General features: G+C 40.0%; 3 protein-coding genes across 13 annotated transcripts; 1 reads left to right on the forward strand and 2 right to left on the reverse strand.

Annotated features, from left to right (window-relative positions):
• Positions 1 to 16,384: 16,384 nt before the first annotated feature.
• On the reverse strand, positions 16,385 to 76,962 carry CLEC16A (C-type lectin domain containing 16A). Of its 11 annotated transcripts, none has more exons than XR_005630179.1 (25): positions 76,766 to 76,962; positions 70,591 to 70,719; positions 69,871 to 70,004; positions 69,007 to 69,155; positions 68,244 to 68,349; positions 66,743 to 66,748; positions 66,281 to 66,404; positions 65,209 to 65,383; positions 64,203 to 64,256; positions 61,565 to 61,678; positions 56,920 to 57,148; positions 55,419 to 55,548; positions 51,131 to 51,231; positions 50,278 to 50,400; positions 48,819 to 48,928; positions 48,292 to 48,336; positions 47,010 to 47,060; positions 46,174 to 46,302; positions 42,501 to 42,621; positions 38,059 to 38,210; positions 37,152 to 37,356; positions 36,277 to 36,444; positions 30,847 to 30,993; positions 20,290 to 21,068; positions 16,385 to 19,877 (listed from the first exon to the last, which is right to left on the reverse strand). XR_005630179.1 is itself a non-coding variant. In XM_039731974.1 (25 exons), the coding sequence occupies exons 1-24, from the start codon at positions 76,843 to 76,845 to the stop codon at positions 24,947 to 24,949; spliced, it is 2,859 nt and encodes a 952-aa protein (XP_039587908.1). In that variant the 5' UTR covers positions 76,846 to 76,962; the 3' UTR covers positions 20,881 to 21,068; positions 24,900 to 24,946. The 11 variants fall into 11 exon arrangements, 8 of the variants coding, with proteins under 8 accessions (XP_039587914.1, XP_039587906.1, XP_039587907.1 ...); XR_005630178.1 differs by having other exon boundaries at positions 16,385 to 19,620; positions 19,706 to 21,068; XM_039731974.1 differs by lacking the exon at positions 16,385 to 19,877 and adding an exon at positions 24,900 to 25,023 and having other exon boundaries at positions 20,881 to 21,068.
• Positions 76,963 to 78,152: 1,190 nt separating this feature from the next.
• Positions 78,153 to 86,224, forward strand: DEXI (Dexi homolog). The gene is made up of 2 exons (XM_039732349.1): positions 78,153 to 78,675; positions 85,570 to 86,224. Exon 1 carries the CDS (start codon positions 78,190 to 78,192, stop codon positions 78,469 to 78,471), a length of 282 nt encoding a protein of 93 aa, XP_039588283.1. The 5' UTR covers positions 78,153 to 78,189; the 3' UTR covers positions 78,472 to 78,675; positions 85,570 to 86,224.
• A 2,434-nt stretch (positions 86,225 to 88,658) lies between these two features.
• CIITA (class II major histocompatibility complex transactivator) lies at positions 88,659 to 118,019 on the reverse strand. Its single transcript, XM_039732652.1, has 21 exons — positions 117,992 to 118,019; positions 117,565 to 117,643; positions 112,304 to 112,445; positions 110,569 to 110,682; positions 110,081 to 110,140; positions 108,700 to 108,783; positions 108,092 to 108,154; positions 103,472 to 103,621; positions 102,185 to 102,325; positions 101,994 to 102,050; positions 99,959 to 100,024; positions 97,804 to 99,511; positions 97,517 to 97,690; positions 96,586 to 96,657; positions 95,218 to 95,298; positions 94,101 to 94,193; positions 93,668 to 93,751; positions 92,857 to 92,940; positions 92,292 to 92,375; positions 91,538 to 91,630; positions 88,659 to 90,243 (listed from the first exon to the last, which is right to left on the reverse strand). Exons 3-20 carry the CDS (start codon positions 112,428 to 112,430, stop codon positions 91,558 to 91,560), a joined length of 3,315 nt encoding a protein of 1,104 aa, XP_039588586.1. The 5' UTR covers positions 112,431 to 112,445; positions 117,565 to 117,643; positions 117,992 to 118,019; the 3' UTR covers positions 88,659 to 90,243; positions 91,538 to 91,557.
• Between the last annotated feature and the right edge of the window lie 10,757 nt (positions 118,020 to 128,776).

The raw sequence follows: 128,776 nt of genomic DNA on the forward strand, positions 1-128,776 counted from the left end.
ATCTGTTATGAAAATATAGAGGAAAGGTGGAAAGGCAGATATAAAAGGGGGGAATTCGGCCTTTTCATAACAATCTGTAGCTCAGTTATTTTGCTCTGCAAATATAGAGGAAAAGTGGAAAGGCAGATATAAAAGGGGGGAATTGACATTGGATTTGCAAGGTAAAAGCTCCAAACCCCAGTAAACAAGACCTGATATAATTTTTACTTTGAACACTAAAGCTCTTGGCACATTCAACTTCTTTTAGGGTTAAGTAAATTATAACAATGTCAACTCTTGAATTAAACCAGGCAAATCCTGCATTTACACAAGTCTGACATTGTTTCAGTTGAAGGTAGAAAATCTATGACTACAGTCCATGCCCCTGGCTGTGCTGCTTAATCTCCTGGAGGTGGGAGCATCCCCCTGACCCCTGAAAATGTTTTACTGCAGCAAATTGCACTGATTGTTCAGTTATCCAGGGAAAAAAACTGCCCTCTCTCCAGAGGCTGTGATGGACAGTGAGGGTGACCAGGTCCACCCAGATTTTGCTAGTAATTGAACTGAATGAAGCTCTTCCCTAGCCAGCTCTTTAGCCAGTGAGGCTTAGGACCCTGGTGACATCTTAAGTGTATTCAATTTAGATCTGCCTGAGAATTTTGTATATTATTTATGAGAATTGATTGATTTTTCTTTTCTGTGAGGGAATAATATAGCGAGTATCCCTCCCTCCCTATCATATGTACTTCTGGTAAAATAGTTCTTACAAAAATACCAATGCATCACTGTCAGAAGAATTGTACAGTTTTAAAAGACTGCCTCATTTTGTAGTGCCTCACTTTACTGAGGTAACAAAAAATTAATGGAGAGGAAAAAAATACCTGAATACACAGAAAATTCACAATAACATTTCCTGCTTGCTGTTGATAGCCCATTACAGTATAAGGTTAAGTTTTCCAGCTACTTCCTTACTATCCTTCAATTACATGTTATACAGATATTAATTTAAACTTGTCCCAAAATATCTTAAAACTGAGAAGGAAAAAAGCATGGAGATGGATAGCAATATAATCTTACTTTGTCTCAGAATATAATTCATATAATTGCTCTTTCCTGGCTTATACTTGAAAAATCAGAATTCTTACATAATTTATGTCCATGTTTTTCTTTCACAGGATGAGGTTTTCATTTTCATAAGACATTTAAATACCCTTCCCTCCAGCAAGCTGGACAAGAAATATAGGTTTATGAAAGAAGATTATGGTAGATTTTGGGTTCCTAAATTCAACACTGTGCTCACAAATGTGCGATTCTGCTGAGCAATTTTTGGGCTCTGGAGATTCTCTTAACTCCAGCGACCACTTTTGGGTTTATTGCCAAAGACTTAAATGCTCTCTAGACAGCATGCTGGCTTTGCATCTGGTTCTAAGGGTGGGATTATAACAGAGCTCTGAATTATTGCTAGTGCTGTCAGCCTAGCAGGGGAAGAGTGTTTATAGTTAGGCACCAGTGGATTTATTTCTCTGGAGCACTTGATCTCCTGTGATCCATCCAACATCAACCATTTCCACAAGGTTGTCCCTATTCAAGCAAGCCTTTGTCCCATATCCTATCAGTAATTTGTGTATCATTGTTTATGCCAAATGTTATCTACTGCCTTCTCTTGATGAAGTCTCTGCTTCTGTCTCTGTGTTCTCCATCTGCTTTCTCCCACAGCTCTGGAGACATCAGTATTTCCACCCATTCCCTCAAGGAGACTGAATGAGGCTTTACCTTTGAGCAGGGAAAAAGAAGAGTGGGAGATGGGCCCCAGACAAAGTAAAGTTTATTCAGAAATTTCCTATTGGGAAATAAATGGCTACAAAAGTTTGTTTAAATTCTGAGCCAATTGGAAAATACCACAGCAGTAGATATTTCTAAACTTTAAAAGAAAAAAAAAATACAATGTGCACACTGAACTCAGAAGAGGGTCCATCTTTATATTTCATGAAAGCATGTTTTTATTTATTTAAACTGAACTGAAAAAATTAGGAGTACTACTTCAGTTTCAAAACTGGAGAATTAAAGTTGTTTTCAATTTCCCAGATGTATTCACTGCATCGGGGAAAAGCAGTAAACACAAGAACCTGAAAGTGAAACAGTATCATAAAATGTCACCTTATCTCAGGGTCTAACACAAGCTGGGGCAGCTACTAGAACACTGTCACAGCTCTGAGCAGCTGCAGAGGGGCTCACATGGCCTCCCATCCCAAAGCTGCTTCAGTGGTGACAAGAAGGTACACCTTAAATTAATCAGTGGCTAAGGAAGAGAGCACTTGGAAAAAGAATTCTCCCCTCAGCTGTGGGAAAAACTTCTGCATAGGAGCAGTCTTGCTTGGTGCTGAGGGAGAAAAGAGGGTTGGACAAAAAAAGCCTCCAACTCTGAGATCAGTTCAGCTGCAGCAAAGTCAGTCTGGCAAATTTCCATGGATATGGTTTGTACTGAGGCCGCCCAAGGGCCAGTACTGAAACTACTCTGCTAAAAAATCCTGCAATTCCTTCTTGTCCAACACTGCCTTCCCACTGTGTGTGCCAATGCCAGTCTGCCATGAGTCCTGGAAATAAAACAGCACTACAGATCACAGCTCTGTGGCAGAGTTTGCTCTGTAGGAAGTTGCTCTAACACCTAGGACGGGGCCAAGTACTCACTAGGGGAAGAGCTTCACCCCATTTGGAAGAAAAAGAGGACTAAGTGCAATTTACAGGCTCAGTGGTAAAAGCCTGGCCTCTAATCAGTAGCACACACATTACTGAAGTGTCCATATTGCCACTCCTGCATTTAGTTTTGCAAAACAGTCGTTCTGACCTGCCAGACATCTCCAGTGCCCATGCACAGGCAGCATGGCATAGGGGTGCTCTGTAACCCAGCACACTTCAAATGCCCTGGGCCTGTGGCCAACACACCCAGGGACACTGCTCAGACCACAGAGGGAAAAGCCTGAATGTAGCTGCACAGCCCAGTCACACCTCTTAGGTTAGTGCAGAAATGAGCATTTGAGAACAGATGATTGTTGCACTTGGAACTGAGCCCCTGGACCACAAACCCTGTATCTACTGAGCCAGTGTCTTCCCTCCCCAGGCCATCCCTCATGCTCCAAAGAAGGAAACAAACCAGAAAGAGCAGAAGACTATAGACTCTGCTGGCTCCGATGCTGGCTACAGTGATTCAAAAATAAGATGTTTTGCTTTTCTCAGTCCCCCTTCATTTAGGCATTTAGAAGAAATCTATTTCATATGTTCTGAGCCCTCATTTTAAATGGAAAGGATACCGTGACCGTGCCATTAAGGACTGCTTGCAAATACAGTTTTGATCCCTCAGTGCAAATTCCACAGATCTGCTCAGTGCCTTTCACTCAGCACTTCAGACTAAGAACAGAACAGGATTACCTGTTCCTTTCTAAACAAATATTTGTATAATAGTTAGAACCAAAAGGAAGCTACAGCCCACAGTACTGCTGCATGTACTAAGACCTGACAAGGGCTAAATCATATTTCTGAAGGGTTTCCTTTAAACTGGACAAAGATGAAGGAGTTGTAAAGTGAATGACTGGCTTTATTATAGAGATAAGAAGAGAACAGTAGCAGCAAATACTGTAGCTCAGAGGAAGCACATGCCTGGCATTTGACCTGGGACATGCTGAGAGCTTTGAGTAAGATTTCATGGAAGTTTAAGTGAATTTCAGACTGGATGTTGCGGGCCTGTGCCTGTCCCTCCCTCCCTACATCTCTCTTGTGCCAGCAGTAAAGCTCATGTGGCTCTGTAACAAAAATGTCTGGCAAAGAAAGAAGAAATTAAGTATTTTGGAACTTTATTTCTTCTAGTTAGAGTTCAGACAGATTATTTCCCTCACTACAGTCACATGAGCACTGTTTGCTAGTAAACAAGTTCCCTAAGTCCTCACCTCAGTCCTTTCCAACCTTCTAGAAAAAGTATAAAAAAAAATCTCAAACACTGCCAACCCACTTGACATTAATAAACTGAACCACTGGAACATTTTATCTTTAGACTCACCAGTTTGAGTGCAGAAAAAATCTTTTCATCTGAGTTGTACAGGTTGGCTCTCAATACCAAATGGACACTGATGTGAGGGGAGAAGAATTTCTGCTATGGGAAGATGACATCTAGCCAGAAAATGTCAAAAGCTTGGAAGCCAGTTCTTAGGAAACAAACTCCAAGGAATGGGAGATGCCAAATTATGCTTGTCAAATGCATGTCAAGAGAGAGGAAAGCAAAAACATGGTTGACAGAAAACAACCATGTCTTGATAATCCTGCCTGAGAGCGGAAAGTGGCTGATGGCTGGCTAGAAACATCCTAGATCATCAGCCAAAATAAATGAAGAAGATTCCTACGTTATAAATGATGAGGCTGAGTAGAAATCTGCTCAGCCACACCTAGAGTAAGTGTACTTCAAGTCTCTGTCAGCCTCTCTTCCCAGCAATGTGACAGTGTCTTCAGTATCAAACCATTCCAACACCATGAAAGTGTGTTCCCTAAGTGCACCTCTTGTCCACACACAAAAAGTGCTCTGCACTGGGAAGGAAAAAACTGTACAAGATGGCCTGGCAATGCCTGTGAAACAGAGGCAAGGGAGGGGGAGAGACCATCCTTCTCTGCTAGGTCTTCAGGCACTATGAATCTCTGGAAAGAGTCTGGGTAGTCTGCAGTAAATCCAAACACTGCATATTACCTCCTTCAATCTGGTATTCTTCACTTTCCATTTTGTTGTCTCCATGGGATTATTGGCTGGAAACAGACACAACTGATCATTTCTGAGACCTCAGATTCCATTATTCTGCCACAACATTTACTAATTATAAATGCTTTACCAAATATCCAATGTTTTCACTGGCTGAAAGCCCACACTTAATGGGCTGATAGAGAACAAATGCTGTCAGAGAATGGCATGTAATTGGTTACACAGGTCAGCTGAAACTGTGCACTCAGGGGGTGCCTGCCTGAGCAAACAGCATAAATGAACTTTTCCTGGGTAAGAAGCTGAATGAACTCTACTCCTAGAAGGGAATTTAATATGTTTAACTATTCACACTGCTATTAAGCCTTTCCCTTCAGTGATGAAAGATGTACATGTCATGCATGTTACTCTCCCAAGAAGGCTGTGACCTATCTTCAGTGACTGGAAAACAAACTGAGAGAGTTGACTCAAAGAGTGTGTGTTGGGCATGCATAAATACCGTTCCTCTCTTTTCTGGGCACCCTGATCATACAGGAGGATGCTTCCAACACTAATCTGCACATCCTGGCTGGCATATATCCATAAGACATTGTCTTTTTAAATTCTGCTGTTCTGCTTCCTCCCTTTTTTGCCTGAAGTCCACAGTTCCCTCACCCTGTTCTCTCCCTTTCCTGCATTATCACTGCACACCATTGTCAATTCACACCCACAAACCTGCAAAAAACCAAAGAGAAATGAAAGCTCCATTTTTCTCCATTCCACCTGATCACTCAGAGCCCTGTTTCTTGGAGCAGGCCTAAGGCCCAAACCATCACAGGCCAGTGCAGCTGCTGGACCAGCAGTGTCCCACCCAAGCAGGCAGAATGGCCTCGGGCTGGGGAAGGGGCACAAGACAAGAGGTCTGTATCCATGTGACAGTGCCCTTGTGCTCCAAGTAATTGTTGGTTTTAGGATTAAATCCTTTCTGTGAAACCATGTCAATGCATTAGCTAAACAGAGTGTGGAAGTGAGAGCACAGAAGACCAAGCAGCTAAAGTAAGATGGTGATCAGTGAGAAAAGCTGCAGAGGACAACTCAGAGATATGTGAGATATCAAAGGGCTGTTTTCCAAAAAGCTTCAACAGTTGTTCTTCTGGCTTCAGACTTTAGTTGACTTTCTTTGCTTTGCTCTTTCCCTTTCCAAAAAAGCTTAGTGCTGGTGGAAAGGGGGATGATACTGAATGAGTATTAATATATCTGTTTGCTAGATTCCTCAGATATTTATTATCTATACCCTCTCAATAGCTAAAAATGGTCTTCTCTCACCTTCTGGAGGTTACACTGAAGACACATCTTTAATTTGACTTATCAGCTGAATGAATGCTCATTCAGTCATCTGATGGCAGCCATTTATAGGAAAATTTCCAGAAAATCAACCCCAAATAATAATTTTCCTTGCAATCAATCTAGTTCCTAATTAAAATCACTCATTCTTTAAACTTTCTTCCATGAAGTCTTTGCTTCTACTGTGCCAAATTCAGGGAGTTAACCCTGTGAAGACAGGGTGAGGGGAAAATAAAGCAAGCCACACTGCCTGTCCTGTCACCCAAACTTGTCAGAAGTTTGAGAAACTGTGTGTGGGATCCACAGGGGAACTACAAGAAAAGCAATGGCACAGGTGTGCAGAACATTCTGGAAATTAGTAACTCCAGGGACAGCTTTGTAGACACAGTTCCTGACTTTTGTTGTTATTGATTATGCCCTTACACCTTTTCACTTATTTATTATTCATTTTACTTGCTATCTCACTCTTTTTTGGTAGTGCTTTCTTAGAAGTATATTCAATTAGTTTATTCCATTTTGACAGAGAAGGGAAAACAGAAGCTGCCACCACCTGAGTGATTAATCTGAGTGATTAAAGGTATTTGCAACATTACATACCTGGCCTTAACAGATACCTTGTAGGGCTGTCTTTTTTTTAGCTGGACTATTATTAACTCAACTCTGTTTATGATACTTTGGTTTACTTCCGTAACATCTGTTAAACGAACATTTTGGTATCACCACATCAGGATACAGAGTAATATAAAAGTGAAAGTAACTTATGCAAAGGCTGCAAGGCAGGGGAAATTAGACTATTTAATTGCATCAGACAAAGTTTGCATCAGCCTAACTCATCCAGGTTAAAAGGCTGCTGTCTAGGTGGTAGGGAATTCAAACACCACTTTAAAAAGGAATATAAGTTTTAATACCTTTTCATAGGTGGTTTAAGAAAAACCCCAACTTTGAAAGCTAACTTTGAAAAGCCTCACCTATTTCAGTGGTGGACATGCAAGAGCCCAGCCTGCAGACAGGTTTTTTACCACCTGTTGATTCCTGTGTTCAGGGTCCTGGTGCATTAGCAGGGAGCCAGAGGTGGAAGAATTATTTAACCAGCTGTCAAAGTTGAGCCTTATCTGAGTTCCAACTCAGGTGACACCTCAAAGTGCAGTTCTGTACCATCTTTGTTGAAATCCCTGAAGGGACAGTGGTAGTTTCACTTTTCGTTCTGCTGTGTCTGTGGAAGGGAGGAGCTCAGTTTCCGTTTCTCAGAAATGGTCTCTTTACCCGGAGGTCTCCTGCACTCTGACAGGGACTGCTTCCAAGCTGAGGAATCCTCAGACATTCCCAGGAACCAGCAAATTCCTGAAACATAAACACTGTGTCCAATGGCCAGGAATACATAAATCAGACTTCCCCCTGCTCTGGTCCTCCTTCAAAGCACAAAAATGATGGTATTTTAGTTCTGGACACAGTTTCACCCACATTACCTAAATTTGTTTCTGTTGTTTCATTTGTTCTCACTATTGGACCAAATATGGCAAAAATCAACAATTTCATATTAGCTACTTCTAGCTTTTTCACCTTTTATATTTCATGTTTTTGTACTTTCAAATCCATCTCATATAATCAAAACTAGTTGTAACACATGCAACCCAAAATGAATTGCATCAGTATAAACAAGGACAGAGAAATTTAGAGAAAAAAGGCAGAATCAAATGACTTCTTAGACCATTTTCTGCATGGAAAAATGCATTTGAATGATACAGTCCTGAGAGCAAGCAATTCAAGCTTTTGCATTACTAACTTGACATTAAAATTCCAACTCTGGACCACAGATAGTGAAATAGTCACCCACAGGATGAGTTTGCAGGCATGGCTTATTCCACCAATGGACTAAAAAGGATAATCAGATATTTTTTCCATTAAAAAAAATGGTTTGAGGTTTCTTAACTAATTTATTTTGGCAGGCCAAGGAGTCTGTAGTGGGTATTACTGTCTTAATGCTTTGAAGAACTCTGTTTTTTTCATGTTCCCACAGAAAATCATTTGAAGGACAAAAAAAAAAAATAAATCCTTTGCCTCTTTATATAACAAATGGCTATGGTCTAAACCAATATAAGAGCTTAAAATTAGTGTTTCTAATGCGACCACTGAGACATTTCAGACTTAATTACATCTGAGGCAGACTTAACCACCCATTTCTCTCCAGTTTCACACAAACAGTAATTGCCCTGTAGCCACACTGCAGCACTGGAGAATTAACCACATCCTAGAGGAGCTGGAACAGCACAAGGGGAACCAAGGAGACTCCAGAGTGGCTGTGCAGGCAGAACAGGCTCGGGATCAGTCCCACAGGTCTCCATTCTGCAGTGAGAACCAGAACCAGGCCAGTGGTGCTCTGTACCAAACACCTGCACCAGGTAATGCTCCACTTCCTCTCTTGGCTTTCTACTTTAGCTCTTGTTGAATTAACATGGAGTCAGAGATACAAACTGGATATCCCTGAGTTCATATGCATACATGTACTGATGCTCATCCTAATTAATCTACTTCTTAAAAACCCCCACTGTTTTTACTGGAAGCAGCTGTGCAGATTTTCTGCAAGCACCAAATGATACACAACCCCTAGGCAAAAATATAAGTGCTGTTCAAGTTAGTGGACTAATATAAACACAAATAAATGATCTCTATTAATAAAACTGTTGAAATTAATGTTCCCACAAAATTCTTACACCTGGATCTTACACTGCAGGCCAGCAACTAAACCATGGAAGCAGAAATGTGGTTCTGCAGTTCCAGTATGGCTGGACCACTCCAAATATGCTGCTCTGTGGCAGGCAACAAATCTTCAGTCAAGGAAAAGAGACAGCAAAATATTTTTTTTTTTTACATACTTTGGTCCCGTGAGTGAAAGTGCAAAGTACAAACATAGATGCTGTAATCTGTAAAGCTGTAAACTAGATTATCTGTCAGCCACAGAGTTTGGAAACTGCAGAACCAAAGCCAAAGAGGCAGCAGAAAAGTCCAGGAGTTCCCTGGCAGGGTAGGTAGCACAATTCAGGATGCCTCTTCCTCACTGCTCTCCAAATATGCTGCTCTGTGGCAGGCAGCAAATCTTCAGTGAAGGAAAAGAGACAGAAAAGTACTTTTTTTACATACTTCAGTCTCGTGAGTGAAAGTGCAAAGTACAAATTTAGGTGCTGTAATCTGTGGAGCTATAGACAAGATTATCTGTCAGCCACAGAGTTTGGAAACTGCAGAACCAAAGCCAAAGAGGCAGCAGAAAAGTCCAGGAGTTCCCTGGCAGGGTAGGTAGCACAATTCAGGATGCCTCTTCCTCACTGCAATGCTGCTCAGCACTGTGGTAACTCTTGCACAGGGAGAGATTTGCTCTCATTTTACAAACCAGCCACTGCACACTGTTCAGAGAGCAGAGCTCCCAGCCACCCTCCCACTGCTGCGTGCTCCAGACTGACTCTGGAAGCAGCAGGGAGCAACAAGCTGTTTGCTTTGCTCCAAGATTGCAAAGTTCATTCAGGGCGCCTCACTTACTTTATGCCTTGCACATCCAGGTTTTGGTTTGCTGTCTTGGCTCAACCAGGTTGAATTACAGATTCCCACTTTATTATCTTTCTTCGCTGCCTGTTTTAATATACAGAATAGGATTTCACATTGCACACTGAGCTGAGAATCCACCCTCCCAAGCGTCCTGGAATAGAGGAGGAAAGCAAAGAAAACAAGGAGCAGCTGCTCCCATTTGCCTGGCAGGTGAGGCTTCCTAGACATCCTCTGGATACACCATACAGGTGGATCTACCACCTAAAAATAAGGCATCTTACAAGGAAATGTCACTGTGCACAGACTTGGAATTGCTCCAAAATGAATGCTCCACACCATGGGCCAAACACTGGCTCACTCTGACAAAGGAGTGAAGGGTGCAAGTTTTCTTTTCCTGACAGACTGAAGCTGGGTACAGCTGCAGATCTAAACCCCAGTGCACAGGAGCCTTTTAAAGGACCAGCTCATACTTGTCGAAGTATCACAGCTTTCGGCTTTCAGGTGGGATAGATTATGTTTTTAAGTTCTCTTTCTTCCAGTGAGAAAAAAACAAGCCAAACCAAAACAACAAAAACCATCACAATGGTAAATTAAGAACTGCCCCAGAACTCAAGCCTGAGGCACATCTCAAGCATGGACAAAGGCAGAGTATTTGCACTGCAATGTCTGGAAATTGCCCATTTGCGGAACTTTATTTCTGAGAGTTGAGAAATACTGTGGTTTTCTTTCCTATTGTTTCCTTAATCTAGAAGCAATTCAGAAACATCACAGCTCCATGAGTAAAGCAGAACAACTAGAGCTAACACTGACAAATCCCCAGTTACCACTAAATCTGTCTCTGTGCAGCCTTTCCCCTGAAATAGCTCTTCAGAGGAAAAGTGCATCCCACTGAACTCTGAAAGACACCTTGTGTGTGTGTGTCTGTGCTTGCTTGGGCAGAAGAGATAACTTATTGCAAGATTTCTAGTAATTCTGGCTAAGGAAGGCTTGCATGGACATTTGTTAATGCACTTTTGAATTAAACATTCCCATTTAAAAAAAATCTGAAATAGATTTTTTTTCGTTCCCATTTTCTCTTACCAAAAAGCTTGAAATCAGAGATTTTTCATTTAATGTCCCCAAAAATTTTTTTGTTTAGATAGCTCACATGAAACCAAACCATGCAAAACTGCTCTTTTATCAGTTCTTGTTGACAGCTGGGGCAATATTCCAGATGATTCTCATCCAGACTGGCTGAACAATCATTCTGTGTTTGTCCTATTACTTTTCTAAAAACATCTCTTTAGTCATCATATTATTCTGAGGACTAGCATTACATGGAAAAGTCTCCTCATACATACTAGTAAAAAGATCTTGTCTAGAAGATATATTTTAAGATCAGATATTACATATAATCTCTCTTGCCACTGGAAATTCAAACCAGCAATCAGCAAAGGCAGTTGCTTTGTGTTCAGTTCTTGAGTCATTCACAGACTCCATGTACATTCTGAGCCATCAGTCTGTCATGTCCTTTTCTTATCTCTAACAGAGGAACAAGGCCACTGCCTTGCACAAGTCACACACCTGCCCTACACACAAGTCATCCCCACACACTGTAAACTCATTGTATCAGGGTTTGACAATTCACATCTGGATTTTTGTTGCATTTTCAGTATGAGCAGGGACATCTGTGACATACCATGGTGGGGAATGAGGAGTTCTTGAATCAACTTCTGGTTACCCAACTCAGAGTCAGTAAGTAATTAAAAAAGAATACATCATTCAGTGTTTCACATTAACAAGGTTAGTCACAGGACTACTCAGAAATTTCAGTTTCCAGAATGAACCAGGGGGTAAGGAAATCCTACCAAGGGTACATTGTAGCACCAGGTTGCAGTGACTTCTGTATTTGTTTTTTTGAAAATACAGAGAAATCAACAGACTAGTTTCCCTCAGATACATTGTCTTCATTCACTCAGGTAAAGTTTAATTTACTGTCTTAAGAAATACTTACCAAGTGAGTCTTGGTTAGATCTTGGTCTTGTAGTGCTTTATAGGACCCACACAACTGGCCACTTCTGGTTCTTCATTTTGGGATATCTAAAAAAGCTTCAGAAGGAATTATCTATTTCTTTCTGCATACAGACTATCTATTCCCATTCCAGTTGTTCTCAGCTAGTTCCTGATAAATCTTTTTCTAACAAACAGGCTCCATGTGAAAAATTGTACCAAAATCAAGCTTCCTATGGTGTTTGACAGATCCTCTGTGCAAGAGACAGACCAGCTGGGATTGCTGAATTATTCTGACAAACAATTCTTTATTGTACTTGACCTTTACTGGAGATTCTTAGGCTCACAGATACCTTGTTTTCAGTGGTGTAACTGATAACTCAAGCAGTTAAGGATTTCTTCATGACTACTAACATGTAACACTTCCCTCTAACAGAGCAAAGGAGGAAAGTTTCTCATGTCCCAACTCATAGATGGCAAAAGGGAATGTCTACTCACCTACACCAACCCCTCCACACTATTTCAGATTACACTTCCTATCAGTTTCAGATAAGACACGGGGCTGCCACTGAAGCAGATTAAAAGTGTTCCTTTTTAGTGACTTGGCATTTTACTGTCATATCTTGAAAGATTGCATTCTTGCATTTTTTTTTCAAATAATTGTGCTACTAATACCTGAGACTTTTACAGAGGTGGTCTGTACATCACACTGCTATGGTTAAATGGAAGGCAAACTCTTCACTTTCTTGCTTTTCTTAGCAATATCGTTCTCCTTAAGTCTGTTTTAGCCTATGTATGAACAGACGCTTAAAACAGTTTCAACATTCTAAGACTGACTCACACATTCAATTTGATGTCTAAGAGAGTTAATAATTTCCTTACAGTCATTGCTTTGAAGCAGAAAAGATTGAAAAGGTTTTAAATATACTGATTTTTTTCCCTTCCTTTTTTCCCCTCCCTAAATTTAGAAGAAACCAGGCTTCCTTTCAAACAAACCCATTCCTGTGAACTAATCATTCTGGACAATAACAAACCATTGCAAATTATGACCAAATATTAAATCACACATTCCTGGAAGCTAGGAGAAAGACTTTTTTTTTTCCTTATAGTTTTGAAGTTGTTCTGATGACACAGATATGGTGCAAACAAAAAACCAAATAGTATTTGCTTTGAAAATTACAGCTATTCAGCAGGAGCTACATTAACTGGAGCAAGCAGTAAGACTGGAATGATGTTTTTAATGACATTTCTTTAGACAAGGTGATAAAATGATTAATGCTTAACATCAACATCAAAGCACTTTACAAACACGAACTAGGCTTCCCAAGTGCACCACTAATCTGTGTAAAAAGGGTGAACTCAGGAACAGGAAGGACCTGTCCAACGTCCTGTTAAGCTGAAGGCCAGGTGAAGGCTGCTGTTACCAGCCTGAGACACACTGTGCAGTGTGAGCTGACCTGAACGCAGCGAGAGAAAAGGCACCTCTGATTTCCCGTAACAGCTCTGGTTTTCTTTGCAGATTCAGACAAAACAAGAGGAAGCTTGGCTCCAAGACTGTTGTTCAAAGAGATCTGTGGTTTGACAAAATTTGAGAAGTGTCCCTCCCTCACAAAACCTCTCATGTGCAGATCTGTTCAGAAACTCTCTAAGAGGCTTGCAAGACCTGTTTTCACCAAAATTTAGTGAGCTGAGGGAGCCTATCTCCCCCTCCAAAGCACTTTGGCAGCTACCTAAGAATGACAAATTATTTAACAGACAGTGGTTACCAACAACACTTTCGCAGGAAAGCCTTGAAGCTGATAAACTGTGATAAGCAAATTCAAGTGAACTGCACGGTGGAGAACAGCAAAGCAAAGCTTTGTTCCCAAGAACTCTGGAATTAACTACGCCCCTCTCACATCAGCAACTGGGTTTGCATAGGATAATATGGTGGTGGAGAAAGAGTAAGACTTAAACACAGGTATGGCTATGGGCGTTCATATCTGATGTTCTTACAGGTGATGAGCTTTTTGCAGTATCAGTTAAGTAACTGATATCCTGAACAGAGGTCATGGTTTCATATAAAGTACCATAAAATGATGTTTCTTCTCTCTTGTCCCTCAAATTAGCTATTAGAAAGAGTGAGACTACTTTCCTCCTTTGCAGATCCCATCTCTCTCTGCAGACTAGAAATTCTTTTTCCTAAGACATTATGGTTACCTGCCACTCTCCTCCTTCAGAAACTCCTTTTTCTGTCTCTGGTAGCTCTGGCTGCTGAGGCAGAGACAGCTCTGAGCACCTGTGCAGTGGTGACCCAGTCTGGCTGTCTTCCTTCTCAATGCACTGGTCCATCAACAAAGCAGTTTCAAGCAGCTGCTTAAAACTGCTTCAAATAACTGACCCCTAAATGAGGACAAATTTACACAAATATGTCTTCATTCAATTAACCAAAAAAACAAAATTTGTTTCTGTAGCAAAGTAACAGCTTGTTTTCCCATCCGGTGTAATGATGTTTATTCCATACTAAAGCTGAGAAAAATGTTGTGGAACTAAGAAATAGAGCTCAAGAATTCATCTGTCCTTATCAGTCATCCAAACAGGCAACAAAAAAAAATTAAACTGTGGCCTTTGTGAAATATAAACCTTCATTTGAGGACAAGACAGTGAGAATGGAATGCCGAGATCAGTATTTTCCACTCAACAAACACAACATTGCTGAGCTTTGTAGAGCTGAGTGTCTGAGGACAGGCAAATTTCAACTTATTTCAGAAAATCTCAAATCTGAATAATAAGGCACTTAATAACCAGAAATTTCACCTCATAAAATCCATTAGAGAACTGGCATAGAAAATCAGTAATAATTTTAAGACCTAGACATATTTGCAGATAAGCTGATGGTAAAATCCTTCAGCTGAGAGCAGACACACAACTGAGCACCATCCAACCACACTGACTTACTTCTCATCAGCTCAACTGCCTTAACTGTGTGTGAACACTTGTCTGAAACCTTTCTTCCAATTTTGCTACTGGAAATTTGCAAATCCAGGTGCTGCAACTCCCTCTACTTCTCCTTATTTGAGAGATTAAACATATGAGTTTAAAACTCAATCGAATTTTCAGGGAACACTCTCATAAACAGGCATCTCTCACTCCCAGTTGTAAGCAGCACATACTCAAGATCACCAGAAAGTACCAAGACAGCTTTTGTCTTCACATAAACTCTAACACAGCAGAATAGAATTGCTGTTTCTTCTGCATCCATGAAGCCACAAAGAACTCCCTCCTTGACAGGGAAACAAAGATTACGTGTCAAAGAACAAAGAGATCTCCAAATGCCATCTCTTTACTTAGACAAGAGTTACTTTGACAAAGACATATGTATTGGCAGAATTTCACTTATTTTTATACCTATGCTGAAATTATCTTGCTGATAAAGACGTAGATTTACCTACAATAGGGCTGTCCAAGTTACTACACTTAGGTCTTTCTGGGGACTAAGAAAAGAGTGAACTAATGCAGCAGTGCATTTCTGTCCAGTAAATTTTCAATTTTCAGCATGACAAGAGGTTGGAGGCAGTGCTTTCATTCCCTCTCTGATCGTTATTAACTCAGGGCAAGAGGCTCAATCTGACTCAGTGTTCAAGCCTAGAAAGGTTTAGTACAGAGACACAGGAAAAATGACAGGACAAAAAGCTGCAAGAGTTCTGAAGCATCAGGATACAGAACCACAAAGCAGTTTTAAACATGAAGGAAGGGACCTTCCCGACCACAAATTGGCATCCTTAAAGCAGTATTACTGGCAAAATGTAGGAAGTTCAGCTGCCAGGAGCAGATTTTAACTCATTTTCCACAATACACCATGATTTAATATTTGTATCTTACAGTAAATCACAGTGTTGTCTCCTACCTCTGATACCTAGCTTGCTTATTTGATGGTACAATGTAATTGAATTTCTTCCTAAGAAAGCTTCTGGAGCAATGACTATTTTGAGAAATAACATTTCCCAAGGAATGTATATTGACTGTGATGAATTCCTATAGATGTAGAGGCTAATTAACAACAACCTAACTAATAACTTGGTTGGATTTAAGCCATATAGTGATCTGGCAACATGCACCAGAGAAAAAGGCAGAGGGTGAAAGCATATATTTGGGGAAGAAATCACACATGACAGGCACTTTCCAAGTGGTTCACAGATATTTTAGATGTTGCCCAGCCCCTCTTAACCCTTGGTCTCATGTACTTTGCATCACCCTTCCAGGCCTGTTTCTGCTCCCCCTCCTGCTATGTCTTTCCTGCATACAGAGTGCAAATCACCTGACTCAAAGATGAAAATGCCTAACAAGTCACATATGCACAATATTCTTCTAAATAAAAGCAAGGTTCTGCAAATTTTGCCTTTCACTGCTCGTGGATGTCCTTGTGAATCAAATGCATGCAGCAGCACATGAAAGGGAAGGAAGTTTTCTTAGTAACACCATTTTTATTGCCAAGTTCCATTTACAAAGAAAGGTCTATTCCTTGTTCTTGTCCAGGTTTTCAATAGCCACAACAAATTCTCAATGCTAGCAAATACAGACTGAAAAGTCTGGATTTCAGAAACATACACCAATTTTTTCTAATTCCACTCCCTTCCCAGATGCTTAGTTACATTGTTCTTTAAATTAACATAAGATATCACATTTACTCCAAACGTCTAACTTAACTTACATTAAATAATTAATACTTATTGCCTGTAGAAAGACATTTCAGAATTTAATTCACACCATGTTTGGGCTTTTTTCCATGTAAATGTAAGTGCATGTTCAGGACTTTTTTTCTCAAATGAACTACATTTCAGACAACTTTACTGAAATATATTTCATAGGAAGGCAGTCCATGTTCATTAAATGCTTTTTGTAGTGCTTAAATCCCAGGTACATTCATTCTTCTAGAAAAATACATTTCCACCTCTTTGCACTGAAAACAATCAAACTTACAAAGCAGCTAAAAATGAAGGAAAAAGTTTGCAACAAAAATATCAACACAGCTATTTACAAGTGGAGATGCCTAAAATGATCTTCTAAAGTTTGTAATGTTTCCAGAGGGTTTCCTGAAGTTGTGACAATGTATAGTTAGTGCTGTCTCTGGACAAAACAAAGCTCCTAGACATTGTAATAGTCTATAAATTTGCACACTTGAATCTATTCTCAATCTGTAAAAAAATTATCTTCATGTTCATTGTAAATACTTCTGCCACAGTTAGTCCTTAAATACAGCCAAACACTCACCCTCAGATCTTCTCATAAATGCTACCAGATTGCAATTACTATGTGTCTTAAAGTCACTTGAGTATGAGTATCCATAACAAAAACTAATGGGAAACAAGATAAAAATCTCAGGAATCTTCAGATAATGATCTTAAAAGAATCCTGTGAACTAGTCTGGACCTTAACTTTTGTTATCAAGTATTCTTAATCATTACCTGCTTAAGCCATTTTTAGTTACTTTTAAAATAAATGCACTCCACACATTTATTTATGGTAACAAGACAGCCCCAACAATGACAAGTTTTTCCTTTTCATATTAAGAACCGAACAATTCAAGTTAACAAAACAATAAACCAGATACCACCACAGTGCACATTTATTAGACAACCAAAATTTAGCTTTACATTTATAATACATTAACAAACACAAAATATATATTTTATAACACCTTGCAAAAGAAATCAAATCTGAGCAACGTGCAAATCTAAAAATGCTGGGAGATCAAAATAGGGAAAATTCTGTACAAATGCAATATAAAAATATGTTTCCATATGAAAGAACCCTCTGTTTGAGACTCAGTCAAGAACTGCTTCTCCTATGTCTTTGTTGCTGCTCAAGTACTGAGCAGCAGAAAAGCCCCCAAGAACTACTCCCCTCCCAACCCCTAAAAACATCCCACCCTAATAAGCCCTGCTTGGATCACCCTCTGCTTTTCAGAATCCAATGGGAGATGGGAAGAGTTATTCTATTTGTTTCTAATTCATGCTGAAAAAGTTGGGAAAGGTCAAGAGAAACACAGCAGGCAAGCACAGGAGAACTTCTCCAAAAATTGCTAGATAATAAAGAGCAGTGCCCAGGTGAATGATATCCCAGGGTAGGGCAGTGGTGGTGAATCAGGGACACACCAAAAAACTCTTTTAAGAAGGACAGTAGCAGTTAAGAAGACAATTTTCAACATATATTTAGATGGCTACATTAGGCTGTCTGAAAGAAGGAAACTAATTACCTTGGAGGCAAAAGGCCTCAGTCTCCCTGCCCCCAGCTGAAGTCTCTGCAGATCTTTGATTCAACTACAGGACTAAACCATTTATCTTCCCAGGCAGCAGCTGCCCGCCTAGGCAATGCTCTTTTAAAAGCAAGTTTAACTTCAGCTGGTTAGTGGAGACAAGAGCAGGATGCTTAGCTTGGCGGAGGTTTTGTGACTGCTATTCCCTGGTGGTCAGTGCCACTGCTCCTGAGGCTGTTCTGGGGCTCCCTGTGCCCTGCAGGGGAGTGACTGATTGCCCCAGAGTGACAGCACCACAGCAGTGACATGTTTGCTCTTAGTGGCTTCATCCTTACACTCAGTTTAACCTGCTTGTCTGGTAGCTTCTTCAAGCATAAAGTTTATTTTACTGCTAGTGAAATGACACTCAATTCCAGGGCAATTACTGAATTCCTGCATTGCTTGAAGTAATCACAAATTAACAGCAAACCTATTATTCTATTTTCCTAATAAAGTATCTAAATTATTTCCTGTGAAGCTCTCACTAAACAAGTGATCAAGAGATTTAAAAGCCACTCAAAGGTAATGAAAAGCACAAAGTCACCTTCCTTTTCCTTGCCCCATTTCTTGTGCAGTATAGCTCAGGGGTGAGATTATTCACATGCATTGAAGAGACTCCTTGTGAATGGGTCTAATCTTGCTAGAACTGAATTTGAAATGAGATAAATTAAGATCAAGGTTTTCCAGTCTAAAATGAATCCTATTTAAGGGAACTGAGCCTGCACAGTGGTATTTTGTGTAATCCGGGTCAAGAATTTAAGGTTAATAACGAACATAAAATGCTTTCTAATTAAGTGAGGCATTTTTTTATAATGGTCTTCAGAATATTACTCAGACTACAGTGTAATGCTGTACCATTTTAGAGAAAGTCTAGACTGCAATCACTTCAGCTAATAAAAATTCATGTGGTTCTTGTGCCCAGATTGCTACTGATGTGCTTGTTCAGGTACATGCACATTAGCTGCAATAGTGACTGCATGAGTGCAAATACATCTTCAGCATGAGACCAAAAAACCCAAAAAAAGTAGGCTCTTATTCCAGTAATGTGAGATTTTCACACAAAATCCACCACAGTGCTGAGGACACCCAACTCTGAGTTCAATTAGAGTCTGGGCTACTCTGGAATGGTCAGAGTATCAGTAAATTCAATTTGAGATAAAGTAGAAATCACAGAAAATCAGAAATCAAAGCTGCATGAAAAAGTTAACAGGGGGAAAAAATTACTGGCATTCAGTAGCAGACACCTCATATATCCAGTTGGCAAAGATTCAATTATTATGTGAAGGAGAAGACAGAAAAAGTGAGAAAAGTGGTACCCGTGAATTAGTCAATCTCATATATATACATATACACATATATATCTGTACATGTGTATATATATAGATACACACACACAGAGGTATCACTGAAAAATCACTTCAAGTATTCCATATGACAGCCAGAAAGAGGTTCAATAAGCAACTGGGAAGTGTAAAAACTTTGCAGGTTCACCCGTTTGGTAAGAACTCAATGCCAGTAGAGACAGAATGAGGACACAGACTGCAGTGTGACTGAAATCAATACCAAGTAAACAGCAGTCCTGCTCTGAGGAACTGCCAGCTCAGTGTTAAGAATAGACCAGCAATGACAAGCTACTCATTTTACTATTAATTTAAATTAACTTACTTGGAAATTGATGAAAAATCTTAAATTCCTTTCATGTTAAATTATGTATCAAATCAGCAAAGCACATTCCAAACTTTAAGAAATATCTCTCCCTTTTCTGTCAACTTGGTGTCAGGATCTAGGAAGTAATGTTAACACTTTTATGTAGCAATGTTGTTTAACTGGGATACTATCCCAGACAGGAAAAAAAAAAACCACAATACCTTTCAAGATCAGACTTGCAAAGGAATTATCAGTTAGATATGGTGACTTTCTTCCTACATGACTATGAAAAATTTGAAAAACCTCTTTAAAGTAAAACTGCTTCTGTCTGCTTCTTGAAGTTGTTGTTCAGTTGCAGGGATATCACCATTCCTCAGATGTGTAGCAATTTGACTGTCAGAAGTGAACAAACAAGCTATAGCAATCTTTTAAAACATTTTACATTCCTCTCTAGGTAGCTAAGCAAAGACTAAAGTAGTCTCAAAAATCCCTTATGTTAATTTGAACAAACATTGTGTTTTAAATTTGAATCAAACCTTGAAATAAATATTACATATGGAAAACATAATATTTAAGTCTGGAGTCCTACAAAGACAATACTGAATGTGGCCAAGCCTGCTGGTATTGTGCAGATCTCCAAAAGATTAACAAGATCAGGATTAAAAAAAAAACCAAAAACCAAAACAACCAATAAAAAAACCCCAAAGACAAACCCAAACCAAATAAAACCCCAAAACCCCTCTTCCACAAATAAAATCCCAAACCAAACTGAAAAAACACACCCTGACTCAAATGGAAGTGTTACCTCTGTCCTATAATATATAATTTTTTCTGGTCAATGGCATGTCTCCCGTTTCAGAGACGTAGTAATGCAGTACCATGAAGCTGGGTATCCAAAAGTCTCTTCACTTTGCCATAATACTGTAGACCTTTTACACTTAATTAGTTCCTATTAGAAAGACAGTAGGTCCTCTGAAATATGTCCATATTCTTGTATAAGAGAAACTGGTAGGAAAGAACCAATCCAGATTCAAAAGTTTGGGTTTTTCTCTCTTCCCCAGTTCAGATATGCTGAGTATCCGATGTTGGCTCTAAAAACTGCTGACATTCTCTGTCACCACTTGGTCCCTTCATGTGGACCTGAGGCCTCTCAGGCCTCCAGAAGTATCTGCACTCCCAGAGGAAAAACAATCACAATTTGGTTGCACTTCCTTCACTGTTTATTACAGTCTGCATGGTGGCTTTAGTCAGAAGATTCTTCCTCTACCTCCTTCACCTTGTCAAGCTCCGTTTCAGACTGCAGAGAGGCCTGAGGGATGCAGCTGAAGGTTCGAATGCTGTGTGGATCCACTGGGGGCACCAGCGTGAGCGACTCCACGCTCAGCGTGTCCGTGCTGTCATCTGTGAGGAGGGATATCGTGGGCTGCTGTGCAGGAATCAGGCTGGGAGACAGGTTGGCTGTTTCTATGTCACTGCCTTTTACAGCATTTCTGCTGGACTTTGAAACAGCTGAAAGAGTTTCATCAGTCAACATCGTCTGACTGGAACTGGCCGTCAGAGGCTGCTCTGGAGCTGAAGCATCATCTGAGAAAAGAGAACACCAAGAACAATCAATATTCAAGTCAGTATGCACATTAAGCCTAACAAGACACCATTATTCATGAGTGCTCAAGAATAACTGGGTAGAGAACGCAGTTCTGTGAAGCACTATGTTTACATATCCACATTTTAGTAATTAGAAATAAAGCTAAATATTATAAAGGCATAAACTAAAATGCCAGCAGGATTATGTTCAAATTAGGAACCAGGCAATTATGTACATTTAGTATTAGAATATGTATCAATATTAGAAATATTCTTTGAGAGAGGAAGTTGAGGGAAAGAAAACCTCTCCAGTATTTAGTATGAACTAAAATGAACCCACTACCCCTTATCAGGAAGATCTTTAGAAATGAAAGAAAAAACTGAAGAACCACTCTACAGCCAGCTTTCCCAAAAGGGGCCTGTTTCTTACAAAAATTTGGAAGTCATTCTCTTAATTCATCCTCCAGATTCACATTTAAGCAACACCTCAACCACAGAAAGCAGAATTATGGCAGAAGAGGAAGGAGGATCATTTCCTTACTGCAACTGAAAGGTGCTGCAAGAGGCCTGCTTTACACAGCCTTGTGAGACATGGGCATTTTGTCCTCTAAGCATGGAGCATCCAGCACTCAAAACTGAGAATAAGCATACATGCTACTGAAAACTGATATGCTGCTGCACCTCCTACTTTATGAAAAAACCCTGCAACATGAATAGCTATTTGTGCTGTCCTTTCCCCCTAAAAATCCTAGTGAACTGTCAAGCAAGCTGTTCATTTGGCTCAGGATGGAGAGGGAATGGACGGGATGAGGTGAATCAGCCTTAGATGATCAAGTATGCCCAGAAAAGTAATTTTTTTTTTCTTTTCAGACTACAATAATAGATGCCATTAAAGTAACAGGTATCCAGCTTCAAGACAGACCAGTTTTAAAGCTTTTGTAAGAAACAGCATGTGTTCAAGTGTACAGGAATCCTCAGAAAAGCTTACGAGGCAATGTAGTGAATAAAGAAGCTAAGAATTAAGTTATGGTTCTAATACACAGTGACCTTAAAAATATTTCCGTTTCAATATGATTCCAATTAGTCCTGGAAAAGAACAGAAAGCATGAACATAAGACAAAGGGGAAAAAAAAAAAGGAAAAGCAAAGTAGAGAATGGAATGGGTATCAGTAAGGTAACAGTGGATAACACTAAAATTACTGATTTTTTTTTACCTTTCTGGTATGATAACCCAAACAATGGTGTAGTCTCACTCCAGAAACCACTCACATGTACTTTTTGCTGAATTGGTGACTAAAGCTTCTTGCTTTGATAAAAAGATTTATAGATGGTAAAAAAGTCTACTTTTAAATAAAAGAGACATCAGTGGTTATTTTTGAACTATAAGGACATATTCAAAGTAACCTCACAGATTCTTCTGTCAAGAAGCTTTAGTGAGAATGTAGCAACTGGTAACAGAGGAAGTGATGCAAGAGTTGCATGGCAAATGAACTGCTAAAACCATGAAATACAGGCTCATTTCTCTGAATTCCAAGCTAAACACTAACATTTCAGTATGCACAGAACAGTGAGTTTCTGCTTTTTGAAACTATACAATCTTAAAGGACATCAAATGTTCTTTGCCAAGATAACTTTTTAATCTTACTTATAGTATAGCATGAATAGTCACCCAATTCAGGATTCAGAAACCTGAGGCATTCTGGTAAGTAAAGTATTATCAATCAATGGCATTCTGCTCAGAATGTTGTATACAGCACATTTCTATTTAACTTCTGAATCTGCACTTCATTTCTTAAATAATTCCTGCCCCTCTGCCAATAGAATATCAATGTCTTATCTTAATACCTGCATTTACTGAAATGATGAAAGACATTATATTATTTTGTTATGCTGGATGTTTTGGTCCCCAAATCCTTCCAGGTAGGTTCTAAATCAATGCTGAAGTGACTCCCTTCTTAATGCCACAAACAAAAAGTATTTGGAAAAAGTCTTCATAAAAAAAAGTATCTGGAGCTAACAAGTCCAAACTTTCTACACAAAAGTCTCGAAAAATATTAAGAAAGATAAAAATATCAAAAACTGTAAGCAGAATATGCTGCCCAGTGATTTTTCAGTGGCAGCATTTGTAGAGAATACAAGATCAGAGCTCTCCTCTGCTTCCCTCCAGCTGTTATTTAGCATTGCTAGAAGCCAGTCTCTCTCCTCTCAGTGTCTTTAGTCACTGCCAGCCTCACTTCCACCACTGTGGCACTGAATTCAGGGAACAGTGGCTGATTGCTGTAACCCAGGGTGGCACTACTGCCAAAATGACCAGAAAGCAAATCCCAGCACAAGGAAGGGTGGAGGAGGGAGAGTTCTGAACATTGTCTAGAGCTCCCAGGAATGTCTGTCTTTAAGCAGGTACCAAGCTCTTGCTTCTAAAGAGTTTCATGTACCCAGCATGTTTACAGATTAATTTCTCTACTTATTATCTGGAACTTCCCTTTATACTATATATAAAAATACTAACTGGCTTTCAAAAAAGCCAAACTCCCAACACTTTGTTGCAGTTTGAATTTTGGATAGAAAGAAAATTTGTAATTTTTCCCTGGATAAAACCACCAGTCACTGAGACTGGTGCTCTGCTCTTAAATATCAGAAGGTTATTGCCTAATACTCGAAAACAGCATTTCTATTTATCTATCCCCAGTCTCTATGTATTTAGGCAAGAATGTTCTGGCACAAAATATATGCCAAATCTGCAACAAAACCAGGGAGAGTGAAGTCAGTTTCTTAAAATGGTTTTTAACTTACTACTGAGCTCTAACAAACAGCCTTCCATACCTCCAAACTTACTGTACTTATTGAAAACAAGGTGTAGTTTTGCAGGTTTTGGGGTATTATTAGCTTTCTTTGGATGCAGAGCCTTCACCAGCCTTACATGTTTTTCAGTACTTCTTTAATGCTACAAAGATTATTGTCACAGCAAAAAACCCAACTAGAACATTCAACTTGTTATATTAACTTATGTTGAGAAGGTTTATTGTGAAAGAAGTTAGAAAAGAACAGAAAAAGGAAAGAATGAATATCATCCACAGAAAAGTGTCCTAAGCTATACAGCAACATATTATGAAAGGGTAACAAAAATACAAATTACAAGACATGAGGCAAAAAGTTGCAAAATAAATCTATAAAGATGAAAAAGGGTGTTTATAAAATATTAACAGAGTAAAATATCTTCATGCCATGACAGTAACAAAAGAAAAGAAAATTAGATACAAGTTCAAACAGATTATATAACAAAGGTCATCTGAAGTGTATTTCCATATTTGTTTGCATCTGCTCCTTCTCCTCACCTCCTCAGGTAAGGATAATCAAACAGTCCATGAAGTCATCTGCCAGAATCTGATGATCACAGAAATATTAAGCTTGTGCCATCAGAGTCCAAGGACAGTCTTACGCTGAATGCCTGCCCATTTGACCTGTGCTATAAAGAGATTTCTTCCTGCTGGCCAAGGACCTGCATTACTGTCCATTCAGGAGCCTGTGCTTACTAAATTTCACTACAGCCAGGGCTGCCCTGTGCAAATGAAGACATGGCTGCTTTGAAGCTGGAAGCTTGATAGCACAATTTCCACCTTTGGCACGAGTGCCCAGAGACATGGGAGAAGCTACAGACAAGGCTTTCAGAAACAGCTCATCATTGCTTCACAGTTCTCCCAAACAAAACGCAGAGACAAATATTATGACGTATTCTTCAGTTTCCTACCTCACTGTCACTGCTGTCAGCATGGAAAGCAAATATGTTCTATTGATTGTTATGGGCTTGTGAAGGCTTATGGAGGAACCTGCCTGAGTGGGTATTGCGGGAGTTTCTGCTGCAGCTGCTGCTGGAAGGCCTAAACCCAGTGTCCACCGTGACTGTCAGCCTCCGACAGACTAAACACCCGCCGGCGTCCTTTCCTGCCAGACCTTACTAGAGGGAAACACAGCCAGAAATCATACAGAGGCTTCAACAATGACACAGGGGAGGGAAACTGGAATGGAGACAAAGGATAAATGTTAGAGCAGCAACAAGAATAAGTGACAAGGACACACCCGTAACTGCTGGTATCTTGAATACAATCTGACACCACACCGAGAGCCTTCTACATTTGGGAAATACTTCTGAAGCTGGAAGTATTTACTCTTTAGAAAGAAATGAGTTTATATGAATTTAAGCTTTTGCTTCCTATCTGAAAATGTTCATAAGTTTGGGCTATGTCTGGCAATACCAACAGAACTTACATCAAGGAGGGCTGGCAGGTATTTATTTGCATTACAATCTACTCACCTGCTTTAGAAACTTTGAGAGAAGTTATTTACCACAAATTCTGGTGACACAGAATTATTCTCCTTTCCCCTGGGCATGAATTATATGTGGTGCAGTACTGTGCAGGTGACAACACTTCAGACCATTCAGCCCTACTATTCTGAAACCCAACAGTAGCATTTTCATTTGGTTTATGATAAAGTCAAATACAGGGTTTGAAAAGATAACAGCAGTTCAGATGATGATGCTTGGTGCATAGAAAGTTCCTAGAAAAGAAACTTTCTAAGAACAAAAGTACTTCCTCACCTAGTCAGAAAATTACTAGAGCTTCACAGAACAGGAGGTCAAACCACATTTACATTACTATTATAGAGGGAAGAGACAGAGATGGTTTCAATAGGAAGGCAGGCACTGCTCTTATAAGCTCTCCAAGCTTGATTAATCACCTTCTCCTTGGAATGGAAATTTAATTTTACAGACTGGAATCCAATATGTTCTCTGCAACAAGGGACAGCTCTTAGTACTTATTTTAGGTCTTTTATCATCAATACCTGCCAGAAGCACAAAATACAGCTCAAGTGGCACAGATCAGTGCCTTGTGAAGCCCTCATTACCTATTGCTCAGATGTAAACATTTTAAGTACTGAAGCCAACTGCTTTTTATAAGTTAAGACAGCTTAAAAAGTAATAAAATACAGCACAGATGAGATTAATATATTCATAATTCTGGAAGACTGCTAACTTACAGTAAGAGAGCTTCTATATCTAATCCTTGGCATATATGAAAATAAGCACTTTAAAGAAGTGTACAGTTCCAGCAGGGATAGCCAAGACCTGTACTCTAAGCTCTGAAACTTGATGACTAAAATCTGGCTAATGAGAACATTTCTACCTTATGCATAGCAACATTTCAAAAGCACATGATAATTAAAAAAAAAAAAAGTAAATACGAAGAAGAAACTAACCTGATAGCAGCACTTGCAGAACCCAATACTGATTTTTCTGTCTTGCTAAGCATTCTACTTTCTTTAAGGGATGATTTCTGCTTTTTCAATTTTAAAGAACAATAATCTTGTAAAGGGCTAAGCTTAATCCCCAAACACTGCAAATGGGGGAGTTTCCAGCCTTTAAAATATCTGTGCCATAAAGCAGTGTGACAATTACTAGGTAGGATAGCCAATGAACTTGGGAGTCACAGGAGTTTATTTCACTCATGACAAAGCAACTGATGCAACACTGTGGGACTGTTTGATGCAGGTATGAGTGTTAAGCAAATTATTTTTACAAAACATTGAACTAACATAACATTCCCTTTTACACATTTTTAAAAGCTCTTTTGCTGTTTAATCATCAATGCATGCTCTGTTTTGTGGGACTCTTTGATGCAGGTATGAGTATTAAGCAAATTACTTTTACAAAACATTGAACTAACATAACTTTTCCCTTTTACACATTTTTAAAAGCTCTTTTGCTGTTTAATCATCAATGCATGCTCTGTTGTAACATTTTCTCTTAATTAACATGCAATTTGTCTTTATTTTGTTCTTATCTATCACTGTTCTATATAAAAATTGGTGTCTATGTTCCAAATCTTATTTCCTGAAACAACTCTGTGAAGATTTACAAGTACCATCTCTAATATATCAAACCCTGATCAGTTTAAATCTGTCAACAGACTGTAGCTTAGGACACTATAATCACAAGTTCACAGTATAAAAAGCTGTGTGGTTTAACATGTTGCTCTTAAGGAAGGTAGTTGAGGTAGTTTCATTGAAATCCAGATAGGCATCTCCCCTTTATCTAGTCTGGCCTTCTTGTATGAAGTTCCTGAGCAACCCAGGATGCTTTTCACGCTCAACAGCTTCAGCAGGTGCCAGAACAAACAGGGGAGCAGGGAAGGAGGGGAAGGGGCAGAGAGGGGCACACACACGTGTGTGTGTGTGTACATGTGTATGTGTGTGTTCAACATGGAATGGGAAATGACACAGAGTCAAATGTGACAGATGGCAGCAGCATCCCAGGGCTACCTTGGGACATAAAATAGATTTTGGTAACTGCTTGCTGCTCATCAGAGACTCGTTACTTCCTCCTCAAAGGAGCTACTTCACATCATGCAAGTCACTGCTGAGAAGCAGAAGAGGAAAGGCACTTTAGTTTCAACTGTCCTCAAGTGGTTAGCTAAGGGAAAACCACTGCTTTACTCAGAAGTGAGTGACTACCAACAACTGTTTCCATATCCCAGCTGAGTGGTCAGTATGACCTGATATAACACAGACTGTGCTCATGGTGCTGTCACCTACTTCAGCAGAGCTCTGTCCACGCACAAGCCCACGGAACAGCCACCTGCACATGCCAAACAGACCCAACTTTCATGCTATGTCCCTGTCAAGTTTCCACTACAGATCACAATTACATGTAAGTACTACAAAAGGGAGAACACTCAAACTTGCAGTAAACTGGTCAATCAGTTCATGCAGAGACACCGATCCCAAGAATGACACTACTGAATGGACACTGAGTATTGGCAAAAAGTGTCAAAAGAGCTCTGGGGTGTTGTGGAAAACCCTTCCTACATTCACACCTCCCAAAAGACCTAGCTCCAGGAATTTCAGAATTTTCACTAGTCTGTAATAAGGACCTTGAGACACCATCAGACACTCAGCCACAGGTTTTAAACCACTACTTGTGCTCTTTATTGCCTGCAACTACACTAAGCAGCTTGGTACAAACCAGGGCAGCAGCTTTGAAGAATTATGCACACTTATTGCTTTAGTCTGATTTCAGGAACAGTTTCTGTGCATGAATGAGATTCTTTTAGAAAGAAACTGAACTATAAGATATGCTGCAACTATGCACTAAATACACTTCCAACACTAACAGCAACATATTAATCTGACCTGATCACTGGTCCTTTGAACGGCCACGTACATGGCAAGGATTCTTGGTCCTAAAGGTCAGAGCAAATATGGTCCAGCAAAATCCCTAAGCCACATGCATGCACCTCAGTACCAACTGTGCATTATCCTACTGTGATAAAATACCTGCTCATGCACATAAAGTCACTGCCTTCCTCTCTGCAACTGCCCTCTGAGGAGAATAAAAGCCATCCCTGCAGCAGGTTAGTGCAAGTTGCTGATTTGGGACTGAAGCAGCTGATGCCATTGGCAGCTTCATTTCCTCTGACTTGGCTGAAGGTGACTGGGCCCAGTGGTAGGACTCAGAATTGGATCCTCACAGCTACATTTGCTACAGCATCACATTAAAAAGAAAAAAATCAATGCACACCCAAAGACAGTCTTCCTGCACAACACGTGACATTCTGCACATACTTTATGATTAAGTCACAATGAAGGTCAAGGTAGGCAGTTCATGCAACCTAACTGGTAAAGTGCATACTGAAACCAGGCACTCCAAAATACTTTTATACTTTTCCTCTGGTTTTGGTTTGGGTTTTTCCATTATTTTCATCTTCATTTTTTGGGGGATGAGGAGAGTAGGAAAGAGTTTGCAGTTTATTGTTGTTTTTCTTTTTTTTTTTGGAAATCAATGAGCAGCCTCCTGTCACCAAGCTTTTTAAAATGCAGGAAAAACAGAATTTTATGATACACAAATGCCAACACACTGTGTAAGCAGACTGCAATTTTGTGAACTGCAGTCTGTGATTATACTTCAATAATTCACTATCTTTTCATACTTGATAACTAATTACATGATCTATGCATTTTTTTCATAGAAGCCAGATTATGTGTGCTTGAAAGACCTCAGTCTGAAACAAAGCATAGTCTTGCTCGATATTTTTGTGAACTAGCTTGAATTGCTTATACCTAGAGAAATAATATAGATTCTTTATTTTCATTTCCTTTACCACAGTTTTCTCTCAGCCACTCTTGGTAAGAATCTGTAGCTGCATTTCTCTTCTTGACCATAGAGGATTCAAATAGAGCAAAGGACACTGTACATGAGCCTTTTCACACTGCTAGGGAGAAACATGTCATCAAATTCATGTTTTCTTCTAGTGTCGATCCAGCCTGAGGGTTCTGACAAATGACAGCACTTCTCTGTGCAATGACTACATATTACCTGGGCCATGAAGAGACTGGGTAACAGCAATCACTTGCCAACAGAGAAAATAAAATTTTGAATAGATGGTATATAAAAAAACACTCTAAATTTTATTCTGAAATTACACATACTGCAGGACTATTTTGACCATATGTTAGTCTCTCAAGGTAAATAGATGCTTTTTAATCTAGAATCTGGGTACTAGAATGCTTTAATATTTATTGTTCCTTAACTTCATCAACACCCTTGCACCCTTTCATTACCCTTTCCAGCAGTATTTCTTGCAGGGAGACTCACTTTAAACATATAAGGTACATTGATCTGCTGACACTGTTCAGTGAAACCTAAAAACACTCAATACCTAACAAAGTTGCATGATTTCCTGTAGGACTGCAAAAAAATTTAGATCTAGATGGGCCTTCCAAATAAAGGCAAAATGGCATGTCTTAGAAATGGAAGCCAGAACAACCCTCTCAAGGAATGATCAGCATTGGAAATAACCATTAAAATGAGGGCTTGCTTGAAAAGAAGTTGAGAATCAAGTTACCTCTATTGTTTTATAACCCAAATGAGGCAGAGTTAGTCACTTCCAGCATGAAAACATTTCAGGATGCACTCTTTGGGACTTCCTTGTCTAGTCTCCAGCCTGAGGCTTTGCCTCACACAATTTGCACTCAGAACAGACACTGTTACAAGTTATCTACAAATACTACATAAAAAGGAGGAATAATACAACAAGAAGTTCCAGTTTAAGCATACCCACTAAAAATACTGACCAATGCAAACACATGCAACCTACATTTGTGAAAGTTACACTGTCAGTCTATTTATATTGCAGCCTGTTCTGCACCAATGAAACAGCCTCCTGAAATGTGGAGGGGTTCAGCCACAAAAGTGTTATTGCAAAAACTTTAAATATTAACATCCTAAATAATTATTTTCAAATATTTCATATTTGGCCCACTGTTACAAATTAACCTGAGGAAGAGATACACACACAAAAGAACATGTCTCTTGAGTTTAAAAAAAGATGCTTCATGTGAAAATCAACTTATCCACTATAGTGGAAGGCTACTAGTTTACATTACAGATTTATTCAAAGCAATATTTCAGTTAAAACAAACCACCGACAAAAAAAACCCCCTCAACATTCTAAACTGTTTGTGCTAGGAGAGAAGTCAGACAAACAGGACATTATTGCACCAGTACTTGAAGTCTCTACTGAAAAAGCCAAGTATTTGGAGTTCCAGAAAGCTGAAGAGATCCCTGCAATTTATACCACAATTTACTTTTAATTGGCTTAGTCAATTAAGTGATCTAAAACCATAAAGCCCTACTCTTTTAATCCAATAACACAGCAACTTAATTTTACAATAAACTGCTCTGTATGCCTTAGTGCCTAGGCTGAAGGTGCTGAGTGAATACCTGCTGGGCTCTGAGCAGCAGAAGGAGTGGACGTCGAGCTTGCAGTCACTGAATCACAGCGCCCTGTACTGCCACTGCCACTGGAAGGGGATGGTGACGACAGTGGGGATGGATTGTGCTGATTGATGCACTGGGCTACAGCAAAGCCTGCAAAACAGGACAGTAAAGTTTACAAGTTAAATATTATCTTGAAAGAGTTAAGCTGTTGAACAAATTGGGAAAGGGTAAAAGCAAATCCTGTATCAAGGTGAAGCCAACCTCATACAGTGACCCAGAGGATGTGTCCTCTCCCTCCTTCATCCTGGAAACCAAAAAGTCTGAATGTACCCTACTGAAAACAGGCTACAAGTGCTGATCAGTGAATAAGCAAAGAGTTTAAAGGATTTAAAGCATGTTAAAACGAGGAGACTGCACAAACAGTCAAAACACATCAAAACTCTTGATATAGCCAATATATTCACAGGTCACAGACCTTAACACGATAAGGAAAATAATGAAGTCAAAAGTGAACAAAAAACCTCTTGGATAGAAGACATACATTTTTTACTAGACATAACTTCAGAAAGTTTTAATCAATCACATCTAATGCTGGCATTGAATTTCATCCAGCTCTCACAAACTAATTTTTTTCCAATCTGAAGACTGGAAAGGTCTATATATACAGTGTCTGACAACACTCAGATGAGTCATCTTCTGGCTTCTAGTGTAATACTTCTTCAATCTCTTTGCATGTAGCATCTTTTTCTTTCCTGGCCACCTTGCATTCATTCTTTTCTCTTTCTCTAAGTACATACCTATAGCCACTTCTAGTTTTGATAGCAATCAGCTTTTCAGAAGTTGATGCACTTCTTACAGCAAAAATAGTGTTTTCACCATGGGCTGTAGGTCAGGTGAGGCACAGCCTTTTTCTGCTTCTGCAGCTCTCCTCCTTCTCTCCCATGGCAAACTACTAATTCAGAAGTTTTGGCAGTCCTGTGAATTACTGATAGCAGCCACCATGTGGCCTATAAAACACCTAACAATACTCTAGTTGCTACCTTCAATGAATAGTCAACACTGAAAGGGAAAGTATCTGACAATCAGGTAAGACTGAAAATGCACCACACAGTTCTTTATTCTTTTATACAGGGAATCTCCCATGGCACTGGATGGATTATTCACTCAAAGAATCTCCAATATGGGGAAGGTGCTGGTACCATACAGGACACAGCCACCCAAAACTCACTTTAAATGGACATGTTACAAGAAGCTCTGAAAGCTTTGAAACATAGATATACCAAGTCAGGAAAATGCTGTTAGCAGCAACACACTGACAGGCTGTGCTACAAGTGAAAACACCACAGTGATGAGAGCACAGAACAAAGCTCACAAACATCTGTCATGTTAATAATCTGACTTGATCTGCACTCACACCTCCTACCTCCCACACTTACCCAAGAACTAGACTCAAAACCACTTGCAGAAACACAATGCTATTCTGAATTTCTATAGTACTGCTGCACAGTTTCAGATAGGTCTTTAAATGTCACTTTTACAAAGTTAAATTACAATTCACTATGTCCAAGATGAACTTGAAAGAGCTAAATCACCACCAAGGCAGGAGAGATCTCTTTCAGTGAAAAACAAAATAGTTGGTAAGGAGCTAATTATCCTATACATGTAAATAAATCCATGTATTTTATTTCAGAAACCAAACTGTTCGATCTTCTACAATCATTTAGGCAAGTTAAACTGAGGTTACACAAAGTGACGCCTGACAGCCTGCAAAAAGTTAACCACAAACTGAACCACCTCAAATGTGAAAGACTTCCACATGTATCACTGGCCCTGAGTGCTATAGTTTTTAATCACAGAAAATGTACATTAGATTTTTCATACACAGTTCAGAGTTTCAAATACCAGTTAGGATGGGGAAACAAGGAATAACCAGTGGACCTGCGACCACAGAAGTGAGGCAAAGCCAACTGTTAATGCGAATGAAATTAAGAAGAGTTCCTAAAGGCACTGATACAAGAGCTTACATCAAGATATTCAGCTTCCCTTACAGTGCTGGTAAAAGTCGCACCCATCTGAAGCATTCTGTATCCACAAAGTTTGCACTTCAAGGGAGAAGAAACCTTCCACCCTCACCAGAACAGCAGGAATCAGTAAACAAGGTCTCCCATGACTGCCACAGGGAAAGCTGGCCTGATTTAGCAGGATTGCCAGCCCAAAGCTCCTGCAAAACAGCACTCTCTGATTCATGTCCTTACACAGGAGCATTTCCTTCAAAATGACTTCAACGTATTTTCTCTCTCCAAACAATTGGAAAGGAAGAATGTTAAGTGTGCTAACAGAAGCTAATTTAGGTAGGAGGAAAAGGTAAGCCTAAATCATTCAAAATACTGTAACTGGGAAACTACTGACCAAGAAAAAAAAATCTAATCAGGAAACTCCTACAGGGAATACCTGGAAAGAAAAAGTGAATGGAACTAATCATAGCTACAGGAAGCAAAATAACAGTTAGGAGGTTCATCTGATGATGACAAGAATATTGGTTCATATTGCACAAAGGGTTCCAAATCCGTGAATTATTTTTTCCTTCAGACTTTAATATTAAAGATGGTTATAGCTTGATTGCCATGCTAATGTTAACCAGTTTTTCTCCTCCTTTTTTCCTCTCAAAACCTTATTATAATCTATTAAGATATTAACAATGGATAAAATATTAAGAGAAATCTATTGATTCCTTTTGCTTTTCAAAATAAATTTACTTAGTAGGTAAGCAACCGCACTTGTTAAAATATTTACATGTACCTTTTGCTGGAAATCGTTAACATTTCCCTTAAGACATGCTGGGCATATAAATCTCAGAATAGAGCTGATACTTGAAACAAACTCTTGAGTTTGCTTGAAGAGGAAGTCATTATTTATTTACTTTCAGTAGAAAACCTTTGTTCACAGGGCCCCTACCAAATCTGCTGGTTTCTTTGAAAACAGCGTTCTTTATTTACACAGATGGCTTCAGAAGTACAACACATTCATACACAGCTAACACAGGAGATGGTGAACAGTCCAGGCAGCTACACTATCCCTAAAATGCTCTAACATTCTAGCAAAGGCCAGTAACTTAAAATAGACCTTAGAGTATACTCATAGCCATGACTTCATGAGGATAAAATTCATCAAGTGATTTTGCTTACGTTGCTCTCTGCTGAGAACTGTCCAGTCCAGCAGGAGACAATCACAGCATGTCCCTGCACTTTTCATTGTGTTCAGGGGGATGTTCTGAAGCATCGTCTGTGACATTCTTATCACCCTCCACTTGTCCTGCACAAAATCCTGTTTTAAGCTATAACAATCCTCACCCTCTTTCTCCCAGACACCAAGATTTTAATTTTGCACTGTGGAGCAATGAAGGAAAATGAAGCCCAGTTTGACAACAATAAGGGAACACAGAAGGTAACTGCAGATCTCTATAGTGAAATATGCAGAGCTTTATGTAGGCACTATGAGAGAAACTGAACCAGACAACTGCAATGAGTGTTCTCGAACGTTCTAAATTCACTGACAATAGGAATGAGGGAACTGATTTAACAGCTGTATCCAAGTTCACAGACTGAAACTTGCAGGAGGAATGAAAACATTTATAGGATAGTTAATTTTTTAAAAACCATGCTGGATGTACAGCACTGACAGCCAACACAGTCCTAACAAAATACTACTTAATTAGTATTCAAAAAATGTTGCCAGAAAAACAACACTGCTTTGAATCTACAAAGGACATCATCACCAAGGGAAAGGGAAAGCATAGTTTGATTCTTGAAAGTACAACCAAATTAACTGATTGAGAGAGCTCTGCAGAACTCAAACACCAGCTGGAGCTGTAGCAGTAAGAAATGAATACATGAAGCCAGTAATTTAACTGCAACTTCTTCAGTAATTTTTTCAAAGCCACAAAATTCTCTTGAAGTAAAAATCATTGCAAGCCTGATTAAGAGATAAGCACAAACAAATTCCTATAAAAATCATTAGCAACAAGGAAACCTAATTAATCCCTCAGCAAAGATAAGATAACAAACCCACATTTGATACTGGTTTTGTAATCAGATATAAAAACAGGATATTAATCCATTTTTATTATATTATTGCCTGTCATAAAATGCATTTCAAAGATGCTGTACTTGAAATACTTCAAGTTCCGCGCCTCATTTCTTATACTTTGTATCAAATAAAAACTTCAAAACACTTTTCCTTCTGGATCTGCAAGTGGAAGTCTACATTTCCTGGATTCAAATAAAGTATGTGGTTGCTTGAACAAATGACTATGTTGCATCATCCCCAATATTACCCTTCAAATTAGAAGATGAAGTCATTAGTTAGGAACACAAGTGCAGTCTCCTTAGAGAAAGCTGAAGTAGTAACTCTGGACTCTTTACAACCACACCTTTTCTGTGGAAGTCAGGTCAAACAAGGCAAACACTCCCCTCACACAACCTACACTTGTCTTTGAAATACCTGACTGACAATACCTATGGTTTTATAATTTCTGTTCCCCAGCCAGGACTCGGGTAACTGAGCTCCAATTTAGTCTTAAAGCAGTAAAACATCTGCGTTCTAAGTAATATGAATTCTGTGCATTTGAATTCTGAATCACATTTAAAGAGAAATGCTGAGTTCTGTGAAATGACTGGCAGCAAGTGGTAATGAAATCTTTTGTGTAATACAGCACAATTAAGTACTTCCAAGCAGAATGAGATTTCCCTTTAAAATGACACAACCCAAAAGGAAAAATGTCACCATCTGGAAAAGAATTTCTGCAGAGAAGTCAATTTGTGAAACAGACAATAAGGAGATACAAAAGCAAAGAACTCATTGATTCAGAATAATTCCTTTAATCCCAGTTCCAAGCTAATGTTTTAGGAATAGCTGTGGCCCTTTTTTGTCTTGCTCACTCTGAGGGAAATGAGGCAGTGCGCAGCATTTTTCACAATCCAGCATGAAAACATTCATAACCAAATTAAAGGAGGAAATATTCACAACTGACTGGGACTGGTCTTAGAATCTACATGGGGGGTGCTGGGCTGCAGCTCCAGAGCTGTGTCCAAAACCCGTAACTTCAGCTGAAGACTGAACAGGAAGATCCAGATGTGTTGCATAAATACTGACTATGCAAAGCATGATTTAAACTAACTTGATTTGTAAGGAAGGTGAGGTATTAAGACATCTGGAGAAACTGCCATGGAAGTATTGCTCACAACATACCCAGAATACACACCCAGGTATTACTTGTTTCTCTCAGAGTACCTTTTGTCACAAGCCTCATCCTGGAGTTGTGTGTTCAGGTACACATCACAAATAAGCTTTTAACTGCTTGGACAAGTTATAGTACAGTTTCTGCAGACAGAAATCACAAAGCAAAAACTGCTTGTTAATGAATGCTAACCTTACCTGGGACTTTGTCAACAGATGCAAAGACAGAGCGCTGCACTGTGGGGTCACTGCTCCCACGCCGGGACTGGTCATAGAATCTAAATGGGAGGTGCTGGGCTGCAGCTCCAGAGCTGTGTCCAAAACCCATAACTTCAGTTGAAGGCTGAACAGGAAGATCCAGGAGAGCTATGTTTAATCACAATTGATAGTTTTTGTTACTCAAATACATAAAAGGAAAAAGAGGTGACAAGAAAATTGATAGTTTGCTCAGGACCTAAGACTAAACCAGATTTTAACATAACTTGCTTTCATTTGCCTCTTAGTTATGGTTACAAATGCACTAACAAACAAAGTCAGTGCTTCTGGCAACCTTTTCCACATTGCTGTCCACACCACATTCACACTAGGGAAACCTCAAAATACAGTGGAGAAGGAAAAAAACCCCAGGATTACAGGAAGCCCCTTGCACCAAAAAAACCATAGGAATTATTAACAATAAAAAACCCCTTTTGTTTTTCCCTGCAGAAATAAAATAATTCATTAGTTACAATGGAATACTGCAGAAAGCCAGTTAGAGACAATGGGCTTTAAAATAGAAAAGAAATGCCTCTGCATTACATTCAACCCACAATTTTTAATATCAAGTAGATTGTAATATCCTCAAACTTGCTTTCAATTTTTTTTTACATGGAGCAAGGCATTAAAGTGTGACATATCCACTTTATAAACTCAAAGTTATAGATGAAACTAAATCTGTTCCTTGGAAACTCAGCCCTGGTATAGAGCTTTCTGCGGCCCACCACTCCTCAGCGTGGCTCAGCCTTACATTACAGAGTGACTTGCAGTGACAGCCAGTTCTTGTCCCCCAGCACCCTTTCAGGACAAGCACTCACCTGCTATCCTCTGCATTTTGGTGCGCCGAGCCTGGATGCGGCCTTTGGCCAGGCGCTGCTTGGCGATGATGCAGCGAATGTGATCTGCAAAAATAAACGTGGCCTGGAGGATGGGGAAGGGCTTCGAGTGAGGGCTGGAGGCAGGCTTGTGAATGATTATGTTCAGGGCTCTGCTGTCATCCTCTACTCCAGTCACCTGCATATCCTAAAGAGAAGCGGAATGCAAACAGTTAAAGAAAAAGTAAAGAAAAGTTAAAGAAAAAGCTTTTCTAAAACTACAGATTAAATATTAACATTGAAAGAAAATACTATGAGAATGTTCCTTTAAAGCTCTTACTAAGACAGTTTCTGTGTCAAAAAACCCAACAAAATAAAACCAAACCAGACTCTGTAAGTTGTACAACTTGGATTTACTTCTTCAGAAATTGGTATTTATAGAGATTGTGTTATTTAAGCACAGCAAATTTTCAGGAAATACAAACAGCAATGGTTAAGGCAAGAAAGAGAAATGAGAAAAACTTCCTTAGATAAGCATAGACCATTTTGAAATTACAATCTGCCACCTCTTCTACCTGTGCAGGAAAATCAGAACTCTAAATGAGTTAATTAATGTACTATTTGAGTAAAGTGCTTGGACAGATGTGACTTCAGTGTACAAATGAGCACAGTCCAACATATGTTAAGGAAGTTACCCCATCTGCAATTGTGTCTCTGGTTACCTACGTAAACTTCTTCAGAAAATCAGAATTGTTTTAAAAGGCAGGAAGCAGAAAAAAGAGGAAAGAAACAAGCAAGCATGGTACAGAGCTTAAATATGTAAGCCAATACTAGTATTACTATTTATCCCACATAAAATGTAGATTTTCAGCTTGGATAAGCTGGCCACCCAAACTACAACTTGCCTTACCTGCAGAAGGCCTGCAAACTTAACTACTCCCCATCCAAGTCTGGCAACATCTGGTTCAACCAAACTCATCTGGTAAATATCCACAGCCAGGAATCTTTGAACTTGACCCCCATCCTTTGTTACAACTGTGCAGGCAATCAGATCACTGTTATCTAAAGGAAGGAAGGAAGGAAGGAAAAAGGTTACATAACACTGAAGTTGAGGATTCTGGGGTGTGGGTATTTTACATAAGAGAAAATGTTAACATATAAAAATTTAACAATCTGGACAACACATGGTTAAAGCTTCTGTTCACATTATTAACAGATATTTTAACTTCCCTATCATAGTTACACAGAAAGGGCAAGAGAGATTTTAACAACAGTGGTTCCCACATACAAGTTAAATGTAAGATGGGTACTAGATACACCTTGCTTTCTCTTAACGCCTCTATTACCTTTCAGAAAAAAGCATCCTTCATCTCAGGGGTGAAATTGCAACAGTGCCAATTTATCTCACTATGTGAAGTCTCAAGAAGTCTTGTTAAAAAACACAGCCAGACCCAACACCACTGCAGGCCATGACTTCTACATTGTTGTAAACTTTGTCTCCTGACACAAGCTACCTTTGTACAGGTCTGAAACCTATGCTGGCTCTTGGATGCACTTCAATTTCAAGATTATTTGGACTCTCCAGGTAAATTGTAGCAGTGTTTTGACAACATTTGTTAAATGAGGTGACAGTTTTTCCTTTACCAATATATTTCATTGACTTATATTGAACAAACATACCCTCTCCAACTCCAGAAACCCCTCCAACAAACCCTAAAATACATTCTCCGCCATTTCCTCACTGCCCCAATCCAGTTGACACCCATTATTAATAAAAAGGGACTAAATCACCCTCTTTACACCAGCTGAAATCTACCAAGCAGCCCTTAAACTGGCAGTGCCAACCCCTAGCAGAGCCCTGCTAACTACTAAGAGTTGCTTTCTCCTTTGCTTCGTACTGATACTCTCATTCATATATTTGATGCACACAGGTCTTTTCCGCTCTCATCTAGTACAACTTACAGCAAGTAAAATATTGTGAAGGCTATATAGAACAGAATTTATTTACTCATCTGAACATGAAACAAGCATTTAACACCATTTTTCATATGAGAAACATTTGCAGGATAAACTACAAGTAAAGTGTACAGCTCTACACAGTGGCAGGTCATACAACTATAGACAACAGCCATAACTTATGGTCAGGAGGTGGAACAAATTCTTTTGCAGCAGGTTACCCAGAGATGTTGTAGAATTTACATCACCAAAGGTTTTCAAGCTTCAAAAATCAAACCAATTTCCTCTTCCCCACAAAAAAACCCCACAACACAAGTGAGAGATCCTTTCCAACTAACATTTATACGAATCTACCAATTACCCTTTACCAGCAGGATCCATTCAAAATTCATTGAGTGGTAGGAAAGAAAAGCATGAGATATAGAACCCTAACACAATTAAGAGGATAATTAATGCTAACCAGTGTGAATCTACTGTCAGCTTTTGAAATTTGAGAAAACAAGTTTAATCAATAAATGCAATACATACAGGACATGATTCAGTTAACGTGAGGATTGATTGCTATTACCTTCTCACAGCCCTGGAAGGCTCAAGAAATCCATAAAGGACTGGCAAACATTACTGTAAAAACCTGTGGAGGATCTGTTCCTGTTTAGAGAAGGAGCTGAGACACCAGGCAGAAGTGGATATTTCTCATTTTGGTATGCTTTATTTCTTGCCTCTTTACTCTTTAACCAAATTAATCCATCAACATAGTTATTTCAGTTGACTTGAATTCCTGGAGCAGTCCTGTTCTTCTCAAGACACAAAGTGCTTGGATTAGGACTCCTTCAAACAGGGTATGTCAGGCTGATGAGTTTTTTGGGAGATATCAACTAACAGGCCACAACACCAAATAGAGTTGAGGAGTTCTCAAATAGTAGTTTTTGATGAGTATTTACAAAGTTTGAAGTGCAACAGCAAGCAGGTTAAAATACTTGCTGTACAAATTCAACTGCCTAAGTACAAAAATGCACTACTTCAGGAACTCAAAGGGCAGAATGCCTTCCAGAACAGAAAGTTTTTATTTTAGACCTGACAACACCTTGAAGCAAAGCATTACTGTAAAAGTCTTTAAAAGAACAGAAAGGAAAGTCACTCATTTACTAGGCAACTGTTACAGGAATCCTTTGAGCCTATACAACTGAATGTAGTCATTTACATGACTGTTTCTAGTTCACAGCTGCTGAGGAGTCATAAACTGTCATCTTTGATGACAAAACAGAAGAGAAATGTGGTTAAACACATTTTTAGTGAACTGATATAAGAATACTTGCAGCTATGCTATGAAACAGCTAGAGATACCCAACCACACTCAGGTGAAAATATCAAGCCCAGTAAACTTCAGTGCTATTCAAATTTAGTCTGATTACAATGAACCACAGGCTGAAAGGCTTCCTGGTGTGACACTGCTGCAGAGAACTGGAGTGCCTCTTCTGAGAATAGCAGTAATGGCTAATTTCTCCTCATGCAAAATGAAGCTTGCAACCAGTTTGGACACTACACCTCCATTATATGGATCCAAGACTTCTGTGGACTCTCTCCAAGAAAAATCCAAGTTTTAGGAAATACAGCCAAGGAAGGAGAGTTTATAGACCTCAGCTGCTTGCAGTGTGGAAGATGTAAATTCAGGGAAAATAGTTGCCTGTGTTTATAAAAATATTTGCCTGAAAAGACTGTATTGTAAGAAATCATTATGAATGTAACAGCTACTCAATATGGTCTAAATGCACCTGATCTGCCTTGGGGCTTGATCTTTAATGATTTTATAATTTCCAGTCATTCCAATTCCAGAAATCATCTGCAGACATTAAAAGCTCTTACAGAAAACTTTTAGCCCTTTGTACACACAGCTGGCAGCCCAAGATAAGCATTAAGCTGGAGATAGTGAATGCAGCACCTCCCACTTCACAGGAAGAACTGTTCCCAACAACAGGCAGCCCTTCTGGGATGATATTCTGCTTTACTAACTAAGAAAGCAACCAATCATGAATCCACCTTGTTCCCATGAAGTACATTTAGTTGAAGATAGAGGATGTGTCCCTGGTCATACACCTGCACCACATTTTGGCTTACTCTCTTTGCCACAAATATGACAAATTGTCCTGGATGCCTTTTTAGCTGACCCCGGGTTGAGCAGAAGGGTGGGACTAGATGATCTAATGAAGTTCCTTACAACCTCAATTATTTCATCAAACTTGTCTCAAATATTTTTTAAAATTGTTGACTGTGATGGCCTTTTAAAGCCTGCTCACTCTGTCTGCCAAGCAGGCAAAGAAACTTAACTATAATGTTACTCTTTTTTCTGTTTCAGCAAAGAAATAACAGCTTTAAATGTATCCTCATTTATCTCTTGGCCATGGCATTTAAAACATTGAACTAACAGAATCCTGTTATCACCTGAAACCAAGCCCTGAGGCTGGTAATTTGAGCTGCCAGTGACTTTACACAGTGAGCTGCTGAACAAGACTGAAAACACCTCCAGACTCACAGGCAGTCTAAGTTAAACAGTTGTCACAAAACACGTAATTGTTTCCAAACAATTTAGTGGAAAAACACTGCAAAGTAACAGCAGTTCTAATTTTGGATATCTAATTCTAATTCTGCATATCCAGCAGGATGGAATGACCTGACTCTCTAGTCATACATCCATATATACTGGTGACAACCTTGTAACTACACCTAAAGGTTTGCATTCAACATATGTACATCAAAATATTAACAATGTTTCTTTACAAGAAACTTGAATCCCTCATCAAGCTCACATAAAACACCATCATTACATTCAGGCAAAAGGAAAAAAGGAGCTATTTTGATACAGTTTTGTGGGATTTTTCCAAATCCAAACAGTAGCTGAAACCATTACTGGATCATGTTAACCTCTACTCCCTTCTTGAAACCATTTGTATACAAACAAGCATAAACACTGAAGGCATCTTAATGTTCCCAAGAATTTTAAAAGCCTTGTATTAATAGAGACTGAGGAAAATTTGTTAAATCAACACCACCTCCAAAGTGATATTAAAAAGGCACGCAAATGTAATTTTTTGGGTCATGCTTTGCCCACTGCAGTTTCCTCCCAAGGTCTGGCACCTATGCAATCATGTGCATCCTCTGTGCTTTATGCCAAAATGCTGATATTCTGCTGTCTCCCCTGTTTGGGCAAAGACTCAAAAAATACATTTTTATGTTACAACACACAGCAGAACCTTAACACCATGCTATTTCAATTCAGGCAGTTTAAGTAAGAATAGCAGTTCAAGCAGTTTAGGAAAAAATAATTTATTAATTAATAATTAATTATTTTTGTAATTTTTGTATCAATGAGACTGTTTAGGAAATTGAGGGGCTACTTACTCAAATCCAGAACATCATCTGCCTTTATCAGATCTCCCTCCCTCGTGAGTGGTAACTGAGTTTCCAGCTCACCTTGCAAGTGCAGCGACAGTGAACGGAGCATAAAGAAAACTCTGATTGCCTTGAGAAATTAAAGAAAAGATTATCAGAATATTTTTACACTCAATAACTACATATTTTAACAGCATCTTACAAACATATACTGGCTTTTACAACTCCCAAGTTTGCTGTCCTACAGTAAATCTTTTTAATACATTTAAAATTGAAATTAAAATTTTAATACCTTTTACATTGAAAAAGTAGAATGTAATCTCCAACTTAGTTTAAAAAAAGACATGAAAGAAGCTGAAACATGCCATTTATTTTCAGTGAAGCAGAAGTAGCAGAGCTTTTTCATACTGGCACACTTACACAGATTGTGACTGACAGGGAAATGATTACAGGAGCTGTTTAAGCAAAAAAAAATCTTGGAATATTTTTATTTAATCATTACTTTAAGACTGATTGTATTTGCAACACTTCTATGCTATAGACACCTACACAACCAACCTTCAGAGACTCTCACATTTTTGAACTTAAAACAGTAATAACTTTTCTGGCCAAGTCCAGCCAACATGTCTACAAGTTAAGAGAGAAACAGAGGGGATTTCTGCATTTTAATTTGCTGTTCTCACTAAAACTAGCCACATGCAATGTAACTTTCTTGGAGTACTTAATTTATATTCTCAGAAGGTCTTCACCAGGGCAAAGCATTCTGAAAGCTGCAACAGTCCCAAGAAACTTTCAACAGCTGCTCTGTGAAATGAATATGCTAGTTTTGATTTACAAATTCATGACATATGGTATGCAAAGACCCAAGTGTCAAAGAACAATCATTTTATTAGCCACATTTTGAAAGGCACCATTTATAATCCTCTTTCCCTACAAGAACTGCATTTTCAGTACAGCAAATGAAAAATCATTTTTTATTACTTCCGGTGTTCTGCTTTTTAAGAGTTTCCTACACAGTAATTCTGTGGTGTACTGTAAATTAACTGCTGCTTTACAGTAACAGCATTGAATTCATGAACAGCTGCAGTGCCCAGAAACTCCCAGATTGCAGGAAGTATCAGGAAAAACAAATCTAAAGTGCTTTAAGGGAAAACCCTTCACTCCTCTATTTTTAAAATCAACAGAACAGTGGCTCCTGTGAAGTAGAACTGTGAGTGTTTGGCCAGCTCTCCACTGGCAGTGCTTCCAGGAATTTCTGGCAGAACAGGGATGAAGAGAGGGAAGCCATGTATCAGGTTCTTCCATGAAATGACCCCAAAGCAAAGGACATCAAGGGTATCTAACAAAAATATGATAATACTATTTAATTCATGAGAAGAGAGTCACTTTAGAATGTGAGATGATCACTCTCATTTAGGCAGACTGCCTTCTAATGTATTGTGGATTTACTGAAATTATACAGGACTACTATAAAGCAGTTTTCCTACCAAGGGCTTCAAGAAGAGTTCACAGTATTTGGTTTAATATTTGCCAAATTCAATCAAGAACAGGAAAATCTTGGCATTTTTGGTAACCCAAAAGCTAAACCAACAAGGTTTTTGTTTGGCTTTGGTTGTTTTTTTTTTTTTTTTTTTATTTTGGAGGGCAACCTTGTTTGGCTTTGGTTTCTTTTTTTTTTTAATTTGGAGGGCAACCATCACTCAGCTTTCACTTATCTTTCCCCTCAAAGCTCTTCCTCCTAGACTGCATTAATTTTTATCACATTCATTTCCTATAAAACTAATGACACTCCTCTCCAAACATGGAATCACATTTAGTGCAGAACAAAGTACAGGACAAGAAAATAAAACTAGAACTTCAGCCTTTGCAAAAAAAAAAAATAAATCAACAAGAACATCAGATGAAATGGGAATTGTGCTGTGCTTCCTATGACACTGACAGCCCTCAGTTTGTTACCAGTATCAATATATTGTGCCTAACACATTTCATCAGATTTCAGTGAAACAATAGAAAAGTTCTGTGGCCTAGAATTTTTTTTGCTGTCTTTTGGTTTTTTGGTTAACTTGGAACAAATATATATCTCTACCTACATTATAGAATTATGCACTATGATGCTGATTTCCTCATTTACATGTTCTATGTGCAAAGAAACAGCAATTTTCAGAGAAACCTACCACTATCTTACTACATTCCCACAAAAAAGTGTTCTTAGTACTTCAAAAACTTCTCACAAAGTGAGATTTTTGAGAGCTTCTCCTGAAGTTGTTAAAGAGGAGAACAGCTGCCACTTACAGGGACTTTCTACAGCAAGGAAACAAGTTCCTAACAGTTAAGAACTCATAATGTAACCAAAGTTCACTTGCTAGTGAAATAAAACTTGGAAACTTTCCTGAATCATGTCAGAGCATGCTCGGAATCAAATCATTTTCCATTTGAAGCCATGCTCAGAAGCTCAGCAGGCTGAGTGGCAGCAGCAGTGTCACAAGGTGTACCTGAGTCCAGCACTTTGTCACGGCAGGTCAGCCGGGCCGAGGCAGCCTGGCTGCAAGGAAGCAGCACAGGAAACGAGGAGATACCAAACCCTGGGTGCAAGGGACTGGGGAAGGAGCACCAAGGAATCACTCTGGGAATTCCAGCTCGTGATAGAGACGCTTTCATCCCAAAGGATCTACACAAATATTTGTATTGATTTTTTTATCTCCACCAACAGAAGTTAAGCTATTCCTTACTTAGCACATGAAAATCCTGGAACAGTCATTTCCCACTAATGTGCATTTCTAAGTATCCTTCTGTTGAACGCCACAGAGAGAATTTCAGGAAGCATTCCTGCTTTCTAAGAATAATACTTTTCAAAATAATTCACTGTATTCTAACTTGCTGTGATAACAAAAGCTGTGTGGCTTATAAGCAATGAAAACAAACCTTTCCAGAAGATTCCTGGAAATATTTTTTCTTCAAGAGTACTTGAATATACTTACACAATACAATTATATAAATACAAAAAAACTTAGAGAACAGCACTTCCCAAATAATGATTTTGTGCAGTAACATATCTCTCAGATTTACTGACAGTGCAAGGCTGCCGGGACACACCCAGATAAGGGCCAAGAACTGATTAACCAAGAATGGAAATAAGGATCTTGTCACTCAGGTAAATATCACCTCTACAGATTGTGTCAATCACAAAAATAGATACTTTGCTGGTTCTCTCTTTGTTCTCAAATCTCTATCACAAATTATCTTGCCAAGATGAACGCTCATGTAAAATTAATTTTTTTGCCATGTCTAGAAATATGAGCAATACAAAAACAGTCAGACTTCCACAGAGAATATTACAGGAACATAATTGAGATAACAGATCACAAGAAAGCTGACAATATACTGAGTATTATCAAAATGCCTTTCTTTGTAGCTTTCTGTATGGTCTGAAAACTTAAAACCCCAATGCAAGAACACGTTGCATTGACTAGACACAAGAAATCAGAGAGAAAGTTTCTCCACTGGGGCAGGTAATTATTATATATATTCTACACAAGTCTGTCTTCAGCAAGCTTTTAGGATCTTATGGATGAAGCTTCCAGTCAAGCAGTTGTCAAAGACAAGTACTTGTATTCCTAGAATTACTCAATGATTTTGGCATCATTTTGTCATGAGCAGATATAAGAAAAATAGTCTTACTCACCCTTCGTGTTCTTTCCACATCTCCACAAGGCAACCTTTTCACAAAATCAATCCCAGTCAGAGGTGTCCCCGTTGGGGGTAGCAAGATTGAGGCATCCATCATCAAGTATTCTACATTCATAGGTTTCATCTACAAGAATATGTTAGCACTGGTTAGTATACAGAACAATAAGAATTTGCCTCTAGTTTCAAATACAACTCATTGGTGTGTATTTTAAAATTCTGAGAATTTTTAATACCATATCTTATTTCCTTAAATAAGGAAATTCCTTACATTCAATCTTTCATTTACTACATGCAACTTCTCATTGTTCCAGACACAATGCCAAAGTTTTCATACAATAAAACACAGGAACAACGCCAGAACATTAGAGAAAAGACATTTCCCAAATACTGAAAACCAAATTCTGCCAGGTTAATTTTAATTTTTGACTTGAATTTGTGGTTACTTCAATCACAAGGAAGTTTCTTGTAACTTTTTCCGTCCAAGAAGAACTTTCTCAAAAGAGAGAACATACTGAGCTTCAGATATAGGAAGATTTTCATGTTGTTTAGGGAAAGCCAATAAATCCAGTGTTCCATTTAGTAGGCTGAAGCAATTTTTGTATATTCAATTTTATAAGTAATGGAATTTTATTAAATTAAGAGCTGTGAAGTTTCACATAATTTATGTAAGTATAAACACAACTTCTCAGACACAAAACCACCACCTATATTTTGTTATCCTACTCCCAGCAGTAAATGGGAGTGTGTGCTCAGCAGCTATCAGCACTTGTTCTTGTTCCTGTGCTGGATCTGAGTTTGAGGATTTGCCTGGGCAGAGGGGGTCTCACTTACTGTCATACTCCGGTATTCATCTTCAAACATATCCAGAAAGATTTCTTCTCCCTTCCAAAAGAAAGAACATGGACATCCCATGAAGCCCTGATGTTTGGGCTCTGTCAGGTTTGGTTCTGTACAGTGTGTCTGTGAAGGGAGGCCAGGGCTGCAGGGCACTGCTGAGCCCTTCAGCAGCACTGCTGACACCTCTGGGAAAACACATTTAGGAAAGGGAGAGATTTCTCTGCAGCCCCTGGAGGACCATGGTGGAGCACAGCAGGCAGATGTGCTCTGAAGGAGCTGCAGTCTGCAGGACCCACACTGAAGCAATTGTTGTTCTGAAGGATGAGCCCATGGAGGAGGGGACCCACACTGGGGCAGGGAAGGTGTGAGGAGGGAGGAACAACAGAGAGAAGCTGTTCTGGACTGACACCAAATCCCTACTTCCCACTGCCCCTGCACCATTACAGGGGGAGAAGGTTGAAGAGCTAGGAATGAAGCTGAGCCTGGGAAAAGGAGGGGTTGAGGGACAGCAGTGTTTTAATTTGTTTTTGTTTCTCACTATCTAAATTTATTTTTCTTGGCAATAAATGAATTTCTGTGAGGTTGAGGCTGTTTTGCCCAAGACTGTAATTGGCAAGTGACCTCCCTGTTCTTTATCTTGACAAGATATTCTATTCTCCCTCCATCCTGTTGAGGAAGGGCAATGAGAGAGCAGCTGAGTGGACCTCTAGCAGCCAGCCAAGGTCAAACCACCACAAGCTACTTATTTTTTGTAAGCCACATTGAGCAAACATCCTTCAAGAGAATTCTAAGAAAAACAGGAAGATATTTCAGACACTTGAAATCTGTCACGGATTTACTGCTTCTTATACAGAAGTTAATGCCTAGGGCTAAAAAATTTAATTTCTTTCATTGTTTACAACACACATATAAAAGTAAAAAGCTGCAAACATTTCCAATAAGAAAAAAAATTAGGCAAAACTTTAGATCACAATTTCAGATATGATACAAACAAAAAGCAATCTCAAAACCAAACATATTCCATATCAGTGTCAATGATAAACTTGATCTCCAGGACAAACCCTGTGAGTCTTCCAACAGCCTTTTGTGACCCATGTCAGGGGGGCATGGGAAGGGTGGAAAGCGAGGAATTCTCCAAGAAAACACTTCCTTCTCTATCACAAATTTGGAGTTCCCATCTTAAGAAAGGTGCTTCTTTGGTCACTATGTAAAGACTGGGCTGCAGACATTCCCCATATGTAAAGGATCTTTTTCTTACAGCATTTTGCATATTTACCTTATAGAAGCGACGAAGGAGATGAACACTTTCCTCCCTTGCACCCTAGGAAAGAGAAAATGCATTTCAGGGAATACATGCACCACTTATTTATTAGTCACATTAAAAAAACCACCCAAACACTCATACAGAACAGGAAATCTAATAATTCATGGCCTTAATCCCAGAATTTGATAGAATACAATTCTCGCACCTATGAAAATGCAGCTTGAGTTTATTATTTATTATTTCAAAAGCACTTTACATTATTGAGATGGATAACATACAAGTTTCAGAGAAACAAAGAAATAAAAAACTGTTGGAGAAGTTACAAGTTAAAATAACACAGATGAGAACAGAGCATAGGTTATGATGTTCACAGCACAGAGCTACCAATACAAACATCTTCTAGAAGCTCAAATTTCACATTAAGGCTTATTGCAATCAGAAATGAAACAAATTGATTCAACTAAAATTTATTCAACTTGGAGTACCAAGACCCAGACACCAGTAATGCAGTGACTGGGAATTTGAAAGAAAATACTCACCTCAAGACAATCAAGGTGAACACTTTTTATGATCCTGCCATTTTTGGAAAACACAAGCTGCTTCAGCAATAGGCAGCCAAGTTCTAAAGTTGCCAAACGAATTTTCCCATCTGTGAAAAGAAAATGTCAACAGACAAAATAGTAGCAGTTTTATTACAGCTCTTGTGATCATCCCATGCTCTTAAACATTTCTACTTTTCCTGCAATTGTCAAACTTTGCTCCTCTGTCACACCTCCATCAGACAGGGATGAGTGCTGGTGCTGCCTGACTATGCTGATGGCTATAAAGAAAAAAACTGGAAGAGTAATTTAAAGCTGAAGAAAATTTGAAGCAGAACCATTCAGGAAGAAGGCAAAGATTAACACCATTGAACAGTAAGCCCAAACATTGGGGTTTGCTGCCTTTATCAATCTGCTGCACAGGTTGAATTATGCTAAAATTACAAAAGGATCCCATACAGTTGGGATGGAAGAAGTTGCAAGGTGTCTATAGCACACTGATAAGGCACAGCTTTTCCTTGAAGAGAGAAAAGGAGATGTTCTACACATCATGCAGCAAGTTGAATCAAAAATCCCCCATTTCCATCCTTCCCCAGCACCTCCCTTCCCAGACATGCCTTTATTTAAATAAATACATATCCTCATTTGCACTCCTTCCTGCTGCTGCAGGTACAAACTCTTCATATATTAACATGTTTTTCATCTCTGACACATCAGCACAAGTTAATATGCTGTAGAGCAGTTTTGCAAGTCAAACAAACAAATTTTTCTTCTACAGACATTCAAAAATGTGACAGTGTGTCAGTTTCTGGGGAAATCCAATTCTACCCATTTAAAGTTTTAAGGGGGCAAGTGCAAGGAGGAGAGGTGTGGCTTGAACAAAAATCTTATTTTCATGGAAGAGGTTGTGGAACATTGTAACCGTCATTTCACAAAAAAAAAGGGAAGAAAAAACCCCATGTTTTCTGCAGAACAGTTCAGAACTGAAAATACAACCCGAAGTAAAAAAACAAGTATGGGAAAATTTGCTACCACCTAGAGCTGACATACAAAGGACTGCTATGAGCAAAGGACACCACAGTTTTCAAGATTATTTCTCAACTGAAATTATTTCTGCAAGCAAAGGTGAGACAGATCATATTTTCAGGATGAAATCCATTAAGGTAAAACCACTCAAAAATCTCAATTTTTGTTTATTCAAAGTGCAGAAAGTAGGAATTAAGACAATAGATCCTCGTATAGTTCTGAGTATAAAAACTACTCAGCACAAATCCAGCGTTTCTGGTTTCTCACCAACAAAGGAAAAGCCAATTGTCTTTCAGGAACCACATCTACATGCTGCTCATCAAAGAGCATGCTGAACAGTCACTTTCCCCTCAAAGACAAGAGGCTAAGCAGCTTTTTTATATCTTCAAAAATTTCACCTTGGAAGAAAAAACAAACCCTGGAAAAGTAATACCTGGTTGTGCAGCATAATTCATTATCCTGATAAGCCCTTCTGCAAGGACATGATTGTACGAATTTCTCTCTTCAGAATGTTGAGCTGGAAGTTGAATTCTCTCCAGCTTGACTGAGTCAAGTCCTTTCATAGGGGTGAAGGAAAAAAATGCAAATTAGAAAACAGGAGCGTGCTGTGCTGGGAGGCAAGCATTCAACAGACCACAGCAATTTTCTCAGAAGAGAACAATTAGCAATAGGAAACTAGGCTTTGACTTTGTATTACAAGGAAAAGGAGGAACAACAAAGACCAAGCACATCCCTGAAAATTCTCAGCCTTAAATGAGGCCTACTGGGTGGCAGCCCTCAAATCTCAAAGTGGTTGGTGAAATGCAAATGATTCTGCTGTTTCTGAAATTCTCAGATTATTTGTTTCTATCTAAATAAAATCAAAGTCTAGCCATATATCTGGAGAGCATAATGGCCAAAGGGGAAAAGATCCAAGTCTGATTTTAAATTCTGCTTTAGTAGCTAAGTAATCTGTTCATATATGTTTAAATAGGAATTTTATTTTGTAGTAGGCCTATTTAGTATCCTCCCCAAGACAAGTAAAATTTTCACTGACTTGTCATATAAGGAAACTAATCTCATCATTCTTTAACATATTCCTCTGAAATATGAAAGTTATTTCTCAGGAAAGGCTGGTTTGCTGGGAGACCTCTTAGAACAATACAGAGTTATGGATTGTGGGGATCTTCCTGTCCCATTCTAAAGAACAGCAATAAACAACCCTATAAATCAGCAGATGACTCTGTTGAGGTTTACAGTGTCTTCCAACCACGGCCTTGCAGTTAACTCTACATAACAGCACTTACCTTTGTTGTGTGACATTGCATATAAAAGACAGAGCACAAAGAGGGCATAGTAATCATCTTCAGGACAGTCCAGTGCATTATAGACCATATCAAGAAAAGGCCTGTGGAGAGGAGTAATTTAGAAACAGTTAAAAAAATCTATGGGTAACTCTCTTATTGTAGAGGTAGCTAATGGAAGAGGCAAATTCACAGCAATGCACATTTTCAGGCATTGTAACAAAAGACTTCTGTTACAGAGTTTCTGTTGCAGATTACAGCCATGCTTTGTATTTATATACTGACAATAATTCTGACTTTTAACTGGACTCATTACATAATACTTTCCCAAGAACTGCTTGTTCAAACATTTACTAGGTTTATTTGTAACTTGTTTAGTAAGTACACAGAATCATTGCAGAGCTTGCTTTAAGTGCACAGCTAACTAAATTTAAGGACCTGTTATCACTGTTGTATAAAACAAACTCCTTTAAAACAGACGTGCTAAACAGAATTGAAAAGTTCTTACTATTACAAATAAGCATTTTTACCAGAAGTTTGGAGGAAGCTAGGTTTTTCTAAAACAACAGTTTTACTGTCCAACAGTTATAGGAAAGAAAAATTAACTAGGAGGGAATATCCAAAGAGAAAAAATCTGAAGAAAAAAAAAGCTTAGGAAAACAAAGCTCATCTGCAATCCAGAGTTTAAAGACTTGTGACCTATGACACACATACAGGAAGTTAAAACAGTGCTAAGTTCACCTTTTCTTTACCTGCACCTTGGAAAGACAACAAAAGTCAGTGTAATCCAGAAGGCATTTGGACTGATCAGATATGGCTGAGATTAACCTGATATTAGCACAGGCCTTATGGCAAGGCAGCTTCACTTCTGGTCTTAAGATGGCTTGCATCCAGCCAGCTGTTCAAGTTCAGAGCACATGCAAAAACTAAATATATTTTCACAACTGGCCCAGATAAATAAATGATGTGTCAGGGTAGTGTCACAGTCATCAGAAGATGACAGTGTGGAAGCCCATACAGTCATGAAGATGTCATCAGAAGATGTCATCTTCTGATGAAGATGTCATCAGAAGATGACAGTGTGGAAGCCCAAGAGGAAAGGGTTTATTCCTATCTGTTAAACTGTACTTTAACAGTGAAATATCTTTACATTATCTAAATTAAATTCAAAGAAAAACCATTAAAATAACATCAAAGTCACAGAAGCAAACACACTGTGCTCTGTTCAGCCCTAGCAGACAAGAAGCAGGCACTACAAGCTCCCTGCTGTGGTTCCAGGGGGTCAGAAGGGCTGTCACAGCCCAGAACACAAGACCCGTCAATGCCCACTCCATCCCCGTGGTGCCCTCCTGGTCACACCGAGCAGTCCCAGGAAATCCCCAGGCATAAGAAAGCTCTGGGAGCTCCCAGCAGCTCCAGGCACGTGCCAGCACAGGGCTCCCTCCTACTGAAACCAGGCATGACCACCATGCCAGCCCTGCTGCTCCCTGCTCAGCTCTGCCACAGCAGCACGTCCGTGCATTCAGTGCTGCTCTACACAACTGCCACCAAGTGATCCTCCGTGCATTCTGAGCCTGGATTGTAGCACTGCTCTACACAACTGCCACCAAGTGATCCCTCCTTGCCCGAGCTCAACACTGCTCTAAGTGCTCAAGTCAAATTGCCCACATATTGTGGATCTCAAAAGAATCTAACTGCTCAAGGAAAAACAACCTCAAGAATTAGCAATGTTGAAAATGAGCCAAGAGGGCCTTCAGGTTTCCTAAGCATTACCCAAGCCCTACAAGCCCCGTGTCACCCTCAGATGGGGGGCTTTTCACACCATAAAATGAGCTCAGCTTCAAGGTCTAAAGAACAGAGGACCAAGATATTAAAATACTTAAATGCAAGATAACATTTGGTTGTTTTCAGACCAAGAGCAGACAGTAAAAAACCTAAACCCTAAACTATAAAAGTACTTTTTAATATAATTTCATTAAAGCCAAAGTTTTACCAGGCCAAACCTGCTGAGGTATCAGTAGTTGTTCCATTAACACCAATATTACACAATATTAAATGACTTCTGTGATGTCTAATGCATTTTTCATTGTTTTCCCCCATATACTAATTAGATTCATGAAATGATGAATAAATCATTACACAGCAGCAAGAGATACCATTTTCATTCCAGATGCTTCTTCACAGCATCTTATCGGCATTATCTGTCTCAGCCACAATAATCTGAGGCTGAAACAACTTCCAAGAATCCCCCTCACCAATGTTCCTCATTTAGACTAAGTACACAACAGACCCAGAAAACCTTCAGCCTAAGAAAATAGCAACAGAAGCCACAACATAGCATGAGGATTTGATATGCTTTGGAAAAAAGCTGTGCTGTGCAGCATTTCATAAAATTAATTTAATTTAAAACATGTCTTTAAGCTTAAACTTTCCAGAAGTGAGGCCTATCAAAATAAAATAACACCTAAAATACTTAAGCTTTTTCTTTTGTTTTTCACAGTAGGAAAAGGGCTAAGGGAAATTAAAAGCTTGACTTAGCTTTTACAGCTGCAGATTTTTAACTGCCATCTGTGCTGTTTTCCATTTATTTTTCAACAACTATTGGACTGTTTTAAACAAAAGCCCAGTTTTCATAGTAAAGGCTATATGGTAAGTATTTTCAAATGTATTTCTTAACTCTGTAAGCATTTGCTTCCTTTACTAGTCTTTTACGAAGGGCTTGACAGAAGCAGCAGATCCAATGCCATCTAAGTGTTTCTCAGATTTTTTTTTTTCTTGTGGAGTATGTCCACAACTGAAGACTGCAACACACTAGGAACCATTGTCACCACAAGCATTAATGATTACTGCAGGTGTGGAAGCTTCAGTTCCAGCATGGCACAGAGGTCCCTCCATTTTCCACTCCCACATGGTGCCCTATCCACAACGATCTGTGATTCCAACCAGGGTAGGACAGAAACTACACATACTGAAGCAAGTCTCTTGAGAAATTTAGCTGCTGTTTCAAATATTATACTTGGCATAAAATAATACAACATCTTAAGGTATAGCAGCTAATCCACTGACATTTCAAAAAAAACCCATATAAAACAAAGGCCAGAATTGCCCTATGCAAGGTATATTCTTGTTTTAAAACTATTTTTAGCTCTGCACATTCTTTGATGTTGCTTATTTTTAGAAAAGATGCAGAATGCTGTGAGACCACATCTGCAGATCAGGAGAGGCCTGAACTGCAGACATCTGCCAGATGCACTGGCAGCTCACTTCTAGGCATTCTGCACTTTTCAAGACCCGAGCATCCCAGTCACTTTAGTATTCCATGCACTCACTGCCAATTTCTTTCTAAAAGCCATTTGGCACATATTTTAGTCAAATTATCAATAATCTAGAACAGTGTGCTTTAAAGCCAGTTCAAGTCAAGGTTCAATTTCACTTTTACAATGAAATTAAATGTTATCTTTATTAATGAATGTAATCTAAACTACAAAGCTATAATGGAGACAGAATGAAATTCTGGGAACACCAGGCAGCATTTCCCAAGTTTAAAAATAAATTTTAAATCCTATCAAACATGTGCATTTCCCCAATGGACACATCTGCAATTACTTTTGTGTCAGGCACATTTGGTTTCTTAATATTCTATTAACAGGAATGCAAAATCTCTAGTGAGAAGGTGTCTTAGGGATATTCATTATATCCAAGCCTACATTTTGAAGTCAGGGTAATTTCTGCTCCCAGAAACACTTATAAACTGTATTTCCAGTAGAAGTTTCCAATAATCCTAAAACATACTAATGGACCCTGGAAACAGTAAAAGGTTACAAGGGTTTTCTATAACTACTGCTACTAAAATTCTGCCAAACTCAACCCTGAACTGAAGATTTTTCCTTGTTTTCTCCTTATAGGTGCACACAAAATGGACAAATGCAACCATAAATATGATTAATGAAACTTCCACCTTAATTTAGAGGTTTAGGAAATTACAGAATGGAAACATTTATATTCTATTTTTGTCATGTGAATATTCTGCAATTTAACTTTACTAACTTAATGCATCACAACTGCCCAAAGGAAAGCACAGACTAGAATGGAACAGGATAATTTCCAAAACTGAGCAGTAGAGAGGCTACCCCTCACTTTTGTATTGATTCACTCACTTGTGATCCAGAAAAAAATCCTGTAATTTTAACTTGAAGCAGATTTGAAACATCCCTTTAAGAAAAGCAAAAGATTTAAGGGGAGGGTAGGTAAGCAAACAATTTCAGCAACATCTTCTACAGTTCCTTTATACCTGTTCCAGTTTGTCATCTCACTCCCAGAAGCAGCTGCACTCTTTTCTTCATCTGTTGTATTCTGTTCTGTCACAGCAGAGATAGACAGCTCTGACAGCTTACACCTCTCCATGATTACCATCTCTATTTCTAAAAAAAACAAAACATACCACCAAAATGTGATATTTCCAACAAGATTATCACAAGCTCTTCTGTATTTTCTGTTTGGTATTAAAAGCATCTCACACATCTATATATAAGAGGTATACTATTACCTCACAAAGGTTAGTAAGCAGATGTGGGCAAATTTTCTTCCCAGCAGAGCCAAGAAATTGGCTTACATTTCGTTAAGGAATGTAACACTATAAAAAATGTATACATATACATAAAATATGTACAGAAAATATACATATCATTTTGGCAAATAAGCCACAGTCAGCTCCCTTCCCATGCAAACCACAGGAAGAAAAGCCATAGACCTCTTTCTGAAGAAAAGATTTGTGAAAAAGCTGGTGAGGCAGGGGCATGGGTGGACATCAAGTTTCACTGAGGGTGTAAACTGCAGCAAACAGGTCACCTGGTCCCCAGTGCTTCTCACCTACTGAGTTTCAGTAGAACAAACAAATCCTGACTTCCCTTAGGAATTTGGACAAAGATTACAACTAAATGCATCAGTTTAAACAGTAGATTATTTCAGAATTTCTTCAAATCATGGTGGAAAATACACCATCAGTTATTTGACACCATTTAAGGAAAGCCTTCTCAAAAGGACTGTTTACCTACATCTAAACTCAGTCATGTTTGGACAGGACTGTCAAAGCATAACACTCTTGCTTTCAATTGCTTGCAGGCAATCCTGCCACATTTTTCTCAATTTATGTTTAATGTAGGTACTAGGACTTATATATATCCTTCTAAAAGTTAGTAACCATAAAACAGTTATAATATGCTGTAATACCACTCATTCTATAAAAGCAGTTCTTAGGTTTGTGTTACAAGAAAAATGCAGAAAAAGTCCAAGTAAAAAAAAAAGTAAGAGTCAAAGATATTTTCAATTTTGAACTATTTAATATCATCTTCCATCATGCACTGTCACTTCTAGCACACCCGTTAAATTTTATCATTGAAACATACATAAAATACTGCTGATTATCTTGCAAAGGTGAAGTGCCTACAGCTCTCCCTTACCACAAAAGGACAGGTCACAAAGCTGTCAAGCTTGCTTATCAAGTGCCCACAGCCATGAACACTGAGGTGCAAGGCATGCATTGTGATAAGGGCCAAGGCCTACAGGCAGATATGAACACACTTTCTTAGCTTTTAATGAGATTAGAAGTACATGTTCTCACAGCTTGATTCAACATGAGAAAAAAAAATCCAGCCAAAGCCTTAAGCAAATGTTATAGTCCCATGTTCACCTAGTGCAGCAAGTGAACAAGTCATGTAAGTCATCACAACTAGGTCCATCAGTAAACAGAAGTACCTAAATCGTAAGCACTGTTCTCTTGCTGGAATACTCACCTTCATTTTCGGTGCTTGTTCTTACACCCTTTGAACTTCCTTCTGTACCTTTACTTTTATCAAGGTCATCTTGGTTGTCCTCAGAGCCTCTCTCCTCTTCATCTTCTTCACCAACATTTTTATAGTTGGGTCTTTTCTGCATCCTCTTCTTCCCTTTCTGTTTGTTAATTTCAAGAGACCTCTCAAGTGATTCTGTGGGTTTTATGAAACATCTGATACTTGACTTTGCCTGTAAATTTGAAGAGTGTACACTGAGTTACAGCACGGCATTTTAAACTCTAATTGATAAAGAAACTTCAGTTCATATAAAATGCAAATCAGCACACTAGCCACAAATCTCAAATCCATTTTAAAATACAAAAAATTATACCAAATCATCAGTAGCACAACTATCCCCAAAGCAACATACCCCAAAGATCATTAAAAAGCAGGCCTTCTTGAGACAAGACAATGCACAACTACTTATTTCATCACCACAAGTTTTAGATTGAAGGCGTGAGACATATTACACATAAAATTCAGACACCTTTTGTAAAAAGGATAAAGGCAGCAAAATCCTACATATGTGTTGAAGAAAATAAATTTAGATAACAAATTTACCCCAGAAGAAATTAAGTATTTCCAATTATGTGGCAGACAGAACAATGGATTCTTATAGAAAGTGACCAAGATGCTGCAAGAAGCTTTGCAAATAGAAGGAGTAACAAATTTGGTTTTTAACAATTCTGCAGCTTGTTTGTGAGCTGTGCTGAGCTCCCCTCTGCCTGCCAGCTGATCACCAGAGTACAAAATAAGCACTAATCAGCCAAACCTCTCTGTTACTGAGAAGTGAAACACATGGTTTGGAGCTTTCTGCCAGGTTTATGCTAAACAAGACAGCTGCAGAAACCCCATTATCTTCCAGAGCTCAAAACCTCAAACAGATTCAGCTCACACTGCCTAAAGGGTTAAAACCTTAAGGGCAAGCCAGAGAATGAAGTAAGACTAAATACCAAACTGATTACATTCTTTGCCTTAGGTGACTCAGTACAATAAGCACTCAAGAGGACTGCATCAAAGAAACTTTTCCCCCAAAGTTTGAAAAAATCCTTCCCTTCACCTAATTAGGAGGATTTCTACATAAGAGATTAGGAAAAGATCAGGGAAGAAGCTGTCTACAAGCTAAAAGGCCAAAATTATTCTCTGAATCTTCTGATATTTTGCAAATGCTTTATAGAATTATTGCATAAGTGAATTTACATTTGGCATTGAAACAAACCACATAGTGGGAAGAGTATTTTACAATACCAAAAAAATCCCCATAATACAAAATTTGCTACACTTATATCCCCCGATAACGTCTTGGATGCATTTTTGTGTGATCCAACTGCAACACAGGAAGGTTGTAAAATGACCATGTTACCTTTATTGATGGCTGCTGGCTAGAAAAGTCACAAGAAAAGGGAAGAGCACCTTAAGTCCTATTATTTAGGGGAAAAACAGAAAAGTAGCATGCAAGTTGCGTAACACATTTTCCCCTTTCTGCATTCACTTCTAACTTCTGCATTGCTTCCTAGAATCTTGCAGCTACTTCTTTATGGAGAAAGCATGTACTTAACATCCTTGCATTTCTCAAATACTGTCAGCCACAAGAGCAAAGTACCACGAGACACCAGTAGACAGTGATGTGCTTGGAAACACTGAGCCATGGTCTGCTCCAAGAAGGAATGCTGTAGAATAAGCCCTACACAAATATTCTGTTCTGCTAAAGGCAACAAGTCTGTATCATTAAAACATTTTAAAAATCAGACTTAAAATTATTTTAGATAGCATTTGGTTTATAAGTTGATTATACAGGTTGAGGGTACTGCCAGTTTATATCTTTAAAATGTCTTTCAACCACATTTTCAATAATGGTTTATCTTGTGCAACGTGTGATAGTAAAATAAGGCAATACCAGTAACACCTTTTACGGGAAGGAGAAAGTAGGTTAAAGAAGAAACATGCACTAGGTAGAACTGGCCCACATCTGAGTGATGCAGAAAACAGATCTCACAGGAAGTAAGGTAAACCTTAGTGCGATATCTGACAAGTTTAAATAGAATCTGCTGCCTAAACATATTCAGCTCTCATTATGACATAGGGTTTGTATTCTTCTGATGATGTCTAAAAGCAGAAATACAGGGAAAAAATATGGAATGATGTGGAGAACTTGTCAATGGAGCCTGGGCAATCACTACTGCCCAGTGATGTCCAGCAGATCTCCATAGGCAGGTTCTTGCTAGTTCATAAGATATCACCAGATACAACTGCTGGTCATTTTTCCATAAATTGATTTACAATAAACAGTATCACTTGTTCCTCTCGTGAGAGCTACCACTGCCCTTTGCCCCAAATAACTCAGGGTATTTTGCATTTATACACAGCAATTGTGATGCTTCTCAGGTTTTGTTTCTGTGAACTGTTCTTTACGCAGTGTCCCAGCAAGAGGACTCTGCATGTAGGAAACTCAGTCCTTACTCCGTACCTCATTCTACTTTATCTTATTAGAAAGATGAATATAGATATGAGGTTCTGCTTACTTCTGGGTTTAGAAACTATGTGCTAGTTAGAAACTGACAGTTACATTTCAACTTAAACATATCACGACATCTCAGTTACAGCAGTGTTAGGTACAGAGCGAGGGTTCAGAAATAGCTGCAGTTCACCACAATAGACAGATATCCCCACAACAACAAGCTTAGGACAGTATCAGAACAGTTATCATGACAAATCAGAACACAAAGGAAGTAGTAAATGATAAATTTGGGTCTGATTTAAGAAAAAAAAAATTATGCATTCAGACTAAAAGAAGTTAAAAAATTTGCTCATCACTTTAACAATTCTAAACTAACTTCTGAAGAAGCTTTCAGTATTCAACAGAAGTTTGCTATTTCTTTGCAACAGAAAATAGCACAGCAATAACTCTGCAAGGATCCTGATGTATCTTCACTTGTACAGCTGATCTGAGCCTCCCTGCACTGAGCTGTGTCTCAGCAGGGAAACCCAAGCAAAGCCTGCAGCAGTTCCCAGACAACCCTGCAGAACAGCTCCCTCCATGGCTCCCCTCCCTGGAAGCCGAGCACGGAGCTCTTCTGCTGGACACTGCACCCTGCTCCTTCTGCAATAACCAACCTCCACCAGTGGGCTTCTGACAGTCTAGGCTCTCCCCTCCATGGTCTCACTGAACAATGTAAGATTTCTTCCATGGAAGTTTTTCCCTTTACCCACTGCTCTGCACTCCCTGGAAGACAGCTCCACCTCTGGCAGTTTCTCTATTGCAGAAGGCCAATACCTCTCCTCTTTAGTACCTGTTCAGCTACAACAGAACCCCCAGTTTACATGTTAAGAGGACACATTCTTTAAAGCCAAAAAGCAGCAGCAACCTAGTATCTTCACGAAATTAAGAGATGAACAGTCTATAGGAAACCCCTAATATTCCTAACATAAATGCAAGTAATCAAACACATGCTATAGGTATTTTGTAACTCTGTACAGTAACCATGACAGGAAAAGAAAATCTCACTTCTGTAACAACTGGTACTCCACCCTCTTGCCACAAATTTCCTAGCAACAAAGCTTCTTCTGCACAAGTAACACACAACACAGTATGCTGTTAGCAGAATGTCAGACATTTCCTAACAAAAGTAAGAGATTGCTTTATCTTAAAGCAATCAGTCAACTCTAACATTCTACCATAGTTTTTTCTAAAAAAGGTTAGATTCTAAATATTAAGGTCAACAGAACAAAACACCAGAACCCAAAAGGTACTGGCTAAGATCAGTCCACACAGCTTCCAATGCCCAGTGGGAAGAAATCTGGAACATCTGATGTGTCTTGGAGGAGTTGGAACATATCTTCCCCCCTTGAAACTCCCAGAGCTATAGCCACTGCTAGGAAAGGAGGTGCATGAGAACCAATCTATTACTTGTTATGAAGTAAACATTCAGTCAGCAACTGCTGGCTAGTCAGCCATTAGGGGTCATGCTCAATTTTTAGGCAGAACTACAGCCAGAGGCCTGTTACAGTAAGGTCATGCCCCCCTACCTGTTACCATCCCCAAAATAGGCCTTTAAAAGGTAGCAGGCAAGCATTACACAAACTGTGAAAGCCACAACAAAAGGGAAAATATTAAAAACATGACACCTACAAAACCAGTAACAACAGCATCAGCATCTAGCAACATCTACCCATGGTTAAATGTGAAGGTAGACAGCCACTCTCCCCTCTCTCTGTGGCTGCTCTCTCTTCTCACATGCTCACTGATGCACAACTTTCAGAGATGATCAGTTTTACTGCTAAAACATTGGGAATATTCAGACGAAAATGTTAAGCCTGGAATTTTTTTAAGTCTCTCATTTGTACTACAAGTTGCACAAGAAAATTTCACAGGAAAGTTGTGCTGAATCATTTTTATTTCACTACCAAAGGGCAGATAAAAACTGAACACAGAAGATTGGATTACAGAAGTGTCCCATCAAAATTATGGTCCACCAACAAAGTCTGCTGCTGCTGTCACTCCTAAACATAAACACCTTGGCTTATCAGTTTCCAGACACCTGCTTTTATTTTTCAAAAATCTTCCTTGCCTTAAAAAAAAATAATTTACAAACAGTTGGCCACTTACTGAGTTTTTCTGTATATCTTGCTCAATCTTAGAAGAAAACACTGAGAGGTCCCCATTGAGTATAACCTCAGCCAACGAGTTCACCAAAGGAGCATAATGTATAATCAGAAAAACCTATTGAAAGAAGAGCAGAGAAAACAATCAGACATATTTATAGAATACACAGTTTCACAATTTCACTAGCTGAACATACTTTTGACCTTGTTAAGTGCTATCTTTAGTTTACTTATAAGTACAACTGGTAACAGAGAGCTCATAAAATCGACTTTAAAACAAAGGAGACAAGGGTATCTGACCTCTCTACCTTTGAAGCTATCTGATTTTACTAATTCTTCATATTCTTTCCTCCTTCTGAGAAGTGTAAATTCTCTTTCTTCAACACCTTTGAAAGGAAAGTCACGTGATATTCTAGCAAGGAACTCATTAAAACCATTCCAGAAATTATTTTTTTTTAGAATCAACAAACTGATTATGATGCACAGCATGCCCAGACCTTCCTGTGTGCCAGCAAGTGGCCAGACTCCAGAAAGGTCTGTGCACACAACCACTGTGCAGGGATTCATGACTAAAGGCTGTGCACTAGGCTGAGCTGGATCAGAAGCAGCTTTCCTGGCTCTGCAATTGCAGCAAATCAGTGTGAGCTACACAATGGCTACAGAACACAGGAGTAAGGGCCATAGTGCCTGGAGCATTGAAGCATTTCACCACAAGTGCTTTGGTGCTTTACCAGAATTCTATGTTTACACTGACTACTCTATTTTGAGCCAAGGCTTACAAGTCTGGGCCAGCAAACAACTGGCTCCTGGACAGAACCAGCTCAGGTCCAGCTGCAATAGCCTTCTGTCAGCTTATATCCATTCCCTTCAGAGGAATATCAAGGCTAGATCCCTTATCAGTGGTTCTAGCTGTAAAATTCCCAAATAATTCCTAAGTCATTAAACCTAATCACAGCTTTGAAAATATTTAGCTAAATGTTCTCCACAGGTTTTCTGATTAAAGTCAGAAGCATTCCAGACCTCCAAAAGGGAAGTGATTATTAGCATGTAGTGGTGATCTACATTAAAGTTTAAAGTCACAACACACTTCAAAAGTGCTTTGAACAACCTCCAAATCACTCCAGCTTCTGCCAATTCAGCAAGTGTTGCTTGACTGTCCACAGGCCTGATCTGGTGCAAGAACAGCACATGTTCCCTTTGTCAGAGCGGCTGAGAAATCCCAGCAGTGCATTTTCAGGTGCTGGCATGAGTCTCTCAAGCACTTGTGTCTAATATAAGAGCAGTGCCTAGAGCAGATGCCTGGTGTCAGGAACAGAAACAGTCAGCAAGGTTTGGCAGATCCCACCCCACCACAGACAAACTCCAGGTTAAAAGAGATGGGAGAAGATGTTCTGCCAGTCACAGAAACAGTCGCTTCATTTTCTATACCACATCCCCTTCTGATACACAAAATATGTTCTCAGTTCTTTATGACTACTTCCATTTTCTTCTTTAAAGAGAATGAAGAACATAGATAAAAATCCTGAAGTGATACCTTGTCAATACTTCCACTGAAAGCAAAGACTTTAAAAGAGATCACCTTACACAACTGTATGATGCAGATCCCTTTGGTTCCAAGAAGCTGTTGCTCCCACAGTTTTATCTGTGGTAAATAACCCTCACACCACCACAATATTTTAGGTTTAAATTAAGGAGCATCAAAGTATATTCTTCTAGGAAAAAAAAACCCAACCCCATACTTCCAACAAAAAAGATGAAATTATGGGCCTGATCACAATGAGTATTGAAAAATTCTAAGATCAAAGAAAAAGAAGTATAAATTCTATGAACACATGTCAAAACTCTTTTCAGACAATACCCAACCCCATACTTCCAGCAAAAAAGATGAAATTATGGGCCAGATCACAATGAGTATTGAAAAATTCTAAGATCAAAGAAAAAGAAGTATAAATTCTATGAACACATGTCAAAACTCTTTTCAGACAATGTAATTAAAAAAAAAATAGTCTCTCAGAAATGCACTGAAGACTACAGGGAGAACAGATGAATTTTCTCTACAACACAATAAAATCTACTGTAAAACTCTTAATTTGAAAATAAGTTCCAGAAGGAAAAGGAGGTGGAACTGATAGAAGCAAGACATAAGTACTAAATTACAGATTTAAGCTATAGGCATAATGAAATTCATATTGTGAGAAAGTGAGATTTTGGTAGTGGTGGTTTTTGGGGTTTGGGTTTTCAAAGAGGAAAATTCAAACCTGAGATTTTCCATAGCTCAAGCAGATTCAAAATGCAATATAGCATCTAGGTACATTTCATCTGCCATTGTACCAAGTTCTGACCCAGCATGTTGCAAGTCTATTACACTTTATTTATCAGGGGGTGTACACAATTTGAAATGCTCTAAAGGTCACCCTGTGCAATGGGATCCACAGAAAAATGACATTAACTCAAATAAGAAGCTACTTTGTTTGCAAAAAATGTTTTACTTCATTTTTCTCAATGGAAACTGAAAAGTTAGAAATTTGTTTTGATGAATTTTCTTTGATGGTTTTCCCAAAATGATGAAAATACACTATTTTATAATCACAAGAGTACTGCAAAATTTGTTCTGAAACAGGACAAATACTTAAAATACTTACTTGAGAAAGAAGATAGAGGGAAACCTGGAGACTTATTTTTGGACGCTCTCCACCCTACAGAAAAAGTTATGAAAAATGCTTACTTATTTATACAAAGAATTTATATGGCTTAATGTTTTATTTAAAATGAAACTTGTTCCACATTCTGCTACAAAGTATTCAGAAAGCATCAAGCTCTTTATCTTTAACATTCACTACTTGTAAATTATTTGAAATGGAGACTCTCCAAATAAGCATATCCCTCACTCTTCCTTGGTTAAAAAAATTGCAATTAGTTACTGTCTCTCATGATCACTTCAGTAACTTAAAACAGGTGAACATCTGAGAAGTACACTCATTTTCACTATGCTACTATTCATTGCAAAAATTCTTCTCACTTAACATTCATTAAAGACTGCTCTGAAAATTAGCTATTCAGATAGAATGAAATATTACCCATAACAGAGAACTGAATGCAGGACCCTGTGCAGGTTTAAAAAAACAGTTTCTATTTCACTAAAAACCTGTTTGTGTGAAACCACCACTTAATTTAAAGGCTATGCTTTAAAAATAAATTCAGCTACATCATGTTAAAACACAGCTTCTCTGCAAATAGAAGAAATGAGTATCAAACCCAAAAATCTGTATTTTCTACCTGGACAGATTTTTAGAACATGGCAGATTTGCTTTTTCTGCTTTTGCCAGAAAACAAGTTAGCTTATCAGAAAAGGAAATCACACATCTCCCAGTGTCACAGAAATTTAAACCCTGTTCCAAATTTGCAGTTCTTCTTGGTCTCCACTACTGTGAGCTTTTAACCACCATGTCACCCAAACCAGCATTTCTTTGGTGAATAAAATTTGATCTGCTGTGCTCTTGAATTCCATTTCAGGCTATTTCCTCTACAGCCACCTTATTTAAGGTGTTTTATGTAAACCACACATCATACACCTACTGCCCAAATCACTTTGCACACTGAAAGCAAGCAGCACCTTTGAGAATTAGCTGTTTGCAGGTATTAGCTCACCTTGTCTTGATTTACTAATGAATACACGTAGAGGGGAAGAAAGAGCCTATTAAGTAGGTGGTCTGTCAGCACATCATTTAAAAATTCACAGTTAATGATAAGGATATCATTCAGGTAATGCAAATGATCAAGATGTTCTGCTACCAGGTCACTCAGTTTGCCCCTATTTCTGTGCCTGAAAAGAGAGCAGAAATAAAAAATTTTATGTGATCAATTGTGCAAATCTTAAATGCTTAGGGAAAAAATTAACATACATCCCTGCCACAGATCACCTGGCTCAGGTAGACTGCCCAAAGCAGATATTTCAGTGAAGTTAACCAATGCAACTGTTAAACAGTTGTCTGTATTTTCTTTAGGATGCACATGCCCAGTTTTTTTCCCAAGTTTTCACAAGACATGTTTTTACAAAGCTTTGCTTCCATTGCCAGTCTTTTCACAAGTCAACTACAAAAATGAGAAGATTTTTTTTTCCAAAAATGAAAGAAGAATTAGGTGTTGTATTTAACACCTACCTCTTCACTTTAGGAAAGCAAGAAACACATGGCCACTCTCAGGTGGGGGTGGCAAGACAAACCAAGAACAACCTGAATCAACAAAGTATTTCTGTAGTTGACAGTGGAATGTTACACTGTCATGTCAGGTCTGACAACTCACAATCAAGTTAATCTTTCTAGTTTAAATCTTTTTCCTAGAATCTTTTCAGAAAGCTCTTCGAATGAGATGACACATAGAAAAACAATGCTAGAAAGACAACGTTTATAAGACTGAGAAGCACAAAATACCTGTTGTGTCTTCTGGATATCTGCTATTTCTAGCAGAACAAAAGAAAGATAAAGAAAAGACTTGTTGCAAACACTAAATTTACTTGTAGGGATATCAGGACAGATCAGACACACAGCACTGTTACCTTAAAGAATCAACTAAAAAACTTTAAAGAGTGAAAAGTCAGGACTGTCTACATGGGAACATATCAAGAAACTAACTTAACTGGACTACTATAGACCAAAAAAGGACACCATTGACATCTGGGAAAAGCATTTGCATTCAATAGGCAGCATTTGTAAAAGCTTACTCTTCATCAGTCTGCACGCAGTTATCCAGCTCTATCACGTGGCTGCCAATAAACCAGACGAGGTTGGAGAAATAAGGAACTGCAGTTTTATCTCGAATGTAATGCAGCATAGGCTGGTTGTCCACTGAAGAGAAATCATTCAAAAGAAAAATCAGTTGCCAATATTTTTTATTGTTTTTTTTAAGAAATACAATAAAATATCTTCTGAATTTGATTACATGCTGGTTTTCCATATGAGTATATACCTGACACAATCTTAAGCATGAAATGGAAATCTATAAAAATGTCACATCAATTCTTATCTGTCTTGAATGAGCCTAATGTTGATATATTTACAGATGTCTGAAAATAAACAAATCTAGTGGAATTCAGCAAGGTTCTTTTAGCACATTATTTATTAAAAAGAAGAGAGAAGCGCAAGAATAAAGCAGTAATGCTGAGAGTCAAGCTAGTTAGACTTACATGACACTGCATTAAGGAACACAGGAATCATCAGTGAAGGAAGGGCAAAAGAAACAGACAACAGTTAACAGGATTAGGAACTGGGATAGTGACATCCTCTAAAAGGGTTTAAAATGCTAAAACACAAAGCATCTAAACTAAAACATATGGGGAAGCAGTTAGAGCAGAATATATGCAAACAGGTAGTCAAAAATATCAATCCTGAACATCTGAGCTCTGCCTTTTCAACTCTATATCACTACAACAGTCAATGAAAATTCTAGAAAAGTAATCTTTTAAAAATAAAAAAACTTAGTTGCATAAACATATCACAAATAGGATATGAAGCCTATAATCTGCTCTTTTGTGTGGGCTCATGTTTGCATTTACAGTTGCTTGAAGTAGAAGGCAAGTACCAAGTGCCCATTTCTCATACTAGAAAAAGTGTTGCAGCCAACACTGTAAAGACCCTATTTGCTATGCAGGCTCTCCAGTCACTTGCAAAGCAAACAGCTCACTGTTTTAAAAAAGACCTCATATGCTTCTATGAAGACTGTCAAACCACTTCTCTTAATTGACAAAGTTGTGTAAATTCAACACTTAATTTAACTTAAAATGGACTAAAGAACAAGAGATCCTGCATGAACATATTGCATAATACATATTACTTTATAGCATGCTGATTTTAGAGGTAGAAGTTCAGAATAAACAATTTTTTACAGAGAACACTGTGAATAGTTTATTAAAAATCTTAAATATCCCAAGAAAAATTTAGGGGGAAGTGACTTTTGGACATTGGGTTTAGAGTAGACATAAAGTAGTGCTAACTTCAAAGTTCAACCAGGTTGCTGAGGTCCCTGCTGAGTTTTGAAGACCTCCAGCAATAGAGATGCCTCAGTTTCTCTGAAAAACTCCTTGCATTGCTCAACTACTCTAACAGTGAAACTTTAGGTTTCTTCTTTATGTCCTACTGGAATGCCCAGCAGAGGAGTTTGAGACTGCAGCCTTCACTGAGCACCCCTGGTAATGGTCCAGCTCCTCTTGAGACTGGAGTGACTGCAGCACCTAACAGTTCTCCAGTCATTGTAATGCACTTCCAGTCCAAAAGGCAGTGATGTTGGTTACTGCTTCATACACTAGAAAGCTCAATCTCATGAGTAAAAGATAATTCATTCTTAAAACACTCTGGTTTTGGGGTTGTTGTTTGTTTACTTTTTAAATACAGTCACATTCTGACCTCTCTTGGAAGGGAAGCTAAAGTTCCTCGTGTATGCCTGACACTTTTGGGGTTTTTCTTTCAACCAGTTTCATTGGTGAGAAAATGCTATTTATTTACAAGTACCTACTGCAGGTTTGGGATAGCTGTCACAAAAGTAAAAAATGCGTAAGTGAAACTTGTCAACATGCTAAGCTTTTCAGTCTCACAAAAAAGAAGAAAACCCTCACAAATAAATAAGTCAGAATTACACTACAATGAAACAAGATTTCTACACATACCTTTTTTAATATATAAAAAGCGTACCTTTGTAGACATTTAAAGTTATAGTCCTAACAGCAATCCTGACCATGCTTTCGGGGTGGTTAAAAAATTTAATAGCTTCAGTGTACAAAGCAAAGTCGTTAGTGTGCTGTAACAAGAGGAAAGAAAATATTTATTCATTGAACATGTAAAGAAGAGGGGTTGGGATTCTGTATAAATTATGTTTTCCCTATATTAACCTGGTATCTTTACCTTCTACTTAAGTAATCAAAATGATTTTACAATGTCCATTCAGCTGCCTTTGTAGCTCTGCATTAAAACGAGCGGTTTTAAGCACCAGAGCTTCCCAGGATAACTGCACACATAGCCAGTGCTTTCATGCCCTCTTCTGGCAGAAAGCAGAGTGCAGAGGAAAAACCCAGTTCAACTTTGCCCTTTGACTCAGCTTTTTGGACTTGGACTAAACCTCTTAGAACCAAGTGATGCAATAGAAAAGATCCTGTTTATGAAAGCACAAGAAAACAAAGCATAAACAAGTTGAACTCTCAAGGAAGCAGACTTTAAAACTACTGAAATTATCCAACAGAACACTAACTTCCAGATTTTTAGTTTATCATAGTTGTAAGAGGACAAAGCCATGCTTGTGCAGAGATCCTCACAAACAAATTCACAACCACTGGTATGGCCATTATAAAAATAAAAGCAAGACATTATGAGACAAGAGACTAAACAGAGTATGTGCCATACTCCTATCAATTTCTAATTCAAGTCCTCTTATCATTATACTGCAACTTTCTTTACTTACCTCATTATAAAAGAAATGTACAGTGTGATTATTGAGTTTCAGGGAAAGAGTTTTCAAAAATGATATGTAATATGCCATGATCTCCTCATCAGAAAAGTCAAATTTGTGGACAATAATAGAATTCACATGGTTATTAGAGAGCAGGTAGTCTGAAAAAAAAATTATTTACACAGGTTAACAAAAAAAATCGCTGTGGTAAGAGGCTGCTATTTAAAGTGACAGCTAGAAAGCAACAACCTGATGCTTGAAGATCACAATTTTGAGCCAAACAGCTCAAATGATGCCTTTGAGCATTAATATAAAGGATCTACTCCCTAGAAAGGTCTTTGCTACCAAGAACAAGAACACTGAGAATATACATTATCTTCCTCAATTCAGGTAGGCTCTGCAGCTAATCACACTTAACTCTCCAAGGCTTGATGATGACTTTCATAACAGTTGTGGAGTATTTCAAATTATTAATTCTCCATCCTCGATGTATTTTGCCAAAAACCCTGAAGGAACCTCCTGTGGCTGACTGCCAGCACCAATGATGTCAGAACAGTTACAGCACAAATTACACACCTGAGTTTCATCACATGACCTCTGGCAGCAAGTGAACATTTCAGATCACAAATAATTTGACTTAAGGAATCCCTTGAAATGTGCTAAATTCTTGTTGTACCAAAAAACCACCGAAAATTTACATTCAAAGGTATTGTGAAATCAGTTTATACCATATTTTTGGTAGTGTTCAATTTAAAAGACTGTTAGTAATTCATATAGTTCTGTCCAGGGGTACTAGGACTAAATTTCATTGAATGAAAGGGAATCCAATCAAATCTAGATCACTTCATCCTAAGCAGTTTGGAAGTGTGTCCTTACACAGGGATGTTTCATGGCTGATGTTCTCAAAAAGGATGTTCAGAGTCTGCAGCAGCTGCACACACACATAACGACCTGACTTCTGCCGCAGGATGTTCAGGAAGAACTCAAACATATTCTTCTCCAAGAAAAAGCTGAAATAAAATAAAGGTGTCATTAAGTCACATGCTGTAAGTAACAGGAACATAATTTGGCTAGGAGCAGGGATGATTCAAGGCAGCTTTGACAAACAGCATGTTTTGCTTTTATGAAGAATTACTTTGCAAAGTTGCATCTGTATAACAAAATAATATCTTTGAAAAAACCTTAAATACTAAACAGGAAGGCTTAAAAATTCAAATTATGCAGGAAAAAAAAGGGTATCAAGTAATCAGGGCCTTTCTTACTGTATTTTTAGTATATTCAGTTTATCAGGCAGCTCTAAATACCACAGCTAGAACTTGTAGTATCTTAGGTACAGACGTACTGAGTAAATCTGGACCCTAAAATAGGCTAGAGTTCATATTTATATCAAAAGAATGGAGAGTCAAACAAAAGCAGTACGTGAAAGGGGCTCTGGAATCCAAACACTTTTTAGAAGCAGCAAATTCCTGCATGACATGAATATGAAATACATCTTAGAGGAGTTAACAGTAACAGTGTACAGAACTCTGTACAACTCCAAGCATTCTTCAAACACAAAAGCAGAGTCTCAGAGAGAATTGGCTCAGGAGTACTCACTCAAACACTGAGCTGTCATTCTGGTCCCCCCAGATCAGGATCTCCGTTATGGAACGAATGGTCTCCACCAGCAGGTTGCGGTTGTGGTCTGTTACTACTGTATTTTTACTCAAAATATGATACATGTACCTAAAAGAGAAAAGAAGTACAAGTGATGTGCTATCCTGCCACTGTCACATGCACCAGGTTTGTCTTTCATCACTGTCCTAATGCAGACACACATATATGCACACACTAAGTCTAATAGTTGTACAATTTTAAAACCCTAAAATTTCCTTCTAACACTGATGCAGAGAGAAAAATAATTGTTAAACAGAGTGACAAAGGAAACAAATATCCCCCAGGCAGGTGAGTTATGAGTGCTTATGCATATGTTAACATAGAACTAGAAACTGTGCAACTGGTCCCAAGGTGCTTCTTCTGAGAATTTCTTTGGAACATGTTGAAGTCAAAGCAGTGATGAGCAAGAGAAATAGAAACAGAAGAAGCAGATAAGCATGCAGGAGCTGATATGGAAAAGTGGCAATGAGGTCCAACCCTTCTCTTGAGTGGCACATGAGTTCAATCCCCTCTCTTGCCTGCAGAGCCCCCTCACAGACTCACATCAATTTTGATGTTTAATATCAGGACTCTTAAAGACTATTCATTCACCTTGGCAAAGCTTCATCAGGTTTCTGGTCCTTTGAGCACTCCCAGAAATCCGTATTTCCCAGAAACACTGATTGGAAAGGGGGTAAAATCCAGCTTTGTCATTTCAAAGGGCAAGAGTTTCAGACTGTCTGGTGAAGTTTAAAAAAGGGTATGTCTATACCACAGGTGAGAGGAAGCTACAGAGAATGCAAGCCCTTTGGGTTTTAAGTCTCAGAAATTCTAACAAAAGCACAAAAACCACCACTGCTTTTCTCCCTCTTTTTTTTTCTTTTATATAGTGATTTTAAAAAAAGGGTAAATATAAGAAAGGTGCACAGTTTTTGAAAATAAATTTTAAAAGAGAGGGAAATTTCATGTCATTGCAGAACTGCACAAGTTTAGATTCCTAAACACAGCTCCTATGTTATTATGCAACACCTCAGCATTTCTGTGCAAATACTCACAAGTGTTTGGAAAGGATGACAGATTTCCCATATTATTAATCTTGCCATAAATAGTGGAGTTAATCAAACTTCCAGGATCTAATTCTGTGAAAATAGCCTGTGTCCTGACCCTGGGGCAGCCTTCATTATTGTTTTGGATTCCATGAGAGTTTGTTCAGTGATTCAGACTAAAATTTTAGGAATCTCATTAACAGAATTTTGCCAAGCTTCTGTAAGGTTCCAAAAAACAGTGCATTTCTAAAAAAAAATTTTGGGGTGTCTGGTTTATGGCTTAAAGTAAGATGTTTAGGCCAAAAAACAGACTTGAAATCACATTTCAAAAAACAGGATTCCCATCAATTTTATCAACTCTAAAAAATGGAATCACTGCCCTGGGCAAGCATGCAGCCAGAGATTAAAATGCCATTTAACTGAATACTCATGTGAGGCTGTTCCAAACAGTTATCAGACTTACAAAGACAAGACAAGACATCACCTAGTTTCAGAACCTTTTGCTTGAACTCAAAATACCTCTCACAAACACACAAGAACTTTAATCATATCTACAATTTATTCAAAATCTGTCAAATTCAGTTTTGGGAGCCTTCTTCAACTGCTGAGCTGCCACTGAGTTGGGCAGAGTTTCCCAGGACTTGCAGCAGTCTGTCCTCACAAGCCATGCAGGGAACAGGTGCAATTTCAGAGAAGCTGATGGCAAAACACTCTGTGCTTCCTGTTCTTGATATTACAATTCTGCTGTGTTGAGCACTGCACAAGGACACAAGAGGTAAACAGCCCTCCGAAGCTTACAGCTCTCACCAACTTGAAACCACATGCTGCCTTCCCTGACGCCCCTAATCAGCAATGTGACAAAGCTGCACCACATTACCAAAGCCATTATCACACATATCTATCACCAGGCAGCCAAAAGGAGGAAAAAGGGAATAGGTGGTTGGGGGGGGGAGAAGTGGAGGGGGAATTGTTTTTTCTTAATCTTTCTCTTCAGTAAAAAAATTCTCTCCCTCTTCATGGTGTTTCCTCCTCTCACTCTTAAATCAACATTCATTTTCAAAGCCAAACCAGTCACTGATCACATTGAAACCACTCCAGGAAAAGTTGATTCTCAGCTGTGTCCTACAGTCACAACTACCTGGTCACTGCTGTACCACAATAGTCATTACAAGCAAGGCAGAGAGCTCCTGGAAATCCTCTTCCACTAATCTGAGGATCACAGGTCAAGATTCCGTCTGTGGGACTGACAGTGGGATGGCTCACAGGAAAGATGGGAGAGCTTAAGGCTGACCACCTGTGAGAATTCCTGGGGTTTCTAAAACACCACACGAAAAAACTTCCCATTAGGGCACTTAATCATCAGGACAGTGAATCAAAAGACAGAGCACAGAGTCAGTCCCTGCTCTGAGGATGCAGCCATTAATGGAGCACGGAACATCTGAAGAGATGGCAATTAGATCAGTTCATTCCACAATAATTTTAACAACTTCCTGAAACAGTTAGTAATTAATACTGTATTACTTCACATATTTTAGACTATTAATTTGAAGTCACAGAGAAATTATTGCATCTGTGAACATGTATTTCTCATTAATAAGTTACAATATACAAACTTGGGATTCAAGTTTACTCCAGCAGTAGAATTTTGGGTATGGGATGCAGTGGGAAGAATAACAATCTATTATTTCATTTTGGGAGCTTATGGAACATAAGTATTACAAGCACACAAAGCAAGAAGCATTTAACAATCAGGAATACATTATCTCCAAATTTATTTACTTAGTAGCAGCATTACTGCAAAATTCCTTCATCTGTTAAGGCACTGATGCACTTAGAGGAAACCTGAGCTACAGCTTCAAGCTATTCCTTTTTATTTCATTTTTTATTTATCCTATTTGCTGGAAAATGCACAAGGAAGCATGCACATACTTGCTTTTCTTTACAGACACATGAAATACCATATTATGAGAACATGATATATCACACAAACTTAATATTTTTGTATTTAGATAAATCCTTAAGGGCTGAGTCTAAATGCTGATTACAGAGGGATCAGATTTGTGCTCCAAAACATGAAACTATCAAAGAGGAGACTTTTGTCATCTCTATATCTGAAGACTGGGTTAAACAAAACCACATCATGCAGGAAGTGCCAAAGCACTCAGTACCATCAGAATCAGTGGGAGATGTTGCCAGCACCTTAACAAACCAAACAAAATTTTGAACATTTTTCTGGTTAGAACCCATGCTCAAAGGGGTAACATAGTAACTCATGAACATTGTCAGTGCATAATAATGACTTTCCTACTTATTACTAACAAAAATACACTAAAGTAGGTAAGAGTTTAAGAAGTCAAGCACTCAAATTTTAAAAGGCCAGACCTGACCATAACAGGCTTGCTCCTCCACACTGCCTGTAATCAGGTAATTGCATACTGTTCTCACAGAGGAAACCTGCTGCATGGCCCTGCCAGTGCCTCAGGAAATGAATCAGCCCCGAGAAAAGCCTTCAAGCACACCTTTATGGACACTGCATGTGACCAAGGCATGGGAAATGTTCAGCACCCCATTTTAATGGCATGGAACCTTTTGTGCAATCACAATGCAATTCAAATACCAAGCACAGAAGCAACCATGGGAAATGTGCAGGACAGTAACAACAGGGCTGTGTAAAATACCATAGAAAAATAGGGGGGGAAAAGTCTGACTTAGAAACAAAGACACACAAAAAGATCAAGATCTCTGAGAAATACCCAGGCAGGGAGTAGCACTGTGTCATCCTTCTCTAGGTCACATTGCAGAACTGGATTAAATTTTAACTGTTTTCACTAGATTATAAACACCTAATAAAAAGTCTCACAATTTTCCTTCAGCCAATCCATTCTCTGGCATGTTTGCAGGAAGACTGAATATCAAAATTTCAAAAGCAAACCTCAAACAAACTACATTAAAGCTGATGAGAAAGAGCCAGCATTTACAGACAAAAAGCAGTAATGCTGCTGGTATCACTGAGCATGTGGATTGTTTACAATTTAGACTAAACTCTACCTTATGCAAGTTTAAAAATAAAAATGTTCCCACAAGGCTAACCCAGACTGATTTCACCCCTGTAACACAGCATAATATACCTTTTACAGGCTGAGCTAACCTGTAATGGCAAGGCAGGTGTCTTGAACTCAGCTTCTTCATATGGAACACAAAAGGGGGCTTTGATGAGTTGAAAAGATGAGAAGGTAAACCGCCCATCAAGTGAGCTTACTGAGACTTTCTTGCATGACCCCAAAACAAAGGCTCACTGACCTTTTCCCTTTTGTTACTTTACCCACTTCAACACTTGGAAAAGACCTAAATTTCACCTTTCCTGTTGGCATCTAGCTAGAAGGTGAAATTCACACAGCCTGGATAAACAAACACTTGAAATATACATAGAAACAGATCAAAGATCTCATCTGTCCTTTACATACGACCATTTCAGATTCATAATTACAGAAATCACATGCAAAAAAGCAAACACACCAAAGCTTGTACTTCAGTAGATAAATACATACTTCAACTCTCTGATAACAAGCCACAACACTTACAGCCCCAGCTTGTACTTCAGTAGATAAATACATCAACTCTCTGATAACAAGCCACAACACTTACAGCCCATTACCCATTGCTACAAATGAGTTGGGTGTTATTTTTCTATTCTCTGTGGCCCCAACAGATCATACGGACACATTTTTCGGAAATGTGAAAGTAAGTCTCAAGTCTCGCTCTTTTTTTCCCCGAAGTTTTTTCAAATTTCATCACACATCAGCATTCTTGCTCTATCTTCAAGTCATGTATCAAAGCCAGACAGAGCTAAAGCTCCACTAATGCTGAGCAGTACACAATAACTACTCCTTGTATGTTCAACAGAACATTCCTATTATTTTCATTTGAGCATGACTTTTCCCTTTTTCCTGTAAAACCAGATTACATTGGCTTGCTAGTCTGACCTACAATGCTTTCAAAATTATTTCTGCAATGCTACTGCCTCATTAGTTTTTGAGGTCTGTGTCTTCAGTACAAAGCATTGCATTTCAGGCAGTCGTGCTCATTTTGAACATTTTTCCAGTTTAGAGACAAGGAACAGAATCCATAAATCATCTTGATAAAGCAACTGCAAGATCCAAATCTTGTACAGGGCATTCTGCTCGTTACTGTCAGAACCCATTCATGCCCTCCTCTTCAGATGACTGAAAACTACTAGGCACTTTTTCTCAATGAGCTACGGAGTCACAGTGATTTCATTTAGAAAGTGCTTCGTCTCTCAATGACCTCTTTTTCTCGTTCAGTCCAAAGAGAAGCTATCAAGGTGGTTCTCATTTTTCTTGCAATAGCGGAACACTTAAAATGCAACAGGGAAATCAAATCTTTTATCCCTTGCCACCCTTCCAACTCTCCAGTGGCAGAACAAGGGAAAAACTATTCCACCTTGGGCAGCCAGCAGTAACACGCGGCTGTGGGGCTCCGAACGCATCCCAGCTCTGAAGCGCAGAGCTCTCCCCCTGCGGAGCGGCTGCGTCCCGCAGCGCCGGGCACATCCCGGCCGTGAGTCACCGCTGCCCGCGGCCGTCCCCGCCCGCACCCGGCACCAGCCCCCCGCACCCGGGAACAAACAGCGCTCTCCCTCACGAGGAATGTGGCACTGCTTGTATTTATCACGCCTCGCACTCTACTCCACCGAAGACTCTGTGGCATTACTAAAAACAAAACAAACACGTATGGCAGCCCGGCGTGTGACATTACATGACGAGCTACGCCTGCCCTGAAGAGCTCCTGGGACGGATGAGCTGGTTTCCGTCAGGCAGACACCCGACACAGAGCCTCCGCCAGCGGGGGCTGCTCCGGGCGCTTTCCCTGGGGAGAGCTGCGGCAAAACGCCCCGCCGAGGGCAGCGAGCGCCGGGGCAGCGTCCTCCGCCCAGCCGCCCTCTCCTCGGCCGGCCCCGCAGCCGGCTCCGACGGAAAGCTGCCCCGAAGCCCGCCCCGAGCAGCTCTGCGCCCCTCCGAGCCCCCTCACGGCGCCGCCACCCTCCGCCCTCACCGCCGCCCCCCGCTCACTTGAGGTGGTCCAAGGAGTGGATGCTGCGGGAGGCCTTCCCGTGCCCGCCGCCCACCCAGCTGCGGGAGCGGCCGAACATGCTGGCGGCGGAAGGCGGCTCCGGCCCGCGGGCCCTACGGCCTCATAGCCCCGCGGGGCGAGCGGCGAGCGGGGACCGGCCCGGAGCCTCGGCGGCGGAACCGGGGCGCGCGGCGCATGCGCGGCGGGGGGCGGGGCCAAGCCCTCACGCGGGCGGGGGGCGGGGCCTGCGCCGGGCGCGCTCTGGGGCCGGCTCGCTCAGAACAACATGAAAATAATCGGAACCCGAACCAGAAAAAAACCAAACCACATTAAACGCGAGAGCGTACGTCCTAAATGTGTTGTAATTTGAGGTAGAATTTGGCCTCTGACATTCCTTGTTCGACTTGCACAACCCGAAGCTGCTCTGTGGGCTCAGCTCCTGTGCTGCAAGACGCAGCGTCAGAAATTCAGCTGCTGGCATTCCCCTTGCTGACGTTCTAGTAAGATTTTGAATCGGTTTAAAAATTAAGGAAGAACGAGGAGAAGGGGACCCTTGACTGTCTTGACCTAGTTTTGGATTTTAATTACTTTTTTGTTTTTGCTTTAGCCAGAGAAATAAACTAAATCTAGGTAAAAGCTGAAGAGTTTGTCAGGCAGTATAAAAAAAGCACCGAGTTTAAAATTCCGCCTTCGGTTACATTTTGGTATGGGTAAAGCCTTGGTCAGCAGAGAAACACCCGCACCGCAGCCGAGGGTGCCGGGCCCGCAGTGCTGCTCCAGGAGGGCCTCGGTCACAGCCGAGGGCGTGGAACACCTCCAGGGGCGAGGGCACAGCCCCGCGCTGCCCCGCTCCGCAGCTGCGGCACAGCTCGGGCAGGCGGCAGCGCGCAGCCGAGGCGGCGCAGCGCGAGCGGCCCCTGTCCCCTGCAGCCGCAGCGGGACCCCAGTGCCGGGGGCGCGGGCCGGGCGGGCAGCGCGGTCCTGCCGCGCAGGCCGGGCTCGCTGGCAGGTCCTCCGAGCCGGCCTCCCAACGCGCCTGCGGACTCCTTCCGCAAAGTTTGCGGGCGGCAGGAGGAGGAGGAGGGAGCCGCGGCGGGACTGCAGTAGCCGGGCTGGAGATGCCGCTGAGCAGCCTCCTGCCAGCGGCGGGGCTGCGGCAGCGCCGCTGAACCCGCGCTGGCCGCCCGCCCGCTCGCCGGGGCGCCTCTTCCTCCGGGACTGAAGGGACCGAGCCGGCCGCTCCGCGCCCCTGCGGGGCTCGCCTCTTCCCGGAGTCCGGATCCGGCTCCTCAGAGATTCTGCCCTTTGCTGCCACCGGGGCTGCGGCGCACAGTGCTGCCCCGCTCCCAGCTCCGCTGCCGCCCGCCCCCCCGCGCCGGCCGGGCGGGTCGGTGCCCGCTGCCCCCGCAGCCCCCACGGCTGCATGACCGCCGCGGTCTCCGCACGTCTGGATTCGGTGGAGTCCTGGGCCTTCCATGCGCTGCTGGTGCTGCCCTATATGTTTTACGTGGGTTTATTCTTTGTCAATGTGCTGATCCTGTACTATGCCTTCCTGATGGAGTACATCGTCCTCAATGTGGGCATCGTTTTCCTGCCCGAGGATATGGACCAGGCTCTGGTGGATCTGGGGATGCTTTCCGACCCTGGCTCCGTGCTCTACGAGACGGACAGCGAGCTGGATGTCTTTGACGGGTACTTGGAGTGACGCCCCAGGGCGCTCCGAAGCGGCTGAGCTCCGGGGCAGGGGCCCGGCGTGCCCGCATGGCCGCGGCTCGGGCACCGCCGCGGCTGCTGCGCAACACCTTCCCTTGCAAACGACACCCGCCCCGCCGGTGCGGGGGCCAGAGGGCCAGCCGGGACCCGCTGCCGCCGGGCAGGCCCGCGGCGGCGCAGAGGGCTCGCCAGGGAAGTAAGTAACGCCTCAGTGTCCGGCCGGGCACGGCGGGCACGGCCCCGGGGCGCGCTCCGCCGCAGCTCCCGGCCCGGGCACAGCGGGCACGGCCCCGGGGCGCGCTCCGCCGCACGCAGCTCCCGGCCCGGGCGAGCCCTGAGGGCAAAGGGCCGGGGCCGCCCCCGGCGCTTCCCCCGCCCCGCAGCGCCCGGCGCCGGCGGGGACAGCGACCCTCTCCCCCGGGACTCATCCTCCGGGCCGCTGCCGCTGTGCTCGGGGGGCTGCCTGTACAGCCGGGCAGCAACTCTGCTGATCCGGTCCTGAAAGCAGCCCTGAATCGAAATGAGCATCCCGGTTAACGTTTATTACAATTCCGAGACCTTCATCGAGCCAGAAATGTTAGTTTGTGTCCTTTAAAACCACTCTCTTGGATAATGACAAACTACCCAGCTCACCATTTTAACTGTAGCACGAGGGTTTTGCTTGTTTTTTTTTTTTTTTAAACTCTGGAAATGTAAGGATTTAGCATTTTAAAACTCTGAAATGCATTTGGGAAGAAAAATCACTATTTCTAGCTAGGACTTTCTGTGCCAAATGTATGTTAATGAAAACATTCACAGTTTAAATTAAAATGTGTTAGCAAATCTGCCAGCAGATTTTTTTAGCAAAATATTGTCTGTAAATCTGAAATCCAGTTCAAGACATATTTATTTTTTTGTTTGAAATGGTGGAAATAGGGAATTCAGTTATAAGGTTACAAGTATAAACTCAGTGACCACACTACACACATTCCAGTTAATATTAAACTATTTTAAGCAGTCTTCTAATTTAACAAACCCAAACAAACCTTTCCTGTAGTTCTGTCCTTCATATAGGTTAAAGTTATCTCCTGAATACTTCCAGTCAGATTCTGTATAAAGCAATATTAGCTGATTTTGGTCAGTAATTTAGAAGGAAAAGTTGGACATTTTTGGTGTTGGAGTAACATTGATTGCACAAACACAGCTGAACAAGGCTTGGCCAAAGGCGTGTGGGAGCCTAAGAGGGAGTGAACAGATTTTGTTGCTGCTGAAGAAATCTCACTGCATATAGTCACTGCAAATGGAAGTGTCTATGCCAGCACTTGGTGGTCCATCCCAAGGAACTGGATGAGAATCACTTCTGCTAGAATAGAAAATGTGGAGCAGAACAATCCTCCCCACAAAACACCATTGACTACTTTTGTGGTTGTCTCCTTTTTCAGCTGGACAAATAATACACATGCTCTGTATTCCAGGGAAGAAATTCCTAAAAATTAATGGGAATTCAAGCAAAATCTTTGTTGCTAAAAACTGTATTGATTTTCTTTCCCAAAAAACCTTTTCCTAAACTCCAAATCTTAGTGTTCCAATGCTATTTAGTAGAGGGATTAAAAATATTTTTTTAAAAATCACTTTTTTTTTTCTGTCTAGAATTTGTCTTGATGAGTTGTGTCTGGTTTTCAGTAAGACCTAAGGAGAGCATCAGACACAATTTTCCTCAGTGGGAAAAAAATGCCTGCTATACAAATACCATTTGATATGAGCACATTCAGTGTAGATTATTTGGCTTCTTAAAATTTTCTTTCTTATTAATAAGATAAGCAGCTCTGGAAACTTCTTGATATTCTAACTATAAAATCGTCCACATGCAGAAACCAAAATGCAGAGGTTTTCTCAAAGCTCAGAAGTAAGGCTCCATTTTTACCCACCAAGAGCTCATGGAGCTCTGCACAGGTGCCAGCTCCAGCCTTGATCTTTCATTTGGAAGCTGTCAAGGTAGATGGTGGTTTCCACTGAGAATCAAATCACAAATCCCAAAAGTTTGATCAATTCTTAGGCAGCAAAAAATTTACTGTTTCATCTATTTATATATTTAATAATACTTACAGACATAGCAACCAGGCCACAAATTGCATAATTACTTAGCTACCAGGCAAAGACACAGCGTTTCCACCATGAGGGATTTGAGTTCATGTCCTGTTCCAGGTTTCTCCACTGCTCTGTGCCTTTCCTCCTCGCCAGTTCTGTAGTAGCAAAGCAGGCAGAAGAGGGCCCTAATTTGGAGCTGTGTTTTCTGCTTTGGGAGCAGCACTAAGGCCCTGAAAGGGAAGATTTAGATTCTTGTGGTGCCTTGCCTGCAGTGACGGAGTTTGGTGTGAGTGTTAACCCCTGCCCTCCTGGCCTGGGAAGGTTTCCCACCCGCCCTGTTCCCTTCACCCAGAAGTGCTGAGGATTCACAAGACACTGCAGGAAGAATGGGTCTGTTTTGGCAGCAGTGATGAAAAATACGTCGGCCCACTCTTTGCATTAAAGAGCAGGGTTCTTCATGTGACTCACCAGTGATTTCTGAGAGCAGCCAGAGAGCTGTGATTATCCTGAGCTGAAACCTTGCAGCGTCCTCCGTGCCTGGGAGAGCGGTGCCTCTCACCCTGCGTGAGTGATGTGTGACAGGAAAACAGAGGGGGCACATCCCAGGAGGCCCTTCTGCACTATGTGGAGAGGCTAATTTAGATGTAAAAATAAAAGAACACATGGATCAGAACAGCTCTGTGCTCTCTGGCAGCAAACCCCTCACTTGAATAAACTCAACAGAAGTAAAATGATGTTGAAGTTTCTGAGCAAAATTGGTGGCAGAGATTGAAGGCAGGCAGATCAGTAAGCAGTTGGAAAATGTTTCCTGGCCTATTCAAATGAAGAAATTAATTTGTGTAAACTGAACAGAATTGGGCTTGTTTGTGTCATCTAGTGTTTTCGTGAGGGTGCCAGGTTATTTACTATGTATTTGAAGCCCCCTGGAATAAGGTCATATGACTATTCTAATAATTCCATAAAATCAGATGTGATTCATCAGAAAGTACTCCTATCAGAAGGAAAATGGGAAAAGTAATCAATAATGAAAACTGACTGAGTAAGAAGACTGAATTTATGTAATCTTGCAGTACATGCTTTACCTGTATTTTTTCATAAGATGAATTGTGATGAAAATCTTCAGTGAGCAGAATCCAGCACTCAAAAACCTGTGACTCAGCACTTCCAATGAATGCCAGCATCTAAATTCTGAATCAAAAAACCCCAACACAGCTTAACTCTCCAGCTCATCAATATAGTGCCAATTAGAACTGCAGGCTCAGTGCCTGTGAGACAGCCACCCCCTGTGCCTCTGTTCTGAAGCAGAGATGTCCTGCAAAGGACAGATCAGAGGAATGATGTCACTAGCACTGTCAGGATTCATTTAAATGTATCAGAATCTACTGCCTGACTTCTTTCTTTTCAGACTTTAAATATTAAAAATAAGAGCAGAGTGGTTTGTTACTTAATTTACCTTGCCATTTTTCACTATTTTTCCCCTTTTGGTAGAGATTGCCAAGGTGATTTGTTGGCTCCATTATACACAGCAGTTGGCTGTTTTATGAGTTACAGTAGCAACAGGATTAAGAGCATTTGCTATGATTTTTAGAACCATGTTTTGAATTTTTAGCTGTTACTAAAATTAATAGAAGTCTAATGTTCAAACTCACCTGAGAGCTCTGCTTTAAAGAAATACTTAACAGGAATTCCATTCTAGATGGAAGGAAGACAAAATCATGGTTAACTGTTCAGCTGTCCATACTCATTAACCACAGCCATGGACAGTTCTAAATGATTTTCTACCAAAAGCATTTATTTATATAATGTCGAGAGAGTAAGCAGATTTTTCAAAAAGTTTTCCAAGCAGTGCTGTTAATAATGTGAATTAAAATGAGGCACAGAAATTAGAGAGATGTTCAATTTTTGATAGACATCATTTACACCTGAGTATTGCATGTGTTAAAAGCCTCAGCCACAAGTAACTTTAAAGGATAATTTTTTAAATAATTTTTCATTCTTTTCTATAAAAATCAAGCTTTCTGTAATAAACTTGCTTCAAGAGGTTACTGGTTAATTGGTTAATAGCCAGTTACTACTTTTAAGCTGTCAAAGGAATTAAGAAACAAATCCAATTTAATTCTTCATGTTTGTTTCCTCTGGAGGAGGAACAAAGTGACACTATAGTTCAGCTAATAACTATAAATCCTAAAATAGAAGAAAAGAATAATGTTCTAAATAATGTTTAGAGACATTTAGTCTCTAACTCTTTGCATTTGCCCCTCATAATGATCCTACCTTATAAGTAGTACAACTATCCCAAAGAATTAAATATGCACAAGTGGATAAATCTTTCCAGTTGCTCAGGGAGACTGTCTGACTGTCTTTCTTTTCACAGCTGAATTTTACTACTTCAGCTACAGTTTAGGAAAGGAAAAATAGCTGAATTGTTGGAATGATGCTCTCTGAAGACACAAGCATGTGTCTAATATATGTGATGAAAAGGGCCAGGACAAATAGGAGCCATGTATGGGAGATGATGGTATAATGGAAAATGATGATGTGCACTGAGTGATGGATTGCTGGGGAACCTCCAGGTCGGCTCACAGACTCAAGGCTAGATTCTATTTTGCAGGGTCAGAAAGACCCAAGGGCTGCTCAGGCAGTGGAGCCCAAGTAGGCCACGAGAGCTGAAACACTGCTGCAGAAAGTGAGGAAACAGAAAGCAGACAGTGTCAGGATGTGAAACAGTCGCACCATGTGTCCCTTGCTCCAGCCTGCATTGTGAGGAGCAGCAACTTCAAGGGCAGAATTAACAAAGATATTGTGACTGAGCTGTTAATGCTAGTACAGCCATACTGTTCAGTGCTTGCAGGTATGTTCCAGGCTGTTGAAAGTTCTAGTTCTGAGATCTAAAAAATATTTTAAAATATTGCCTACCTCTTGATTTTCCAGTTTTCTGCAATTTTTGAAGTTTTCTGTTAAAAAATAGGTTCTCATGAAATTTGAAGGACAGATTTCTAATCTGAAAATTAGAAAGGCAGGATTGAATATCCTGGCCAATTGTATAATTTACACCCCATTTAATATCTGCCACAACAAATCACAGTCTTGGACTAGCAGCCCTACAGCAGTGTTTGGAAGTACCATTAGACAGCTTTACCCTTTGCTTTGGAGGCCCAATACGTTTTGCTGTGCTATTTTTAAGTCAGCCTAGAATCTGATCTACAGTGCAGAATACTAACAACCACACTGTACTGTCTGCTGTAGCTGAGGTTTTAGTTCCACTTGGAAAGCAATCAGATAAACATGAAGTGAATAACCTGGTAGAGCTGCTGTTCCCCCTTTTCATGTCCTCATTTTGAGAGAAAGGATTTTGAGCAGATGTGTTCTGTTAGCAGCTACTGTAGCTGACAGACATTTGACAGAAATGCCTCACTGGACACAAAAGTGCTTCTTGTTTCTGACCTAGTATCTGCAGTAAGTGGCACACAGGACCATGGGAAGTGTTGTGGTGAGTCAGACCACCATCTCACAGCCCTGTGTTCCATCTCAGGCAGAGCTCATGTCCCTGGCCAAAATCTGCAGGCTGCTCTCTGTTCTGTCCAAGGCAGAATGCAGGATGTTGGATGGCACGTTGCTGCCCAGCCCTTTAGCAAATGTTTTCCAAACCCACCACCCTTTGCCCCCTCTGTGTTATGAAATCCCTCTGGATTTCCTTCCTATCAGTGCATGATCTGAATATTTGAAAGAGCTTATTTTCTGCAGTCTGGAGGATTTCTCTATTCATCCTCTTCTTTGAGTCACTAATGGTGATGAATAAAAATTGGTCCCTGGTATACTCTGCTACTGAGTTCCTTCCTACCAAGTTTTATTCTTTGCTTCCAATCTTTTAATCTGCTTTCAATCCATAAAAGAACCTTTCCCCTTGTCCTGTGTCAACCTGTTTCCTTTTGGCCTCCTTTAAGACCTGTGTTAATGACACTGTGGCTGTGCCTATCCAAGCTCCTGCAGAACCTGTGACATCAGATTTCATTCTTCATTCAGACTCAGAAAGGGGAAGGAGGGAGGAGCTGTCCATTCAGACACAACACAGAAATGTCCTGAGCTGCAGGCACCGCCTGCTCGTGGTTTTCTGTACCTCAGCTCCTCCTCAACACAGACTCGTGCCCAGTCCCCTCTCAGAGCTGCACCATTCCACACCACACTCATTGGCCATCTGTAAACCACAAGACCAGGTGAATGCTGTCACTAGTGCCCAGCACTTTTGTAATCCACAGCTCTGCTTCTACTTAAAGGAATCTTCTCAGCTTTTATTTACCCCTGATGATTGTAAACAATCACCTCCTAATAGCAGAGTCAGTCAAGGAAAATCAGATAAACTGGGATAAAGCAATATAACAGTAATTTATTCTTGGCAGCAAGACCAAGAGCTTACCCCAAAATGTTATGTAGTTCTGTAACTACTTACCAGTGGATCCAAAATAGTTGGAACAATGCAACTGAAGTGGGACAGAAAGTGACCAAAATCAGAGACTACATCAAACGTAGGCAACACTTAACGAACACAATGATCCAAACAATAAAAACACTCTAATGAATGGTATCTAGTCAAGATAATGAGCCAGTTCAAACATCAGTTTTAATTAATAGGTGTAATGATATGAAATCTGGATAAAGTAGGTTATCCCACTGTGTGTCACAGCTGTTTTTACTCTTAAGAACATCCCCTAGGAATTGATGTGGTGCACTGTGGTTCACAGCTTACTCTCACACCCCTCACACTGGTATCTTATGGCTCTGTTAAAACTCCTAAGGACTGGTGTGCTCTGACATTAACAGAAACTGTGGCATTGATTTTTCTGAAAGGTTGTGCAGGTCTTTACTTCTCAAAGAATTGTTATCCATAGTCACATAAGGGTTTGATTTTTACATTTTTTTTTTCTAATAAGTCAACAACATGGTGCTGTATGTCACATACTCAGTGACTTTTCTGTTCATTTTAGGTATGGAGGGTCACTGTATGTATGTGTTTTCTTTTAAACAGATTCATTAAACGCCTGAAATGGATTATGACCAGGTTAATGGATCAAGTCCTGGAAAGAAACTGTACTCTGAAATGTAGAGATGAAAATAAGGACAAGAGAACCAGAAGAAGAGTTGTCATCAGACCTTGTCAGTTGTGACTTCTCTTCACGGTCTTTGCCTCTTGTGTGTGCACTTACTGCAGTGATTCATGCACCATACTGGGCTTCCATAGGTAATTCTGGGATGGACTAGATGAAAAAATAAGATAAGCTATGTTCCATTGTAACAGAAAATCAAGTTGTTACCCAGATTTGATAAACTTTTGAATGAATACCATGTCACCCAAATGGACACACTCTACATATAGCTTAAGCCAGTTTTACAATCACATGTTGAAAATTCTACCAGCCAGTAGTTCAAAAGCAGTGCTTTCTCAGGGGAAAATGTGCAGGAGTGACTGAAGGAGGTTCTGTTCAGGGAGTATAATGGCAAGAACTGTGCTAGTAAGATATTTTATTTAAAATGAGAGTTTTGAAATAGATCAGAGAGTGAATTTTATATAAGTCAGGTGGATTCATTATTTAACACAGGATACTTTGCAGATTGTTTAAGCTCACGTTGCTATGTACAGATGTGAAAGCAATACAATAAAGACTGTCCTTTTCCATGAAAAAGTAAGCAGTTGTTTTGAAATTGTTCTTCTTCAGTTTGAAAATAAAATAATTGAAATATGCTTTCAAGGAAATTCCAGTTTTCCTGCAGGTACCTGCAAGTAGTTCCAGATTGCTGAGATGGTCAGCAGGTAGGAAATCCTTCTCATGAACAGCTTAAACAAAAATCAGACCTGAACTGAAACATCTGGCACCGTGTGTGGGGGGGAGGGGGAGTAACCCACATGGTATTAGGGCAGGCATCAGACTGGTTTTGTTTTATTGTCATTATACTTTTTTAGAAAAGTCTGATTTTGTAACTGTGCAATTTTTAAATTGAATTGATGTATCAAGAACATTTTGGATAAAGCAGAACTGAAAACAGTTCTGCTGACACTCTCTGCACGGTGTCTGTCCTCTGCAGTCTGTGTGTGCATCTGCTCCCAGCGTGGGCTCCCTGCTGCACACAGATTGTGTCAGGAGTCTCTTCAGCCAGTGTGAGGGAACAAGAGGGTGATGGCTTAGATCCCCCCCGAAACAATGACAAACTTGTGTATCCTGATACTCCCAGTGTGTTGCATTTTAGTTCCTAGGCAGTAGAAATGAGCTCCCAGATCCCAAAATTCTGTGCTCCAAATGCAATTTTCAGCAGCTGCTGCAGGAGGGGAAGCACTGACACTAAATCAAACAGCATTGCTCCAAGATAGGTTTCATCAGGTGCAGTTCAGGACCATTAAACACTGACAAGTGTTTTGTTCCACATAATCCCTGGACAGCAATTCAGGAATAAAGTCAGGGCACAATATTCTAACACATTTTATATATATATATATATATATTGGACAGCAATTCAGGAATAAAGTCACTTAGGGCACAATATTCTAACACATTTTTATATATATATATATTTAGGGAAGACAAATCCCCATTTAGGTGCTGTAGAAAGAATAACCAAGTTTACAAACTTGTCAAGCCCATTTGGTACTAACACAGTAAAGGCTGAATTTTGCTACTGCTGCCTCTGTAATTATTAATTCATAGTGTTCATAGAGGTGCCTTCACTAGTTGGTCAGGTCCCACATAAGCCTTTTTAACATGGTTCAGTTTGTCACTACTGGTACTTACTGCAATACCTAGGAGTTTGTAATAAATTTGCTACAGTGCACAGAGTGCACAATAAAACAATACAAATTTCCCTGAGTCAGTCACTTTGGAGATTCTGAATCTTAGACTAAGATTCCTGATTTCTCAGAACAGCTCAGCTTAATGCATTTAAAGGATGGGGAGAGTGTTACTGGCACTGACTTGCATTTTAGCAAGGCTTCTTTGACAACAAAAAGAGATGGACATAAAGAGAGCAGCATTTTTCTCATCCTAAAAGATTGTTTTAGAATAGAGATTTGATCACAACAGCTTCTTAGAGGGTAGCTAGTGAATTCAGTTTCTATACACAAGGCACTTCTCTGACAACAATATTTTGGAGGAGCTTGGTGCCATAAGAATATCCAGACTTGCAAGCCAGATTAAGTTTAGAACTTTTAACTGCAAAGATTGAGAAAGGATGAAAACCCCTTTTTGTTTTTATTAGCAGGTAGCCTCAGTCAGCATATTTGTATCTCCTGATCCTGAACTTACAGTCTGTCAGTTGGCATTGCAAGAACTTGTTCCTCTTAAGAAAGAATTATTTCTCCATTTCCAGCCCACTGAACTGTTCTGTCCATTCTGTCTCCCTCACACACAGTGCTTTCCATTAGCCTGCAATACAAAGCTCCAAACCTGTTACTGTGGCAGAAGCCAGCATTTCCTCTGTGGTTTCATAGTGTTTCCAAGAGAAAAATCAAAATTTCAATGGGAAATAGAAGGTACTGTTAAACAGAATACTTACTTTTATTAATACTTTAAAAAAGATATGTAAAGACAACCAAAACACTGTATTGAAATTTACAATCTGTACATTATAAACATACATTCCCACTAATTCAGAGAACAGCAGTACACCCAACGTGATTTTAGCAGTCCAGACAGCATCCTGTAACATTCAGCTGCCTGTGGAATATTTAGCACATTCTGAGACTCAGTCATGGTAAAGTGCAGCAGCAGAATATATCCCTAAAGGGCATTTGTCATCCAAAGCTTAGTTAGGAGAGGTCAAGACAAGGGCTCACCACGGATGTGTGTAGCTGGAGTGCCACAGGCTGATGGGAATATCACACCAGATTTGACTCAAACTACCTCCCATTCAAGCTCCAAGAGGAGAGAATAAGTAAGATTTTTATCCATGGCTCTGGCTAGAGTTTGGTCACAGAGAACCATGCAGATAGTTAAGAAAAACACCACATCTAATTATAATCATATTCTCCACAGTTTTCCCACCTTGCTCTCTGTTCCTTACATGTTATATCTCATTCCCTGCTTTCAGAAATAACAAACAGACCTTTATTCCTCCCTTCTTCAATCATATTCTCCACAGAGTTTTCCCACCTTGCTCTCTGTTCCTTTACATGTTATGTCTCATTCCCTGCTTTCAGAAATAACAAACAAACTTTATTCCTCCCTTCTTTCTTTAATTTGTCCACTCTCTTTAATCTGTCTACATCCCTGCTTAAGCAGAGAACTTTCCAGAACTTGCTGGAAAGAAAATGAATGTTGTGATTTTGAGCTGTTTAAATCTGGGAATTTTTAAAGACCAAGAAACAGAGTTTTTGGGAGGTTAGTTGAGAGATTCTAGTTTGCACAGATCCTTGGGTTGGTGTTGTCAGTGCTTCCTAGCAGAAGAGATTTCAAAGAGGTTGTTGAACTAATCCTGAGCTAATTGTGAAGTAAGGACTTCCCAATTTGTAGCATTTTGAGCATTCCTAGCTTTTTCCAGCCCTTTTTGTTGTTCTGTCTCAGTCTGTATCTGGATAGGAAGGCTCCTGACCTGACAATTGCCTCTGCACAATTTTAAGCTCTCTTCATGTTCACAGAGCAGAAAAAAAAGAATAAAAGAGAAAATTGGTTTGCTGTTGCAGTCAGCAGGATGAATATTTGGCCCACATATGACTGAGACCAGCAGCATAAGCATGATAGTGCTTTGAAATGTGCTTTTGTCTGACTGCCTGGTTACTCATAACTCTGAACCAAAGGCCACATAAACCCCACACAGTAGTGATATCACTGTCAAGTATAAAACTGGTTCTTGTAAACATTTATGCTGCCAGCTGCATTTAAGAAATGAAATACCAATCCAGGTATATGAATTCAGAGTTCTCATTTGAGACAAAGTAAAAACCTTTAAAGATTGTTTGAGGATTTGTGTGCCATAAACTGGCTATTTTTATCTATTTGGATTTCTGCAATAATGTTAGAAGAATCCTTCATAGTTTTTCACTTTCAGTTCCTTTCTTCTCATTACTTCTTTCTTTTTCCCCCAATCTTTTTGAAGGATTCTGTAACAAGTCATAGAAGATATGTTTCTATCCCTTAAGGCAGCACTGATTATTAGAGAAGAAAAGAGCAACTTCTAGAATCTTGTGGATAATCTTATCAGAACATTTTCTAGGGCTGATGACTCTTTTTTATGCTCCTCACCCTAGTGCTTCCAATCAGTCCATACAGACAGGTGAAATCTGTAACACTGAGTTTTGAAAGTCCAAAATCATCAGATCAAATTTGATGGCAGTTATCATTGGCACCATGAAATAAACAATCAGATTTGATCTGTCAGTGCTTCAGATGTTGCAGGTTGAGCAGCTTTCAGTTTGCTCTTCAATGACTTGATGGAATTTTATACTCACAATATCCTTGTGGTTCCTGGTCTCCTTTAATGGTGGTCACAGTATCCAGATGCTCTTTTCATCTTTGATGTTGCTTAACTTTTACTACTTAAGTAGAAATACAGTTGGATTTTTGAATAGCATTTTAAAATTCTGTAATCACCCAATTCAAGCATTGCTTAGAAACTTAAATGTGATTTTTTTGCAACAAACATGAGAACACCAATTCATAAAGCAGCAAGAAGACAGGAAAACACAGAGGACACCCTCCCCTCTTCTTTATGACACCTGTGAAATGATGAAAACAGAACATTAGATGCACACCCAGCAAATTAACCCTCATTAAGATTACAAAAATAATATATTTAATGAGGTCTGTAAACAGACAACAGTGGCTGGTGGTGAATGTTTCAAGGTTGGGAGACAGGATCCAGAGTTCCTGCTGCTATTTATCCTCAGAGCTAGTGCAGGTTTCCTTACCATGATCACATCCCAAGTGTCCTTTCTCAAGAAGGTAGGGTTGTTCAACAGGACCAAGATTTAGTTGACTGTTGGCTAGTAAAGAGCACCACAATTTTTCACTGCTGCTGTATAAAGCTGGTGCTGTGGCACCTGAACCTTCCACAGCTGCAGCCAGGTCAGAGCCATACAGACAGCCCAGTCCACATCTGGAGATTGCTGCACTGAGAGCAGGGCTCATGCACAAGCTTGGCTCACTGTGTGGTCCAGGGAGCCACTGGCAGCTGGAGCACATCTGATATCTGGCTTGACTCTGGCATCTCATTCTTCACTAGGATCATTTAACTGATGCAACATGCATAATTTTTTTTTTTTTTTTAAGAGCTAGAGGAAGCACATGGCAGAAAACTGGGAACAGAAATCCTACACAAACCCCCAACTTCCCATGCTGGCTGCAGCTCCTTCAGTCCAGGACCATCAAAGCATCAGATCCTGGTAATCATTGACAAACTTATTAAATTGTTCACAATGCAATTACTTCAAGGATCCTTGAAACTGTGCAGGCAATGAAGTAAAAGTGGCTGCCAGTGGTTAAACCACACAATGACACTGAGAACAAGGGATGTAGGAGGGAGTGTTTTGCTCTGAGTACAGTGCAGGTACAGCTGCACAGTCAGACAAGCAGCTGTTGAGGATTTGTATTCAACAAAGGAAAAGTGAAAGGACTTACTAAAAATCAACACAAAACAAGTTCTAGGAGTACAGAACTCATCTATTAAACATGAGAAGTACACAGAGCTTTAGTTTTCCCCAACAAAAATGAGAAGGTAATCAGGGCAGCTGCCAGTCACTGAACTGGGCTGGACTGGGAGTTCTAGAGGTCCATTTTTCTTAATAAAGCACTTGCAGTCTGCTTGTGCAGGTGCCAGGGAGGAGGGGGGTGCAAGGTGAGTGCAGGGAAAGGGGCCCTGATGTGACACTGATCTGTGCCACTCCAGGGCACCATCTCCACACTTGCCCATGGACACGTGGATGCTGTTACTGTGCCTGCTGTCAGTGAGCCTGGAATCAACAGCTCCCACAGAAACAAACCTGGTTGTCTCAGGGAGCCAAGGTTTGTTACCTTTATGGAATCCTCTGAATCTACACACTGATCCTGGAGTCCAGCTGGTGAAGGTGTTCCAGAACTCCATAGGGAATGGTGGGATTCCACATCCTGTAAGGGCAAATTCAGAAAGGAATGATTTTAAGAAGTGTAATTTGTTTTACCTTCTTTTGGTGTGTTTGATGTGTTTGTGCCTTTTTTTGGTTGTTGTTGCTGTTGTTTTCTTTTTTTTTCTTTTTTTTTAAGTTGTCCTTCCTTTTGAGTATTATGCTATGAAAGTACATAGGCTATGGAGCAAAGGAAAATGCATTTTGATTTAGAAAAAAGCAGTTCAGTACTCCATAATCTTGTTGACCCTGGTTACAGGACACAACTGCACTCCTGTCTCTGTAACTGTTTTTAAACCTTTCATCAAATGTGTACCAGTACCTTCAGTCTATTTAACCTCTGATGATGGCTGCTCATTGTTTATCCCTCAAACACAAGTGGGCAGCTCAGAGTAGGTCTGGTTCTCTGGGAGGGTAGAAGATTAACAAAGGGAGGCTCAGTGGAAACTGTTTCAGTCAAGGCAAGCTCAGCTGAATGGCACCACTGGGAACTAATGCAGCTGAAACCAGAGACAACATTTTTTAACATCTCTGCTTTTGTATTTTGCTGATGTCTTTGTTTGTGCCTCTTTTAAATCTGACAAATACAGAAGGCAGCTTTAGCATGATTGCTAACCCACTTTTACAGGATGAAGGTACAGCAAACAGCCTGTCAAGAGACTTACACCAGGTTCTTTATATGGGGACATTTGCGTAGGCTGTCAGTCAGCTGCTGGGCTCCAACACCAGTTATTTTGTTATACTGAACACTGAGGAATAAAAACAACTTTGTTAAACCAAATCAAATGGTGTAATCAAACATTTTATTCAAAATAAAAATTACTATATAGGTTAATCTGCAGATGGGAGAAGAAAGAAAAAGGAAAAAACCCAAACCAGATTGTGGATTCAAAAAATCTCAAATAATATACTCAGAAAGTTGAATGGGAACTTCACTATGTTAATTCATCTGAGGGATTCCTTTTCTCATGTTCCTGAGGTCATTCTCTAGCTCCCCCATGAGCCTATTCTCCCACCTTAACACCAACATTTCTGGGTTTATGGTGAACTGTTCCTTAATCCTTTCTAATCACTGACTATCTGGACTCTGAAGAAGCACATTCCCCTGTGAAATTTTCCCAAAACCTTCCTCAGTTTCTGTCTCCTCCAAAACCAAACATGGAACATTTGTATTTTCAGTATCCAATGAGGTTATCTTTCCTGGGCCATCTCAAAAGATTTCATACTCACTCTAGCACTCTTAAAGATTTCATTGCAGGAAGAACCTTTGCCAGATTTTCTGCTCCAAAATCACAAATGCTGTTATTGTACAAGCTGCAGAGAACCAAACCAGAATAGTCACAATTGAATAATGGATAATGTACACAGATATTAGATCAAGGGTTGTCAAATATGGTAAGTACATCTTAACTTTCATTTTATCCTTATTTGCAGTTAAGGTTTAAAACACATATTCATATTTCCTGTATCAAGCAAGGCAAATGGCCACATCCTTCTTCCCCAGCACAGGTGCAGCAAAAGTGGTCTACATTCTATTATTCTATGGATAATAAGAACATTTCTGTCTACACAGATAAAATTAAAAATCTGCCAAAAAATGGAGCTTAAAGATTTGGGGTACAGAATTCAAAAGATTTCCACATCACCAAACTGCTCCAGAATTGCACACCAGGGTTTCTTGCATTCCCTGCTTCCCTCAGGCCTGTGCCAGATATCCCAGTGCAGTGGGATGGACCATTGCCCCTGTATCAGCAGCCACAGACACCTTTGGGTTTGCAGCAGATGTGGTGCACATCTGTGCAGGGCATGATTCATAAGTGGGTATTATGGACTGCATTTAATCATCAGTCCAGTCCTTGCTATATTCCCAGATATCCTTCTCTATGTCTGTCATACTTCTCCTCTTTCTGAAGACTTTATGCAAAAATGAAGTGAAAAGCTTGGCTGCTGCACAGTGTTACCTCTGTTCCCTGTTCAGTAGTTTCTGACAGAGACAGCAAGGGATGCTTCCAAAACAACTCAACAGGATACAGCTACTCACCTTAGTGTTTTTAAGGAAGACAAGGAAGGGAGAGCTGCAGCGAGGTTCTCTGCACCCAGGTCTGTTATTTTATTCTGTGATAAACTACAGTAAGTGACATCACTTTGTTAGTCGAGCACATTTATTCTCATTTATTACAATGTGGGAGAAATTAATTTTCAATTTTAAAAAAAATGTAATTTGTACAGTCTGTTTAGACCAAATGCAGAGAAAAAGGCAAGATAGAGCACTTGAAAAGACGCCAGGAAGGATTAATCTATTTGTTTAATGAATATACTGATTAAGTATCTCCACAGGCTCATTCCATGCCCATGGGATACTTTTGCCCATAATTGTTAACAGACAGTCCCTTTAGTCTCTAGGTTTAATCTGTTTCTTCTCAAAATTTCCCTGTACTGTTAACCTTACTTAAATGTTACTTTAATGCACTTACTTTAATGTTTCCAGTGATGTCAGGGTTGGAAAGACTTCAGACAGACTCTTTGCTCCTTCATCTCCTATGCCATTTTCACTCAGAGCATCAAGGCTGTGTGACGACAAAGAGAGAATTAGCTTCCCTTTTAATCTAAATTTTTGTGGTTTATTCACCTCAGAGACCACTCTATCTATCTTGAAAAGCTTCTCTGCACTAGCCTCAATCAGCATGAAGCATCACACAAATTACAGCTTCTCTAATAAGCAGCTTTCTGCTGCCCAAATTTAAAGCATAAGAATTTTTCTTTCACTAGTTGAATGCCTTGACCCATTTCCTTTGATATGCAAGATTATTAAAATAGTTATGAAATAGCTGTGTTCCAGCTAAGCTGAAAGGAGATTTCCTGTGCACACAAAAATACAGAACTGACAAAATCCAGCAGAGGCTGTAAATCCTTGCCTAACTGCTCCTTCTCCAGAAAGGGAGTATTAAAAATGAAGTTTTCCTCATATCTAGTCAGATACTGGCATTTCAGATACTGGATCCCTTCTAATCTGACAGATAATGCTGGGATGAAATATATTGGATATATTTCATATTTTATTGTTTTCCTGAAATATCCTGAAAAGGCCAGCTACAAGACAGAAAAATGGCCAATGGGCTGTGTAAGGCCAAAGGCCCTCCCAAGGCCCAGGAACCTTCCCACAGGTGCCATGGCACAACCCTGACTGCTGCTGGTACACTTGTTTCTGGTGTAAGAAGCTTAAAACTGAGAGAGAGTTGGTTTGTCATGGGTGTTCTGGAGCTCCAGTGAAGCCAGAAGTCACTGCAGCTGTTGGTCAGTGGGGCAGGAAGGGGGCCCCAGGGGCTCTGTACTGAACCTTTACCCACCCAGGAACACCCCAGGAAGGGACTGAGGGTTCTCAACAAACCAACACCAGGTGTCTCCAGGGAGGATGGGGAGTGTCAGCTTTTAGACTGCTGCTACAGTTTGGGAATGTTTGTGCTGGTCAGTTTGGTCATCAAAGAAGGAGTCTTGTTGGCAAATAAAATGTTTCTTGGGTGCAAGAGCTTCTCCATCATCAGGGGCTGCTGAGGAGAAATGTTAGCAAAGTTAATCTTTAGCAGAACTCACTCTAAATGCTGAAGTGATGGAAATGCTGCAAGAATTTTCACGAGTTTTAGCAATCCTTGAAGGCCACATGCTGGACCCAGCCTAGAAGAAAATATAGACATGCAGCAGGTTTTTCACAAACAGCCAAACTCAGGAATTTTTGAGTTCTTCCCCTGCAGCCCCCAGTGCAAACTAGTTTACACTCCTCAGAAGGAGCCATTCCCTACCCCTGCACCAGGGAATTCTGCTGTGAAGCCTCCAGAGGACCAACAAGGCTCAGGTCAGGCAGGACAGAGCTTGCACAGCAGCACTGGGACATTTCCCACTTTTTCCTTTCTGCAAGACTTACCTCGCTTGTTTTAGATTCTTGCATTTCTTTCTCTATCTTTTTTCAGGTTATTCACTGTAAGTATAATCTTGAGATGAAATACATATCTATCTCAGTATAACTGAGAAATGGAAACAAAGTTATTTTCCCCCAACTAATAGCAATTCAGTCTAACTTAAGATCAACATTTTACTGCAGCTTAAATCATAAATTGCACTTTGGTACTCAAGCTCCAAGCATTTGTCTCTCATATCCTATTTGGAATGTCTTTGATATCAGAACAAGTTCAGCTATTTAAAAGGATTAGCATTTTAAACAAAATTTAAATAAGGGGAAATAGGAAGAGGAAATCAGAAGAGAATTAAAAGCATAAAATCAGAAGTGAGGCCAAGCATAGCTGTCCTAGGTTGGGTTAGATTTACAGAGCAGGAAACAGGTGAAAACACCTGATGAGAATTCTGCATTGCACTGCTGCAGTTTCTGCCCAAATGAATTCACATGCTATCGCAGGATATTTTGAGCAATGGAATAGCCTTGGAGGCTGCTTACAGTTTGGGGGAAAAAAAGTAGTGTTACCAAGTCAACCTTCCATCTTCCAGGAAAAGGGTGCTAAATAATTTATTTGGGAGGCATTCTCTGATGTAATCCTCCCATGGTCTTAGCTCTGATAGGGTAGAAAGTTACATCAGAAGACTCAGATAGAAAAGTTCAGCATTTCTGGGGGGAAAAGTATTTCCAGGTAGTTGGATCACAGTCAAAATATTTTATCCCCTGTGGCACAAGACCAGTACCTTGTGGTCAGGAGGTAACTTGTACTAAAACAACAACAACAACAAAAAAGGTAGAGCCCTGTTGATCTGTATTTCTGGAGCCAGAAATAATGTTCTTTGAGTTTTGGCCATAAGTTAATAAATCTAGTTCAGAGAAAAGCAAGATAGCAATAAGTGGGGTTTATTTAAGGCTTTAAGCTGACTGTACATCAGTGCAATGGCTGTAGCCAGCACCCAAGACTGCTCCTCCTCAACCATGACCACCTCAATCTGCAGAAGTTCAGCACTTACGCAAATTCGACTTTTCTGAGGTTTCTGATGGCAGGAATTTCATAGCTGGTGCAACCAGATGCTTCTTGCACGCTAAATAAATCACAGTAGAATCAGGGTGTGATAAATATTTTAGCAGCCAAAACAGTGCTTTAAAAACAATTTGTTAGCAAGTTTTTACAGAAAATAAACCACTGTTGCATTAACTGAGGAACCAGGAAACTTCAGAGTAACTTCTGCTCCAACCTTTCTACAACTGAGTAATTTCAATCCAATAATTGCCTTGCATAGTTCAATTGTTTGCTCTTTTTCCAATAAAACTTGAAAATACATCTTTCTAAATCAACTATTTTCTGTCAAACATGAAACTATTTTGACTATATTTTAATCAAAATACTCCACACATATTAAAATAGAAGTCATCATTAAAAAAAAAACAAAACAAACCCCAAAATTTTATTTCTGCATGTTTTTAATTGCAACCAATCCCCCAACTACATCAGCAGCAGGGATGGAGCACAGGGTTTCTAGACCATGTGACACAAGATTTTACCTCCTGGGCTAGAGGACTGACTCAGGCCATTTGGAACCTATGCAAAGGCTTTCCTTTATGCCCAGGTGCTACTGGGAGAAAGAATCAGCCCCAGTTCTGTAACTGAAAGCAAATGGAAGATGCCATACTCAGAGATTAAAGAGAAATGACAGCTGGCCCTTTCAGTGGCAGTTTTGGTGACTGCTCAGTGCTGTCATTGCTCATCCCTACCATGACAGCCACCTCACATGGGGGAGGAGAACCCCCTGAGATGACCCAGGAGCTTGCACTGCCTCAGTTACTTCTCCTCTGGACAAGCAGACAACTCCATTGTCCAGCACTGGTGGTGAAACTGTGTTTTCATAAACCGCTATTGGTATAAATTGCTATAAGAGGAGTTCTGATCATAAATGATCCTACCAATTCATCATCTTCTCCTGCATCTCTACGAGGTCGGAGAGGTCACTGATGTCCTTCATTGTCTTTGCCTTAAAGGGATCAAGAACAAATTTCTCTGTGGATACTTTCAGCAGTTCGTAGTCTTTTCTTTGTTCTAAAGATTTCCAGAGCCTGACTGTGTCACTGAGAGAAGCCCTGTGAAGTGACAAAACATGCAAAACCAACAGATGTGACTGCTGTTGTTGCATGAAAGTGCCATCTACACACAGTGCTGTGGATGGTGCTGTGGGGTACAGAGAGTGACCAACCTGAATGATGTCACATTCCTCAGGCTCACCAAGGCTTGCAGCCCTTGCATGTCAATGCTGCTGTTCCGCAAATCCAAGGAAAACTCTTTTCTTGACCTTTTCAAAATAGAGTGCAGTACATGGACATCAGGTGGTGTAAGAACCATGCCCAGAAAAGACAACTCTGGCTCCAGTCTTAAGGCCACATGCTGCAGAAGATAATTGTTCTGTGTTTCATAAACACAACACAAAAGCTCCAGCAACCTCTCTGGACAGAGACTATTAATCTGCAGCCTCCTGATGTATTTCAAGAGTGTCTTCTGTTTCTTTGTTGATTGTTTTTCATCCTCATTTGAAAGAGAGCAGAAGTAGGGGTCATCCTGGAGGAACATCAAACCAGCCAAAAATCGAGGCATTAAATCTAACCAGTTATAAGGTTTTTTCTTCTTGGATAGAAAAGATAGGTACTTTGTTAGATTTTTATCCTTGAGCTCTTCTGCTAACAAAAGGTGAAGTGCACACAAGAAATTCTGAATGACAAAATCAGAGAATGTGCTCCCAAATTCCTCTTCTTCACTATCTGAATGTCTGGGGAATGCAAATGGCAGGAAAAACCCATACTTCAGAGCAAACTCTTTAACTTCCTTAGAAGGAATAAGATCACTTTTCATGGCGCTTTGGTGCTTTTCTCCAAGACACCAGGCTACACGAGCTAGGGTAGCAAGACTCTCTTGATTTTGTGTGGTTGTAACATCTGTTTGCATAAACATTATCTTCTGCTGAAAAAATTTCAGGAAGACTTCAGTAAGAGTTGAAGGAAGGCTTTTCTCTCCCATTTCAAGCACTGTCTCACAGAGAAAACAAACAAACCTACACATAACAGGACTGTAACAATGACTGAACAAGTACTCACACTCCCTGATTAATTTCAGTGCACTATCACAGTAGAGTGATTCTTCAAAGTATTTGGTTATGTACAATTCTCTCTGCTGAGGGGAAAATCCTACGATTTCAATAGTCTTATCCACTTTGGACACGTACTGGTACAGTTTGTCTTTTGGTCTTGCTGTAAATAATAAAGTACAGCCATTGAGTATCTTTTTTTGGATGAGTCCTGAAAGCAGCTCCTTTATACTGCACAAATCCTTTTCAGGCTGGCTGGCTGAGCAACGAGGAAAATTCTCGTGATCGTGCAACCCTTTAAAACCATCAAAAATCAGAAGGACTTTATCAGGATTTTGCAAGATATACTCAAAGATCTCTTTGCTTCCCTCTTGAGGTTTTACAAAAAATTCAAGCAGCAGCTCCTTCAGGCTGTATTGCTTCTCAGGCAAGCTTATTTGTTTGCAGTCAAACCAAAATACAAATTCAAACTGAGAAAATTCTCCATTGGACCAGTCCTGGCAGATCTTCTGAACGAGAATGCTTTTGCCCATTCCTGCTTTTCCCAGCACCACAATCACTTTAGTCTCCAAGTCTTTACGCTGTGGGATTTGAAATATTTGGCTTCTATCAATGGCTGTCTTTTCCTTCTCTTGCAGGCTGCAGGTTACCAGCTCCTTTTCCATTGCTTTTGCACTATTCTTTCCAGTCTTGGTTTCAGCTTGACTTTGAACAAGTGTCCCATCAATGAACAGGTGATCCAGATTTACTTCCCGCTCCATGCTCACAGATCTGCACGTGTCTCGGAAATAATCCTTAAGGGCTGAACAGAAACTTTCCACTTGCTCTAGAGAAATAAAGAGCACACACAAACTGAAGGAACCAGTCCCCAAACTACAGCACCATTTCATGGTGGCTCAAGTGCCTGATTGCAATATGATGAAAGCACAAGCATTCCCATAAAGCTCATAGGGCTGGATCTACCCCATGCAACTGCAGCTGAGAAGTGCAGGCACAACAGACACTTTCACATCTATGAACTGAATAATTTTGGAGCTCTCTGTACAGATGATAAAACCACTGAAGTACACTGAGCTGCTAAGCAGGTACTACAGCTAGATATCTACAGGAAGCCAAGTCTAATATCTAGAAACCAGGAATTGTGCTCAGACCCTCAGAACAGCTTCACAAATTGTTGAATGATTCCTACAAGGAGCTTCTCTGTATGGAAAGAAACACAGAATCTTTTTCCAAAAAATACTGGAAGGTTTAAGTTCAAGAGTTCTAAACTCACCTGGCCTTTTAAAAGGTTCTTCAGAAGGAATCATAGAATCTTGAGTTTCTTGAAATTTCTCTAAATCTGGAGAAACAAAACAATATACTTGACAAAGACATCTAGATAATCACTGATTCTGCTTTACTAATTTTAACAATAAGTTTAATGCAAATTTCAAAGTTTATTGTAGCTTATATTCAGAGTAAGAAATATTTTGTTAATCGTACAAGGAAAGTGAATAAACTTCTCCCACAAGTAGAATTCTGCTGATGTGCACTGTTAGGGGCAGAATGGCATCAAACAAGACCACAGCCGTTCTGACAGTTGGGAAGCAGATTTACCATTACCAGGTGACATCCACTGTTCTTTTCAAATGTCAGTTTTGCATAAATTCATGTTCACACATAGTGCTTCTTTATGTCTTCAAAAGCAATAGTTTCCTTTTGTTATTCTACACCTTGTAACCAAGCACTAAAGATGAAAGTGGCAGAGAAAAGACTCTTGGTAACAGTATTTACCCATTACTGTCTCTGACAAAGTCCTGTTGCTGTCCAATGTTCTTTCTTTTCACCTGTTTGCTTTCAAACTACTGCAGATCTTTGCAGTTGGGTCAGGTGAACAGTGTCTCCTTTACACAAAGGAATTGGGAATTTTTCAGAGAGAACATTTTCTACAGATTGGTAATTGCAGAGTATCAGGTTTGACAAAACTTTTGGTAGGAAGAACTTTGCAGATGCAAGACAATTTAAATTGACAGAGGCTGTAACAAACTCAACCTCAGAGTCTTGTAACTACACACAGCAGAGATGTGCAAAAAATTACCTAAACCAAACCAGATTAATCTCCCTAAAAGTGTACAAATGTGTTTCATACCATAATATTATCTTGATTATCTTGATGTAGAATATGGTCTAAAAGAAATACAAATCTTACAGTTGCAGAGATCTGGAAATTCATTCCTACCCTGCATGCCAGAAACCTTCAGAATGGTTTGAGTTCAAAATTGCTTCTAAAAGGGAAGCACCACAGGCCTCCAGTAAGAAAGATATTAAATAAAGGTTGGGCAAGCGTCTGTTTTTTATTTACTGTTTATTTTATTAACTAAGAAAACAGAATGGAAGAACGAAAAAAGAAAAGTGTAATGAGACATTTAAGTGGAAAACTGGTTAAAGCAGGTAGGAGTGAAGAACTTTCAAAAAAGGAAAATTGCTTGGCATCGTACGTGCTAATTTGTCTGCTGCTACATCTGGAATTCCAGGGCTTGTGGCATACATATGTTGTGAATAAAAAGTAGTAAATCAGTTGGAACTATTGGCATTGTTTATTTACATAAACAGTAAATATAATTTACAAAGACTTCCCCACACCTAGGGATATTTGCCTCTTAATGTCCATGTTATATTTCTGCTTTTGGGGCAGTGGAAGCCACCAGAGGGCAACAAACTCCTGCACTGGGCACAGGGACCAGAAACAACACTGATATCAAGTTCTGGCTTCCAACAGCTCTCTGAGGGCTGGAAGCAAAGCATCTCAGGAAAGTTTATTACCTGAAGTGGGACTGTTAAATTCTGACCAAGGCTCTGATTTCATTATAAGCCTTTCTGTGCATTAGGTTTCAGTATTGCTTAGTCATAAGTCATCATCATGGTTTTGGGGCTTCCATGGGAGCTGGCTGCAGTCTGGCTGCCAGCACTGAGCGTTTAAGATGCTCAGGCCATGCCAGCACCAGATCATCTCTGACTCTCTGAGGGTGCTCCAGCACCCTGGGCTTTGCATTGCCTTAACTAAACCTGACTTCTCCCAGAAACTGGATGCCATGGCAAACACAGGGGATTGGCTGCTGAACCTGAAGCTCTACAGCTCTCATCTGTACATTTTGGATCAGAGTAAGCAGCCAGTGATCAATACAAAGAAAGAAATACCATCCATTTTTGGTTTTTTAAGGTCAATATGAGTAAAGCCTGGAGGGGAGAAGTGGCTTTGACTAGCAGCAATATGGTTTCTCTCCCAGTTCAAAGTGCTGCACATATATAAACCCCAATTTTCTACTTACCACATAAATTAACTGGAAAACTTGGAGACATGAATGTTTCCATGGAAGATGTCAGCACTGGCAAGAAACAAAGCATAGTTTTCAGCATATCACAGCTATCAGTAACCAAATTTAATCAATGCTGCTGTTGGCAGCATTGATTTTTTAGCACTTTATGCCTCTTTATGGGGAAAAAAGACTATTGCTCTTACCTGGATATACTAGAACATCAGATGTATTATTTTCAAGAACAAAGTTAAATATCTGCTGAGGAGGACCTGCCAAGCCCGGATTCTCTTGGTACCCTTTCACACTGACTGGTAGGCACTCTGAGGTCAAAGGTTCTGACAATCCTGAAATGAGTGCAGAATAATTACTCTTCTGTTTTTAAAGGATTCTGCTTTCTAAAGCTTTATGAGAGAGAAAAAGCTGTATGAGAGAGTCCTTTCTGGCAGCTTCTAGACAAATCTTCCTGGTGGAGAATTCACAGGATCACATGAGGTCCATAGAACCCATTAAAAAAAGAATTCTTACAAGGCATGATGAGCTTGAAATACAAGGGATTACCCAGCTTTTAGCAGCCACTGTTTTCAATGGTCTAAAGAGAAATTCTATTATCATAAGGAAAAGTGCTTAAGGCAAAGTCTGTAATTCAAAGATCCAGAGAAGAAGTGTAAATAGTGTATCTGCATTAAATTTACCTTCCTTGCACTACATCCTTCCCAAATAACTGCACATCATGCAGCTTGCACAAGCATCCTCCCTCTCAACTCACACTGGGAAAGTTTTTTGATGATTCAGTGCTTGCAATTTAATCAGCCATAGCTCTGAATTTCTGTAAGTGGGACAGAATTTCTTCTGCTACTTTATGCTGCTTCAGCTCGCATGAGGTACATCAAGACTTCCAACTTACACACTGGTTTTGGTTCCTTTCCAGCACTGACTTAACAGTGAAAGGTGTTGAACTGGGCCTTTGTCATTAGCACTGCTCAGTGCACCACAAGCACCCTCTGCAACCCAGCATGGCCCAGGCCAGGTGCCTGCACAGCCCATCAGTGGGATTACTGCTCAGTTTTCATCAGCTGAATCACAGCCTAGATTTTGCTCTACTGCTGCAAATGTAATTATCCCTCGGTCCTTTACAAATCTCTGGGTGAAAAAGAAATTGGAACTAAATTAAAGTTTAATAATGAAAATTTTGTGACTTCCTATTCTTAAGACAAGTAAGTAATTACTTAGATTAGCATATAGTAAATAACTGTTCTGTTATAACCTGTACCAATTAAATGAAAGAGTCATTCTGTTCAATTAGGAGCAATGCCCTTTTAATTTCCCTTTAATATTTTTCATTCTTTTAGTGGATGCCACACCTTTAAGAGCTGCCAAACCTGCCACTTTCCTGGCATTGCTCATAGTCAATGACAAGATTTATAAGAGAGTTTTCCCCATGAGAAATCAGCCTGTGTACAGGTGCACACCCACAGCTGTACTCTACATACCAGGAATTATGAGGCTTCTTTCCAGCCCATGGGCAGCAGGAACAGAACAGGACATGTGCTGGTTAGTTAGGGAGGTGCAGCTCACTGGGTGGCTGTTGAGAGGCATAGCAAAGAAACTGCCATTCCCTGGGGAAGCTGCAGGGACTTCCACTTTAAAATAAAATAGCAAAACAAAAGGAGAAAGTTATCTCATTGGTAGAATTTAAAGGAACCAAAGAAGAGGTCTCAGTAGATACAATAAACCACTTGATTCTGATCAGCTGTGTTTTGATTTTCTAAAAGCAAGAAAAATTCACAATAGCTTTCTGAAAACTATTTAGTTCTCAAAATCCAAAATGTATTTATTAAATTCTGTAGTAGACCACTTTTTCTTCTCAGTAGTTTCTCTTTAAATTTTATTTTTCTTCATCTTTCCTGGCCTCTCTTATTTCCAGATGTATCTAGATGTACCTGACCCTACACATGGATGACTGACAGGTAAGACATAACAATGTCTTCCACTGGCTGTACTGATTTTCCAAGCACAGTTTGCTGCCTCAATATTGCACGAGAGCAGAGGGGCCCACAAGCAATCAGCTGGGAACCTTGACTCCCTAATTAGACACTACAGTGCCTGTAAGGACAGAGTGTGTGTTAAGTGTCTCCCAAAGAACAGTCACAAACACCAGAGCTTTTAAAGATGCATCTCCTCTGAAGCAAATTTTTTTTTCCTCCAAGAATAGAACAAATGGAGTGAGAGGTTTGTGTATGATTGTACAATTTCATCTGCTTATCAAAAGACTTCAAGTAAGTCACACCTGCTTATTTGAATTAGTCTGTTAGTTTCATTGGTTTTACAACACCCCTATTCTCAGAGTTGGTTTTGTTTTTTCTTTCCCTCTCCTGTCTAGCTACAACAAGTAAGTCTATACTTCATCACTTTCTGTGGTCTGATGTTTTTATGAGGAGCTACAAACCTTTCTAGGGTTTGTGCCACTATTTCATTCAATTCCTTTGAAAGAATCCCATCCTTGGCTTTCTGCTTTGAACTTTAGTACACATTATTCTCTTTGATGTAGGTAGTCTTGCACTTCTGAAGAGCTGATGCATTTTCCTTTGCAGGATCATACTGTGACACCCATGACAGGTTAAATAAACTCTTGATTTTGTCAGGTAGCTCATCTTTTTGTCAATTAGATTTTTCTACACAGTATTATACTGTCTTGTGTATATTTTCCTTCCTAGCACCTTCACTGGGTCAAGGACAGTAGAGAAACTGATAATATCTGAGGACTTCCAGCAAAAGGATGGCTGCAGCTTCACAAAGCACCTGTTAGCTCTGTGATGGTCCTTTCATATGGAATGCAGGTTCTGTAGGGTGAGGCATTTGGAACTGATGTGCCATTTCCTTATGGAAAACTATTATTATTAGTGTGGCATAAATATAGGCTTTTAAAAGTGCCAAATCTATAAAGGAACTTAAGCAAATAGAAAGTAATCCACCTTTAACGGTTACTAACTGCCAGGAACTTCACCTGTGTCTAAATAACTACAGCCAGCAGGTACCAGTTCAGTAGAAACTCTGAGTAGATAACCTCCCCAGAGCTACCAAACATGTTTTTCTGCTCAGTTCTCCCTCCCCAGTCCCTCAGAACTCCACAAGAACAGCTTGGATCACAGTCATGGTGCACACATTTGTTCTCTCGGATTTTCACACAGTCTGTGCCAGCTCCTTATCTGAACTGTGCTGAGGTGCAGCCCCAGATCCCAGAACTCTGGATGGAACTCTAGGTTATACACTGGTTTGGCCAACCCCCAGTATGTACATGGCCCCTAGGGTTTGGTACAGCCAGAGTCCCCTTAGGAGGCTCGTGAGGTGTGCTGATATAAAATGAGTCAGATGTCCATTCAAAACACAATATAAAATAGTTAAATCTATTGCTGTTAAAACAGGTTGTTCTCACCTGGATTTTGGGAGAGTATTTTGTTGGTTTAGCTCTGCCTGAGATACCCCTTAGCCTACAGCTGGGTGAGAACATCAGCACCAGTTTACACTTAAGGGACAAGTTCCAGCCTGCCTGTTGGCCCCAGGTGTTGTCTTGTAGATGATCTAACAATGTGCAAAACCTAGAAATTTCCCTTTCTCCCTTTCTTTCTTTGGTTTAAAAGACTTTATAGCACGAACTGGGCCAAGAAATCATCTTTTCACAGTTATTATTTTCACTTGGATGTTTCACTGGACTTTTGGAAGATGTCACACTTGGAAGAAAGAGGCTCAAACCCAAGGCATGTGGAGCTATGACCTGATGGGTAATATGACTCACGTCATAGATCTACATTTCCTGGGTTTGATCTTTTTTGGTCCAAGTGAGACATCTTCCAAAAATCCTGTGAAAAAAAAGATGTATGTGATAAAATTTACAAAATTTGGCACAGACCCAGGTCTCCATTATTTTCCTTTCTCCTCTCATGTGGATTTAGAAAAGGTCAACTGTGCCTCTGCTGATGTTAAGCAAGTAATTTTCGTATCACCTGGTAGGAACATGAACTTTTGAAGTATAAGGATCCAACTGTTCCTAGGCTACCATGTAGCTGATCCTAAGTTGCACAATTTAACAGCTGCAGATAAGAAGATGTGGATTTGTTACATCATAAATTAGTAAGGGGAATCTAAAAGTGTGATTTTTGCAGAAACATGAAAATGCATGATCAAAATCACCAAATCTATGAGAGCAAACTTTTCTGGAAGGTAGAGTTACAGTACCTAATAGAGGATGAGATTTTGGAACATGAGACAATACATGTTCAATAACCTTTTCTTATTCAGCCAATGACTTACCAGTTTTCTTATATTTTGGTTCTGAAGCATCACAGTAACTCTCTGCTGGGGAGCCTAAGAAAGCTGAAAGAAAGCAAGGTCATAGTAAGTGGCAACATTTTGGTAATTTTAAATTTACCCCACAAAACTTATTTTAAGTAGAAGGGGGTGTTGCTAGTTTCCATTCAGCTATTTCAGGTCCAGTGTATAAAAATGAATGTGAAAAGCCTCATGTTAATTTGCTCTGTGAAGTTTCAATTAGGCTGCAGATTTTTGTGCCAAAGATGTTTGCTGTTGTTCTTGCTATTAAAAAGGCAATTGTTCAGCCAGTGCTTACTGAGCTTTAGATACACTGAAAACAAAGTCAGCACTGCCACGAGGATGACAAAAATGCAAAGAAGTATAACATGTTTAATGTTATGTTACAGGAAAACAAATTCTGCGAACTGTAAATTCTACACTTGGAAGAGCAGCTTTCAGTTCCTGCCATGAGCCTGAGCAAAGCCACAGGAAGCATGTCTGGTGTCACTGAAGAACTGCATGACAAGTGCACTGGGGCTGTGCTAAAGCAAAGGGCTGTAATGCAAGTTTAGGACTTAGGCACAAAGCCTCTCACTGTTTACACTTACTTCGTTTAAGACATGACTGCATCTTTATGTCAGGAAATTTCTCAGTGTTTTCAGCAGCAATGTCATCCAAAATAAGGTTCCCTGCTAAAAACATGAAATATGGTACAATGTCAAACTTTGTTCTCCTAAAAAAATTACAGAGAGGAGTAAAAGCAATAGAAACACACTAACAGAGATTAAAGATGAAATATGCTCCAAAGATAAAACCCAAATAATGCAATAAAAGATGTACCCAGATCCACATGACTTAGAAAGCCCACAGAGCTCTGAGTGCAGATTTTGTCACCCTGTGTTAATTTCTGAACTGCAAACTATTAATCTACTGGCAGTGGCTAATAAAACATAAGTGCTTCTCAGTGCTCTAATGATGAGCAAAGGATAAAACATTGATCAGCACCAGTTTACACTTAGGGGACAAGTTCCAGCCTGCCTGTTGGCCCCAGGTGTTGTCTTGTAGATGATCTAACAATGTGCAAAACCTACAAATTTCCCTTTCTCCCTTTCTTTTTTCAGTTTAAAGGACTTTATAGCATGGACTGGGCCAAGAAATCATCTTTTCACAGTTATTATTTTCACTTGGATGTTTCACTGGACTTTTGGAAGATGTCACACTTGGAAGAAAGAGGCTCAAACCCAAGGCATGTGGAGCTATGACCTGATGGGTAATATGACTCACGTCATAGATCTACATTTCCTGGGTTTGATCTTTTTTGGTCCAAGTGAGACATCTTCCAAAAATCCTGTGAAAAAAAAGATGTATGTGATAAAATTTACAAAATTTGGCACAGACCCAGGTCTCCATTATTTTCCTTTCTCCTCTCATGTGGATTTAGAAAAGGTCAACTGTGCCTCTGCTGATGTTAAGCAAGTAATTTTCGTATCACCTGGTAGGAACATGAACTTTTGAAGTATAAGGATCCAACTGTTCCTAGGCTACCATGTAGCTGATCCTAAGTTGCACAATTTAACAGCTGCAGATAAGAAGATGTGGATTTGTTACATCATAAATTAGTAAGGGGAATCTAAAAGTGTGATTTTTGCAGAAACATGAAAATGCATGATGATCAAAATCACCAAATGTATGAGAGCAAACTTTTCTGGAAGGTAGAGTTACAGTACCTAATAGAGGATGAGATTTTGGAACATGAGACAATACATGTTCAATAACCTTGTCTTATTCAGCCAATGACTTACCAGTTTTCTTATATTTGGGTTCTGAAGCATCACAGTAACTCTCTGCTGGGGAGCCTAAGAAAGCTGAAAGAAAGCAAGGTCATAGTAAGTGGCAACATTTTGGTAATTTTAAATTTACCCCACAAAACTTATTTTAAGTAGAAGGGGGTGTTGCCAGTTTCCATTCAGCTATTTCAGGTCCAGTGTATAAAAATGAATGTGAAAAGCCTCATGTTAATTTGCTCTGTGAAGTTTCAATTAGGCTGCAGATTTTTGTGCCAAAGATGTTTGCTGTTGTTCTTGCTATTAAAAAGGCAATTGTTCAGCCAGTGCTTACTGAGCTTTAGATACACTGAAAACAAAGTCAGTACTGCCACGAGGATGACAAAAATGCAAAGAAGTATAACATGTTTAATGTTATGTTACAGGAAAACAAATTCTGCGAACTGTAAATTCTACACTTGGAAGAGCAGCTTTCAGTTCCTGCCATGAGCCTGAGCAAAGCCACAGGAAGCATGTCTGGTGTCACTGAAGAACTGCATGACAAGTGCACTGGGGCTGTGCTAAAGCAAAGGGCTGTAATGCAAGTTTAGGACTCAGGCACAAAGCCTCTCACTGTTTACACTTACTTCGTTTAAGACATGACTGCATCTTTATGTCAGGAAATTTCTCAGTGTTTTCAGCAGCAATGTCATCCAAAATAAGGTTCCCTGCTAAAAACATGAAATATGGTACAATGTCAAACTTTGTTCTCCTAAAAAAATTACAGAGAGGAGTAAAAGCAATAGAAACACACTAACAGAGATTAAAGATGAAATATGCTCCAAAGATAAAACCCAAATAATGCAATAAAAGATGTACCCAGATCCACATGACTTAGAAAGCCCACAGAGCTCTGAGTGCAGATTTTGTCACCCTGTGTTAATTTCTGAACTGCAAACTATTAATCTACTGGCAGTGGCTAATAAAAGATAAGTGCTTCTCAGTGCTCTAATGATGAGCAAAGGATAAAACATTGCAGCTGTGTCACAGTGTGATCTCAGTACTACTCTATTTATGTGCTAAAGGGATTAGATCCTTTAAGAGACAGAATAAAGGGTTCTAAAAAGATTTTATATTCTGTGTTGCAAGAACTGTGAAGTTATCCACACCATACTTTTACCAGAAAATACTTAAGAACTAATGTTGCATTCTGTTTTTTTCTAAAACCAATAAAAATATTGCCATTAGCTGCAAAACCCCCCAAATTCTAAACACACCAGGCAGCAGCATAAAACATTTGAAAAGCCATATGAGCTTCCCACAGTCAGGATTATTCCAGGGAAAGACTGACCTTTAGTAAATTAGTCCAAATTATTTTGCTCAAACATAAAATAGGATATACAGATATTCTGTGAACCTTCTGGTTCTATGGATTTCTCAACAGCCACCTACTGATACATCTGTTCTGGAATAGTAAATAGCTGCATTTGTACTGCTACCAAAACAATGATTTGGTACCACAAGTAAAGCAATATCTCCAGTCAAGAATGGATGAAGGAATGATTTACTACAATAGCATTGCTGCATTAATCAGGGTAAGAAGTAAAACTTGACACGCTTCCTCAGGCAGCTCTGTGCATCCTGGACGGAAATCAGTGTGTGTAAACTGTATTTATACACATGCAAAGTGCTCTGGGGACTTATGTGTATCATCCCTGCTGTGCTCAGAGTAAGTGTGATGCTATTGAGGCTATTAATGCACTTGATAGTGAAGCTGTGCATATTCTATGGCCATGGTGACATGATCAGCAGCTTGGTTAGAGACAAAACTGCCATCTTTGAGAAAGGCCTACAAAAATGCATAAAATCCTCAAGTTTTCCAAGAAAATCCTGGGACACTGTACCCAAGAGGAAAGAAGAAGATACCAGAGGTATAGAAACTTTACTAGTGTTCAAACTGGGGGGATGAAGCAAATGTGAGACAGAACACTGTTGCCATGGAGAAAGTTTTTGCCATATCAATCTTACCAAAAATGTCTTCAACCTGCTTCTCCTGCTGATCCTTGAGCACATATTCTACTAATTCAGCTAGCAACAAAAGAAAAAAAAACAAAAGAGGAACACAGTAATGACACAGTAAATGTCACAGCAAAACTCTAATAAGCTTATCCTCATTAACAGAACTCTGCAATGTAAGTAAAATGGAGGAGTTAAATTAAGTTTTTCTTGTAACTTGTTGTTCAGGAAATAAAGACCACAAGAAAAGAGAAGTAGAGAAAGGAAGTATTAAGCAGAAGGAGACATTAATAGAGAGATTTTCCCCCAACAACCACAAGCTACTGTTAATTGGTTTCTCCACAATGCACAGGTTCAGGTACTCTAAATTAGATCTACCACACATGAGGGAAAGGCTACTTAAGTAAATGCCATGGCTTCAGATTGAGAATAGAGTTTATAAGAAATAGCTATAGCAAATGATTGTAAAATAATGATTTTTAAAAAAATTGCTTTCATACCTATTTTAGCATAAGCATCTGTGGTGTTGCAACAGGGGTAGAACCCATCTCCATTTTCATATGGGAAATCCATATTATTTAACTGTTCATAGTTGCTGGCATCAACCTCAAGATCTAGAGTTAATAAGGAATATGCATTGGCTCAATGAATGCCATAACCAAGCATAAAAAAACAGACAGCAGGACATGCAGAACAGGCAGATTTGTTACTTCAGCAGAAGGCTTTGGCTTTTCATTGTGTGTTGGCTAAGAAGGAACAGAACTGAACTCTCAGTAATTCACAGTCACCTGGAAATCAGCACTTTTCTTTTGCTAAACTCTGAGACCTCATCTCTCCTAGTAAATAGAATACTTCCTGAATCCATTCTATGATGGTACAGCTTATTAAACCTTCTTATCCTTCACGATATGGTGGTATCACCCAGATGCCCTGTTCAGAACAATGCTGTGCCCATGCTAATCCCTGAATTGCACTGCAAATTGCCTGTGAAGCTGCCAGGTGGCCAGGGACATGCTAACACCTTCACAGCAGAGATGCCCAGCTTCCAGTAACTGGTGCCATGTCCTGATGATGTTTGATTTACCTGCACCATCTCAGACATTGCTAAGGCTCAAAAGTATTCCAATCAGTGAAACATCTGTGATAGCATGAGTCAGTGCTTGGCCCCTAATTCATCCTACTTTCAGTCACTGAGCAAGTGAGGCCATGGGGTAAGGAACACTCCTGCAGCTGTTTTTAACAGTCAGAAACTGAGAGGGAAAAGCCCAACCTGGGAAATAATCAATCACAAAGACAATTCTGGTGGTCAGTTCTCCACTGATTTGCCCATGTGCCTACTGGCATTGATCACTCAAGAAAGCCACAATGCTCCAAACTGGTAATATTTCCCACCTATTTGGCACAGAGCTGTAAGCCTGCATGCCTGGCATACACCAGCTCTTCTCCTCTCATTGCCATTCTCAATCCATGGTCCAGCTCATTTCTTTAACATAAGCTCAGCTAATGCTCCATACCACAGACAGACTTTCACACTTTTATAACAGAACACTCAGGGAAGGGAGAGCAGATCAGTCCACAATTTCCACAGAAAGTCAGGAGCACAAAGTTTGAGATTTAGGGCAACCTCCTGATCTGATTACTTGTAGGAACTGAATTGCAAGAAATTATCAACTTTATACTCTTGCCCTTCTGCTTTCTCATTAATTGTAAAATCACCGTGTCCCAAAAAGCTGGAAAATGGCATCTGGTAATGAAACTCCATTGTTTTGGTGCCTTAGGATTTCAGAATCTAAAGTTTGCTCATGGACTGCGTTCATCACAAATTCATCTAAAAGTCTCTGTTTAGCAAAACGTTTGGCTTCAAGCCATAGAGGTGTAGACAATTACACGTGGCCAGCTTATGACAGGAACATTTGTAAATAAACTACTTACAGGAATGATATCCAAATGAAAGACACTGTCATGCCCTGATGAGTGACAGTACAGTGTGTTTGTTATACTGACTGAGCAGGATGCTATAAATATGTACAATTTAAAATCATGACAGTTTCTGGAAGTAGTCATTGTATATACAGACACAGACCAACTTACCACATCCTAACAACAAGTGCTTTAGACTTTAACTCAGTCACCATGATAAACTGCCATGAGGTGGCTTTGGAGCTGAGAGGAGATGGCAATAACTTACAGTGTGAGGAATAAACCAGTCAAGTATTTTTTTAGTGTCTTACTAACCTGTAGAGAAGTCACCTTCTTCATCTCCAGATGACTTAGGATCAAAGAAAGTACACAGATGCAATGGGTCAATATCACTGTGCAGTAAATCAAGGTAGCCATTTTCAGGCACAAATACTGAATCCATGGTTTGTCTCTTTGTCTGAAATCAAATTGCACAGCAGTTAGTTATGACACAGCCACAGCTTTTGTTAGTCAGATCCACAAGTCTTGCACTGTGGCTTTCTGTTGACAAGACACAGATCTTGAGGCTGGAGAGCTGGCATTTCTTACCAAGACCTGCACTGAATTATAACCCTGAGTTACTGAGAGATGCAGAGACAGCTTGCAGTGTAGAGATGCAGAGACAGCTTGAAGTGAGAGGAGTGGGATACTTCAGCCTGACCACCTGGACCAAAAGTGCCAAGATTGAATAAGTGGCAACCCTGGTATCTTATCAGGATATAAATTACGCACAAATCCAGTAGGTATCAGGGAAATTAGAAGACTGCAGTGAATATGATGGGAGAATCCAGAAGCCACATTTGTTCATAAAGTTTATCTGTTCCTCCACATCATTGTAAATTCCGTTGTATTTCCATGCAGTTACTGCAGCAGAAACTAGAATCAGTTCAAGCATTCCTCCTTGATATTCCACAAGTATAGAATAACACTACATGTTACTTATTCATCATCTCTATCAAATTATTTCAAACCCAAATATTGGCTCTTCAGTGTTTATAGATCACTGGTGTAAATGCCACCTGAGCTGGTGATCCAAATTATTTACTCCAGCATAATACTGAGGTTGAAAAGAACAACCACCAAAATTTTCAGATTCTATCCTGTTAAAATAGGTGTCCACACTCCACAACCATGGAAAGCTTCAGTTTGACACCAAACAGCATATTTTGCAATGAAGAATATCTAGTAAATGGCTCTCAAATACTCTGCCCTTAGTAGAAGACCACTGATGTCCCTGTTTGCACCCATCTCTGTTCCTGAGGAGTGCAAACAGGGAGCAACTGCTGTACCATGAAACCTGCATGCAACATGGAAAAACCAACAACAGCCAACACTGCAGCTGTGAGGAAAGAAGGCAGAGCAGACCTCATCACACACTACCACGTGCTGCCTTGTTATAAACTCATCTTCATTCCTCTTACCCCTCCAGGGGGTTTTCCCTCTGAACAGCTTGGAAATGGATATTTCTGCATTTGCTGCAGAAAATGTCAAAATCTAGAGCCAGAAGTTTGAAAAGTAGGTGAACATGGTGTGGATCCATGAGCAGGAATAGCCTGCACTAAGATAGTTCTCCTTTTTCATGTTTTATGGCCTCACTACATTACCAAGATTACAAAAATTTGATATTATTGCCTGGCAGCTATAAATGGAAAGAAGAAGTTGAGAAACCTGCCTGAGAACCAAGACTGAAGTTATAAACACAACAGATTAAATTTTCAGTTTGTTGCAACACTTTGTTTTGCCCCTTCCATTTGTTGAATTAACAGAAAATCTAAATAGGGCCTTTCAGAAGGCCAAGCTGCCAGACTTTGTGAATAAAGTTTGTGTTGAAAAACTACCTCTGAGTCAATATAATTTTGGGGTTAGAGTCCATGAAGAAATTGGGCAGAAGGCTTAAGGGGAATGCAAAACAGACAAATCTATCACTCCAAGTTCAGTGATTAGCAAACTGCTTGATTACAGCACAAAGAAAAGAGCATGTCCTAGGGAAGGAGACTGAGTAGGCCTACTTAATCTTCATGGAAATACCAGGCTTTAATTAATTTATAGTCATAAGAGCTTTTCTATCTTTAAGCTTTTCTTTTAATAGCATTTCTCTGTGGATAAATACATACAAAATGCAAAAATGTTTTATGCTATAATGGTCAATAAGTCAGGAAGCAACCAAGGGAAAGTCTTGGCAGTGCCAAGTCTGGCTATGGAGCTTAAAACTAGAATGTAAAAGATGGTACATCTCAGGTGCACAGAAGTGAGAGAAACATACTCTTCTACCTTAGCAAAATGAAGATTGCCACTCTTTCAAAAATGAAAAACTTGGTTGCTTGCCTTTGTTTGCTACACCAGTCTGAAAGACCCTCACCTTACTCTGGTGTTTTTTCTTCATTGTTCTCATTTCGACACAAATCCTTGTGTCAATCAATGCCTCTCTAGTGATTACACTGGATTTAGGATCCTGGGATTTCTTTCTAATTTGAACCAAAACATTTTTAATAACTGTATTAATAGCTGTATTCTGCTGCATTAAAACATGGTCCCACCATGGAAAATATACTGTGAATAAAGGAGCAAGTTTTTGAAAGGTGGAAATTTCTACATGGATAGAGGCAGAGGCAAGGAAAACTACACATCAGGGACAGCAAGTGTTTTGCTGCATATTGCAACTGAAGGACACAAAATGAAACCAGACCTTTACCAAGCTTGTTTACAGCAGCAACTCCTTTCCCAGAGCTTCCCCTTTTTTTGTCACAGCATCCCAGCAGTCCTGTCTGAGGTGAAGGGTGAATAAGCTCAGTACTGCTCAGCACTTCCTCTGTTGTTTCATACATTATTTTAACTTCGTTTACTGACATTACATTCCCTTTGGGGTCTCATGGGACCCAGTGCTGTCAAAATGGGCATTTGGCAGTCTCATGCCAGAGGAATAACAAATGTTGTGATGATTTCTGTGTTAGGGATGTGAAGGCCAGTGGAGGTCCCAGTAGGAGCAAGGCAGAGCTTGCAGGGACCTGCAGGACAGGAGTCCCAGGGCCACCTGCGAGGCTCCCACGCACAAAGGGCATGTGCTGGGCAGGGACAGACAGGGAGTACTTCCAAATCTATTTCCATGCCATTCAGAGAGTTCAGTCCCTTGTGGTTTGGCTACTGGTTAAGACAAATATTGTTCCTTAAATAACACCTTCTTTCCCCAGCAGCCGATATGCTCCAGCTGCACAGCCACGCTTGGCACCCTGTGTGCCCTTTGTGACACCTCTGCAGCGATTCTGGGCACACCTGACACTGCCAGGTCTCTGCTCAGGATGCATTTGGTTCAGCTCTGCATCCTGCATACATGGCATGACAATATGGTTCACTTCCAAGACTCACAATGCTTTTTTTTCAGTGCTCTTTTGGAGTTCAAGTGACATGTGAATTAAAAAAGGCTGGAAAAGCAGTGAAAGGAACAGTAACCATCACTGTAAAAGGACAAAGAAGGAGTAGGTGTTCACTTAAATCACATATTAATCATAAGAGTTAGACTGGTCATTTTAGATTTCTAAAGGCAAGGGAGGTCATTTTGATTCATCATTGTTCCCAAATAATCTGATTTAATTGGGCCTTACATTTTAAAGGGTCAACATGTTAAAGATTCCAGGCAATGGGTCTGCTACTAATTGAGATCAAATGTTATCTAATAGAACAAAGGATTATAAAGGCCAAAATGCAACATTTACTCCAATAATAATGTAAAGGACAGAAGATTTGAGGAGAGCTGTTAGGGGCTTTCCTTCCCAAACCTCTGTTGACATATGAACTAACAGGCAATAAATCTCCCACATGAGTACAAAGGTTAAGAAAATGAAAATTCATAAAGTCATTTTAAGAACAGAGGAAATCCCCCTCTAATTTAACTTTTGGACCAGTTTAGGAAGCTGAGGATAATTCATAGAAAAGAGTAGTAGTGCCATGCAAATCACACACTTGTTAACCAGAGGATGATATAACATCCAAGTCTTTCATAACATTCCAACTCCTAGAATTCAGAAAAATGGAACAGTGGGACTGCTGTGAAGACAGGAAGTTGAAAAATGAAATACAAAGATTGCTGAACAAATGCTATTTTCCTCCAACACCCCAGACCCATTAAGTGCTACCCATGAGTCTGAGTGAAACAAGCTGACAAAAAGTGGATTATATCAGACTGTAAAAAAGGAGTCCAGTGAAACAGCAGTACTTTGATTTAAAAGCACTTTGATTGAAAAGCTCAGTATTGTTGGCCATGATTTTATAGCCTTGTTTTCTTACACCAACTTTAGAAAAGTTTTCTCTCATCTTTGTGCCCCTCAAAGGCGATGTCAAGGTGCACAAGGCACTCCCCCAAAGGCAGAGCTGTTTCCTGGCTTTTGCTGCAGACAATGTTTTGGGACAAGCTTATCTGGGAGGTGGGCAAGCCAGCAGTGGGGAAGGATAAAATTCTCTCCATGTTCCAATCACTTATATCTTTTTCCTCTTCCCAAATAAATGACTAACAATTCCTCTGCTCCACAGGTACCACATAGACTTTTCCTTTCAGAAATGCCCTGATTATTTGTAAAATGCAAGTAATGGAGCTCAACTTATATTTAGCTTTGAAGTTTTAGTTTCTATTTCAGATCTGTGAAAAACTTACAGTTAACTAACAGTTTAAAAGTCAGTTTAACTTTTTCCATTGTATTACCCAGCTCAAGAAGAGATACTACTTTTGCTGAGAGTCTTTATCTTTCTGATGGAATGGTGTTACTTTCCACAGAATTTATACTCTAAAATGAAAGAAAAACAGAGATGGAACTGAAAAAGAACCTGGTCTATTTCCTGCCTGTTATCCTTTGTTTCTGTTAGAGATGAGTTTAGAAGAGTTTAATAAAGCATAAATATCAGGTAAAAGAAGTTTTTGCCTTTTAATGAGCATGGCTTAGAACCAACAATATTACTTGTCTGGTGCAGGAGATGGACAAGTTCAGGCAGAGTTGTAATAAGTGCCCTGCAGGTGTCAGAGTTGTGATTTAGAGCAGAACTTGCCTTTGATGTCCAGTATCACCTCCTGTGTCACAGCTGTGCCCACCTCCCTCATCCCAGCTATGAAATATAGTAAAGACCACAGCAGACTACATGTCTACATTTTAACTCAATGGCTTTCTTCAGGACAGAATTTCCTCAATGGGAAAGTAAAGCTCTAGGTTGTTTTGCCAGAGCTGTGAAAAAATGGAAATAAGCCAGGTTTTTTTTCAGTGATTCTCAGTTTCACTTTCCATAGGCACAACATTTATACAAAAAAAGAATATTCTTAACAAAGTCTGAAACAAACCACAGCAACCCTTTGGGCAAGTAGCAGGGCCAGCCACAAAACAAAATCACAAAAAATTCTCTAAAATTTCACCCACATTTAGACATCATCCCACTAATATTTGAAGCAACACAAGTCCAGATACTGACACTGCAATTACAAATATGTACAAAAAGCAAGACAAGATGAATTTACCATAAAAAAAAAGCATGCATTCAAGGATCGAAGAAAAACTGACCTTAGGAAACTGGACAGCACCTGCTTTCTCTCGGGATTCAGTACCAAGAATTGATGAGAACTGGCAGCCCTGCCCAGGGCTAAGAGAAAGTGACAGCAGAAAGGAGGAAATAAGTAAGACCAGAACACTCAGAGGGGGAATTCCAAAGAGGAAAATTAAGAAGAACCTCCCTTCTAGCAGCCCCAGTATAACAAGCAGTGTTACCTTCACTGGTCATTTGTCCCTGATAGGAAGAGCTTGATCTTGTCACTAATTAGGATCCATTTATTTGGTTGGAAACCAGAATTGGATGAGAGCTGGCAGTAACAATTTTCATTGCTCCCCAAATTCTTCCTCTCCTTTTCCATTCCAGTTCAAATCTGTCCCAAAGCCATACTGTTCAACAGTCCATCCGTAAGAATAAAGGCAGCAGCATGCGGGCACTTACCTTGCAGCTCCACTTGGTGCATCAGAAGTGAAAGTATGTCTTTCAGATGTTCACAGACTCTGCCTGAACAAAATAAGTTTTGCATCTCCTGCAAAGTCTCTTGCCATTGGCCCAAAATGACAAGTAGGATGTTCTATTAAACAGGAGCTTGTCTGGCTTGCACATGGTGTTCACAGTTTGCTTGTAGCAGCATCCGACAGAATGTTTGTTCATCTAATCATCACTTGCCTTGCCATGCCTACCTGGTGTTACGACAAACAACCTTTTGAAAACCAAGTTCATTCATGAGCTTTCTCTCATGATGCCTATAGCTGCTTCTGTGGTGATCTGCAAGCTTATTTGCTTAGTTTTCTATTTTTAATCATGCATAGACCTACACAAATTAGAAATTAACTATAAAGGAGACTGTACTCTGGAGTGAACAGATACTTTTTGTACTATTATTCCACTGGCTATAGCTTTTAAGAAAAGTTCCAGAGTCTGAAGGGGAAAGGCAAAAGGATTTGATGAGCACAATGACATCCAGACTCCCTGCTTCAGGGTGCAAGGTTTTTATCAGCTGCCAGTAAGAAATGGCTCCTGCACAAGACAGCAGCTCCTATAAGCAAAGCAGCTGCTGACCTGTATAAGAATTTTCTCTTTGCAGAGGAGATCCACTTCTAGCAGGTTCCATGGCATATGCTCACTGAGAAGAGACAAAGCTGTTTCCTTCCTGGGAGCAGCTGAATTCTTTGCAGTACTTACAGACATGGAGCCTGATCTGGCAGGACATCAGCCTCTTCAGCTGGAGTGAACAGATACTTTTTGTACTATTATTCCACTGGCTATTTTTAAGAAAAGTTCCAGCAGAGTCTGAAGGGGAAAGGCAAAAGGATTTGATGAGCACAATGACATCCAGACTCCCTGCTTCAGGGTGCAAGGTTTTTATCAGCTGCCAGTAAGAAATGGCTCCTGCACAAGACAGCAGCTCCTATAAGCAAAGCAGCTGCTGACCTGTATAAGAATTTTCTCTTTGCAGAGGAGATCCACTTCTAGCAGGTTCCATGGCATATGCTCACTGAGAAGAGACAAAGCTGTTTCCTTCCTGGGAGCAGCTGATTTCTTTGCAGTACTTACAGACATGGAGCCTGATCTGGCAGGACATCAGCCTCTTCAGGCTCTCTCACACCCAGGCTGTGTTGGAACTCCTCTGTGCACTTTTGAAGAACAGCAACATCTCAGAATAACAGTGCTATGTTACTAACAGCACAGAAAATAATGAAAAGCTGCACAAATACAGATTCTGAATTTTAGTGGTCTGTTTTGACAGGAGACAATAAAATAATCACTGCATAAGAAATCTGTACAAAATTTCACGTGGCTATTTGTTAGCTCTATTCCGATGTGCTGCACAACCCCTCAAGTGATAAACTCCCTCAGCAGCCCTGCAGGCAGATCTCTAGCAGCTTCTGAGGCTGAAATCCATGAAGCAATCCCTACACACATCAAGAACAAAAGTTTGGGGAACAAGAGTTCAGCTTATTACTGTGATTCCAGTTCATGACTGCAGCAAAGACTGGTTGTCCACTTTTTGTCCAACACCCATAGCTGCTTGGAAAGAAGAAAGGAATTGCAGGAATTGCTGGAGCTCATCTAGTGGAGTAGTCTATAAAGGTGGTCTTTGAGAGAAAAGCAGACTGGAAAAGAAGAGGCTGTGAGACAGCTGAGAAGACCCTAAGCTTTTCAGGTGACCATCAGCTTCTTTGCTTGGATGTTGACTGGGACACTACCCTACTGCCAAAGGAGGACACAGAACATGCTCAGTAGTATTGGAAGCACCAGCTTAAGTGATACCAGGCCACATTCTATGGTTTTCTACATTTAAAATATGAATTCCTGGCCTTAATTTGAATGTATAACGTGTGTGATGATAGAGGTCAGTATTTTGCCCTCACATAACTATCTTAATTTGTATCCTGAGGATTTCCTCCTGTATTTTCATCCATGCCTTTGTTGTCCCTGTGTGTGATTATAGAGGTCAGTATTTTGCCCTCACATGAACTAGCTTAATTTGTATCCTGAGGATTTCCTCCTGTATTTTCATCCATGCCTTTGTTGTCCCAAAATGTTCTTTTCATCTGGTGTTAGTAAGGCCAATCCCCACACAGAGTCAAGGTATTTGGTTTATTTACAGCTCTGTACAGAAAAGGTGGCAAATTCACAAAACCAGCACCACAGCTATTAGAACTTCCATTATTAATATGTTTTGGCAAACAAAGGTATGATTGTTCATTGGCTACATGTTACATAGGTTTCTTATTAATTTGTATTCTATCTTCTATTAGTTAAAAGATTCCCTCACTTCTCATACTAATTATTCTGTATGCTCAGTCTTTCTGTCCTTTTGAGTCTTGCTCCCTCAGTTCTCTGAGAATGTTTGTCCAAAGTCTGGTCTGAAAGTCTGAAATTCTGAAAGACCAGAAATATTTGAGGCCATAATCTCTCTTTGCATCTACTAGATTGGAAATTCTGAACCTTTTGAATTCCTAACTTCACTTAAAAAAATGACCTTCTGAGGAAGCTGCAGGTGTGACCAGCAGCATTGCAGAGTGTTATCTTGGTGTGTCTCACCTGCAGTGTTCATGGTGCATTACTGAGGCTCCTCATAGCATTTGGGCAGAAATATGGTAGGTGACACTAGAAATGTAGGCGTGGATGGATGCTGGAGAGCTTTGAAGCATAGCTAGTTTCAGAGGTGAGCAAGCAAGGGTGGGTTTGATCAGATGGCTTTTAAAAAAAGCTCTAGAGGAAAAAAACCCACCCTTGCAATCTAAAAGACTGAGCTTTTATGCTCAAAACAACTCCAAAATATCACAGCTTTACTTTCCTACAGGAAGTCAGTTTCATAATAGACATAGAAAGGTTTGCATTAAGAGCTGCAAGCCTTGGTGGAGCTGCTGAGGAAACCCAGTGTGAGTGTGTATGTGTGATGGAAAGCACAACATTGGTAACCAAAGGCTCCTGAGACTCACCCACAGTATGTTCTGCAGCTCTGCTTTGCACAGTTCAGGAATGTGCTGGTGCTTATTCCCTGAGGGCCACGTTCTCTGATGCTCATGGACATTGCTGCAAAGTCCCTATGGATTTCAATACTGTATTATGAACAGGGAACTGTGCTTCCTTGAAAACTCCTTTCATGTTGGTTCTATACCTGAGCTCTGGTTTTCCAGTCAGCTACTGTCCTTGGCCTTTCTGGCCAAAAATTGGTTTCCATAGCAGAATTTTTGTTCAGGATTCCTTCTGTCCAGGGTGATTAGCTTTGAGGTACTGCTGGTTGAACAATTTCTCATAGACTGAAAAGTCTATTTAACAAATTTCCCTATTTTCTGATTATAATGATTCAAGCTGTACAATATATAGACATCAGCAGTTCACCACTTTGCTTTTCTGCATGACTTCCCTTCCTGTTCTATGGATTCTCTTTAACTCACATCCAGCTTTTGAAGATAAGACAGATGTTTCATAGCAACTGTATCTCTCTTAGGGATTGTCATGGTAGTGTTCTCAAATCCAAAAGAAAATACATGTCTTAGCTATGGAAAGTGCTAAGCAATAGCTCCATAAGAAGCACCAAACAGTAAAAATGCATGGCCCGACTTAGTTCTCTTTTTCACACACATTGTTTGTGCTGTGACACATTATAAAGAGGAAAGTGAGTTGAAAAGGAGAACTTGTGCTTTTGATTTCTCTGCATTGAGGGGAAGTATCACTTCTAAGTAAATACGGTGCTGCACAAAGTCTACAGCTAATTTTGGAACCCAAATAATATTAGTAAAATGTCAGTAATTAATGTCACTATTTTTCCCAGGGGCAGTGAGGTAGATGAAAGTGTACCAATGTCCTTCAGCACATGGCATTTGGGTATGCCATGAACCACAGTAGATTTTGGTGTCAAGACAGTAAGAATTTTTTTTTGTTTATATAAATGCAAAAACAAAACCAAAAATAGAAATCACATTTAATTATTGCAAATTAGGATGGTAGCAGCAGAACTTGAACCAAAGCTTAAGCTTCTCTAGTCCCCTTTCCCTTATTTTGGCCTCAGTTACAAGATAATCAGCTTTGGGTTCAAAGGCAGAGTAGTTTTGGCACATTATTGCTTGGTTTGCCTAGAGCCCAGCAAAAGCCAGGGACAGCTCTGTAGAAATGAGGCTTCCTCCCAAGTTATGATCTTGAAGATCTTCTTGGAAAACTGTTCAGGAATACTTAGAACATATGGGAAGAGTAAAAGAGGAACAAACTTGAAATCCTTATATCTTAACACCCATTCAAAGTCCATCTTGTTTTTGATCTGTCTCCAATCTAGATATAACAGAGGAAACAATCCATTGTTTTGGTTGAAAAGCATATAATCTCCTAGTCATCACTGCCTGGGAGCATTTGAAGGTGGAAATTGCCTAATGGGTGAAACTTGCAGAAAATCTGCTTTTCTCATGTTTAAGTGGCAAGCATGATGATGTACACAAGCTGTTTGCTCAGTTGCTTGTTTGCTTCTGGAGGGAACTATCCTGTGGAGAGGAGCTCTTTCTCCACAAGCAGTCTGCCATTCTCCCATTAGTGTAACCCTCACAGCCAGTCACACATGTCCTGGAGCTCTGAGCAAGCATTTCCACCAGCAGCTGGCAGCTGCCTGGCCTGTAGATGGAGGAGAAGACACTGAGAAAACCTCTTATGCCTTCCCTTTCAAGTAGTCTGTGAACATCATAAATGCACAGATCCCTTAGCATTAGTGTCAGGACAGGCAGTGCACAACAGTATTCATCTTTTTAACAGAGGAACTTCTCATTTATAAGTAGCTAAGAGTAATTAAAATTAAAAAAAAAAAGAAAATAAAAGAAATTTGTATCTTTCCTTTCACCACCACTGGAATTCATATAAGTAGTCCAGTACACTGGAACACTGGAGCATGTGACATAAACCCCCTGTAATTTCCCTTACACTGAAATAAAATGGAGCAAGAATGGGAAACAGCATACAAATGCAAACTCCAGCTAACAAGGAAAAGGATGCGTGCAAAAAACCACAGCCTGTGTCAAGTTTCAGATTGAAGCAAAAAAACTGGGCAAAAATAATAAACTGACAGTTGAAGAAACCACATATTTTAGGGGCTTCCCTAGAGCATTTCTGATTTTTGTCAACTGAAACAAACACCAGACACAAAAGAGTTCAGAATCCACACCAGACACACAGCTCTGCCATCAGTCAGTTGAATGAAGGAGCACTTACCATGACCCCCATTCCAGTGGTTGTGCTGCTACTGTAACTGCACACACTGATTGGGGTATCACAGAAAGGTCACACCATCACACCATCTTCTTTTTCAGGAGCTTCAGGTCCATGTTGCCACAGCTCTGCAGTGTGCTCTCTGGGCTGCTCTGCTGTGGAGAAGGAGAGCTCTCACACCCTTCTGCTGAAGCTGCTCTGCCCTGCATGAAGGATGAAAATCAGACAGCCAGTGCATTCTCTGAGAAACCAGCAGGTTTGGGCTCTTGACTTCATCCAAGCTTTATTTCAGAATGTTTAACTGGTGATTATTTATAGATTTTAAAGCTGTGTGCCTTATGAATTCAGGCCCAAACACCCTCCAGTTGGGGAGTCAGGCAGAACAGTTTTCATGGGAATAGCTGTGGAGATGTCCAGCACAGCCCGGAACTTCCTCCTCTTCGAGGCTGCGAGGTTGAGGCTTGTCACCTTGCAGGCCATAGAGGAAATTGTGGTCTTTTAAATCATGGCCTTGGTTGTAAAAGGGGTTCACAGGCCACAGACATGAACCTTGCTGTCAGTCTGCCAAAAGATCAGGCCCCTGCCTCTAGGAGAGGTTCAGTGTTATGTCCAGCAGCACCTGGTGCATCTTGTGAAAAACAATCAGTCAATGTGGCAGACCCCATCCAAAGCACTTAAAGTCCCTTCAGCTTATCTGGGGGATCCAGGGACCTACAGACCACTGCAGAGCACCTCCTCCTCTTTGTACCATTCAAACCCACAGAAATAGTAGGGATTTTGTGAATTTTAATACCTCAGATATCCCCTCAAGTTCTCCGTGCCTCAGTACAAGGAATACTAGGAAGCTGAAGCTATTTGGTGAACTAGAAAAATAAGTATTAATAAATTAGGAAATATACTACTAAACAGTAATGATATAGAAGTAGGGACCACAGGCTGCTTCAAAAAATTTCACAGGTTCACAGAAAAATTCACAGAATTAAGAATGGTAGGTACAGGTTTGTCATTTCATTGCATCACCAGATTAGAAACCCTTTCTTACTTTGTGTTTTGTCTATATTCTCTTTGAATTTTTTCTGATAAAGTAATTCCCTTTATTATTCCCTATATTACAAACATGAAAAACAAGTGCAAGCAAACATGGCATGGCAAGAGCTGCTTCGCCACAGCCTCCACAACAAAAGATGAAGTGGAAATTGCCAGTCAAGGAGGTTGAAGAACTGTCCAGCAAGATTCTCAGGGAGCTGAGTGAGGTTTGGTAGGTACTATTAGCAGCCACAGGGAACAAAAGAAAAAGGAAACATGTAAAAAAATCTAATGAATAAGCAACTTAGAGCTTTCAGAAGCAAATTTAAGTTTTATTTCTGCAGATAAACCAGTAGAAGAAATAGTGTTCAATTTCTTATCAACCTCCTATTGTACTAAGCTTCTCAAATTTTGGATAGCCTTTATGGTCTTTTATTTGATAGGTTAAGATTATTATTATTTTTTCTCGGTAAGACTATAGAGGCTTAAGGCAGGAGAGCTATTGGATACTTGTGTGAGAGTGTACAGGCATTTTAAATTCAGGTAGCAGAGGAAGGAAGGGATGCTAAGCACCTTTTCTGATGAAATCACTTCCACTCTGGGAAATGGATCTGGGAAATGGAAGGGGATAAGCTCTGCTTAATGCAGTAGCTCTGTGAAGTTAAACCAAACTTTTGAGAGCCCAAGTTCCTTATTTTTGGAGTTCCCAATTTGAGAAATGAAAGATGATTTGCAAAATTAACAAAAACCAAGAACTGCAGCTGAGAGTGACTGAAGCTTTGAACGTATCAGAGATATATAAAGCTAAACACATGGAAAAATCTGCATCCAAATTCTGGGAATGCACCCAGAGGGAAGAGAGCTGGTGACTTTGCCTTGGTGTGCCCTTGTTTTGGATGTTTCTAAGTGACCACCACACAGACTAAGCAGGAAAATGATTCTGAAGTAAACTCATTAATAATTTCAAAGCCTTTTGTTTCCTGGGTGACTGCACTAGAGATTCCTACAGCATGAGTTAAATAAGGCCTTAAAACCACACAGGCTCAATAAAATAAGGTATTTAATAAAATATGTAATGTTTCCTTGGTTTTTCCCTAACTGAAAGGAATACAGCTGTTACTGCACTTCTTAGAATCAAAACCAGTTACTATGCAATAATGGGAATTTATAGTCCTTTCTTCACATACTCAAAAATTATTTTTCACCTTTTTGGGCATAGCTAAAGGAAATATCAATACTTTTTTTTTTAAAAAAACCCCATTTATATTTAGGGCCCAAACTTCCTCATCTGACATATTTTTCTGTTACCCATTTCTTACTGATGGCAGAACTTGATCTCTACTGAGAGTGTATTGCTATATATAAAATAAATTGTCCTGATACCTCAAGTAAATCCTGTGGCTTCTCCCCTTTTAATACTGAGCTGCCAATTTCAACAATTCATGCATGTACAGCCAAAAAAATCTATAGAAATTGATTCTGGGCCAAAGCAGGAAATCATCTTTGACAAATTAATTAGAAAGTGATGCTATTAGAAATGTATCTGTTTAGGACCTTCTCTGATTTGCCTTATCACACCCAAAAATAAACACTTTATTGAAGCACCATCAAACTTTTTAAGTGTATCTCTGATACACTTAAGTGTGAGGTAAGAGTTTTTACTGGATTAACATTTTCCAAAACTCAGAGGAATAGAATACTCCACTGTAAACCCCAGTGAAAGGCCTAAACCAGAGCAGAAGCAATCAAGTTATTCACAATGTCCTTAGGCAGTTTACAGGGGAAGTCTCAGATAAGTCTCTGCAAGATTCTAGGGAGTGTTCCAAGGAGAAAGGGAAATCAGCTGACTTCTTGGTAATTGTGTGAATAAAACATACAGGAAGCTCTATTTATTGTCGAATCAGAGAATGGGAGAGATTTTTCAGATATTAATATCAAGCCTCTGATAGTGTTCTGCAATAGAAATGTCACTATTTATTGTGGGGAGGGAATTCCCTGTAAGGTAATGGCAAGGACACAGCAGCATGCAATGTATTTTTGAACTACTTTATGCTATATACTTCAGCAATTAAGTGAAATCTTAACATATTTCATAAATGGTCTAGGTTTTCCTGGGCAAAAACCTGAAAACCAAACCACAATTCATAAATTCATTGTAATGATCTCTTCATCTGGGGCTGCTGAAGCAGTATTTGAGGACTTACATCATCTTCAGGGTGCTGCTAATCTTTCCAATGTTTAAACAATTTGTAGTTAAGCTACAACTCAGAAAAAGTGTTGAAAATAGGACAGTTTGTTCTGTAAAATCCTAAAAAACAGAGGAAGCTTCTAATAAGGTTTCACTTGGATGCATTAATTTTAAAACAAGGAAGAATTCTTTTCTAGCAAACCCCAAAGAAAGAAATTCATTTGACCAATGATTCCTCTAGAGACCAAGGATTCTTTCTAGCTCCCAATTTGCTCTAAAAGAAAATGATGAGCCATACAATACCTTGAATAATCACACAGCATAATTTCATATAGCTTCTTAGAGAATTTACCAAAACTCTTTGCATGGTACAGTGACAGTCTCCTGTGGGATTATCTAGTAGGGTTTGTTAGGAAAACAGATAATCCTCCAGTGAGCCAGTGGAGATAGGCACTGGAAGGAGGGAAAACCAAGGAAACATTTAATGTTTTAAAATCAAACCACAAAACACAGGTTTTGCTTCTTTTCCAGTTATTTCATCACTCATGAAATCAGTTAGCAGCAGCAGTGTAGTAATTAGACACCTAATGCTGTGACAGGCTAATTGTCCCCTCTCCCATGGAGGTGCTGTTTTACATGGTAAGGGACACAGGACACAGTTATTTTCTGGTGCCTTAGAAGGAAAATGCAATGGCTTGGACAATACAGCAAGATTACAGAATTACTAAATTCAAACCATCAGATTTCCTGGCAGAACTGCCCTGGGAGGTGCAAGAGGAGCTGCTGCAGGAGCTGAGGTGAATGGTCTGGAGGCAGGAGGATGTGAGACCTCCTGGCACTGCTGAGGCTTCTGCCAGTGAGTTCTGGGAGCTGCTTCTGAGTCAGAAGCCAGCTCTGTCTGTTACTGTTAATTCATGGCTTGGAAGCAGAAGTGCACATTGATTCAGGAAATGAAGTCAAGGTCAGCTTCAGAATGCACAGAATTATTTAATAATTGTATCACACGAGAGCTCTCAAAGACAGCTCTCTCTTTATATCTCCTTGGGGACTGAAAGCCCACTTTAGGATTTTAATATTGTAGGTTATTGTGGGGCATCCTATTCAGTTTTTAAGTGGCAGTCTACTGTACTTAGTAGCACACTGTACAAGTTGTTTTAACAGTACCAAGGCAAAAATATGACAATCAAAATATTAACATTAGTCACACCTTTCCTGCCTTACAATTATAATCCTACTAAGAACAGTTTATCTGTTTTTCTTACCTATTAGGTATTGCTTTGTTCCAATAAGTCTTGTGCAAAGCTGCTTTCCAGTTGATATTTTTGACAAGTTCAACTCAGTAGCTTCTGTACTTACTCAACAATCTGGGTTAGTTAGATGTTTTAGAAAAGACTAGGAAGTTATTATTTTGCAAGCTTATTTAATGCTAGTAGCTAGCCAGATCTACAAGTGGCTGTGATTAATCAGATCTTCCTTGACCTTCCACTTCATACTAAGCTGTCCAGACTATTTTGCCCCATTACTGTGAAACCCTTACCCCTATCCTGAAGTTTGGTTGTCTTGTTTCACTTCTTTACCTCTGCTGCATAATCCCTGTGCATTTTAAATTAAAGCATGAAAAATATTTATCATGGAATCATAGAATATCCTGAGTTAGAAGGGACCCACAAGGATCATTGAGCCCAACTCCTGGCCCTGACAGGACAGCCCAAGGTCACACCCTGAGAGTTTTGTCGCAACACTTCTTGAGCTCTGTCAGGCTTGGTGCTGTGACCACTGCCCTGGGGAGCCTGTTCAGGGCCCAGCCACCTCCGGAGGAAGAACCTTTTCCTAATATCCAAACTGAATCTCATGGCCCTGACACAACTCCAGGCCATTCGCTCGGGTCCTGTCACTGATCACCACGGAGAGGAGATCAGTGTCTGCCCGTCCACTTCCCCTTGCGAGGATGCTGAAGAGCTCACTGCGGTGCTCCCTCAGCCTCGGGGCCGCGCTGCCCGCACTGACAGCGGGTTTGTGGAGGCACCCCCGCCCCAGAGCCGGCCCCACACAGGCACAGGGAGCGGGGACAGCGCTGCCCGGCTGTGCGTGTGCGCCAAGCGCCACACGCAGGTGTGCTCTCACATTTGCACACCTACGTCCACCCTTCCCTCCACTCCTTCTTCCTTTCAGGGTTTGAATTCAGCATGGGGCCGCAGCGGCCCTGACGCGGCCGGTGCATGTGGCCAGCCCGCGGGGCGCACAGCCGCCCGCGCTGAGGGCCGGGGGCTGCCGGCCGGGGCTGCCGGGCCCTCAGGCTGCCAGAGCCC

This window comes from Passer montanus, unplaced genomic scaffold (genome assembly GCF_014805655.1).
Source record: "Passer montanus isolate IOZ18808 unplaced genomic scaffold, ASM1480565v1 scaffold8, whole genome shotgun sequence".
In the NCBI taxonomy this organism is placed as follows: domain Eukaryota; kingdom Metazoa; phylum Chordata; class Aves; order Passeriformes; family Passeridae; genus Passer; species Passer montanus.

What these genes read in the sequence shown, in the direction of transcription:
- CLEC16A (XM_039731980.1), bottom strand. Translation starts at nt 76,845, where the DNA reads ATGTTCGGCCGCTCCCGCAGCTGGGTGGGCGGCGGGCACGGGAAGGCC. An exon ending in AAGATATACAGAAAAACTCA is followed by an intron (nt 57,149 to 61,564) that starts GTAAGTGGCCAA and finishes TCAAATTTACAG; the next exon opens with GCAAAGTCAAGTATCAGATG. An exon ending in AACAAGCACCGAAAATGAAG is followed by an intron (nt 55,549 to 56,919) that starts GTGAGTATTCCA and finishes TGTTTTTTTTAG; the next exon opens with AAATAGAGATGGTAATCATG.
- DEXI (XM_039732349.1), top strand. Translation starts at nt 78,190, where the DNA reads ATGACCGCCGCGGTCTCCGCACGTCTGGATTCGGTGGAGTCCTGGGCC.
- CIITA (XM_039732652.1), bottom strand. Translation starts at nt 112,430, where the DNA reads ATGGATTCAGTATTTGTGCCTGAAAATGGCTACCTTGATTTACTGCAC. An exon ending in GCAGGTTGAAGACATTTTTG is followed by an intron (nt 108,784 to 110,080) that starts GTAAGATTGATA and finishes TCATGTTTTTAG; the next exon opens with CAGGGAACCTTATTTTGGAT. An exon ending in CCCCATATAAAGAACCTGGT is followed by an intron (nt 91,631 to 92,291) that starts GTAAGTCTCTTG and finishes TTGCCCTTACAG; the next exon opens with GATGTGGAATCCCACCATTC.